This window comes from Coregonus clupeaformis, chromosome 12 (genome assembly GCF_020615455.1).
Source record: "Coregonus clupeaformis isolate EN_2021a chromosome 12, ASM2061545v1, whole genome shotgun sequence".
In the NCBI taxonomy this organism is placed as follows: domain Eukaryota; kingdom Metazoa; phylum Chordata; class Actinopteri; order Salmoniformes; family Salmonidae; genus Coregonus; species Coregonus clupeaformis.
In genome coordinates this window covers 40,981,111-41,094,805 of record NC_059203.1, presented here as the reverse complement: position 1 = coordinate 41,094,805, position 113,695 = coordinate 40,981,111, and the positions used below count along the sequence as shown (strand labels likewise).

Sequence of the window (113,695 nt, the reverse complement as noted above, 5' to 3'; positions counted from 1 at the left end):
GGTGCGCGTATAACGCATACATCTAGCTTTAGCATTTTAGCTAATTAACAACTTTGCAAGTACTTACTATGTTTTAGCTACTTTGCAACTACTTAGCATGTTAGCTAACCCTAACCCTTTGACCTAACTCCAAACCCTAATCTTAATCTTAACCTTAACCCTAACCTTAACCCCTAGCCTAGCTAATGTTAATCATCTAGCTAACGTTGGCGTTAGCCACCTAGCTAACATTAGCCACAACAAATTGGAATTCGTAACATATCATATGTTTTTCAAATTCGTAACATATAATCCGAATTGTAATTCATAACATATCATACGAAATGGGTGAGGGACATCCACAAATGAATACATACCATACGAAACGTAACATATGATACTAATTGGAGTGGTACACATTTACATTTACTATCTTACGTCTATCCCTGAGTCCAGGCTGCACATACAGCACCAGCAATTCTGTCTCTCGCTCTCTCTTGCTCTCTCTCAATCTGTCTATCTTTTCTCTTACTCTCTCTCATCACATCTTCCTCCCCAACTCTCTTTTTCCTTCAACTGTCTTTATCTTTCCCTCATCCATTCTCTTCATTTGTCACAATGCATTTACTCCGATATTATTGTTGAGTAGGGACAAGACACAACATCCTGTGCTTGACAATTAGTGCCATTATCAAGGCAGTGCTTATAAGGGTATCATTAGAGCAACTGAAATAGCCTTCAGTCCACATAGATGGGTCACATTCTGCATTGTCTCTGTTGGGCTACTGGGTCACATTGTTAGGTGTGTGTGTGTGTGTGTGTGTGTGTGTGTGTGTGTGTGTGTGTGTGTGTGTGTGTGTGTGTGTGTGTGTGTGTGTGTGTGTGTGTGTGTGTGTCCACTTAACCCATACACCTCACTTAGGGTCGTTACTAAATCAATAGGCCATGTAAATCACAAAGCAGTTCAGATTAGGTTTACAGCAGTTAAACTTTCAGTTTTATTGCACAGAAAATATTTTCATTCAGATTCCCGCTATGGTAAACAAAATCTCCCAGCCTACATCTCAGTCTATATATAGCCTGCAACATGTACACTATATATACAAAAGTATGTGAACACCCCTTCAAATTAGTGGGTTTGGCTATTTTAGCCACACCCGTTGCTGACAGGTGTTTAAAATTGAGCACACAGCCATGCAATCTCCATAGACAAACATTGGCAGTAGAATGGCCTTACTGAAGAGCTCAGTGACTTTCAACGTAGCACCGTCATAGGATGCCACCTTTCCAACAAGTCAGTTCTTCAAATTTCTGCCCTGCTAGCGCTGCCCCGGTCAACTGTAAGTGCTGTTATTGTGAAGTGGAAACGTCTAGGAGCAACAACAGCTCAGCCGTGAAGTGGTAGGCCACACAAGCTCACAGAACGGGACCGCCAAGTGCTGAAGTGTGTAGCATGTAAAAATTGTCTGTCCTCGGTTGCTACACTCACTACCGAGTTACAAACTGCCTCTGAAAGCAATGTCAGCACAATAACTGTTCATTGGGCACTTCATGAAATGGGTTTCCATGGCCGAGCAGCTGCACACAAGCCTAAGATCACCATGTGCAATGCCAAGCGTCGGCTGGAATGGTGTAAAGCTCGCCGCCTTTGGACTCTGGAGTTGTGGAAACGCGTTCTCTGGAGTTATGAATCACGCTTCACCATCTGGCAGTCCGGAGGATGAATCTGGGTTTGGCGGTTGCCAGGAGAACGCTACCTGCCCCAATGCATAGTGCCTACTGGATCGGGGTAGGCCCCTTAGTTCCAGTGAATGGAAATATTAACGCTACAGCATACTAGACAATTCTGTGCTTCCAACTATGTGGCAACAGTTTGGGGATGGCCCTTTCCTGTTTCAGCATGACAATGCCCCCGTGCACAAAGCTAGGTCCATACAGAAATGTTTTGATGAGATAAGTGTGGAAGAACTTGACTGGCTTGCACGGATCCCTGACCTCAACCCCATCGAACACCTTTGGGATGAATTGGAAAGCCTAATCACCCAACATCAGTGCCCAACCTCACTAATGCTCTTGTGGCTGAATGGAAGCAAGTCCCCACAACACTGTTCCAACATCTAGTGGAAAGCCTTCCCAGAAGAGTGGAGGCTGTTATAGCAGCAAAGGGGGGACAAACTCCATATTAATGCCCATGATTTTGGAATGAGATGTTCGACGAGTAGGTGTCTACATACTTTTGGTCATATAGTGTATGTTGAGTAGGCTACACAGCATCAGTGACCTGTCCTAGACTCATACCTGACTGTCTGTGATGTCATTTGAAATCTTGGCCTAAACTGAAACACAATAGTGAAAAATAAGTTAAATATCACAACATGTTAGTTATCTCAGCCCAGTCAAAACTGTTCGCTGCTCTGGCACCCCAATGGTGGAACAAGCTCCCTCACGACGCCAGGACAGCGGAGTCACTCACCACCTTCCGGAGACATTTGAAACCCCACCTCTTTAAGGAATACCTGGGATAGGATAAAGTAATCCTTCTACCCCCTAAAAAAAATAATAATAATAAATTTAAAAAAGATTTTTAAAAAAATAATGAAAACAAAGAGAAAAATAAGGGGGGGGGGGTTATAAGGTTATAAGGTGAATGCACCTATTTGTAAGTCGCTCTGGATAAGAGCGTCTGCTAAATGACGTAAATGTAATGTAAATGTTATCTTTCTTGAGAAACGGAATAGTCAGCCTGAGCCTCTTACAAAGGAATCGCAATCACTCTGGAGCAATTTAGCCGAAGTGGGTGTGTGCATGCATTGTCAACACGGATCTCAGCAATTTCAACACACAGCTCAAGACCTTAACTGGCTGTAGCACGTTTCATTCAGTGTGATTGCCCCGCTCTCATCAGACGCACACACACCACAACCAACCTCTGAGCTTCAACGTTGGCTACATCAGAACTAAACACGGATGATGAGAGGCTGCAGTCGTTTTAAAAGCACGCATAATCTGGATCGGACGGGTAAGGAATTTGGACTTTAGATATTAAGGTTAAAAATACGAATGCATCCATTCGACTAAAGCCGGGCTGTGAATAGCCAACCGATAACAAGTATCGGCTCTGCGGAAGACGTAAACAAGTGCTAATGTCACAGGCGGTCTGTTGCTTTGACGATACAATGTATCTGTTTTGAAGACTGACATCCATGAGAGATTACCACACTGACAAACATGTTATTTATTGCCCATAAGCAGCTATTTAATTCGAAGCTGACCTACAACAGAGTCGTAGCCTACAAGTCCATTAATTCAACACAAAAAGCAGTAGGTTCATAGGATACAGTGTAAATGTAGCTTGCAATATGTGGTCAAAGCTTGACAATTCATTTCTATAGCCAATCTGGGGCTAACAGGATTAGGCTACTGGTGGTTCCCTGAGGAAGGGTATAATGTAATATCATGCATTAGGTTCTTGTGGCCGATTTGAAATGACAGTGCTGAATTTATGCAAAATAATTTATAAATTTTCACCACAGACTCTATGGACTCTGTTTCATGAAAACTAATGTAAACTGAATTTTGAGGAACGGCTATGATCAATATATTCTATGGCAACGGTAGACATGCTAGGATACTGATAACCATTGGCATTTGTAGGCAAGTGAGTTTCCACATGTTATTACGTCATGTGGCTTCTACACTGAGTGTACAAAACATTAAGGACACCTGCTCTTTCCATGACATTGACTGAGCAGGTGAAAGCTATGATCCCTTATTGATGTCACCTGTTAATTCCACTTCAATCTGTGTAGATGAAGGAGAGGAGACAGGTTAAAGAAAGATTTTTAAGCCTTGAGGCAATTAAGACATGAATTGTGTATGTGTGTTATTCAGAGGCTGAATGGGCAAGACAAAATATGTAAGTGCCTTTAAACGGGGTAGGTGCCAGGCGCACCGGTTTGTGTCAAGAACTGCAACGCTACTGGGTTTTTCATGGGGTGCACCTCAATATTAGGAAGGTGTTCCTAATGTTTGGTATACTCAGTGTGTATCACAGCTGCGACATGGGAAGGGCTGTGCTAGACCAACTTTCTGTTCATGATCTAATGTAGTGTAGAACATCCTGGCAATATATCCTCACAGATATCCTGGGAAACTGTCTCACTGTGGTGTTACAACTGCACCAAATACAAGACTGTCAACTTTGTATGAATTGTGTTTTCACTGCCTCAATTTCTCATAGGGCACTGCTATGCCAATGTTTTGACTATGACTGAATGACAGGTGGGCTTGCCAGGAAGCCTACCTGGCAGGTTGAGAAACCAGGGAATTTACATAGTGGCTAAAGCTTACTGTTGGAAGTCAAAACCTGCTCTAAAGCAGATTGATGCTGACAAATAAGATTTATATCAGGTTGGACTGGTTAGAGAATTGAAATACAACTACAGCATTCACACACAATCATTCAAAAATGGCAAAAGTCTGTCAGGGGCAGGTCTGAAAGTCATATGCTCAGCAGTAGCCGACTGCACAATTGGCCCAGCGTCGTCCAGGGTAGGGGAGGGAATGGCCGGCAGGGATGTAGCTCAGTTGGTAGAGCATGGCGTTTGCAACGCCAGGGTTGTGGGTTCCATTCCCACGGGGGGCCAGTATGAAAAATAAAATAAATAATGTATGCACTCACTAACTGTAAGTCGCTCTGGATAAGAGCGTCTGCTAAATGACTAAAATGTAAATGTAAATGTTAGCAGAGCTCCATTTAGTGTGTGTAAGGCACATGCAGTATCCATAGGAAGGCCATGAAAAACGTATACAGCATTTAATGTGCATTTATTTGTTGTCATAGTGGACAGTCTGAGTAGTTCCCTGTCTCATGCTTTGACATGGCAAGTTTGTTTATTATGACTCAAATACTTTCTTTGGAAATCTGATGCTTCCTCTTCCTTCCCACAAACCTTGGTCTATTGCATAATCAGAAGGCATGTATTATAAACTTACACTGTACCTATCACAGCCAGTCAGGCAGGGCATTTGAGAGAAGAGGCCTGTAATGCTTAAATAGACACTCTCTCCATCTCTTATTCCAGTGAAAACATTTGAGTGAATGTGTTCACCTAAAAGGAGCAACAACTTGCTTTGCTCGCAATACAGATTTCTCTACATAAAGACTTAGAAATGGTTAATACATTGTCAATATATAATTAGCTAATGTAAATTGTTATTTATAGCCAAATTATATTTGGCTTGTATCACAGTAACTAATATGTTTACAGCAGCCATCGCTCCAACACTATTAACTCAGTGGTCAGTTACGCATTTTTTTAACCAACACAGGTGTTCTTCCAAGGGGTTGCAATGGCATTTGTAAACATGGTTACCATAGCTCAAGACAAGGTCATTGCAATACCAGAGAATGAGACAGTCAGAAAATGCAACAAATTAGCAGGTTTAAATGGAGAAGCAACATGAACTTTTAGAGAAGTTGCTTGATCTTGCGGTTTGTTGTTGTGGCACTGCCTACCTCTATCATATTCATTACTGTTATAACCCTCAGGTGCCAATTATAATCACTATGAGGTTTATCCACTATGTGTCCACTTCTGAACATTGTGCATGTATTTGCTATTGTGTATTATTATCACCAAGTCTTCTGATCCACCGTCCAGTTTAATGTACTATTAAAACTTCAAAGCCTTAAGCCTAACTAGCCCAATGCTGCCATCTTATGAACATGGAAAACACTACTGGTATTGGAGAGGTGTGCCACAGATGAAATGGTATACTAATCTTTGGGTGCACCCTTTTGTTTGGGACTGAGATCAAAGTTCTTCACAAACACTGAACCTGTTGGTATCCTGAGGTCATGCAAGCATTACAATTAATTTGGCATTTACCCATCAGCTAATTAATTGTCTCACCATTTGTGATTTTAAGTGTTGTGGAAAAAATCTAAAAGTGTTTTTATATCTATTCTGAGCAACATAGTGCCCCCATATTTGTTTTACACCCTAATATCTATGTATTTTTGAGTGCTAAGATGTCCTTGTATATCTTGGTTGCACCTCCACCTTTCATTACATGTCTGTAGCAGCCTACAGTCTATCTCATAGAAATAGACCACAGAAATAGGATCTGTGGATTTGGTTTCTTAATCCTGGTCTTGGGAACCCAAAGGGGTGCACAATTTTGTTTTTGCCTTAGCACTACACACCTGATTCAACCTCTCTCCTCGTTTCACATTTTTGTTTTAGTGCTAAACTGGCACACCTGATTCAATTAGTCAAGGGGTTGATGACAATTAAGGGGTAATTCTAAACGGGATATGATGTTTATGCGTCAACTAAAAAACGGAATACTTGAGTAGTCTGAATGATAACGGGATATTGATGTGCATGTAAACGTGGTCAATGTGAAACGTCTGGTGGTCCCGGAGGAGAGGGTTGGGGTATTTGAGGTCGCATTATGTAGTTATTACGGTAAACAGAATATCAGTTTCTCAGAATTTATTTTTTAAAATGTGTGTGTGTGTGTATATGTGTGTATATATATATATATATATATATATATATATATATCACATAGGCCTACACGGATACGTTGTTTTTACATGCTCAATGATTTATTCATTGTCCGTGCTTGTAGCTTGATACAATAATACCATCAATGCATAGGAGAATAATGACGTCGAGTAGTGCGTCATTAATCCCAGTATGAATTTGGAAGTAGGAAATTGTAATTGCAGTATTTGTAAATGGCAACTCAGATGCTTACTGCAACAGCGTCACTTCATTATTTCCGAGCAAATATATGCGCGTATTTTCGAGAGATTATGGTAGGCACATACTTCTGATGGTTACTCGGTCAATTATGACAACCACCACGATACAGCACTAATGCGAGACAGATCTCCTGAAACGCTCCATCAGAAGAGGAGGCCACCATGTCCTCAATGGAAGTGGGAATGGAAGCACGACAATCAAACTCTGCAACGCCGCGGGAACTAACTCAAAACCCGCTCAAGAAAATCTGGATGCCGTTGCCTTGTAAAAATGGCCTTCCTGATAAACACATTTGTCAGAGAAAGGGTGCGTATAACGATTGCCGACGTGGTTAGACAGCAAGCCGGTTGACTCGCGCTACGCAAGAGCGTTATAATATTTGATGGACAGTGTATGTTGTGAAATTGCATTTTATTAATTGCTAGTTAAATCTTCTTATGTAATTGTGTCATAATCAACTTCCGTGCTTTCTGAAAGATGTGGAGAATTTATTTATGGCGTGACCGTCAGTCTTGGCAATCAATTATTGATGATCTTTGATGCCTGCATCTGATTAACTAGCCTACTGGCTGGTCATGGCTAGAAGGGATTCAGTTTTTGTCAAATTAACGTCATTTTACTTTTCGTAGCAGGTTAGAATAATTTACACAGCAAGTTAGGAGAATTCACGTAACAGGTTAGGTGAATTAGGTTAAGGTCCTTGACCCTACTGACTCTGTTCTGACAGCCCCATGGACCATAGAGCTATGGGAGGGAGGGGTTCTAGAAAGATAAGTGATCTTCTGGTCGGAAAGTCGAAGTTCTAGAAAGATGGCCAAGTTTCCAGTCGTTTTAAACTCATCGAAGTAGGATATTTCTGTCATTAGTGGCAAACTAGGTCACTTGTAGTCAGATTAATCAGGCTGTAATACACAATTAATTGTTATATACAGCCTGAAACATTAGCCTGCACTGTTTGTTCATGCTTATGTTTCAATGCCAGTCTCTGTCCAAGTAGAATAATTGTAATAACCGTAGAATAATTTAACTAGTCTCTCCCTTCCCCTCTCCTCTCTTCCATGTGCAGTATGTATGACCAACTGCCCCACCCTGATAGTGACTGTGGGCCTCCCAGCCAGAGGGAAGACCTATATCTCCAAGAAGCTCACCCGCTATCTCAACTGGATCGGTGTGCCCACCAGAGGTACCAACTTTCAGCCCTTATACCTGAAATGACATTTCCGTAATCCAATCCACTCACACACTCATTGTAAGAATGCCCCTGAACAGTCAATAATAGTATCTAGATAAGTAAAGCATGCAACTCTCTCTTTCCCCCATTTAGAATTCAATGTTGGGCAGTACCGGCGTGAGTGTGTGAAGATCTACAAGTCCTTTGAGTTTTTCCGTCCAGACAATGAGGAGGGCCTGAAGATCAGACGGTAAGAAACATTTAGTGCTTTGATCCTCTGCTATGAAAACACTGATCAGATCCTCATCCTTGAATCCCCCAAATTGCCTAACAATATCATAATATTATATTGTTATGTGCCTGTTTTTAACCAGTTGTGAGTAAGCAAACTACATTTCTTTGTCTCTGCTAACCCATTAGTGGCTCTTGTCACTGCTGCCTCTGACTCAGTTTCCCCACTGTCCTTTGCAGGCAGTGTGCGTCAGCAGCACTGAATGATGTTAGACAGTACCTCGCTGATGGTGGCCAAGTTGCTGTGCGTACACTTTTTGAAGAAAAATATCAAATTTGAAAAGCTCCAATGTGGCCAGATTTTGTGCACATTAACATTGGAATGAGATTATCCCATCATGAAGTGCTTTGATATCGCACTGCGTATTTGAATATGGGTTACAGTGCAGGTTCTGGCATTCTCAGTCTGTGTGAACTGTGAGTGATGGTGTGTGTGTGTTCTGTTCTTTCTCCAGGTGTTTGATGCCACTAACACCACTAGAGAGAGGAGAGAGACAATCACTGCGTTTGCTGAGCAGAATGGCTTCAAGGTAATGTTGGCATCTTCAGTGGTGGTGATGACCATGCTTGTGTATAGACGGGTGGGTTGACAATGTCACAACAAAAATGTGGGCGTAACTCAGAGGTAAAAGGCTGTGTTTTCATTCTGATCGGTCAGATGGTTAGCAACAATGACTAGAAGCTGCTGTGTGGTGAATCGTAGATGGCTTATTTCAGCTAGTTGTATTTTGTTCTTGATACCATCTCTTGTTTTGACTGGGAGATGAATTCACCTTTCAGCGGGACGATAACCTAAAACAGAAGGCCAAATCTACACTGGAGTTGCTTACCAATAAGACGGTGAATGTTCTTGAGTGGCCAAGTTAAAGTTTTGTCTTAAATCTGCTTGAAAATATATGTCAAGACTTGAAAAGGGTTGTCTAGCAATGATCAACAACCAATTTGACAGAGCTTGAAGAATTTTGAAAAGAATAATGGGCAAATATTGCACAATCCAGGTGTGGAAAGCTCTTAGACTTTACCCCAAAAGACTCACAGCTGTAATCACTGCCAAAGGTTATTCTAACATGTATTGACTCAGTGGGTTGAATACTTATCTAATCAAGATATATTAGTGTCTTATTTTTCATGTAAAAAAAATACTTTTTATTTTTGGTAGAGTATTTTGTCTAGATCGTTGACAAAAATGACAGCTACAATGTGTAACTTTGGGCTAACTGACCAAATAGAAATGTGAGTTATAGATCTGTCATTCTCATTGAAAGCAAGTCTAAGAAGCGGTAGATCTGTGCTATCTGCACAATCCTATGCTTCCTGTTCTTAAGTTTCGTTTTTTACGTCTTTTACTTTCGGTTTTGTACACCAGCTTCAAACAGCTCAAAATACAATATTTTGGGTTATTGAAAATATATTTCACAGCGGCTTAGATGGTACAATGATTCTCTACACTATACTTGCTTGTTTTGTCACAAACTGAAATTAGCGAACTATTATAATTTTTAGCAACCAGGAAATGGCAGTGATTCCTGTGTATTGCATCTTTTTAAATCCACTTTAATCCCGCTTTGTAACACAACAAAATGTGGAAAAAGTCAAGGTGTGTGACTACTTTCTGAAGGCACTGTAGCTCGTTTCAGGAAACTAGGCGTATGTCGCGCATCACTACTTCACAGGATAGGCATTTGAACGTAAACATTTTTTTTATATCAAAATGCTTTTTTTGGAGAACGTGAACTTTCATTTACCTTAATAACAAACTTGTATGCCATCTGTAAATACGAATAACATTTTAATTTGGTCCCGTGTAGCTCAGTTGGTAGAGCATGGCGCTTGCAACGCCAGGGTTGTGGGTTTGATTCCCACGGGGGGCCAGTATGAAAATGTATGCACTCACTATAACTGTAAGTCGCTCTGGATAAGAGCGTCTGCTAAATGACTAAAATGCAATTTACGAACATAGTTGGTTTAGCCATGGAAAAAGACAGGAACCTTCCCGCTAGCCATGATTGGCTGAGATAATGGATGGGCTGGACATGCCGAGAGATGAGTTCGGATTGGTCTGCCATGTAGCACACTTCTGTCTATAACATGAGCTGCTCAGTATGTGTAGGTAATCCTTTCTAATGCCAATTTTATTTTTTTATTTTTATGTATAATGTTAGCTAGCTAACAAGCTAGAAACTAACCAAAACGTTGTTTAGAAAGTAGATTTTTAGTTGCCTGGTTTGCTAGATTGACATATACTAAATTCAGTTTTAAACAGATGGGTTTATTGTTGTTAAAATACACCAGTTATGCTATTTCGGACCACCAGGCTGCTGATGTCATGCAGCCTATCATTTTTTTGTGTTTTTACTTTTTCATAACGACAATGGAATGTTCATGATGTCGCTGCGACAGCTATCTACAGACATGTCGATAGACGTAGTATAAACCAGCCTTTAGTCTTAATCTTTGGTTGTTTAGTACACTACTGTACTCACTCTTTGTAGCACATGGCCTTACATGTGAATCCTTAAAGAGATGGGTGGGGGCTTAAGAGGGTGAGAACGATGCTGAATGGGTGTAGACAAAGAAGAGCTCTCCAGTAGGTGTGCCAAAACATTCAAGGGCCATTTTCTCAAAAGTGGGGTTACAAGTTGATCAACTTTCAAAGAAGAATTATTTTCCCATTTGTTCCTCAACTGTAGTGTATGATATACAATTTTCTAGCTCTTGAGTCTCTACTTTTATCCAACGTAAAAAGAAAACACTTTCAAAGTTTGCTACATAAGATCGAGCCGGTCGGTCACTGTTGGCAATAGTCCTTTGATTGTAAGCAAACCCCGTTTGTTTTTAGCCTCGTGGTTGCGCATGCATAGGTTTTGTTGGTGAACACCCCACCCATCGACATCAAATAACCATTTTATTTGTCACATGCTTTGTAAACAACAGGTGTAGACTAACAGTGAAATGCTGACTTACGGGCGCTTCCCAACAATGCAGAGAGAAAGAATAGAATAATATATACACAATGAGTAAGGAAAGCTTGGCTATATACACAGGGTACCAGTACTGAGTCGATGTGCAGGGGTACGAGGTAGATATGTACAGTGGGGAGAACAAGTATTTGATACACTGCTGATTTTGCAGGTTTTCCTACTTACAAAGCATGTAGAGGTCTGTAATTTATATCATAGGTACACTTCAACTGTGAGAGATGGAATCTAAGACACAACTCCAGAAAATCACATTGTATGATTTTTAAGTAATGAATTTGCATTTTATTGCATGACATAAGTATTTGATACATCAGAAAAGCAGAACTTCATATTTGGTACAGAAACCTTTGTTTGCAATTACAGAGATCATACGTTTCCTGTAGGTCTTGACCAGGTTTGCACACACTGCAGCAGGGATTTTGGCCCACTCCTCCATACAGACCTTCTCCAGATCCTTCAGGTTTCGGGGCTGTCGCTGGGCAATAAGGACTTTCAGCTCCCTCCAAAGATTTTCTATTGGGTTCAGGTCTGGAGACTGGCTAGGCCACTCCAGGACCTTGAGATGCTTCTTACGGAGCCACTCCTTAGTTGCCCTGGCTGTGTGTTTCGGTCGTTGTCATGCTGGAAGACCCAGCCACGACCCATCTTCAATGCTCTTACTGAGGGAAGGAGGTTGTTGGCCAAGATCTCGCGATACATGGTCCCATCCATCCTCCCCTCAATATGGTGCAGTCGTCCTGTCCCCTTTGCAGAAAAGCATCCCCAAAGAATGATGTTTCCACCTCCATGCTTCACGGTTGGGATAGTGTTCTTGGGGTTGTACTCATCCTTCTTCTTCCTCCAAACACGGCGAGTAGAGTTTAGACCAAAAAGCTCAAATTTTGTCTCATCAGACCACATGACCTTCTCCCATTCCTCCTCTGGATCATCCAGATGGTCATTGGCAAACTTCAGATGGGCCTGGACATGTGCTGGCTTGAGCAGGGGGACCATGCGTGCACTGCAGGATTTTAATCCATGACGGCGTAGTGTGTTACTAATGGTTTTCTTTGAGACTGTGGTCCCAGCTCTCTTCAGGTCATTGACCAGGTCCTGCCGTGTAGTTCTGGGCTGATCCCTCACCTTCCTCATGATCACTGATGCCCCACGAGGTGAGATCTTGCATGGGGCCCCAGACCGAGGGTGATTGACCGTCATCTTGAACTTCTTCCATTTCTAATAATTGCACAAACAGTTGTTGCCTTCTCACCAAGCTGCTTGCCTATTGTTCTGTAGCCCATCCCAGCCTTGTGCAGGTCTACAATTTTATCCCTGATGTCCTTACACAGCTCTCTGGTCTTGGCCATTGTGGAGAGGTTGGAGTCTGTTTGATTGAGTGTGTGGACAGGTGTCTTTTATACAGGTAACGAGTTCAAACAGGTGCAGTTAATACAGGTAATGAGTGGAGAACAGGAGGGCTTCTTAAAGAAAAACTAACAGGTCTGTGAGAGCTGGAATTCTTACTTGTTGGTAGGTGATCAAATACTTATGTCATGCAATAAAATGCAAATTAATTACTTAAAAATCATACAATGTGATTTTCTGGATTTTTGTTTTAGATTCTGTCTCTCACAGTTGAAGTGTACCTATGATAAAAATTATAGACCTCTACATGCTTTGTAAGTAGGAAAACCTGCAAAATCGGCAGTGTATCAAATACTTGTTCTCCCCACTGTACATATAGGTAGGGATAAAGTGACTAGGCAAAAGGATAAATAATAAACGGTAGCAGCAGCGTATGTGATGAGTCAAGAGATAGGTATTGGTTAACTATTTAACTCACTATTTAGCAGTGTCATGGCTTCGGGATAAAAGCTGTTCAGGGTCCTGTTGGTTCCAGACGTGCTGCATCAGTACCGCTTGCCGTGCAGTAGCAGAGAGAAGAGTCTATGACTTGGATGGCTGGAGTCTTTGACAATTTTTAGGGCCTTCTTCTGACACCGCCTGGTATAGAAGTCCTGGATGGCAGGGAGTTCGGCCCCAGTGATGTACTGGGCCGTACGCACTACCCTTTGTATCGCCTTGCGGTCGGGTGACAAGCAGTTGCCATACCAAGCAGTGATGCAGACAGTCAAGATGCTCTCAATGGTGCAGCTGTAGAACCTTTTTGAGGATCTGGGTGCCCATGCCAAATATTTTCAACCCCCTGAGAGGGAAGAGGCATTGTTGTGCCTTCTTCGACAGTGTTGGTGTGTGTGAATTCCATAGTGATGTGGACACAGGATCTTGAAGCTCTCAACCCGCTCCACTACAGCCCCGTCAATGGGGGCGTGCCCGGCCCTCCGTTGCCTGTAGTTCCTGATCAGCTCCTTTGTCTTGCTGACGTTGAGGGAGAGGTGGTTGTCTTGGCACCACACTTCCAGGTCACTGACCTCCTCCCTATAGGCTGTCTCATCGTCGTCTGTGGTCGGGCAAACCACCGTGTTGTCAGGAAACTTAATGATGGTGTTGGAGTCGTGCGCGGCCATGCAGTTGTGGGTGAACAGGGAGTACAGGAGCACGCACACCTGAGGGGCCCCCGTGTTGAGGGTCAGCGTGGTGGATGTTGCGTTTCCAATCCTCACCACCTGGGTGCAGCCCATCAGGAAGCCACAGAAAACACTGCTACTCCTACTGCTCTTTCCTCGTCTGATCATGTGTTCTCGCATACCCTGAGAGTATCTGGTCAGCGCGGCGGTGGCACAGGAATCCTCATCTCTCCCAAGTGGACATTCTCTCTTTTCCCCCTGACCCATCTGTCTATCTCCTCATTTGAATTCCATGCTGTCACAGTCACTAGCCCATTCAAGCTTAACATCCTTATCATTTAACGCCCTCCAGGTTCCCTTGGAGAGTTCATCAATGAGCTTGACGCCTTGATAAATTCCTTTCCTGAGGATGGCTCACCCCTCACAGTTCTGGGTGACTTCAACCTCCCTACGTCTACCTTTGACTCATTTCTCTCTTCCTCCTTCTTTCCACTCCTTTCCTCTTTTGACCTCACCCTCTCACCGTCCCGTCCCCCTACTCACAAGGCAAGCAATACGCTTGACCTCATCTTTACTAGATGCTGTTCTTCTACTAATCTCACTAACTCCCCTCCAAGTGTCCGACCACTACTTTGTATCCTTTTCTCTCTCGCTCTCATCCAACACTACTCACTCTGCCCCTACTCAGATGGTAATGTGCCGTCGCAACCTTCGCTCTCTCTCTCTTCCATCCTATCATCTGTTCCCTCTGCTAAATCCTTCTCCCTCCGATCTCCTGATTCTGCCTCCTCTCCTCCCTTTCTGCATCTTTTGACTCTCTGTCCCCTATCCTCCCGGCCGGCTCGGTCCTCCCCTCCTGCTCCGTGGCTTGACGACTCATTGCGAGGTCACAGAACAGGGCTCCGGGCAGCCGAGTGGAAATGGAGGAAAACTAGACTCCCTGCGGACCTGTCATCTTTTCACTCCCTCCTCTCTAAATTCTCTTCCTCTGTTTCTGCTGCTAAAGCCACTTTCCACCACTCTAAATGTCAAGCCTCTGCCTCTAACCCTACGAAGCTCTTTGCCACCTTCTCCTCCCTGCTGAATCCTCCTCCCCCTCCCTCCTCCCTCTCTGTGGATGACTTCGTCAACCATTTTGAAAAGAAGGTTGACGACATCCAATCCTCATTTATTAAGTCAAATGACACCACTGGTCCTGCTCACACTGCCCTACCCTATGCTTTGACTTCTTTCTCCCCTCTCTCTCCAGATGGACTCTTACGACTTGAGACGGCCGGCCGCCCAACAACCTGCCCGCTTGACCCTATCCCCTCCTCTCTTCTCCAGACCATTTCCGGAGACCTTCTCCCTTACCTCACCTTGCTCATCAACTCATCCTTGACCGCTGGCTATGTCCCTTCCGTCTTCAAGAGAGCGAGAGTTGCACCCCTCCTCAAAAAACCTACACTCGATCCCTCCGATGACAACAACTACAGACCAGTATCCCTTCTTTCTTTTCTCTCCAACTCTTGAGCGTGCCGTCTCTAGCCAACTCTCCTGCTATCTCTCTCAGAATTACCTTCTTGATCCAAACCAGTCAGGTTTCAAGACTGGTCATTCAACTGAGACTGCTCTTCTCTGTGTCACGGAGGCTCTCCGCACTGCTAAAGCTAACTCTCTCTCCTCTGCTCTTGTCCTTCTAGACCTGTCTGCTGCCTTTGATACTGTGAACCATCAGATCCTCCTCTTCACCCTCTCCGAGTTGGGCATCTCCGGCGCGGCTCACTCTTGGATTGCGTCCTACCTGACCGGTCGCTCCTACCAAGTGGCGTGGCGAGAATCTGTCTCCGCACCACGTGCTCTCACCACTGGTGTCCCCCAGGGCTCAGTATTAGGCCTTCTCCTATTCTCGCAATACACCAAGTCACTTGGCTCTGTCATATCCTCACATGGCCTCTCCTATCATTGCTACGCAGACGACACACAACTAATCTTCTCCTTTCCCCCTTCTGATAACCAGGTGGCGATTTGCATCTCTTCATGTCTGGCAGACATATCAGTGTGGATGACGGATCACCACCTCAAGCTGAACCTCGGCAATACGGAGCTGCTCTTCCTCCCGGGGAAGGACTGCCCGTTCCATGATCTCGCCATCACGGTTGACAACTCCGTTGTGTCCTCCTCCCAGAGTGCAAAGAGCCTTGGCGTGACCCTGGACAACACCCTGTCATTCACCGCTAACATCAAGGCGGTGACCCGATCCTGCAGGTTCATGGTCTACAACATTCGCAGAGTACGACCCTACCTTACACAGAAAGCCGCACAGGTCCTAATCCAGGCACTTGTCATCTCCCGTCTGGATTACTGCAACTCGCTGTTGGCTGGGCTCCCTGCCTGTGCCATTAAACCCCTACACTTATCCAGAACACCGCAGCCCGTCTGGTGTTCAACCTTCCCAAGTTCTCTCATGTCACCCCGCTCCTCCGCACATTCCACTGGCTTCCAGTTGAGGCTTGCATCTACTACAAGACCATGGTGCTTGCCTACGGAGCTGTGAGGGGAACGGCACCTCCTTACCTTCAGGCTTTGATCAGACCCTACACCCAAACGAGGGCACTACTTTCATCCACCTCTGGCCTGCTAGCCCCCCTACCTCTACGGAAGCACAGTTCCCGCTCAGCCCAGTCAAAGCTATTTGCTGCTCTGCCACCCCAATGGTGGAACAAGCTCCCCCACGACAGCAGTAAAAAAAAAAAGGTGGTTGTCCCACTGGCTATCATAAGTTGAATGCACCAATGATGTAAATGTAAGTCCAGGATCCAGTTGCAGAGGGAGGTGTTCAGTCCCAGGGTCCTGGTCCTAAGCTTAGTGATGAGCTTGGAGGGCACTATGGTTTTGAACGCTGAGCTATAGTAAATGAACAGCATTAACGCGTAGGTGTTCCTTTTGTCCAGGTGGGAGAGGGCAGTGTGGAGTGCAATAGAGATTGCATCATCTGTGGATCTGTTGGGGCGGTATGCAAATTGGAGTTGGTCCGGGGTGTCTGGGATGATGGTGTTGATGTGAGCTATGACCAGCCTTTCAAAGCATTTCATGGCTACAGATGTGAGTGCTACGGGGTGATAGTCATTTAGACAGGTTACCTTGGTGTTCTTGGGTACAGCGAGTATGTTGGTCTACATGAAATGTAGGTATAACAGACTAGGTCATGGAGAGGTTAAATAATGTCAGTGAAGACACTTGCCAGCTGGTCAGTGCATGCTCTGAGTAAGCGTCCTGGTAATCCGTCTGGCCCCGCAGCCTTTTGAATGTTAACCTGCTTAAAGCTCTTACTCTCATTGACTATGGAGCGCGAGATCACACAGTCGTCTGAAACAGCTGGTGCTCTCATGCATGTTTCAATGTTGCTCGCCTCGATGCAAGCATAGAAGGAATTTAGCTCGTCTGGTAGGCTTGTGTCACTGGGCAGCTCGCGGCTGGGTTTCGACGAGCCTCAGAGCCAGCGTAGTAGAATTCGATCTTAGTCCTGTATTGACATTTTGACTGTTAAGTGGCTCGTCATGGCGGGATTTCTTACAAGCGTCCGGATTGTCCCACTCCTTGAAAAGCGGCAGCTCTTTAGCTCCGTGCGGATGTTGCCTGTAATCCATAGCTTCTGGTTGGGATATGTATGTACGGTCACTGGGGGGGATGACGTCGTCGATTAACTTATTAATGAAGCCAGTGACTGATGTGGTAAACTCCTCAATGTTATCTGATTAATCCTGGAACATATTCCAGTCTGTGCTAGTGAAACAGTCCTGTAGCTTAGGATCCGCTTCATCGGACCAATTCTGTATTGAGTGCGTCACTGGTACTTCCTGTTTTGAGTTTTTGCTTGTAAGCAGGAATCAGGAGGATAGAGTTATGGTCAGATTTGCCAAATGGAGGGCGAGGGAGAGCTTTGAATGCGTGGAGTAAAGGTGATCTAAAGGTTTTTTTTTGCCTCTAGTTGCAAAGGTGACGATTTCAGTTTCCCTGCATTAAAATCACCGGCAACTAGGTGCACCACCTCTGGATGTGAGTTTTCTTTCTTTGGCTCTATACAGCTCGTTGAGTGCGGTCTTAGTGCCAGCATTGGTTTGTGGAGGCAGCCACGAAAAATATAGACGAAAACTGGGACTTGGATGTCTTGTCTATCCTGGGGGTTTACAGTCTTCCCTTTCCTCCTAGGTGTTCTTTGTAGAGTCTGTTTGTGAAGACCCTGAAGTCATTGCAGAGAACATTGTGGTGAGTGATCATCCATAGTTCCTGTAGGTAACTCTTTGGAGAGAGCCAATGAGTCTTATATCTCCCCTGTCTCTTTCTCTGCTCAGCAAGTGAAGCTGAGCAGCCCTGACTACACCAACTGCAACACAGAGGAGGCTATGGAGGACTTCAAGAAGAGAATCAAGTGTTATGAGAACTCCTATGAGACCTTGGATGAGGTTCTGGACAGGTGAGCAGCTTATCTCACTCACTGAGGAACAAAGAGTTGTCTCCTACTATTTGATTAGCATTTTGTAGACCTGTTCTATTCCAGTGGTAGCTTTTACAGTTGTAATGGGAATTTCCAGGTGAAGAAAAAGGAGAGCAGTTGTTAAGTCCAATCAAAATTAATCTGGTTTATTACAAGAATTCTATGAGAAGACCCTTGCATATTAATCACACAGCACCGAAGGAAGTCACAACATAAGCTGCGACAGAATCACAGTGTCACAGATGCATTATGACTGTGTCCTCGAATTCAGTCTTTAAGACTGGCAGATATTTTATACTGGCAGTTAACGGGTCAAAAGTAAGAATATCAGTACTTTGTTAACTATAGACTAACAAGTGACAACTATACTGAACAAAAATATAAACGCAACATGCAACAATTTCAAAGATTTTACTTAGTTACAGTTCATAGAAGGAAATAAATACATTAGATCCTAACCTATGGATTTCACATGACTGCGCAGGGGGGCAGCCATTGGTGGGCCTGGAAGGGCAAAGGCCCACCCACTGGGGAGTCAGGCCCAGCTAATCAGAATGAGTTGTTCCCGAAAAAAGGGCTTTATTACAGACAGAAATAGTCCTCCCCCCCCCAAACAATCCTGCAGGTGAAGAAGTCTGATGTGGAAGTCCTGGGCTGGCGTGGTTACAAGTGGTCTGCAGTTGTGAGGCCGGTTGGACGTACTGCCAAATTCTCTAATATGGTAGAGAAATCAACATTCAATTCTCTGGCAACAGCTCTGTTGGGCATTCCTGCAGTCAGCATGCCAATTGCACGCTCTCTCAAAACTTGAGAAATCTTTAGCGTTGTGTGACAAATCTGCACATTTTAGTGGCCTTTTATTGTCCCCAACACAGGTCAACCTGTCTAATGATCATGTTGTTTTGTGCGTATAGCAGTGTTCTGGGATCTTTTATTTCAGCTCATGAAAAATGGGACCAAGACTTTACATGTTGCGTTTTTATATTTTTGTTCAGTATACTTAGATGCACTATGCAGAAATCACTCTGGCATTTCCCGGTTACTAAAATTCTAATAGTTCGTCTAATTTCAGTTTGTGACAAAATAAGCAAGTATAGTGTAGAGAATCATTGTACCATCTAAACTGCTGTGAAATATATTTTGCATAACCAAAAAATTGCATTTTCAGCTGTTTGAAGCTGGTGTACAAAACAGAAAGTAAAAGACGCAAAAAAGAAACGTAAGAACAGGAAGCATAGGATTGGTACACATAGAACCGCTTCTACTGCTTCTTAGACTTGGTCTTAATCTGAATGACAGATCTATAACTATATTTCTATGTGAATTTGGTCAGGTCGCCCAAGAAGTTACATATTGTAACTTTAAGTAAATATGGTACTTAAACATGGTTAACTCCTGTTTCCCTTCCCACAAGGTAAATCATCTGCCTGTGTCTTCCTGCATATACAATCATGTTTATTACATTTACATTTGTCATTTAGCAGACATATCAATCCATATCCACAGTAAATCAAATGCAGGAAAATAATGAATCAAATAATGTCCCATTACAACAGTCAATGACATGTTGCTTTTCCTTTAATCTGTGAATAATTTTAAAGCTGGTTTCAGTGCATGTTGTTTCTATGAGGTGTTCTCTCTCTTATATAGTAAGGAATTCCTAAAGCTCTGACATGTCCCTCCCACACTCTCCCAGGCATCTGTCCTACATTAAGATCATGGATGTGGGCCGGAGGTACCTGGTGAACCACGTCCAGGACCACATCCAGAGCCGCATCGTCTACTACCTCATGAACATCCACATCACGCCACGCTCCATCTACCTGTGTCGCCATGGCGAGAGTGACCTCAACGTCAAGGGCTCCATTGGAGGAGACTCTGGGCTCTCACCCAGGGGCAAGGAGGTACGGCTAACTCTCTATCCTTAGACTATCTCTACCTTACATGTTCAACTTTTCATTTCTTCAATATTGAATAAGTTTCATAAGTTCTTTTTTTTTCTTCTCTCTTTTGTGTTGATTGTTCCTTGTGCAGTTTGCCAAGTATCTGAGCCAGTTCATCCAGTCTCAGGAGATCAGTGATCTGAAGGTGTGGACCAGCCAGATGAAGAGGACCATCCAGACAGCTGAGGCTTTGGCTGTGCCCTACGAGCAGTGGAAGGCTCTCAACGAGATAGACGCGGTGAGGACTCGCCTACTCGACTCAATAATGCGACCTGTGTGACTCTAAAAAGTGTGTATGTCTGTGATACTCAAATACACCATGCAGTTTGTATATCTGAAGTGGTGTGTTCTGTGCTATTCTCAGGGTGTGTGTGAGGAGATGATGTATGAGGAGATCCAGCAGCACTACCCTCTGGAGTTTGCAATGAGGGACCAGGACAAATACCGCTACCGTTACCCGAAGGGAGAGGTGAGTGAGAGGAGAGCATTCTCTAATGCCTCATTTAATCACATGTATGTATTATGAAAGGGCTCTGCCAACCTGGATACTGGTTTTATGTGTGCCAAGAAATGTGTGTGAGAACTTGCTTCTACTCCGCTGTAGTTCTTCACAATGGGAATTTGCATCAAAATAGGTGAGAAACTAAGTGAATGTTTTGCTCATGGGGTCAAAATGTTGTTTATTTTGGCACTGGGACATTAAACCACATCCAGGTGGCTAATAGCCACGTACACCTTGTTAATGAGCCCAGCCTGGAAAAGCTGCCTCTCAGACAGCTTCAGCTAAGCCCCAGGCTGTAGTAAATAAAGCCCCCTTCCTCTCCCTGTCTGTCTGTCTGCTCCAGACTCTGGGTCCAGGCTGTAGTAAATAAAGCCCCCTTCCTCTCCCTGTCTGTCTGTCTGCTCCAGACTCTGGGTCCAGGCTGTAGTAAATAAAGCCCCCTTCCTCTCCCTGTCTGTCTGTCTGCTCCAGACTCTGGGTCCAGGCTGTAGTAAATAAAGCCCCCTTCCTCTCCCTGTCTGTCTGTCTGCTCCAGACTCTGGGTCCAGGCTGTTTTTCAGTGGGCATGAACATGCAGTGGTGTGTCCTCCCCTTTAGTCCATCCCATTAATGCCCATTACTGCCACTTAGCGAGATGGTGGTGATTAGCGAGGCGGTCTATCCCACTCACAGTGGTGGGAGAGGGCATTGTTGTCTAAGACACTTTACTGCAGTACTAATGGCTTAACGTCATGTGGTCCTACATTAGGATTAGGTGTTCTACCTTGTTCTTTCTACTGTAGACCCCATTACTGAAGATAATTTCTCATGTTGTAGGATTTGTCTGTGCCCTGTTATTGCCCTTACTTGAAGTTTTTGTGTGAGACCCTATTGTGACCCTGCCCTTTTGGGTGAGTGTCTTTTGTTTGTCTGTGTGCCTGTGAGTATATCTGACAGTTGCCCTGTCCCCTCAGTCCTATGAGGACCTGGTGCAGAGGTTAGAGCCGGTCATCATGGAGCTGGAGAGGCAGGAGAATGTCCTGGTCATCTGTCATCAGGCTGTCATGCGCTGCCTGCTGGCCTACTTCCTTGATAAGACAGCAGGTCAGTCTGGTTGTCTCTCCTGGATAAGAGTGATGGACGGAATGTGTTGTTTGTAGAGCTTTTGTAATAGATTTATTGGTTGTGTGTTGTTTCTCAGAGGAGCTGCCCTACCTGAAGTGCCCACTGCACACTGTGCTGAAGCTCACACCAGTTGCTTATGGTAAGACTGGCCTTCCACTGCTACCCAGTCCTGTCTGCACCTGCGTCAATGTAAATTGTGAAATAACATAAATATTTTACTATTGGATTTAGTGGTTTATAATGCAAAAAATTCACCTTTCTGGGCTCTGTCTTCAGGCTGTAAGGTGGAGTCAATCTACCTAAATGTGGATGCAGTGAACACTCACAGAGACAAACCAGAGGTTGGTATATCTACATACTCTCTCTCACACACACACACACTAATTTGGTGGATAAGTTGGAGTATGTGCTATGCTTGACAGATGACACTCAACTCTGTAACCTGTTGTTGAGGAGCATTTGAATGCAGCTGTAGTGCTTTTCAACAGCCCCGGTTGCCATGGCTTCACAATCAGAAGTGTTTAATAGTAGGGCTTAGAGTGGATTTTCTATTGTAGATACGTGTTCTGTTCACTGATATCAGTACTAAAGATGGTGATAGTGACTCATGTTGTGACCTTTGTCCATCGCCTTTTCACACCCTCTACCTGAATATACCTGTTAGAGGATTGTGGGATAGAACGCCATGATTTATGATGTCATCAGGTGAGATCTGTCATTAGGAATCATGCTCATGCCATTTCTTTATCGTAGACGTAGAGAATAATTTTGGGAGTGTAACTTTGAGAATCAACTTGGGTAATTAAATAATGTACTGTATATCTTTATCACATCCTGTCTTTCCCACCCATCCTCCCATTCCATCTATTTTGTTCCCCTGATGTTTGACCCCAACCTTTTGTTTCATTGCTGAACAGAACGTAGAGGTGTCACGGATGGCAGAGGAAGCTTTGCTAACAGTACCAGCTCATCAGTGAAATAGTGTCCCTCACTCACTCTCTCCCTCACACTCCCTTCTTTCCACTCCTCCCTCTGGCCCTGCCTCCTTATTTCCTCCTCCAATCAAGCAGTTAGTCCTCAATTACTCATACCCTCTTTACTTCCTGACATCAAAGTCACTCTAATTGTTCTACTCAGATTGAGTTGAAGTATTCAATTAAAGTAATGATAATTAACTGGAATCCAGTTGATTTGTGAATATCCTTACTATAAGGGTCTGGTGTCCTTTTTTTTGGTCTGTTTATTGAAATTATATTTTTCTCTCCAAATTGACATGCGCATAATGGTTTTGCAAATCAATGTTGTACTTCCAAATGTGAAGCGATGAACCAGAGCACATTTAATTTCAAATGTTTCTTTTAATTTTTGGATAATCTTTTTAATTTAGTCTCATGGAAGAGTGGGGATCCTAATAAAATACCACAATACCTATTCAGGAAGCTCAGTATTTGGATTATTTGTCAGTCGTGTGGCTGTTGATATGAATGTGAATCAATGTCTTAATTAGTTTAAAAGTTGAGTGTGTGTCTGTCAGTATTCATTGCGTTGCACAAATGTCTACTTGATTTGAGGTTGTGTTTTGCACCTGGACTTAAACTCTTTAGTACTTCTTTAATTATTTTTATTTTTATTCAGTTTAGTGTATTTTTTTTTTTATTAAATATTTATTCATGATCATGTATGAAGAAGGCCCAGAGGAAAACAACATTGTTTTATTAAAATGTGAAGGTCTCTGCTCAGTATGGAATATGACTGGGAGTAATTTCCACATCACTGTTTGACTGCTAATAAAATCTACTTGACCAGCCCTGCTGTATTTTATGTATCAAAACATCAAATGTCATGTTTTTGTTCTACAAATGTCTTGATAAACCTCTCATACTGTGCTACGCAAATAAGTAGCATTTGTTCCTCGACCTTATTCGTATGCAAAGGCTGTATTGGAAATCATTTCCCCTGTAGAGTACGAACGCCTATTCATCAGACTCGGTGCTTGTCCTTCTGCCTGGGACCGTAACTATTACCATAGCAGTAACTCTCCTCATCCACAAAGCCTACTGCAAAACATGCTTCTCGCCCCCCCTTCCACTAATTTACTTTTCTTAGATTAGGGATGGGACATTTTGTAGACCTGCAGATCAAAATGTAGAATTGCAGGATCATTTGCTGTAAAACTGCATATTTTTCTTTCTGCCCTATGGCAAAATGAGTAAAATTGCATGAAACTAAACCATATCTCTGCGACAAACAAACACCAGTATACGTCACTGTGTATAGCAGCACATGGTGCCTCTCACTAAAATTAAATGCTAGCACTTCTATGCCTTGATGCACATCTCCTTTGTTTTGAAATACCATGGACAGATTTGATTAGTCAGCCTGGTGTTGTCTTCGAAGGGATGTAAAACTTGTATGTTCCTCTTTCAGAACGTCAACATTCATCGCACCACAGAAGATGCCTTGCAGACAGTCCCAGCTCTCCTCTGAAATCAAAGCCAATCGGGTTGAAGTTAGGCCCCTTCTGTCTCCCAGATTTGTCACTACGTGTCGTTACTTGTGGCCCTAGTGGGACAGTCTGGACATGATCTGTTCAACAACCCACTCAACCGATGCTTCTTTGTTGGATGATGTGATGTTTTCCACTCCTCCTTCCTCTCTGAGCACACCCTCATCTTCTTTTGGTGTCTGTGTTCAGAGCAATGTGACCTGAAGGATCCAGAGCCTTTTGGCCTTTCATTAAGCATCTTACATTTGCCTGTACTGCTGTCTTTCATAGGTATAATTCTCACAGTCTACAGCACATTCAGTCCAATTGTTAGAGGTCCGAATAGAAATGTGAATACAATTAACAGTTCTGCTTGTATAGTAGGGTTTTGGGATATGCGTTCAGGGAATTACTCGGACCCATTACCTATTGCTGCTCTAATCTCAAGGTAGGAAGAGCCATATGTCCCTTGGTACTAGTTTGGTTTATGTGTGTTAAGGCTTTATGTACAGCTGACAGTATTGTCTTGTCTAGGAGAGAAAGGGACTGAAACTTATTTTTGTAAAGTATGAACTCCCTCAGTATCTATGTTTCCATTAACTTGTCCAGAGATTTATTTTGTCAGCATTTAGAAAATGTGCATAGAAAATAGATTTGACAATTGCCTTCTACATAGTGTGTTTCCGTTGAACATTCTTGTCGATAAAAACAGCCGGACGTAATGACGTCACACCAACAAAACAAAAAATGTGTGTTGAATAGAAATACAGTGGTTGAAGTGTTTCCATTACCCATTAGGCAAATTGCACAATCATAAAATGGCGACTGCCTGTATGCCCTCCCACCTATCTGTTACATGTCTCAGGTAGCTCGCAAAAGTCAGCATGGATAGAATGCAAGAATTTACCTATATTTGCCATATTCTAATAATTATCACGTGCCAACATATCGCCTTGGTCTGTGCCGTAAAAAAAACAATGCACACTCTTGGCATTCTCTCAAACAGCTTCACCTGGAATGCTTTTCCAACAGTCTTGAAGGAGTTCCCACATATGCTGAGCACTTGTTGGCTGCTTTTCCCTCACTCTGCGGTCCAACTCATCCCAAACCATCTCAATTGGGTTGAGGTCAGGGGATTGTGGAGGCCAGGTCATCTGATGCAGCACCCCTTCACTCTCCTTCTAGGTAAAATATCCCTTATACAGCCTGGAGGTGTGTTGGGTCATTGTCCTGTTGAAAAACAAATGATAGTCCCACTAAGGCCAAACCAGATGGCATGGCGTATAGCTGCAGAATTCTGTTGTAGCCATGCTTGTTAAGTGTGCCTTGAATTCTAAATATATCACAGTGTCACCAGCAAAGCACCATAACACCACCTCCTCCATGCTTTACGATGGGAAATACACATGCAGAGATCCTCCGTTCACCCACACCACGTCTCACAAAGACACGGCGGTTGTAACCAAAAATCTCAAATTTGGACTCCAGACCAAATTACAAATTTCCACCGGTCTAATGTCCATTGCTCGTGTTTCTTGACCCAAGCAAGTCTCTTCTTATTGGTGTCCTTTTATTAGTGGTTTCTTTGCAGCAATTTGGCCATGAAGGCCTGATTCACACAGTATCCTCTGAACAGTTGATGTTGAGATGTGTCAGTTACTTGAACTCTGTGAAGCATTTATTTGGGCTGCAATTTCTGAGGCTGGTAACTCTAATGAACTTATCCTCTGCAGCAGAGGTAACTCTGGGTCTTCCACTCCTGTGGCGGTCCTCATGAGAATCAGTTTCATCATAGCACTTGATGGTTTTTGCTTAAAGTAATGTTGGACGGTCGTTTCTCTTTGCTTATTTGAGCTGTTCTTGCCATAATATAGACTTGGTCTTTTACCAAATAGGGCTATCTTCTGTATACCCCCCCCACCTTGTCACAACATAACTGATTGGCTCAAACACATTAAGAAGGAAAGAAATTCCACAAATTAACTTTTAAGAAGGCACACCTGTTAATTGAAATGCATTCCAGGTGACTACCTCATGAAGCTGGTTGAGAGAATGCAAGAGTGTGCAAAGCTGTCATCAAGGCAAAGGGTGGCTATTTGAAGAATCTGAAATATAAAATATATTTTGATTTGTTTAACACTTTTTTGGTTACTACATAGTTTTGATGTCTTCACTATTATTCTACAATGTAGAAAGTAGTATAAAGAAAGAAAGACCCTTGAATGAGTAGGTGTTCTAAAACTTTTGACCAGTAGTGTAGTTGAAAAATGGATTTAGCAGGCAGTAGGTATTTAGAATTAAATGTGGAGTGGAGCTTCATAGTTGTGTTGACATCGAGTGCCCTGCGTACTTTAAATTATTCGGCAATCATAATTCATTCGAAAAACACTTTCCACCATCATTTGTCGCAATATAGAAAGTTAGTCTTTTTTTAATCTTTCAAAAATGTCTCCTTTATCTGCCGTTTCCATTACACATGTCGCAAAGATTGTTTTTGTGACATTGCTTTCGTCGAATAAACCTGGGTCAATGGAAACCACTTGTCTAATTTGAACCTTAGAAGTGTCACTGTGTTGTCTTTTCATGTCAATGTGTTATATAAAAATGTAATCTACAGGTAACTGTCAAAATAATGTAAACACTTTAATAAATGAGGGATACAAAGTATATTGAAAGCAGGTGCTTCCACACAGGTGTGGTTCCTGAGTTAATTAAGCAATTAACATTCCATCGTGCTTAGGGTAATCAAAGATTGTCTATTATATTGACAAGATAGTCGATTGATCGCTTTAACAATGGGAATACATGTCCTCAAAGATGGAAGGAAGTCATGCGAGAGGAGGCGAGATCAGTTGGGAGACCATTCTAGCCAATGAGAGGGCATATTGCTTGTGCACAACAGCCATAGAGCTAGATAGAGGACTAATCTTTGTATCTTTGCCATCACATCGTCTGTGACAGCATGGGCAGCGCCATGAGGCTATCTTCATTTTAAAGTATTCCATTTTCTTCTTCTTCATTGGCTCATTGCTCCCAACTCATATGAATCCCCACCCAGTTGACTACTTTAAAATGGTGGTAGCCCTCAATGGAAACGTCCATCTTAAAACTGGTAATATCCATGATTAGTCCTATATCTGTCTCTATGACAGCAGGCACCACTCTGATATGAAGTCATTTTTTTCAAAGTTGCCGAAATGCCAGTGCATTTGTAACAACCTAACCATTACAAAAATTGTATTCGATCAAATAAGCCTCACGTAGCAAATTAGCGATTACATTTTTTGTTGACCAAAATCCTAAATTCGTTGGTTAATTTTTCGTGGACAGATTCTGGGCGTAGTAAAACCACTTGCTTCGCCTCTTCCTCTCTGGGGTCATGTTTAAAAATACTGGGCAGGCCATTATTTTGGCTACCATGGCTATGCCCCCATAGGATGACAATACCCCCATCCACAGGGCACGACTGGTCAGTAAATGGTTTGATGAGCATGAAAACGATGTAAACAATATGCCATTGCCGTCTCAGTCACCAGATCTCAACCCAATTTAACACTTATGGGAAATTCTGGAGCGGCGCCTGAGACAGAGTTTTCCACCACCATCAACAAAAAAACTAATGATGGAATTTCTTGTGGGAGAATGGTGTCACATCCCTCCAATAGAGTTCTAGACACTTGTAAAATCTATACTAAGGTGCATTGAAGCTGTTCTGGCTCATGGTGGCCCAAAGCCCTATTAAGACATTTTATGTTGGTGTTTCCTTTATTTTGGCAAGTTACCTGTATTTATCATATTATTATACATATACTGAAGAAAAATATAAATGCAACATGCAACAATTTCAAAGATTTTACTGAGTTACAGTTCATATAAGGAAATCAGTCAATTGTAATAAATTCATTAGGCCCTTATCTATGGAACATGACTGGGCAGGGGCCTGGGAGGGCATAGGCCCACCCACTGGGGAGCCAGGCCCAGGCAATTCCCCACAAAAGGGCTTTATTACAGACAGAAATACTCCTCAGTTTCATCAGCTGTCCAGGTGGCTGGTCTCATACGATCCCACAGGTGAAGATGCCGAATGTGGAGGTCCTGGGCTGGCGTGGTTACACATTTCTGGGATCTTTTATTTCAGCTCATGAAAAATGGGACCAACACCTTGCATTTATATTTTTGTTCAGTATATTTTTATTGTTTGGCTACACCATCAGCATGTGCGGATATGTGGGCAAATCCAATTGTTGGTGCTTATGTAGGCTGCTATAGGATCAAAATGTTTGATCATTGTTTTCAAAATGCCAAGAATTCTCCTCCTACAGCTTCAATAAAGATGTTGTGGTATTTTTATACAGATGCCTCAGATTCATAACAGAGGTCCTCTATTACAGATGACCTCACAATTAACATGTATCTTTTTCTGGAAATGTGGATTTTCTCCAAATCAGCCAAGCACATAATTGCATACAAATTACCAAAGATCACTAGTGTTGAATGAATATGCTGGAACATGAAACATGAAAAGTGTCATGAAAATAAACTTTGAAATACAAGAATTGGCTATAATGCAACACGCGTTTGCAGTTTTAGGCTTACGAAAGAAGGGAAATCACTTTCAACAAAAATACTCCAACCACAGTCTCAGTTTTAGTTCAGAGCTAGAGGCCCACACTCTACCAGGAAGCATGCAAGATCTGACTCATACTAGGGCCAGAAAACACATATTCGCTTCCCCTTTCTCGCAACTGAAATAATACAGAGACCCTTACTAACAGAAACAGCTGATCTTAGCAGAGACTAGAGTCCCAACCAACACAGCTAGTGCCACAGAAATAGAATGAGACAAAGTGCGTATCAAATGGTATGCACACTCAACCTCATGAATGAGGATGTGGACAAAAAGGAGGGGATTTATGGGATACACACAAGCATCATAACTCAAAAGTACAAACAAGCTGTCATGACTTTTATTGGTGATTATATCATTCATTATTATCATTTCATATCTTACGACAGCTCAATAAATCTGTGACGTGTCTTGTAATCAAATGTAAACATACATCTTATTTTTTTCTCTCCATGATGATCTTACTGAACAGGTTAATATTTTTGTTGTTGTAACAAAATGAGAAGAAAAAAACCTGAACAAATAGACAAACAAGAGTACATAAAGACATACAGAATGTATAAAAACAATACAGGCTGTTTCAGTTGCAACAACACATTCTCATTGTCCCTGTCATCATGAATATCAACTCGGTTAATACTTTTAAGGACCCGCCTTGGTTTTGAGATTTGCTCTAAGAGGCAGAAAAATAAACTAGGAAATATTTCATTATATACAGTCATCAATATTTATGAGTACCATACATACTTGTGAGACACAGTTTGGTGCGCCACACCCACACTGGATTGGTCACTTTTCTATAGTCTTCGCCACTGATTGGTTGTTCACTCACAGTACGCTTCTCCACCCTCTTCCTGCTATCGGGCCCTTGAGCCTGCCCAGTCTCTCACAGATCCACGGTCATGGCCAAGTCATGTGATCAGTGAGAGGAATGCGAGGATACCACCTCAGAACTGAAACAACAGGAAGGCATTGACAAACATCATAATATTGTTTCATTATTCCCATTGATTTGACCACATTTCTATAAATGCATTAGAATCTAGATGGTTTTTCTTCTAAAACATAGCAGTCTTACATTCTTGAGGAACTCCTCCGCAACGATACGGGCACGGGCATTGACAGACAGCTTCATCTCGCTGATCTCCTTGTCGATCTCCTCCATGAAGTTGATGACGAAGTCCACTAGCTTATGCTTGTACATCTGCTCCGTGTGGAAGTTGGTGATGAGGAAACTAATGTCATAGCCCTAGATGACAGGATGGAGATATGAAGGAAGAGAGACAGAAGGAAGAAAAAAGATGAGCAAGTCTTAAAACATCTGACGCAATACAAACACCAACTGGATCGTATCCCGTTTCAGTTTTCTTGACTCATCGCTCACCTCAACTGGTTTCCTCCTGAGAATGAAGAAGTTCTCCGCTCTCATCATCATGAAGCGCATGAACTTGTGGCACAGGATCTTCTCAATCTCATCAGCCTGATGGAGCCAATCACAGAGCACCAGTCAGCATTTCCATCAAATACACTTTTTTATTTGCAGCCGAAGGCTTTTAAATCTACACTGAGTGTACAAAACATTAAGAACACCTTCCTAATATTGAGTTGCACCCCCCTTTTTTCCCTCAGAACAGCCTTAATTCGTCGGGGCATGAACTCTACAAGGTGTCGAAAGCGTTCCACAGGGATGCTGGCCCATGTTGACTCAAATGCTTCCCACAGTTGTGTCAAGTTGGCTGGATGTCCTTTGGGTGGTGGACCATTCTTGATACACACAGGAAACTGTTGAGCGTGAAAAACCCAGCAGCGTTGCAGTTCCTGACACAAACCGGTGCGCCTAGCACCTACAACCATACCCGTTCAAAGGCACTTACATTTTTAGTCTTGCCCATTCACCCTCTGAATGGCACACATACATTTAAAAAAAAACATTTTAGTAATTTAGCAGACGCTCTTATCCAGAGCGACTTACAGTTAGTGAGTGCATACATTTTTGTAAAACAAAATTCATACTGGCCCCCCGTGCGCCATGCTCTACCAACTGAGCTACACGGGACTATCCACAATCCATGTCTCAATTGTCTCAAGGCTTAACAATCCTTCTTTAGCCTGTCTCCTCCCCTTCATATACACTGATTGAAGTCGATTTAACAAGTGACATCAACAAGGGATCATAGCTTTTACCTAGATTCACCTGGTCAGGCTGTCATGGAAAGAGCAGGTGTTCTTAATGATTTATACACTCAGTGTACGTGAAAGACTTTACTTACTTAAACAAACACACAACATCAAGATAATGGAAGGGTGACATTGAAAGTGAAAAGGAGGGTCATAACCCCTGACCTGCTTCACAGCAATGCTGACTCGCACAGAGTTGATGGAGCCCTCGATTAGGACCTTCTCCTTGTCATTCCGGCTGATCACCACAGGCTGTAGTAAGAGCTCTTTACTACTCCTGTAATGAGAGAAGACTCTGTAACAAATAACACTAACAATATCATTATGAGGACTAAGAGAGAAAGAGAGCGAGAGAGAGAGAGAGAGAGGAAGAGAGTGAGCGAGAGACTTTCACACACAACACAACTCACCTGACTTCCACCTCTGGCTTGTTGTGGCGTTCCACCACCTGAGAGGAGAAGTTCTCCAGGCAGAGGGCGGCCTGCAGTGTGGCACGCACAGCATTCAAGTATGGGCGTAGGGTCGCTGTCTGAGGGAGGGGGTGTCAACATTAACTTTGAAAACACTACTATTACAGATCAATGATCACGACAATCTTCCAGCAACCTTTTTTTTCATTCCCAAGACACACAATACAACTGAGGCTTTACCTTTCCGTCAAACATATCAGTATGGATGACGGATCACCACCTCAAGCTGAACCTTGGCAAGACGGAGCTGCTCTTCCTCCCGGGGAAGGACTGCCTGTTCCATGATCTCGCCATCACGGTTGACAACTCCGTTGTGTCCTCCTCCCAGAGTGCGAAGAGACTTGGCGTGACCCTGGACAACACCCTGTCGTTCTCCGCTAACATCAAGGCGGTGACCCGATCCTGTAGGTTCATGCTCTACAACATTCGGAGAGTACGACCCTGCCTTACACAGGAAGCGGCACAGGTCCTAATCCAGGCACTTGACATCTCCCGTCTGGATTACTGCAACTCGCTGTTGGCTGGGCTCCCTGCCTGTGCCATTAAACCCCTACAACTCATCCAGAATGCCGCAGCCCGTCTGGTGTTCAACCTTCCCAAGTTCTCTCACGTCACCCCGCTCCTCCGCACACTCCACTGGCTTCCAGTTGAAGCTCGCATCTGCTACAAGACCATGGTGCTTGCCTACGGAGCTGTGAGGGGAACGGCACCTCCGTACCTTCAGGCTCTGATCAGTCCCTACACCCAAACGAGGGCATTGCGTTCATCCACCTCTGGCCTGCTGGCTCCCCTACCTCTGCGGAAGCATAGTTCCCGCTCAGCCCAGTCAAAACTGTTCGCTGCTCTGGCACCCCAATGGTGGAACAAGCTCCCTCACGACGCCAGGACAGCGGAGTCACTCACCACCTTCCGGAGACATTTGAAACCCAACCTCTTTAAGGAATACCTGGGATAGGATAAAGTAATCCTTCTATCCCCCCCTTACCCCAACCCACCCCCCCCCCCAACCAAAAAATAAAAATAAAAATAAAACATTGTAAAGTGGTGATCCCACTGGCTATAAGGTGAATGCACCTATTTGTAAGTCGCTCTGGATAAGAGAGTCTGCTAAATGACGTAAATGTAAAATGTCTCAGACAGACTGCTGTCCGGACCTCTAGAGAGGAAGTACCATGGTCACAGGTTATGCTACAACCATGTTACTACAAGCATATTTAGACTCCTCATTCATTTGCATAGTATTGCACAATCTAAGAATGTTGTGGTGGTGTCAGAGCTTTCCAGCTTTAATACAATCAAAGGGATCGGATCAGACAAGTATACTAGTCCAACTGGTTTGATAATAGCTTTGATCCAGATTTTTTTCTTAGAGCGCACCGTCACGCCCACATTAATCTGTGCAACTATCAAGCCACCAGAATAAGGACAAAGGTTTAACCTAGGAATTTGAAAACAGAGAATTTCATCGGTATTTCTGATTGAAATAGAATTAAAGTTACTCACCATTTCTCTGTTGTTCTGGGTTTTGAAGGCGGAAGTTATTGTGCCACGCCTGCATTCAACACCTCTTCCGTAAATCTTACACTTCTCATCACAGCGAACAGAGCCTGAGAAGAAGAGGCAATGCGAGAGGGTCGACTCCGCCCAAAATCTTTCCGCGCAGATTAAGCAGACCATGTGAGGAGTTTTTGATAGGTGAGGCTTATTTGATCGAATAGAAATTTCATAATACTGAGGTTGTTACGAGTTTATTGATAGGTTTTTGACAAATGATCACTGGCTAGCTGGAATGTTCCCACCTGATCTGGCCTCTTCCCACCTGCCTAGCCAGCAGATCCGATCTGCATGTTTACAGCTGCACTAGGGTCAGTCAGCATTACTGTATATATTAAGACACAATGGAGCAGGCACCAGATATGGCTCGAAAACATACTTCGAACCAAATCAAATCAAAGTTTATTTAGCACATGCACCGAATACTGCAGGTGTAGACTTTACTGTGAAATGTTTACTTACGAGCCCTTTCCCAACAATTCAGAGTTAAAAAGTAAGAAAATAGTAACACAATAGATAACAATAAGGGATTAATCAAAATTTACAGAATGGCTACCTGGAGGAAAATGGAGCAATTTCAGTCAAGGGGAGGGTTTAGTATTTTTTAAATTTAGTCCAGGGGAGGGTAATGTAATTTGTAATTGATGACATTTCAATATTTCTTTGTGTTTTAGAATTAGTTTCTTATTAGGCTATAAATCAATGTGTGCCCGATGCCACCCCTCATCTCTGATTGTCTGCTGGGCGTGCAATATCAAGTGTGCCTATAGGCTATTTAGAGTGGTCTCAATCAAATGATCCATAGCGTATAGGCTAGAAAGCTCTCGACCTGCTCCACAACAGCCCCGTCGATGTGGATGGGTGCGTGCTTGGCCCTCCGTTTCCTGTAGTCCACGATCAGCTCCTTTGTCTTGCTGACGTTGAGGGAGAGGTTGTTGTCCTGGCACCACACTGTCAGGTCTCTGACCTCCTCCCTGTAGGCTGTCTCATCATCATCGGTGATCAGGCCTACCACCGTCGTGTCGTCTGCAAACTTAACGATGGTGTTGGAGTCGTGTGCAGCCACACAGTCGTGGGTGAACAAGGAGTACAGGAGGGGACAAAGCACACATCCCTGAGGGGTCCCTCATGTTGAGGGTCAGCGTGGCGGATGTGGTGTTGCCTACCCTCATCAGCTGGGGGTGGCCCATCAGGAAGTCCAGGATCCAGTTGCAGAGGGAGATGTTAAATCCCAGGGTCCTTAGCTTAGTGATGAGCTTGGAGGGCACAATGGTGTTGAATGCTGAGCTGTAGTCAATGAACAGCATTTTCATGTAGGTGTTCCTTTTGTCCAGGTGTGAAAGGGCAGTGTGGAGTCAAATCAAATCAAATGTTATTGGCCACATGCGCCGAATACAACAGGTGCAGACATTACAGTGAAATGCTTACTTACAGCCCTTAACCAACAGTGCATTTATTTTTAATAAAAAAAAGTCAAATAAAACAACAACAAACAAGTGTTGAGAAAAACAATAGCAGAAGTAAAATAAAATAACAGTAGGGAGGCTATATATACAGGGGGGTACCGGTGCAGAGTCAATGTGCGGGGGCACCGGCTAGTTGAGGTAGTTGAAGTAATATGTACATGTGGGTAGAGTTAAAGTGACTATGCATAAATAATTAACAGAGTAGCAGCAGCGTAAAAAGATGGGGGGTGGGGGGCAGTGCAAATAGTCCGGGTAGCCATGATTAGCTGTTCAGGAGTCAATAGAGATAGCGTCACCTGTGGATCTGTTGGGGCGGTATGCGAATTGGAGTGGGTCCAGGGTGTCTAGGATGATGGTGTTGATGTGAGCCATGACCAGCCTTTCAAAGGATTTCATGGCTACAGATGTGAGTGCTACGGGGCAATAGTCATTTAGACAGGTTACCTTGGTGTTCTTGGGCACAGGGACTATGGCGGTCTGCTTGAAACATTTACATTTTAGTCATTTAGCAGACACTCTTATCCAGAGCGACTTACAGGAGCAATTACGGTTAAGTGCCTTGCTCAAGGGCACATCAACAGATTTTTCCCCTAGTCGACTCGGGGATTAGAACCAGCGACCTTTCGGTTACTGGCACAACGCTCTTAACCACTAAGCTACCTGTAGGTATTACAGACTGGGTCAGGGAGAGGTTAAATAATGTCAGTGAAGACACTTGCCAGCTGGTCAGCGCATGCTCTGAGTATGCGTCCTGGTAATCCGTCTGGCCCCGCGGCCTTGTGAATGTTAACCTGTTTAAAGGTCTTACTCTCATTGGCTACGGAGAGCGAGATCATACAGTCGTCCGGAACACCTGGTGCTCTCTTGCATGGTTCAGTGTTGCTTACCTCGAAGCGAGCATAAAAGTATTTAGGTCGTCTGGTAGGCTCACGTCACTGGGCAGCTCGTGGCTGGGTTCCCCTTCACCAGGTAGCTCTGGCTAGTGATGATCTGGTAGCAGTCAGAAATAGGGTCAGCAACATAGGCTCACTACTGCGTGGCAATGCTGTTGGAGTCGCATAGGCCGCCTGAGCCGAGGATGGTTCCCCCAGACTCTGCAGCAGTGGAGGGGGGGATCGAAAATGACATCCGGTGTGGGCTCAGTCTCGATAGCAGGCAGCTCCAGATGACCAGTTGGGGCTGGGGACATGACGTGTACATGCCCGGTCTCAGTTGCAGCCATGCCCGACAATGGTGCCGGGGCCGAAGAGGCAGAATACTCACACCCTAAAGTCAGTTGTAGTCGGTAACGTTGCAGAGGCTGCTGAACTCCATACTACTGTCTCATGTCCTCCACTGCAACCTGTCGGAGAGGGCTCCCCTGAACAGAGGAATCCTGGGATCTGGTCTGCTGTTGCACGATGCGAAGAAGACTCTGTATATTCTGCTCCATACGAGCCATACGTGCTTCCTCTACTCCACCGAAGAAAAAGGGAAAACCATACGACGGATGCAGCGATGTGACTCAATGTTTGTCCACACATTGGGGTGTTAATGCAGCCCCACCTGGTGCTGAGTAGTATCCCACAGGTGGAGGAGAGGGGCCATAGGGTCCATACTGCACCGTCGGCAGACGTAGGGCTCCCATAGGCTGCAGAGAGGAGGTATAATCCACATGGTAGTAGTTCACTGGATACCCCAGAGCCATACTCCACTGGACCACAGGTGGGCAGTGTGGAAAGTATCCTGTGTGGTCTCTGTGGGCCGCCATACTGTAGTGGTGTCAGCAAAGTCACAAATCCGGTGAGACAATGAAAATATTATTCTACTGGTTTGTGACTCACTGACACCGCCCCTGGTTAGAGGGAATAAGGCAGTCCAAGAGTTGACACACATAGGGAACTTTATTTACACACACTGACGAAGATGTACAGTGGGATGTACATGAGGATCGTTCTGTAAAGGTACAGAGACAGATAGATAATGAATATGCTATACAGGAGAGAAATATACTGCATAGATATGTGCAGAGTACAATAGAATGGGATAAGCTATGCATTAAGGAATGATAATGAATAGAACAACTGGAGCAAATGACCATGTATTACATTACGTGTAGCTCAGTTGGTAGAGCATGGCACTTGCAATGCCAGGGTTGTGGGTTCGATTCCCATGGGGAGCCAGTATGAAAAAACTAAATAAAAATGTATGCACTCACTAACTGTAAGTCGCTCTGGATAAGAGTGTCTGCTAAATGATTAAAAATGTAAAAAATGTATTTAAAAAAAATCATATCACAAGAAGCGCTCATGCTAACAATAAACATGTTACCTAATAACATCCAATAAACATTGGGCTGTTGCGGTGACCGTATTACCGCCACACCGGCAGTCATGACCGCAGTCAAATTTCCTGTGACAGTTGGTCACAGTAATCACATCCAAAACTGTGAAAATGAATGGCTCGGATGTGTAGCCTACAAAACTTGCTAATGGCCCTCGCTAACGACTTGGTACTCAGTACTCTATTGTCCTTCTGATCACTCTCTAAACACTTCATTATCAAATTTGAATAATCTGAATGATGAGGACAAATGGTGATGGGAGTTAGAGTTCCCGTTGCGAAATGGACACAGGAAAGCCCTGTACACTATTCAACACTGGTCTGACCAGTCGGAATCCACACTTCAAGATCGTTTTGATCACGTGGACTGGGATATGTTCCGGGTAGCTTCCAAAAATAATTTAGACGAATACACTGAAACGGTGACTGAGTTTATCAGGAAGTGTATAGGTGATGTTGTGCCCACAGGTGGTGAAGGTAGGAAACAACATCTCCACTTCGCTGATCCTCAACACTGGGGCCCCACAAGGGTGTGTGCTCAGCCCCCTCCTGTACTCCCTGTTCACCCATGACTGCATGGCCAAGCACGCCTCCAACTCAATCATCAAGTTTGCAGACAACACAACAGTAGTAGGCTTGATTACCAACAATGGGAGTGTGATGCCAGGAAAATAACCTCTCACTCAACGTCAACATAACAAAGGAGATGATCGTGGACTTCAGGAAACAGCAGAGGGTGCACCCCCCTATCCACATCGACGGGACCGCAGTGGAGAAGGTGGAAAGCTTCAAGTTCCTTGGCGTACACATCACCGACAAACTGAAATGGTCCACCCACGCAGACAGTGTGGTGAAGGAGGCGCAACAGAGCCTCTTCAACCTCAGGAGGCTGAAGAAATTTGGCTTGGCACCTAAAACCCTCACAAACTTTTACAGATGCACAATTGAGAGCATCATGTCAGGCTGTATCACCACCTGGTACAGCAACTGCACCGCCCGCAACCGCAGGGCTCTCCAGGGGGTGGTGCGGTCTGCCGAACGTATTATCGGGGGCAAACTACCCGCCCACATACAGCACCCGATGTCACAGGAAGGCCAAAAAGATCATCAAGGACATCAACCACCCGAGCCACTGCCTGTTCACCCCGCTATGATCCAGAAAGCGAGGTCAGTACAGGTGCATCAAAGCTGGGACCAAGAGAATGAAAAACAGCTTCTATCTCAAGGCCATCAGACTGTTAAATAGCTATCACTAGCACATTAAAGGCTGCTGCTGCCTATTGAAATCACTGGCCACTTTAAGAAATGGAACACTAGTCACTTTAATTATGTATACAGTCACTTTAATAATGTTTACATATCTTGCACTACTCATCTCATATGTATCTACTGTATCTTAGTCCATGCTGCTCTGTCATTGCTTGTCCATATATGTATATTTTCTTAAATTCCATTCCTTACTAGTTTTGTGTGTGTTAGGTATATGTTGTGAAATATTACTGCACTGTCGGAGCTAGAAGCACAAGCATTTCGCTACACATTTACATTTTAGTCATTTAGCAGACGCTCTTATCCAGAGCGACTTACAGTTAGTGAGTGCATACATTTTCATACTGGCCCCCCGTGGGAATCGAACCCACAACCCTGGCATTGCAAACGCCATGCTCTACCAACTGAGCTACAGAGGGCCTACACCCACTATAACATCTGCTAAACACGTGTATGTGACAAATAACATTTGATTTGATTTACACAATATGCATACATTTATTTTTAAAACCCGTTCCAGAGAAAGAGAGAAAAGCAGCTGTAGGCTATTAGGGAGTGGAGGCCTTGAGGTGTGGTGTGTGTGAAACAGGAGGCTCAGAGCAGGCATGGAGGGAGAGACCGCGACCACTGTTATCTCGTGCTAGACTAACTTCTTGCTAGTTATTTATCATCCCATCCAATTACATAGTACCTGTATTGACTGCATCAAACTGAGAGAAGCTAGCTAACTAGGCTAATTGGGGCTAGCCATAACGTTACTGCACTCACATTTTAGTCATTTAGCACGTTGGAGAGTGCATACATGTGTATATATATTATTTTTTTTTTACACTGGCCCCCGTGAGAATCGAACCCACAACCCTGGCGTTGCAAACGCCATGCTCTACCAACTGAGCTACACGGGATGCTTCTCACATCCTACAGTTAGCTACACATAACAACAACTCCACTCAGATTATAAAGTAAATAGCAGCCTATCTGTTGGCTTTTGGTCGTTGTAGCCTCTCTTTCTCATTTCATTTTAATTTTGCCAGTTTAATTCCATCTTCCATTGATTAGATATCCCCTAACTTGCTTGCCACACAAGCAGAGTAGCAATGCAATTGTCTCTCTCTCTCGCACGGGAAGGATCAGAGCGCATGCCTTTTTTGTAACTTTTCCCATATCATCAATATAGAGTCTCATCATGCACCCCACCCCTTATGTCTTGATTTCGAAGACATTCCCAGGTTTATAGGTCTATCATAACTAATTAAATCATGGATATTATTGTGATGGAATAGGATATATTAAACTGATTTATTTGACTTTTTAAAAAGTAGATGTTCCAAAGGCGTGCATCAGCAGCTAGTATGCGTGGAAGCCTGGGGATGCTAAACATGTTTATGTTGATCAACGGTCAATTACCGTGAGACCAGACAACATTTCATAAACGACTCACAGTCCTAAATTAACACTAAGAGAAGATTGAACAACTGCTAAAAAATGACCAGTCGTTCAATCTTCTCAGTGTAGCAGTTGGAGTAATGGGACAATTCTGAGTACATCATATTTCTCATCCCTGGATTGACGTACGTTTTCTGAGCCATATCTCGCGCCGGCTCAGCGGTGTCTTAATATGCACAAGAATGCTGTCTGACCCTAGTGCAGCTGTAAGCAAGCGGGTCGGATCTGCTGATTACCGCCTGCCGTTCGCCTTTGCGGACATGTATTTACATTGTTAGAGCGGTCAGTCGACCATCTTGTCAATATAATAGATAATCTTTGACAGAGCGTTTTCATTGGATTTCGTCGGGTCATCACTAGTTACCACCACCACAAAGTCATAAACCCCGCCCATTTCTACAATGTATTTTTTAAAAATCTGATTTAAAATCTAACCACACTGCTAACATTATGACTAATCCTAACCTTAAATTAAGACCAAAAAGCAAATGTTTGTTTTCATGAATTTTACTATAGCCAATTTTGACTTTGTGGCTGGGGTAACTAGTTGAAACCTTTCGGTCGCTGCGGCCATCTCTCTGGGCTCTAAACATCTTTGGACGCATCCATTTGTTGGCCTCACTTTGTAGGGGAGTTAAATAAAATACGAATTTAGGCCATGTGCTATTTTTATAATAATAATTGTATTAAGAACTATTGTATTATTACAAATATAACTGACAAATGAAACATTTTGATCCCTTACCGTAAATACACATCCCCAAATATGATATGTTTTTTTACCGGAGATACTATTCTACAATTTTGAGTCTCTGACATTCTTTATCCTTCACTTGGTTATTAGTAAAACAAAATATTATTAATAGTTGAAAATAATTTCACACTCAGAAATACTATTTACAAGTTTTCAAAATAGAACACAAATCCCTGTTCCTGAATTTTCGTACCCCCCTTTTTCCATAGATGGTTCAGTCAATTATGGATGGCAGTCTACGAGTCAGAGGTAAATTTAATATTGTTGTGTTAATATTCAAAATTTAGCCAATTTACTTTAGATTTACATGATGCATTTGCAATCAAACCACTGTCTTGTCTATTTATAAAGTGTATTGGAGGTTCTGATTGACATTGTGAATGGTCAGTGTAGTTTCCGATGCACCGGTCATTGAACGCAGATACTGTGCTAAAGCTAGCTAGCTCGTTAACAAGCTAGCTAACGCTAATTTTCACGTTGTCTTCAATGGAAATCACCCACGTTGTTCCCCGGTCTTGAAGCTAGTAGTAGTAGGCTAGAAGAGTTTAGCGAGTAATGTGAGGAGCCTTTCCAGAGCAGTGGTCCAATGTTGCTTTATGGACAGATTTGAGTTTTCTTTTAATCCTGCCATTCTTGGTTCTGAGGGGACCACAGGATATGCAGATTTTAGTTCCAGCGCAGTACCACCCCCCTGGTTAAACCAGCCCTGGCTTTAATAGTTGAATCAAGTGGATTAGTACTGGGCTAAAACAAAATCATGCATGGCCTGGCCGTGTGTGTGTGTGTGTGTGTGTGTGGTGTGACAGTGACACAAAGAGCTAATTGACATTGTTTCATGATGTCTGTCCATTTTTGTATGATCAATGGTGCACATGATCTCTCCTCCACATAGACATAGCCCACTCTAACCATCAAGATGAGTGAGTTGAAGGACTGCCCGCCTCTAAAGTACTATGACTTTAAGCCAGTAGAGCATGTGAAGGTGTGCCCCCGCTACACTGCAGTGCTCGGGCGCTCAGAGGACGATGGCATCGGTATTGAGGAGCTGGACACACTGCAGCTGGAGCTGGAGACTCTCCTGTCCTCTGCTAGCCGCCGTCTCAGAGCTCTGGAAGAACAGAGGCAGGTAAGGCAGGAGTCAGTGAGCACATCTCAAATGTTTTCATCAAACAATTGAGCAGCTTTTATGTCATTGGACAGCCTGAGGATTCAGTTGCCTCTTTACTCTACCTGCTGCTGCTATACCTCCATCTGTAATGTTGGACAGGCAAGATATTTAGCTGCCATAGTGTTTCTGACACTACAAGTGATACTTGCCTGATGTTACAAATCTTCCTGTCTCATCCTTATTTGATAAGGACGGTTTGTTGGTAACTGGTACCTATCTTTCTCAGATCCTCACAGACTGGCAGGATAAGAAAGGGGACAAGCGGTTTCTGAAGCTGGGAAAGGACGCAGACTTCTCAGCCTCATCACGTCATAAACCGAAGAAGCAGAAACTTGATGGAAAGGGCAGTCAGGGGCCTGGGCCTGGTCCTGGACGACCCAAATCCAAAAATCTGCAGGCCAAAGTCCAGGAGTATGAGTTAAGTGAGGATCCACAGGACATTCCCCGTAATCCTAAGAATGATGCCCCCAACAGGTCGGTGACAATCACATCTCACACAAACAGTGCTCCAAGGCAGTGTTTCACAACCCTGGTCTTCGAATACCCTCAACAGTAGACATTTTTGTTGTAGCCCTGGACAAACACACCTCATTGAGGGCTGCTTCTTCTTCTTCTTTAAAGTTTTATGGCAAACTACACCTATTGGTGTATTGCCGCCACCTACTGTACAGGGTCTTCTTATTTGATGTTATTGCGGACCGCAAACAAATGCTATAGGTGCATGCCGCTACCTACTTTTTTGGGTGTATATAATGAACAAAATAAAACGAAACAAAATGAACTAAACTCAATGTACTCCTTTATTTTGATTCAACTGCCAACGCCCATCCCAACAGGCTCTGGGGCCTGAGAAGGAAGAGCATCTTAGGACAGTATTCTTTGCAATGTTTCGGCAGTGAAGTCCTGGAAACCCAAAAACCTTTCAGCCGCAGATACTATTATGTCCAGTTTCTTGGACTTTTTGTTTGTTTGTGCAGTACAATTAATCACATGCACAATAAACACCATCACATCTACCTTCTTCACAATCAGCATATCAGTTTCCCTCTGAATCTCCACAGTCTGCGGAGCGTCCACCCCCATATCTTCAGCTCCCTTCGCTCCTTCAACTATTTCACGAGCCTCAGTGTAAGAGACCTGCTGTATAGCCCTGACTCTTGCCACTTCATACTCCTTTTTCCTAACCGGGCACTCCGGGGAATTTGGAACGTGGTTGCCATCACAGTAGGAACATCGGACACCCTCAGATTCATCAACAACATTCCTTCGACACACACTTGATACATGTCCATACCTTTCGTAATTCCGTCAAAACAACGGCTTGGACACAAAAGCTCTCACCGCATATCTAACATATCCCATCTTCACATGTGAAGGGAGATACTCTTCGTCAAACATCAATAATACCGACAGGCTTTCTTTAATCCCCATCTACGACACAGTTCAGCCGGCGTGCTCCAACTACTCCTGGTATGCTCCCCGTAAACCACGAGGCCTCCACATCCAACGCGACGCCAGAGATGAGACCTTTTAACGGTGCTCTGCTACAAAAATCTAAACTCTCCACTTCATAAGTCGATAGTTTGTCGATCCTTAATGCCATTTCCTTCTGCTCTTTCGACACAAGAAATCAAAACAAAACCACTTCTGGTCCCTCTGACGATTCCACCTTTCCCAATGCATCCCTTATCATCCTTGATACTTCAAACAGATCTCCCACAAAAGCATAATTGTTAGTGAACCTTACTCCAACCAGAAACTTATACTCATTAACAACTTTAGCCCTTTTTGTTCCATTTTCCTTTATCACCTGTCTTCCACTCTTCAGCCAAACTGCAAGGATCCACTCTCTCCACCAATCTCACTCCCACTGGGCCAGAATTATCCTTGACATCCTTGGAACGAGGCCCAAACTCGGCAGGCTCCACCGCGGGTACTTCAGGTTCCATCTCCGAGCTACTAGATCACGTATCCCTCTTTTTACACTTGTCGCCTACCACCCCTCTTCCCTCTACACTCAACTCATTCTCGGCTGTCATCACTACACCTGCCACAGCAATTGATTCACCCTCAGTCTTGTCATGTTCAATTTCTTTCTTTAGCTCTTCTAGAAGTTCTGTCCAATCCTCCATTCTATATTCACTCAGGACATATTTCACTTCCAGAAGGTTTGTACAATACCCCACTCCATATTTATTCATAATATGTTCCAGTTTCTTCCTTTTTCCCTTGTCCGCCATCTTCTTGAACCCATCGCCTTAAGATGCTTTTGGGAAACCGGCTCATTGAGGGCTTGATGATTAGTTGACAAGTTGAATCAGGTGTGCTTGTCCAGGGTTACAATAAAAATGTGTACTGTTGGCGGTAATTGAGGACCAGGGTTGGGAAACATTGCTCTAAGGTCACTGACAGTGTTTGTTTTTCATTGTCCCACATGCAAGATTTTCTAGTGTATTTGTGTCTAATGTTTTCTAGATTTTGGGCATCAGTAGAGCCATACTGTGCTGACATCACAAATGAAGAAATCCGGGTTCTAGAAGAACTCCTGAAGCCCCTGGATGACGAGGCTGAATACTACAAGGTACAATATTGAATCCTACCCCTTTTAAAGTTTTGTCATGTTATGCTCATATCATTATAGTAGCTGCCTTAGCTGGCCTCTCCGGTCCCAAGCACTACTAGCCTATCTGATAGAAGGTTTTCTGTGACACTTCAGATAAGAGTGTGATTGAATGGTGTGTTACTCATCCTCTGTTACACATTTCCCCAAGGAGAGAACATACAGTTGAAGTCGGAAGTTTACATACACTTAGGTTGGAGTCATTAAAACTTGTTTTTCAACCACTCCACAGATGTCTTGTTAATAAACTATAGTTTTGGCAAGTCGGTTAGGACATCTACTTTGTGCGTGACACAAGTAATTTTTCCAACAATTGTTTACAGACAGATTATTTCACTTATAATTCACTGTATCAGAATTCCAGTGGGTCAGAAGTTTACATACACTAAGTTGACTGTGTCTTTAAACAGCTTGGAAAATTCCAGAAAATGATGTCATGGCTTTAGAAGCTTCTGGTAGGCTAATTGACATCATTTGAGTCAATTGGAGGTGTACCTGTGGATGTATTTCAAGGCCTACCTTCAAACTCAGTGCCTCTTTGCTTGACATCATGGGAAACTCAAAAGAAATCAGCCAAGACCTCAGAAAAAAAATTGTAGACTTCCACAAGTCTAGTTCATCCTTGGGAGCAATTTCCAAACGCCTGAAGGTACCACGTTCATCTCTACAAACAATAGTATGCAAGTACAAACACCATGGGACCATGCAGCCATCATACCGCTCTAGGAAGGAGACACGTTCTGTCTCCTAACCATGAACGTACTTTGGTGCGAAAAGTGCAAATCAATCCCAGAACAACAGCAAAGGACCTTGTGAAGATGCTGGAGGAAACAGGTACAAAAGTATCTATATCCACAGTAAAACGAGTCCTATATCGACATAACCTGAAAGGCCGCTTAGCAAGGAAGAAGCCACTGCTCCAAAACCTCCATAAAAAGCCAGACTACGGTTTGCAACTGCACATGGGGACAAAGATCGTAGTTTTTTGAGAAAAGTCCTCTGGTCTGATTTAAACTAAAATAGAACTGTTTGGCCATAATGACCATCGTTATGTTTGGAGGAAAAAGGGGGTTGCTTGCAACCGAAGAACACCATCCCAACCGTGAAGCACGGGGGTGTCAGCATCATGCTGTGGGGGTGCTTTGCTGCATGAGGGACTGGTGTACTTCACAAAATAGATGGCATCATTAGGAAGGAAAATTATGTGGATATATTGAGGCAACATCTCAAGACATCAGTCAGGAAGTTAAAGCTTGGTTGCAAATGGGTCTTCCAAATGGACAATAACCCCAAGCATACTTCCAAAGTTGTGCCAAAATGGCTTAAGGACAACAAAGTCAAGGTATTGGAGTGGCCATCACAAAGCCCTGACCTCAATCCTATAGAACATGTGTGGGCAAAACTGAAAAAGCATGTGCGAGCAAGGAGGCCTACAAACCTGTTTCAGTTACACCAGCTCTGTCAGGAGGAATGGGCCAAAATTCACCCAACTTATTGTGGGAAGCTTGTGGAAGGCTACCGGAAACGTTTGACCCAAGTTAAACAATTTAAAGGCAATGCTACCAAATACTAATTGAGTGTATGTAAACTTCTAACCCACTGGGAATGTGATGAAAGAAATAAAAGCTTAAATAAATAATTCTCTCTACTATTATTCTGACATTTCACATTCTTAAAATGAATGGGTGATCCTAACTGACCTAAGACAGGGAATTTCTACTAGGATTATTACTAGGAATTGTGAAAAACTGAGTTTAAATGTTTTTGGCTAAGGTGTATGTAAACTTCCGACTTCAACTGTAGATAAATAATATTGTATTGGTTATATTGTGTAGATTCCGGCATTGGGGAAGCACTACTCTCAGCGATGGGCTCAGGAGGATCTGCTGGAGGAACAGAGGGAAGGAGCACGAGCCAACGACAAGAAGAAAAGCTTAATGGGACCACTGTCTGAACTAGACGCCAAAGGTGAGGGCATGCTAGGAGATGGGGATGACGACATACAGCATGTATTGAGTGGATGAGCCTTCACAAATGGGCATTGTTGTCTTCCTTTAGCATCAACACTGAAAGGATCATGTGTAATTATGTCTGATACAAGGGGGTTTTATTCCCTCAGATGTGGATGCCCTGCTGAAAAAGTCAGAGTCCCAGCACGACCCACCAGAGGATGGTTGTCCCTTCGGGCCTCTTACACAGCGGCTCCTTCAGGCTCTTGTCGAGGTCGCATATTTCAGGCTTTGTTGTTTACGCATACAATTCTAAATGACTTAAACACATCCCTGCAAATAACTAGTTGATTTGAATACATTATAATTATAATTGAAATTCTTTATTTCATCTTGTTTCTTTCTTGCAGGAGAATATCATATCACCCATGGAGGATTCTCCAATCCCAGACATATCTGGGAAGGATGGAGGGAACGAGGGGGCTGGGACCTCACCTCGCAGCCAGGGCAAAGCTTTTAGGTAAAGGCTTATCCTCCATAAACTAACATCACCCCGTCATAACCTTGTAGGATACACTCTACAGATACCCTGAAGGAAAATTCCTTCACAATAGCAACAAAGGCTTTGTAGATTACGCCAATATATTCCAATCACTGATTACTTCTTCTGCGACTCAGTCACTCACCAATCAGTCAACTAGATCTTTCTTTCCGCCGACTTTCCCACCCTTCCTCTTTCCTAGTGTTCCTCACACGCGCTCCCTAGAGGCACGGATCAAGGAGGAGCTGATGTCTCAAGGGCTGCTGGATTCTGAGGAGCGGCCTGGAGCAGGCGGAGACTCAGAGGATGAGGTGCTCGCTGAGCTCCACAAGAGACAGGCTGAACTCAAAGCCCTTAGTGCCCACAACAGATCCCGTAAGCAGGAGTTACTCCGGTGAGAGCACAAGAGAAAAGTGCAGGGGAGAAATGTAAAATGTACATGAGCAATACGGTTGATTTAAGGTCCTAAAGAACTGTCTGATGACTTAGTTTAAGACACGTGTCAAACTCATTCCACAGAGGGCCGAGTGTCTGCGGGTTTTCACTCTTCCCTTGGACTTGATTGATGAATTAAGGTCACTGATTAGTAAGGAACTCACCTCACCTGGTTGTCTAGGTCTTAATTGAAAGGAAAAACCCAAAACCAGCAGGCACTAGGCCCTCCATGGAATGATTTTGACACCCCTGTTTTAAGACCTAAATGGAGGGATGTTCTTACGTTGATGATGATGAGTTGCACTTATAGAAGGCCCAGTTGCTTCACATTGTTTCACTTCATCCACCATCATATGTGCAGTAGTGCATTACCTGAACACTCATCACAAACTAGTACTGGATTTGGATATTATTTACAACACTCAGCATTCATAGTTTACTCTAACCTTCCCTTCATTGTCCTCCTTACAGCCTGGCAAAGGAGGAGATGCGGAAGCAGGAGTTGCGGCAGAGGGTCCGGGTGTCTGATAATGAGGTCATGGAGGGCTTCCGTCGCATTATGGCTGCCAGGCAGAAGAAACGCACACCGACAAAGAAGGAGAAGGATCAGGCATGGAAAGCACTGAAGGAGAGAGACAGCATCCTCAAGCTGCTGGATGGGTAGAGGGGCAATCATGTAGGGTGGGTGTGGGAAGGAAATGGGAAGGGGTCGTTTTTCAGTCTGCCAATGAGTATATACTGTTGTATATGTGTGTGTCTGGTCATATGCTTCCATGCTCTAGTGGCCATAAGCATTTTATCACATTTTCTTACTCTATATAACTATCCAATGGAAGTACAGTGAATACCTGCAATGATGTAGCATGATTGTCATAGTTGTTGAGACGCTGTTGAAAATGGAGGCATGCATTTTTTTCTTTTGATAATTCCTGTATTCTTGTATGAGTATGTTAACTAAACTTTCCGTGCACTGTATTCACTATTCGAACATCCTCACCAGAGGAGCTTATGATGATTTCATGTGGTACTCTGGCGTTTGTTTTTTGAGACTATAACTAGGATTGTTTTCCACTGGCATTTTCCAAGTTCTGTTGATTTTGTTTAAATTTTAACGTTTATAGTGTATCTCTAGGATGGAAAAACAAAAACGTAATGTGTGAATAAATAAATATCAGGAAAAGGGTTGTGAGGGTATATCAATGTGATGTGCGATTTACTTTCACACTACATAATGTTGCAAGACATTTAACCAACTGAACTGTAGCTCTGAACTGTAGCTCAGTTGGTAGAGCATGGCGTTTGCAACGCCAGGGTTGTGGGTTCGATTCCCACGGGGGGCCAGTATGAAAAAATGTATGCACTCACTAACTGTAAGTCGCTCTGGATAAGAGCGTCTGCTAAATGACTAAAATGTAAATGAACTGAATGGGTCGGGAGGAAATGGAGAGAAGGTTGGAGAAGCAACAGCTGTGCTGGAATGCGAACAATATGGGTGTCTGTTCTGATGGTATGGAGCGGGAGGATGAGGGTCGAGGACCGGAATGGTCGGTAGTGGAAAGACATAGGAAGAAGAGAGATCATGATACAGAAAGCAGTGGAGTGTCTAGTAAAGAAAGCATAAAGAGGACCAAGGTAGGAAGCAAGAGTAATAGTGTGTCGGAGTGGAAAGTGGTGATGGTGTTTGATGAGACCACAGGGCCTCATTTACACCCTATCTGACTAACCAATGCCGTAGAGAAAGAGATAGGTGAAGTCAAATTAGCTTGGTTCATTGGAAATGGTAGATTAATATTTTGTGGTAGCCAGGCTCAGCAAGAGAAGATTCTGAAAGTGCTTAATGGGAAGAATATTAAAAGCCATGTCCCAGGTGCTTATGCTAGGTTGAGGGGAGTCATCACTGGGGTCCCAATATCTACATCCATAGATGATATTAAAGAAAATGTAAAGGAGGAAGAGTCATTGAGGCCAAAAGGTTGATCAGTAGGAAAGAGGGTCAAATAAGTTCAAGCTTATCAGGGCTGCTGAGGTTTGAGAAGGTTTTACCTGGAAAAGTAAAGATAGGATTCCTTAGTTTCAATGTCAGAGAATTTGTCCCATCTCAATTGCGGAGTTTTAAATGCCAACGAATGGGACACGTTGCTGTACGCTGTACAATGTAAAGGAAGGAAAAAATATGCCAAGATCATGATTGGTCGTACATTCCAGCACAGAAGGTGGCGGCATGCACTTAAACGTTTGTTTGCGGACTGCCATGATATCATAGAAGAAGAAGAACCATCTGAACGCGCGGTCTGGCAAGTCGAGACAAAGTCCAGTCCAAAACAACAGACATTTCACAAACAACGGTAAATTACCACTATGTAAATACTAATATTTGGTTCTCCCATTTTTACCATGCATTGAAAGATTTGTCCGCTATCTGAAGTTGAACCGTAGCTTCCTAGGCAGTTAGCCAAAAATAAAGTTGCGTGGTTGACTTGGTAGCTAGCAAGCTAAGCGAATAGAGCTAGTTGACGTTACTGGTAGAGTGATATAGCTAGCTATTAGCTAATGCTTCTTGATTCACCGCGGAATTTTTTTCGTTTGTCAGTTCGTATACCCAATGCTTGCCAGAAAATACCGACCCTACTGTTATACTTGTTTACACTGACCTGCACTGTCATTGGGGTCGGAACTAGCCAGCAGATCCGACCCACTTGCTTACAGCTGCAATAGGGTCTGACAGCCTTCCTGTGTACATTAATGCCAGATACACATGCATGTTGCACATGTGCTTCGCAAGGCTGCAGAACGGTTTGCAGCATAGAGAAGATCATTTTCGACCTGTTTGACCAAAGATAATAATTACAACAGATGAAAGTTATTTTCCTATCAACCTAATGGTTTCACAGGCTGGCAGAGCTACCAACAGACTGGAGCGCACAATGGTTATTACAACAATTAATCTAGTTTGTTTCTATTCTTGCCACTCATCTCTAGCAAAATCAACAAATTGAATTGGCTGTTCCCATATAGAGTACTGATTTCAAATCACTAGCTTGCTCTGCATGATGGCATGCTAAACTACGCACAGAAAAGTTCTGTGTGTTAATTTTGCACTCCATTCTGTTGGCTTGTTTCGTGAAAACTAGCCAACAGGGTGCAATACCCAAGGATAGTAATGACGAATTGTCCCAGTGTCATTCTTACCAGAGACGCATTTCCAGTCATTCAGCCAGTATTTTCTCCTCTCTAACTACACAATAGTCATCATAATTTGGCCTCAGTATGGTGCCAACCCCGTCATGGGGAACTTTTATGAACTTCCGTTTGTACCACCGCACGGTAAAGCAAAATATTGAATGCGGTACACAGAACGCACCGCTGCCTAGTGCGGCATCCCAAACATAGCTGCCATTAACAATTAATAACTTCTGCCGGAATGTGAAGTTTGACGCACCTGGTGGACATGAAGCTTAAGACACTGTGGAGCCGGCGCAAGATATTACTCGGAAAACGTACCTTAATCCAAGGATAAGAAATTTGTTGTACTCTGAATTGTTCCATTATCCCGACTGTTACACCAAGAAGATTGAACGACTGCTAGTTTTTTAGCAGTCGTTCAATCTTCTCTGTGTAACAGTTGGGATAATAGTACAATTCGATGTATAATGCATTTCTCATCCCTGGATTAAGGTATGTTTTCCGAGCCATATCTCGAGCCAGCTCTGCAGTGTCTTAATCTACACATGAAGCCTGTCCGACCCTAGTGCAGCTATAAGCAGGCGGGTCGGATCTGCTGGCTAGGGTCAGAAAGCGATCATGGTTACATTAAGACAGGTAGAGCCAGCACGAGATATGGGTCGGAAAACGTACCTGGAATGTAACTGTACTGCAAATTTTACCATTATCCACACTGCTCTATCATTCTTCTAGAATGGCGCTGGAGAAGATGGCTGCCGTTTTACAGCCCTCTAACCAATTCTATTATTATGTGTGTTTTTTGGCGTTATTTGTAATTTATTCTGTACATAATGTTTCTGCCACCGTCTGTTATGACCAAAAATAGTTCTGGATATCAGGACAGCGATTACTCACCTTGTATTGGACGAAGATTTTTTCTTCAACGAGTCGGACGCGAAGGATATCCTACAGACACCCGACAAGGCCCAAATCCCCGTAATTCGCATGAGAATTCGTGGACGTAGGTCGGGGTGCCTTGTAAGGATCCAACGGCGAGCGAGTAAACTGCCTCTTCCATCAATCCTATTAGCCAATGTTCAATCATTTAAAAATAAGGTAGACGACCTAAGATTACGATTATCCTACCAACGGGACATTAAAAACTGTAATATCTTATGTTTCACTGAGTCATGGCTGAACGACGACATTGATAACATACAGCTTGGCGGGATATACGCTACATCGTCAGGATAGAACGGCTGACTCCGGTAAGACAAGGGGTGGCGGTTTGTGTATATTTGTAAACAACAGCTGGTGCAAAAAATCTAATACTAAGGAAGTCTCAAGGTTTTGCTCGCCTGAGGTAGAGTAGCTCATGATAAGCTGTAGACCACACTATTTACCAAGAGTTTTCTTCTATATTTTTCGTAGCTGTCTATATACCACCACAAACCAATGCTGACACTAAGACTGCACTCAATGAGCTGTATAAGGCCATAAGTAAACAGGAAAACGCTCATCCAGAGGCAGTGCTCCTAGTGGCCGGGGACTTTAATGCAGGGAAACTTAAATCCGTTCTACCTAATTTCTATGTTAAATGTGCAACCAGATGGAAAAAAAAACTAGACCACCTTTACTCCACACACAGAGACGCATACAAAGCTTTCCCTCACCCTCCATTTGGCAAATCTGACCATAACTCTATCCTCCTGATTCCTGCTTATAAGCAAAAACTAAAGCAGGAAGCACCAGTGACTCGGTCAATAAAAAAGTGGTCAGATGACGCAGATGCTAAGCTACAGTACTGTTTTGCTAGCACAGACTGGAATATGTTCCGGGATTCTTCAGATAGCATTGACAAGTACGCCACATTAGTCACTGGCTTCATCAATAAGTGCATCGACGACGTCGTCCCCACAGTGACCGTACGTACATACCCCAACCAGAAGCCATGGATTACAGGCAACATCCGCACTGAGCTAAAGGGTAGAGCTGCCGCTTTCAAGGAGCGGGACTCTAACCCGGACGCTTATAAGAAATCCCGCTATGCCCTCAGACGAACCATCAAAGAGTCAATACAGGACTAAGATTGAATCGTACTACACCGGCTCTGACGCTCGTCGGATGTGGCAGGGCTTGAAAACTATTACAGACTACAAAGGGAAGCACAGCCGCGAGCTGCCCAGTGACACAAGCCTACCAGACGAGCTAAACCACTTCTATGCTCGCTTCGAGGCAAGCAACACTGAAGCATGCATGAGCACCAGCTGTTCTGGATGACTATGTGATCACGCTCTCCGTAGCCGATGTGAGTAAGACTTTTAAGCAGGTCAACATTCACAAGGCCGCAGGGCCAGACGGATTACCAGGACGTGTACTCCGAGCATGTGCTGACCAACTGGCAAATGTCTTCACTGACATTTTCAACATGTCCCTGACTGAATCTGAAATACCAACATGTTTCAAGCAGACCACCATAGTCCCTGTGCCCAATGACACTAAGATAACCTGCCTAAATGACTACCGACCCGTATCACTCACATCTGTAGCCATGAAGTGCTTTGAAAGGCTGGTCATGGCTCACATCAACACCATTATCCCAGAAACCCTAGACCCACTCCAATTTGCATACCGCCCCAACAGATCCACAGATGATGCAATCTCTATTGCACTCCATACTGCCCTTTCGCACCTGGACAAGAGGAACACCTACGTGAGAATGCTATTAATTGACTACAGCTCAGTGTTCAACACCATAGTGCCCTCAAAGCTCATCACTAAGCTAAGGATCCTGGGACTAAACACCTCCCTCTGCAACTGGATCCTGGACTTCCTGATGGGCCGCCCCCAGGTGGTAAGGGTAGGTAACAACACATCTGCCACGCTGATCCTCAACACGGGGGCCCCTCAGGGGTGCGTGCTCAGTCCCCTCCTGTACTCCCTGTTCACCCATGACTGCATGGCCAGGCACGACTCCAACACCCTCATTAAGTTTGCAGACACAACAGTGGTAGGCCTGATCACCGACAACGATGAGACAGCCTATAGGCAGGAGGTCAGAGACCTGGCCGTGTGGTGCCAGGATAACAACCTCTCCCTCAATGTGATCAAGACAAAGGAGATGATTGTGGACTACAGGAAAAAAAAGAGGACTGCGCACTCCCCATTCTCGTCAACGGGGCTGTAGTGGAACAGGTTGAGAGCTTCAAGTTCCTTGGTGTCCACATCACCAACAAACTATCATGGTTCAAACACACCAAGACAGTCGTGAAGAGGGCACGACAAAGCCTATTCCCCCTCAGGAGACTGAAAACATTTGGCATGGGTCCTCAGATCCTCAAAAGGTTATACAGCTGCACCATGGAGAGCATCCTGACTGGTTGCATCACCGCCTGGTATGGCAACTGCTCGGCCTCTGACCGCAAGGCACTACAGAGGGTAGTGCGTACGGCCCAGTACATCACTGGGGCCAAGCTTCCTGCCATCCAGGACCTCTATACCAGGCGGTGTCAGAGGAAGGCCCTCAAAATTGTCAAAGACTCCAGCCACCCTAGTCATAGACTGTTCTCTCTGCTACCGCACGGCAAGTGGTACCGGAGCGCCAAATCTAGGTCCAAAAGGCTTCTCAACAGCTTGTACCCCCAAGCCATAAGACTCCTGAACAGCTAATCATGGCTACCCGGACAATTTGCACTGCCCCCCCACCCCCACCCCGTCCCCCTTTTTTACGCTGCTGCTACTCTGTTTATTATTTATGCATAGTCACTTTAACTCTACCCACATGTACATATTAGCTCAATTACCTCGACTAGCCGGTGCCCCCGCACATTGACTCTGCACCGGTACCCCCCTGTATATAACCTCCCTACTGTTATTTTATTTTACTGCTGCTCTTTAGTTATTTGCTTAATTTTTTTTTGCTTAACGCTTTTTAAAAATGTGTTTTACTTTGCATTGTTGGTTAAGGGCTTGTAAGTAAGCATTTCACTGTAATGTCTACACCTGTTGTATTCGGCACATGTGGCAAATTTGATTTGATTTGAAGATTGAAATACTGCTGGTTTTCCTGGAAAACTGCCCTTTTCATCCTCATGCTAGCTAGCAATAGCCACAGCAGCCATTATGGTATGGCATGTCGCGTTGAACAACAAAAAAATTGATTGGCTGACACTGCCGTTCCATAATGGCTGCGGTGGCTACTGCTAGCAAGCATGAGGATGAAAAGGGCCGTTTTCCGGGAAAACTAGCAGTATTTAAATCTTCTCGATGTATCGTTGTGCATAAAGGTAGAATTTGGAATACAGTATCATATCTCATCCCTGCATTGAGGGATGTTTTCCGACCCATATCTTGCGCTGGCTTCACGGTGTCTTAATGTAACCATGATTGTGTTCCGACCCCAGTGCAGCTCAGTGTAAACAAGCGCAATGATTGGGTCGGAATCTACTGGCAAATCCAATGCATGCATTTCATGACTGCATGTTGTTGTTTCATCAGACTGCACTGTTTACTGGGCTGAGGATGTGCGGGAGGACTGCATGCACCCTCGCGGCAGATGAAGTCAGCCGCGCCTCCCAGTACAGAGACCGAGGAGGGCGGCGTCGACATCCAAGGTGGAAAGATGGAAATTCGGATAAGTACCGACCTTCCTACAACAAGAGCCCCCAGTCCTTGAGCCCAGTCTTGTTGTCCCAAAGACATTTTGATAAGGTAAGTATAGATGTGCAACTGAAGCAGATCAACTGATCCTGGCCAGGGGGGCTGGATGTTTATTTTGGGGTGCGTCATTTGCGCACTGCCTGGAGGAAAATATTTGTGTATTAACCAGATGGTCCCCATCCAACCCTTTTCTCTCAGAATGCCCCAGTGGATGAATGTGTGCTGGCAGTGATGCGTTGGGGCCTGGTGCCTGCCTGGTTCCGGGAGAATGACCCAAGCAAGATGCAGTACAGCACCAACAACTGTCGCAGTGAGAGCCTGCTAGAGAAGAAGTCCTACAAGGTGTGGAGTGAGTTTGATTCATCGCCACATGAAATGCACATAACTCATTATCAACAGGGACAGCATGCATCCTCAAACGGTTTCCCTGTGTAGTAGTGAATATTTGTATACTATTTCGTTTCAGGATCCGCTGTTGAAAGGACAGCGCTGTGTCATCCTGGCTGATGGCTTTTATGAATGGAGGAGGCAGGAGAAAGACAAGCAGCCCTTCTTCATCTATTTCCCCCAGACTCAAGGACCCGCTCATGTGAAAACAGAGGACCAGGATGAGGGGATACCCTTTAAGGAGGATCCACAGACATGCACTTCTGAGGAAGGCTCTGTAGACCAGAAAGAGGTGAGCTGCTGACACACACTCATGGACCATGCATTACTGAGCAAACACAGAAAACTGACAACATTCAGAGTAAGATGCTTGAGTCTGATGACACTGATGATATCCCCCATCCTTTTCCCTTTTTTGCCTCAAAAACACCTTATCACACTTTTTGACTCCATTCAGACCCATTTGTAAACTTTCTTTGTTTTTAGACTGCAGTAATGAAATAATGTGAGCATTGCCTTTTGACCATATATACCTTGCCTATTTGTGTGTCTGTCTTGTGTAGGAGGACAAAGGAGACTGTGAGTGGAGAGGATGGCGGTTGCTGACCATTGCAGGACTGTTTGACTGCTGGACTCCCCCTAGTGGTGGAGATCCCCTCTACACCTACACTGTGATCACTGTGGATGCATCCCCTAATCTTCAAGGCATCCATGACCGGTAAGGGCCTCAGTCTCAAGCATTACTCTCTCTTTGTGTAAATTGAGTATGTTCTGTGTATATGAGCGTTTGTGTATGATGTAGAATTACCAATGATTGTGATTAACATACAGGATGCCAGCGGTTCTCGATGGAGAGGAGGAGGTCAGAAGATGGCTGGATTTTGGTGAGGTGAAGTCATTAGATGCCCTTAAACTGCTTCAGTCCAAAAATACACTGACCTTTCACCCTGTCTCCTCATTTGTCAACAACTCTCGAAACAACTCCCCTGAGTGCCTGCAGCCAGTGGATCCTCAGGCTAAGAAGGTACAACTGCATGACATTTTACATTTACATTTTAGTCATTTAGCAGACGCTCTTATCCAGAGCGACTTACAGTTAGTGAGTGCCTCATGACCTCACTACATACCCATATTTGAGATGTCTGATGATGTGTTCCAATCATTGAATAGCTCATGATCATTAGAAAGGTTATCCCAGACCGAACACTTCACATATTTACCCCAAATCTAGATTGAAATCCTTGGAAGAGGAAAAATTGATAATGGGCTCCATACCATACTACATGTTCCTCCCTGCTGCCACTTACCCCTCATCATATGCCCTTCCTTCCCCAGGAGCCCAAGCCCTCAGCCAGCAGTAAGATGATGATGGGCTGGCTGAAGAGCAGCACGCCTCCCAAGAGGAAAGAGCCAGACATTGGGGAAGTCAAAAAGGAGGGGCACACAGGAGAGACCGGGCCTGAGAAGCAGCTGAAGGCTGCAGGGCCTCTCCAACAGTGGCTGCAGGGAGCCAATAAGAAACCCAGGACCAACTGAGTGGGACAGAAACATTGACTGACTGAAAAGAGAAGGGAACAGGTTAAAAAATGTAGGCTTTGTCTTGATATTGCTGTGTGTTGATAGACATGTAAGACAGGAAATGGTTTCTGATTATTTTTGTATCTGTCTGGTATTGGTTAAAGATGATAAAGTTATTAAACATTTTACAGATTTTGATGGTTCTGGCAAGTGTTCGCCTTCACAAGTGCCCAATTTTGATATTTCTGTACGAGCAGTAGACTGAAGAATAGAAATACAGAGTGAGTGCCCCCATGCAAAACAAAAAATGTCAATGTATACTATAGATTATGTGCTGAACAAAAATATAAACCCAACATGCAACAATTTAAAAGATTTTAGAGTTACAGTTTGAGGCAGTTTATGGTAGAGAAATTAATCTCTGGCAACAGCTCTGGACATTCCTGCAGTCAGCATGCCAATTGCACTCCCTCAACTTGAGACATCTGTGGTATTGTTGTGACAAAACTGCACATGTTAGTGGCCTTTTATTGTTCCCAGCACAAGGTGTACCTGTGTAATGATCATGCTGTTTAATCAGCTTCTGGATATGCAATGCCTGTCAGGTGGATGGATTATCTTAGCAAAGGAGAAATGCTCACGAACAGGGATGTAAACAAATTTGTGCACACCAATTGAGAGAAATAAGCTTTTTGTGCTTACGGACAATTTCTGGGATATTTTATTTCAGCTCATGAAACATCGGACCAACACTTTACATGTTGCGTTGATATTTTTGTTCAGTGTAGTAGAACAGCTGTGTGTATGAGCCTTGATAGTCACCTATACGTTACATGTTCTACTTGTATAAACACACACACACTCTTTATTCAATAACTTTTATAATTTCCTTGAAACCCAAAGACATTTTCAAACAATGTAGATTAAGTTATCATTTAATTAATAATATTAAATAAAAAAAAGTTGTGTTCTCGTCATCTATGATGCAATTCAAATTCTAAACATAGTAATAATAACAATATATGAACAGACAGTAAAAGATCTGATCAGTTAAAAGAAATATCGAGCACTTGTCAACAAAAAATTTGCCAACCTGAGCTATCGGCAGAGGCATGGAAACTGACATGGTTTTTGCCTACGCTAAACGATTGACAGACTTAAAGGTTTGCACATATAGTCTTGCAACAGTTGACAGTGTAAAAATAAGACAATATAGAGGCAATAGCTAATAATAGTAATGTGTCATATTTATACGCTTGAAAAATCTCTGTCCCCTCCCCAGCTGTATCAGATAGGACGTCCTCCCTTTGATTCTCTACCCCTTGTGTCAGGTCGCAGAATGTTGACAAAATAATTTGCTGCTTGACATTGAGAAACATTGAATGTATAGGGCAGTTAGGGGACATCATTGAAGTTGGGGAGCAGAGTTAAAATCCACACTGCCTCTTCAGCCTCGACTTAAAATGTTGGTTTTTATTGTGGCTTCAAAATGAGGTGTCAAACAGGATTTGAATACGTCTACATGACAACAAAGTGCAAAAAAATGCATTGAACAACATACTCGTATGTTGGACTTGCTAGTTCACTTCCAAGCCAATTAACACATGTATCTTTGGGCAGTACATTGGCATGACCCAAACACACACTTTCACACACAATTATATAAATTACTCGTTCTGAACCTTCACAACCTCCTTTACCACTGGAACTAACCCCCCCTTTTAAATGTCATGGGATTTTATTTCCGTATGCGTGTGTGTGAGGTTGGGTGGTGCCATGGAAACAATGGTGTCTAAAAAAGTGTTTGCGTCACGAGACAGTTAAGGGGGAAATACTAAGCAGATCTCATGTTAATAAATGCTATAATATTCATCTGGGTGTTCTTTGGGCTTGGAGACTTATCTTGAGAGTAAGTGTGTGATATGTACACAGGTGTGAGTGCAGCGTGTGTGTAAAGTATATTTTTCGAGCGGAACTTGCATCTACGAAGGCCAGTGATAATATTGGGCAAAGGGGAGCACACAGTGGGGTGTGGGGGATAGGGGTTAGACAAGGCAAGACAGGGTAGCAGGGCCGACAGTTACGGCCCTGTAAGTCTGCTAGGTCCTCAGCAGCTGCAGGCCTCCGCTGATGGGTTGGCCCGTTCGTTCCTGTCCAGCTTTATCGGTTCAGGGAACTCATTGTACAACTCCACCTCTGTCTCCTAAAGGGAGAAAAAGACGAGATGGTGTTAAGCTTTTTTTGTGTGACTTCAACATGCATGGAAATCAAGATATTAATACTGTAAATACACACATGGCATTCAGCTAAGCTCTCACAAGTTCCCTTCTGACCCCCTACCTGTTTAAGAGCATTGCGTGCGATAGTCTGGAAAGCCTGTTCAACGTTGATGGCCTCCTTAGCGCTGGTCTCGAAGTAGGGGATGTTGTTCTTGCTCTGACACCAGGCCTGTGCTCGTTTAGTCGTCACCTGTCAGATACAGACAAAAAGCAGCTGTCATTCTCTGAAGGGAACACAAGCTACTTACTGCCTGAGATGCTCTGGTCTCAAACACTACATCTGGATCCACCTGTCTGTTCTCCAGGTCAATCTTGTTGCCTAGCACCACAAAGGGGAAGTTCTCAGGATCTCGCGGGCTGGCCTGGATGAGGAACTCGTCCCTCCAGCTGTCTAGAGTCTTGAAGGTGTTGGGGGCGGTCACGTCAAACACCAGCACACAACAGTCTGCCCCGCGGTAGAACGCCACGCCCAGAGACTGGAACCTCTCCTGCCCCGCTGTGTCCCAGATCTGTGACAGAGCACAGGGGAGGGGCATACACGTTTATGAAGAACAATAAAATATAGGCCTACCCATTGACCTGTACTTCAGCACAGCACTTGTGATGAGTACCTTGATAGTATCCCTTCCCCAGTACCTGCATGGTAACAAGCCTGTCATCCACCATCACTTCTTTCGTCAGGAAATCAGCTCCTATTGTGGCTTTGTACTGGTTACTGAACTTCTTATTCACATACTGGTTCATCAGCGAGGTCTTCCCAACTCTGACAAGATAGAGATTCAGGTCAGCAACAGTTATGACAGAGTGATTGGTAAACAAATATATTTTGTAACCTTTTATGATAACAGAGAAGAAGTGTAAGTGGCTGTGCAAGGTAGACAGGACACTCACCCAGAGTCTCCCAGAATGATGACTTTAAGTAGTACTTTCTTCCTAGATGTCATTGTGCCACAGCTGGGGAAATAGAAGGGGCACTAAATTAGAATGGTGGACTGACCATGTAGCATGGCTAACATCATCCATCATGATAAACACAGTATAAAAGCAGCCTATAAAGCATGCTGCCTGTGTCTTGACTGTAGAACCCCTCCCAGTGTTAAAAAGCAATGCTGTTTATGCTCTACGACGCAGGCAATATTATAATAGGCTACTACTGCAAATACTTGGAACACTTCCTTTGTGCCATGGACTACTTTGACCAGCTGCCAGCTCACCCTCACTGTAGTCATGTGGTCCAAAGCTAGTGGTCCAGTCATGGGGATTACAACACACACAGACACTGGCATGCCCGCACATGGAGACATTCAGGAACACATGTAGGCTATACACATAAACACACATAACAGTAGGCCCAAAGGTCACACGTTATACTGCCCGTCTGTCAATCAAATGTGGAACCACGCCCATTAGAAGTTGCGATTGGCCATCTGGCACAGTGTGTGTTGAAATGCTCTGAGTAGGAATAGTTCTGGGAATGTAACCAAGTACAGTTTGTCCCTCATTGGAGACTGCTTACCTAAATAAGCAACAACAAACAACAAGCCTAGTCTTTAAAACTCTGCCTTCCCCTCCAACATGTTCCTCTATTTTCAATTGCACAGGACACAGGTTTGGGAGAGGAATGTAGGCTTAACGTAAACCAGAAACGTTTCAACATGTGAAGGCCAGTTATGTGACTTGATCCACAGACTGTGAGAGAGAGTGGAATACACTATTCTTGTTGATAAAGTATCTCTTGCTCTCACTGACCTACATTTTCTTAACAGCATCACCATATCTCCCCAAAATAAAAAATTCACAACATTTAGGCTAAGCAAGGCTGCCATGCAGTGCCATCATTAGCACTGCTTCTCTCTCTCTCTCAAGGGGCCTCACCCTTAATGGTTACCCTAGCATTGAAACAAAGCAACCTTCATTTCAACTTAATTTTATTTCAAGCAACACAAAGTGACAATGAGGGTTCTCTGTTAAGAATGCTGCATTGACGGTAATATAATGTGCCGTTCAGAGGGGGGAACATGAACTATAAGGAAAGTTAAGACTAGACAGAAGCAGCATACAGGAGCTCATAAAACGTGACTTTATTCTCAGGAAGCAAACACCATCTTAATCAGTTCACGTAACAGACACCAATTTATATGAACTCGTCAGGCATTACTAATCAATCACTAATGTTGCCTAACTTTATAAATACTGCACCCTCAACTTCAAAACTCCTTTGCTAGTTATACAATTATGTAACTAAGAAAATTGCTGGAAAGAACCTTAAATTATTTATTGTTTTATTGTCTTGTTGAATAGTCATGACTGGTTTGAGATATCTGTCGTAAGGCGACAGTGGCAAAGGATATCATTGCTACTTAACGCGGATCCAAGTTCGATTTTGAGATCCACTGGCGTCATTGGCGTAGGAACTGTGACAACGGGCAGCCTCTCCCTGCTTTGCTCGATGGGATATGTAGTGATTTTGCCAACACAGCCAGCTATGTATACAGTCTTGTACCCTTAACCTTTTTAGATCTGACTTTATTCAAGAAAACTTGAGAAAATAGCAATGATTACAATGAATTGCGAAAATACTTCTCACCACTTTATTCTTATCGTTAAAGTAATGACATACAGTATCAGTTCCATTATTGGCTTCACAGTAAAATGGTGTTTGTTCCAAAAAATATGCAGACAAGCATGGAAAACACCAGGATAGTATTGATTCCATATGACTGACTGGTTGATAAAGATCATGGCATAAGGAAATAAGCTATCAGGGGGGGCCAGAAACATGATGACATAGGCTACATTTCAAAACAAGCCAGGCTCTTAAATGCATTCTCATTGCTGCAGTTCTTGCACAAGCAGTTAGTTACTCAGTGTCCTATACTAGCCTAAATAGTAGCCAAAGGTTGCATCTTTAAAAGACGGTCAACGTCCACTACCTCTGCTCTCTCATTTCAATCATTGAAGGCAAAGGGAGCCAACACTGGACCATGCAGTTTGCATTAGGCTAAGCTTTGAGTACGGAGTCCAACATTTGCTTAGAGCACACAAACACATATACTACAGCATGGAAAACAATTACATTCTAATGTGAATATTTTACTGAGCACAGTATTAAGACAGAGTAAATCAGTATAATAAGGTTATTTGGTGTAATATAGTACAGCAAAGTTAAACTGAACTAGTTTCTCAATTTGTCAGTAAATCACACCACAAGACCTTGCATCCAAGAACCCTGACCTGGGATGTAGACCTACATAAGTGATCCATTAGACCACTCGATTATGAGGGTGGAAGATGGATGCATGGTGGCAAAAGAGGCCTAACCTCAGTCTGAACAATTAAATGAAGCATTATATAGCTTTTTTCATTTCTAACATTAATAGGGCAGTTCTCTGACTGTGGTCTGGCTGGCTGCAACCCATGACATTCGTGAGAGTTGGGTCACATGGTTCTCATCTAGAAAACAACACCAATAATGATTTATTGGTTAGTCCTATCCAGATCCTTGGGACGTCCCTTTCCTAAACCCTGACCTTAACCCCTACCCATAACCCTTACCTAAACCATTTTAAATGTCAACTTTAATGGGGTGACGTCCCAAGGAGCCAGTTTTGACTATTTGGGGTGTATTCATTAGTCGGATTCCGTAGCAAAACATTTGGTCTGTTGCAAAATGGAAACAGTTTACTTCAAATGGAAAACGTTTTGCAACAAAAACAATAATTTATATTGGACAAATTCAGGTAGGTCCCTCCCCGTTTTTGTTCCATTTGCTTCCTAGAATAAACGCTAAACGGTTTCTGTTGCAAAAGTTTTGCAATTGCAACAGATGAAACATTTTGCAACGGAATTCGACTAATGACTACACCCCTAGTTGGCTAGCTAGGTTAGCTAATGTTACCAGTTGCTAACATAGTACTAGGCTAGCTAGCTAATGCTAATGATTACAGATGAGCACATCATACAACACTAACGTTAGCTATTTTATCAACCAGGTTAGCTAAATTGCCTAGCATGACAGCTCTAGCTAAACTCTGGATAAACTGTCTGCTTGTTTGCTAATGCTTGCTAGTATACTACATACAGTTGAAGTCGGAAGTTTACATACACTTAGGTTGGAGTCGTTAAAACTCGTTTTTCAACCACTCCACACATTTCTTGTTAACAAACTATAGTTTTGGCAAGTCGGTTAGGACATCTACTTTGTACAATTTTTCCAACAATTGTTTACAGACAGATTATTTCACTTATAATTCACTGTATCACAATTCCAGTGGGTCAGAAGTTTACATACACTAAGTTGACTGTGCCTTTAAACACCTTGGAAAATTCCAGAAAATTATGTCATGGCTTTAGAAGCTTCTGATAGGCTAATTGACATCATTTGAGTCAATTGGAGGTGTACCTGTGGATGTATTTCAAGGCCTAGCTTCAAACTCAGTGCCTCTTTGCTTGACATCATGGGAAAATCAAAAGAAATCAGCCAAGATCTCAGAAAAATAATTGTAGACCTCTACAAATCTGGTTCATCCTTGGGAGCAATTTCCAGACGCCTGAAGGTACCACGTTCATCTGTACAAACAATAGTACGCAAGTATAAACACCATGGGACCACGCAGCCGTCATACCGCTCAGGAAGGAGACGCATTCTGTCTCCTAGAGATTAACATACTTTGGTGCGAAAAGTGCAAATCAATCCCAGAACAACAGCAAACGACCTTGTGAAGATGCTGGAGGAAACAGGTACAAAAGTATCTATATCCACAGTAAAACTAGTCCTATATCGACATAACCTGAAAGGCTGCTCAGCAAGGAAGAAGCCACTGCTCCAAAACCGCCATAAAAAAGCCAGACTACGGTTTGCAACTGCACATGGGGACAAAGATCGTACTTTTTGGAGAAATGTCCTCTGGTCTGATGAAACAAAAACAAAACTGTTTGGCCATAATGACCATTGTTATGTTTGGAGGAAAATGGGGGTGGCTTGCAAGCCGAAGAACACCAACCGTGAAGCACGGGGGTGGCAGCATCATGCTGTGGGGGTGCTTTGCTGCAGGAGGGACTGGTGCACTTCACAAAATAGATGGCATCACGAGGAAGGAAAATTATGTGGATATATTGAAGCAAAATCTCAAGATATCAGTCAGGAAGTTAAAGCTTGGTTGCAAATGGGTCTTCAAAATGAACAATGACCCCAAGCATACTTCCAAAGTTGTGGCAAAATGGCTTAAGGACAACAAAGTCAAGGTACTGGAGTGGCCATCACAAAGCCCTGATCCTATAGAAAATTTGTGGGCAGAACTGAAAAAGCGTGTGCGAGCAAGGAGGCCTACAAACCTGACTCAGTTACACCAGCTCTGTCAGGAGGAATGGGTCAAAATTCACCCAACTTATTGTGGGAAGCTTGTGGAAGGCTACCCGAAACCTTTGACCCCAGTTAAGCAATTTAAAGGCAATGCTACCAAATACTAATTGAGTGTATATAAACTTCTGACCCACTGGGAATGTGATAAAATAAATAAAAGCTGAAATAAATCATTCTCTCTACTATTATTCTGACATTTCACATTCTTAAAATAAAGTGGTGATCCTAACTGACCTAAGAAAGGGCATTTTTACTATGATTAAAGGTCAGAAATTGTGAAAAACTGAGTTTAAATGTATTTGGCTAAGGTGTATGTAAACTTCCGACTTCAACTGTAGCTGGCATCATAGAATTAGAATACTCTAATTTAATAGGATCTCTATAGAGGGGTTGGTAGTTTACGAAACAAAACCGACATGTGCACAAATATCAGAAAAAACAGACAGGGTTGGCTTAGCTTGATGACAACATGTAAACTATATTTTCTCTCTGAATGTTTATTGAAAACATAAATACATTTGCACAATGGGCACTTTTTTTCTTTTCTTTTTTTTAATGTTTTTGTCATTTAGCAGACGCTCGATTTACAGGAGCAATTAGGGTTAAGTGCCTTTCGGTTACTGGCACAACGCTCTTAGCCACTAAGCTACCTGCTGCCCCGTTTGTTGTCTCAAATGTACAGTTGTTTGTTAACTAGCTAGCCACAGTCAAACACCTCAAAACAAGACATGGTATCAATAACAAGATCCAATGAGCCAGCTTCTTGTCATTGTTGCTAGCTATCTGACAGTTATCAGAATCATAACACACTTTCCGGCCACATCGATGCGCGCGCATCATTTTCGTGACGTTCTCAGCCAAACCGAGTTGACTAAGTCTAGTCACTTAACTTCACCCCTGATGGGTCTAGCTAGTAAGTTAGCTAGCTATCTATATATTTACAGAGCCATGAATTTAGAAAATAAATACTAACTAGTATGGCTCTGGACGCAGACTGTTAACGCAGACATTAGCCAACAAGCTAGCAACGCCATTTGACATGTAACGTTAGCTTACTGGCTAACTAACTGTAATTGCACAATTAATTGGGACAGGACTATGGATTTTGAGTGACACAGAGAGTAGAGAAACAAGCTAACATTCGTTATATAGCTGACTTTAGACAGTGCACAGTCAGTGGCTAGTGCCCAACACCCACTGCGGGGACAATCGACCCGTTAGCTAGCTCAGTACTTAGCGTCTCTTAGCAGGCTAATTGGTAAACATTTTAAAAATACATTTTATCAAATATTTGTGCACAAAAAGAATACCGGTTACAAATCTTACCTTGATCAACCCAAACTCAGGGATGGTATATTAAAGAATGTCAAAATGGGCCTTTCGTCCTGCTGGATAAAAAACAGATGAATTCAATTTTGTCTGTCTGCCCCCCAACCTAGGCTAGCTGGATAGGCCGAGATCGGACGGAAAACTGTCTGGTGCCACCAGTGGTGGTTAGCTGCAGTCAGAACGCACGTCTCTTTAATTCTATGCAATATACTTTTAATACTAATAGGTGGCCACCTGTGTTTCCAAAGTAAGATAAATTATTAAGCGAAATGAATCCCTGCTTGTTTACTTGAAGAGGGCCTAATTCTTTATTTTTCAATCTCTTGTCACTTCCTCCAAAACAACCTCTGTGTCAGCGATCTTTGACGTCATCACAGATGTTGGATAAGACACGCCCTAAACCCTGCCCTCTTTGTACTGTATGGTTTCTTTTCAGGTCCGTGCAATCAGGGATCCTTGGGACGTCCCTACCCCATTGAAGTTGAAATGTAAAATGGTTAGGGTAATGTTAGGGTTTAGGGGTAGGTCTAATTTATTTATTAATACTTAATCAGTCGTCTTCCTCAAATGAAGGTGATGATGCCGCAATCTTTGTGAGAGGGAGGGTATCTGATTGCATTGGTACTCGTGGCAGACACTTCATTCAGGATAAATGGAGTTAGCCCCGAGTTAGCCTGCTCCGGAGCGGGTTAGTTCTGAAGGATTCGTTGCCATAGAAATGTACCTGGCTAAAAGGTGACCCATTTTCGTATGACCAGTTATCCTTACCCTGTAAGCAGTATATGGACAAGGTATGAAAGCAGTCCATTTTTTGGTTTTGTTTACCTGGCCGCTGTCATTTGTGGCACCAATTCAATGCATTGGAGTACCTATACTATATATTTTTTGTGCTTCATGTAAGAAGCTGTATGTTTTTCTATGCTTCTTGTTTCCTGTTGCGACTTGTAATAAACCAGATTAATTTTTTGATGAATTCTTATTTTTTTAAAGTTAATTTTACCCCCCTTTTTCTCCCCAATTTCGTGATATCCAATTGCGATCCAATTACAATCTTGTCTCATCGCTGCAACTCCCCAACGGGCTCGGGAGAGGCGAAGGTCGAGTCATGCGTCCTACGAAACATGACCCGCCAAACCGCGCTTCTTGACACCCGCCTGCTTAACCCGGAAGCCAGCTACACCAATGTGTTGGAGGAAACACAGTTCAACTGACGACTGAAGTCAGCCTGCATGCGCCCGGCCTGCCACAAGGAATCACTAGAGTGCGATGAGCCAATGGGACATCGGCCACTGCCTTTTGTGACACAGCCTGGGATCGAACCCAGGTCTGTAACAAGCAACACTGAACAGCAACACTGAAGCATGCATGAGAGCACCAGCTGTTCCGGACGACAGTGTGATCACGCTCTCCATAGCCGATGTGAGCAAGACCTTCAAACAGGCCAACATTCACAAGGCGCGGGGCCAGACGAATTACCAGGATGTGTATTCAGAGCATGTGCGGACCAACTGGCAAGTGTCAACACTGACATTTTCAACCTCTCCCTGACCGAGTCTGTAATACCTACATGTTTCAAGCAGACCACCATAGTCCCTCCACCCAAGAAAGCGAAGGTAACCTCCTGAAATGACTACCGCCCCGTAGCACTCACGTCGGTAGCCATAAAGTGCTTTGAATGGCTGGTCATGGCTCACATCAACACCATCATCCCAGAAACCCTAGACCCACTCCAATTCACATACCACCCCAACAGATCCACAGATGACACAATCTCAATCGCACTCCACACTGCCCTTTCCCACCTGGACAAAAGGAACACCTATGTGAGAATGCTGTTCATTGACTACAGTTCAGCGTTCAACACCATAGTGCCCACAAAGCTCATCACTAAGCTAAGGACCCTGGGACTAAACACTCCCCTCTGCAACTGGATCCTGGACTTCCTGACGGGCCGCCCCCAGTTGGTAAGGGTAGGCAACAACACATCTGCCACGCTGATCCTCAACACGGGGGCCCCTCAGGGGTGCGTGCTTAGTCTCCTCCTGTACTCCCTGTTCACCCACGACTGCGAGGCCAAGCACGACTCCAATACCATCATTAAGTTTGCTGACGACACAACGGTGGTAGGCCTGATCACAGACAACGATGAGACAGTCTATAGGGAGGAGGTCAGAGACCTGGCAGTTTGGTACAAGGACAACAACCTCTCCCTCAATGTGAGCAAGACAAAGGAGATTATCATGGACTACCGGAAAAGGAGGGCCGAAAATTGTCAAAGACTCCAGCCACCCATGTCATAGACTATTCTCTCTGCTACCGCACGGCAAGCGGTAATGGAGCACCAAGTCTAGGTCCAAAAGGTTCCTTAACAGCTTCTACCCCCAAGCCATAAGACTGCTGAACAATTAATCAATTGTCCACCCGGACTATTTACATTGACCCCCCCCACACTGCTGCTACTCACTGTTTATTATCTAAGCATAGTCACTTTACCCCTACCTACATGTACAAATTACCTCGACTAACCTGTACCCCCGCACATTGACTTGGTCCCAGTACCCCCTGTATATAGCCTCATTATAGTTATTTTATTGTGTTACTTTTTATTTAATTTTTTACTTTAGTTTATTTAGTAAATATTTTCTTAACTCTATTTCTTGAACTGCATTGTTGGTTAAGGGCTTGTAAGTAAGCATTTCACGGTAAGGTCTACACCTGTTGTATTCGGCGCATGTGACAAATAAAATTGGATTTGATTTAGTGACACCTCAAGCACTGCGATGCAGTGCCTTAGACCGCTGCGGCACTCGGGAGGCCATTTTTGTTTGACTTTATCTGCAACTGCTCTTCTCTTTCATTTAAGTCAGCATTTAATAGAAGAGTATTTAAATTTAATTTGGGGAGTAGCTGGTTGAATGTAGCCCCATATAAGGTCTGTGTGGCAGCCTGCATCTGGCCCACCTTTAGACCGGCAGCCTAGCCGGGAACTGAGCTGTACCTTTGTGCAGTATGTGGGCCAGACCTGGGGCGCACCTTTTTATTTTACAATTGATTTGCACTATATGGTCCAGATCAGTAAAAATACTTTAAAGTACTACTTAAGTCGTTTTTTTGCGTATCTGTACTTTACTTTACTATTTCTATTTTTCACAACTTTTACTTTTACTCCACTACATTCCTAAAGAAAATAATGTACTTTTTACTCCATACATTTTCCCTGACACCCAAAAGTACTCGTTACATTTTGAATGCTTAGCAGGACAGGAAAATTGTCAAATTCACGCACTTATCAAGAGAACATCCATGGTCATCCTTACTGCCTCTGATCTGGTTGACTCACTAAACACAAATGTTTCAGTTGTAAATTATGTCTGGTTTGCTTAATATAAGGAATTTGAAATTATTTATAATTTTACTTTTGATATTTAAGTATATTTTAGTAATTACATTTACTTTTGATACTTAAGTATATTTAAAATAAATAATTTTACTCAAGTGGTATTTTACTGGGTGACTTTCACTTTTACTTGAGTCATTTTCTATGAAGGTATCTTTACTTTTACGCAAGTATGACAATTGAGTACTCAAGTATGACAATTGAGTACTTTTTCCACCACACAACACCTTCTGTCAGTGGCGAAATTACACGTATGCGCTTAGAGGAGAGCTACTTCCTGTTTCTGATCTGAACAGCTCCTTTTGTGTGCAAGATTTGGAATTGCCAAGGACCTTTATTACTTGGCCAGAAAAACACAATGTACCTACAGCTGTTCCGAACAGCATCTTTGGACCAGTTTACGCCATGACGTCAGTACGTGAGGAATGAATGAAACGTCATCCTTACGGCTGCAGCTTTGGTCCTACAGTGGTGCGCGGCCTTTCTTTCTCTCTAGCTTCAACTCAATAATTAAGCAAATTATCTCATGTTTAATTTTATAACCATGGCGCGAAACATCCCCTTCTACGCCGCCCCCACTTGTCTTCTTCTTATCACTGGACTGTGTTATCGAGTGGCTGCCGATGGGCTGGTGAACGAGGAGGTGAAACGAACGGTGGATCTGAGCACGCACCTTGCTAAGATAACAGCAGAGATTCTTCTGTCAAACCAGGGAGACTCGGCGGTACATCACTTTATCTTGGCAGTAGAGCCCGACCTGGCCCCCCACCTCGCGTATGTCGGAGCATCGGTAAGTGATTTCGGAATGAATTTGCTGTAAACCATATTTTGCCAGGTAGCTAGTTGGCTAACTAACATTAGCTAGCCGGCTAACTTTAGCTAGTTAGCTAACATGCACATCTTTGTCCCGAAGCGCCCAGTCAAGGCAAGGAAGCTACAGTACTTGCTCGCTAGTAAATGTCTACTTTTGCTAAATGGCCGATCTACCTAACTGTGGAAGTGATGTTGCAAAAACATTTTTAGAAGGGCATTATATGAAGGTGGTGTGGAACTGTTTGAATGGGCTAGCGGGTGCACTTCCGCAACACAACTCGTTCTGTCAGTGGCGAAATGACACGTATGCGCTTAGAGGGTAGCTACTTCCGTGTCTAATCTGAACAGCCCCCTTTTGTGTGCAATATTTTTGAATTGCCTAGGACCTTAATTTATGTCAGATAGTTGTTAGTTAGACTAAATGCTTCCCCCTTGGCTTTCTCCTACTATCAGTGATTGTTTATACTCCACCCATACCAGTGGGGAATGAATACTCACTCTACATTCACACCGCTACCGCTGCATACTCAAACTCATTCCTGCCTGTAAATGAATAAGCCTCATGTCCAGTTGTAGTTGAATTGCAGCAGAATGGACAGACATGTAAATGTGTGTCTTTGCCAGGTGAAGGGTGATGAAGAGGAGGATGTCATGCTTGAGCTCAAGCAGACAATGATCCAAGGTCAAAGGTGAGAAGTCTAATATATTGTGCATCCCTGTTCACTAAGGTTACATTGCATTGTCCATTGTATGTCATTAGACTGTAAAGTTTGTAGATATGCACAATTTCACCATGTTAAACTTCACCCCTTTTTTTCCAGTGGAGTTTCTCTCACTGTTTTAGTTTGTCCCCTTCTTGTTTTTAGAACCATATATGTTGGTGCTGGTGACCTGACCCCTCTCCTATCTGCTATCCTCTCTACAGTGGGGAGTTTTACAAGGTGCAGTTACCCTCCGGTCTGGGTGTGGGCGCTAAGCTGCGGGTGAAGGTGGAGATTGTCCTGAGCCACATCCTGAGGCCCTACCCCACCCACATCACCCAGGCTGAGCGTCAGCTGGTGGTGTTCCAGGGTAACCACTACCTGTACTCCCCCTACCCCACCCGCAGCCAGACCACCCGCGTCCGCCTCGCCTCTAAGACTGTGGAGAGCTACACCAAGCTGGGCAACCCCAGCAAGAGCGATGAAGCTATTGAGTATGGCCCCTTCCGTGATGTCGCCCCATTCAGCGAGGTAAAGTGTCTCGGAGGGCCCTGACTGGATTTAGGATTCATTTAATATATATTTTTATGTATATTTTCAGACTTTATTGAATAGATTGATAGAGAGGATGACAGTGGGGAAAGATGGACATTGTATCAAAGGGCAGAAGGCTGGATTTGAACCGTACACATGTGTAGACGTGTGCCAGAGGCTGCGGCTTAGACAGCTAGACCACCCTAGGCCACGTCCTTCAATGGTTTAAACACTTTTGGGCCAGCTGAATAGCAAACATTGGCTTAGTGGATTCATATTTGGAAGAGAAGCAAAAGGAGAAATGTATTTTTTTTGTTCTTTTTAGGATGCCATGAAGGTCCATTATGAGAACAACACACCCTTCCTCACCATTAGCAGCATCACCCGCATCATCGAAGTCTCTCATTGGGGAAACATTGCTGTGGAAGAGACCATTGACATGAGGCACACAGGGGCATTCCTGAAAGGGCCTTTCTCCCGTTATGACTACCAGCGCCAGTCTGACAGTGGTATCTCATCAGTCAAATCCTTTAAGGTGTGTTGATTTTAAAGACTCCTTTATTGCCATGGATATTGGTGCAGTTTCAAATCATGCTCGCAGAAGGACTTCTTAAGACTGTATAATAACTGCATCTCTTAATTCTCCCGAAGACCATCCTTCCTGCCTCAGCTCAGGATGTGTACTACCGGGATGAGATCGGCAACATATCCACCTCCCACCTCCAGATTCTGGAAGAATCTGTGGAGGTGGAGGTTAGGCCCCGTTTCCCCCTGTTTGGTGGCTGGAAGACCCACTACATTATCGGCTACAATTTGCCCAGCTACGAGTACCTCTACACTCTGGGTGAGTTGCGTTGACTAGATTACCATAACTATTAATAACCATAACTCTTTAAAGAGAAATGGCCTGAAAGCTAAAAAAGAATATGCTATTGCTTGAATGCATCCCATTGGTTCTCAGGTGATCAGTACGCTCTGAAGATGAGGCTGGTTGACCATGTATATGATGACCAAGTCATCGACTCCCTCACTGTTAAACTCATACTGCCAGAAGGCGCCAGGTGAGCATGCATGATGTGTATGTGCACACACTCCTTTAGTGTCTGTGGAAATCTCCTGTTTCATTCTAATGATCCTCATCGCTTCCTCTCAGGAACATCCATGTGGAAACCCCCTACCCCATTGACCGTATTCCAGACCAGCTGCACTACACCTACCTGGACACCTTTGGCCGTCCCGTGCTGGTGGCCTCTAAGAACAACCTGGTGGAGCAGCACATCCAGGACATAGTGGTGAGCTGCTGGGCCCTAATGGAAGAGGGAATTTGAGACTTTAGGGGGAAAGTTCAGGGTAGAAAGGAAGGCAGTTTATGTTTTTGGGTTCAGTGTATCTCTAAAACCAGTGTGCCATTACTATGACAGGATTGTTATAAGCAATCGCTCCAGAGATACACCACCACTAGGGCCCAACAGCTGCATGCTTTACATCTGAAACCCTTGCATAGAAATGCTTTAGATGCAATGGAAGACTAGGTCCCTCATTGATGGTGCAAGTTCCTCAGTGGCTCTCTCTCTCGTCCGCCAGGTGCATTATACCTTCAATAAGATCCTGATGCTGCAGGAGCCTCTATTGGTGGTGGGGGCCTTCTACATCCTCTTCTTCACAGTCATCATCTATGTGCGCCTGGACTTCTCCATCACTAAGGTACACCATCCTCAACATACTCTGCTCCTCTTATTATTATTATTATTATTATTATTATTATTATTATTATTGGGAGCACTTTAACTCTCCTGTCATTACTCCCTTCTAAGTTCATCTCCTTTTTCCTGTGTGCACTTGCTGACTCTCTCCCCTTCTCTCTCTCTCTCCATCTTTTTTTCAGGACCCTGCTGCAGAGGTTCGTATGAAGGTGGCCTCCATCACAGAGCAGGTCCTGACCCTGGTCAACAAGCGTTTAGGGCTGTACCGCCACATGGACGAGGTGGTGAATCGCTATAAGCAATCCCGAGACACGGGGGCCCTGAACAGCGGTCGCAAGACCCTGGAGGCTGACCACCGTACCCTCACCAACGACATCAGCTCCCTGCAGGCCCGCCTTAAAGCAGAGGGCTCCGACCTTGCAGATAAGGTGTGTGTGTATTCAATTGTATGTACAGTATTTGGTGTGTGTACAGTATTTGTACCTACCTGTGTGTATACACTGTGCTGAGCCTTAGATTCCGCTGTGTGTGTCGTCAGGTGGGTGAGGTGCAGAAGCTGGATGGCCAGGTGAAGGACCTGGTGGGTCGCTCCTGTCAGGAGGCTGAGCGCCTGGTGGCAGGCAAGGTGAAGAAGGAGGCCTACATCGACAACGAGAAGACCCTAACTAGCAAGAGACTGGAGCTGGTGACCCGCATCGACAGTCTGCTGGACACCCTGTAAACACCACAATACACACATTAGTGTACAGTACACACACACGTGTTACACATCTGTTGAACCGCTCCTGCACTCATTTATAATAAGGAACATCGACATTTGCACACTTACACCCGCAAGCTCATTGTCCATCCTCTGAGACCCAGACACGAAGTACACACTCATGTAAATGTAATGTAACCTGTAGGTGCATACAAACACTTGTGCCTTTGTGCCTCGCTACAAAAATGACGGCATTATGCTTAACACCACAGTGAATGCTTGCATCACACCTTACGTGGGAGAGTCTATTGTGATTTAAATTGCGTGGAAGAGTGTTGTTGCTCAGAGTAAATGCAGCATTTTCATGTTTAAATTTGGAATCCTCTTTTGTATTGTTTAGTTTTCACCCTTTTGAATGATTGTTGGAGATTAACAATAATTGTTTTCCTATGGATAGTCAAGTTACTCTGTAAGGGTTGTCTCATACATGTCTCATCTGTCCCATGTCTATACTCCCTTGAGCCCTTCCAACCTGTGCGCTCCTCTAAAGGGGGAAGTAGTCATCAATGCCGGTGCCCCTGAAATAAGGTGGTCCTTGTGAGTCAAACAATCTCTAAATGTCTTTGTCATATTTTTTGCACTTACGAACCACAATTGCTACTTCCCACTGGCCATTACATTTGTGTATTTGAACAATGTTGAAGCTCTGACACAGTGTGGACCCCAATTCAAAGGGTTAGCATCTTCATGTAAAGTTTCTAATTGTCCCTCTGTAATATTTCTAATATTTGTATGATTTCTTGTTTTGTAATGGTATGTTTTCTTTGATAGATTAGAGAATGCATGAGATTAGGCCATGTGTGTGGGGAAGAGTATGGGGCAATCAAAGACATTGGGTGATAATGTATGTGAACCTGTACCAGTTGTAAATGAAATGGGGAAAAATGAACCAAATTTGAAATAAATCTGAAAAACATGAAAGAATATATAATTTTTTGAAATCAAATGTGTTGAAACATTGCCTGACATCAGTGTGAAATCCAAATGGCAGCAACCTACTTCCACCAGCCGAGGGCAATCTTGCTCTCAATATATTTTCCCATCTCTGGTGGTGACCTGAGTCATTCATTCAGCTTTTGACTTCGGAAAGTGAGAGTACAAAGTTTGATCCTGACTTTTTTTTATTGCAATATGAAAACAAATATGATGTGCACAATCCATATGTCATCTATAGTATCTATGTAGATGTGGTTTGCTGATGTATTTGTTAAATTCCTCATCACCAAGAATATAATTTGTTATGTGATGAAGATATTAAATAGTGGATCACCTGTCAATCAATGAATAAGCAAGAGGGCAATGTTGGATTGAATTCTCCATTACATTCAAAGATATCACATACTGCATGACATCATTGATTACATTTCCCTTCTCTCTCCACACTCCTCTGGGAAATTGCATGAATTTCCAACAATTATGTATTATAGTGTGCAGACCAGGCCTAAGCAGAATGATCCAAGCTTCTGGAGGAGGGTGGAGACCTGCTTAATTCTTCCCAATCAGAGAGTCGGACAAACAGGAGATGAGACACAGGTCAGTCTGAGGTCACTGCTTTCCCTTTAGGGTCATGAGAGGTTGCCCTAGTTCATTTCCTGTGCCATAATAACAAAACCCATTCTGGTCGCCATGATAACATTAACATATTGTATGTGCCATACAATAATCATTCTGAAAATACAGATTGGAGGAAGGCAAAGACAATGTCTGTTAGCACTGATGTTCGGTGGTGCTACAAGGCCCCACAATGGCATTTTTGTTTGTGCTTCAGTGGAGATTTGGAGCTGCAGGGCTGGGAGACCCCCTCAGCCTCTCATTCTCACACCATCAAACTACTGCAGACAGACTATAGTAGACATAGTTTCCCTCACTTGTTTGCTATGTCAAACAAAACGGCTGAGGTAATGTAATGCTTCTTACAATCTAATGACACCATCACATCGCAACTTGGTTACGAGTATGTCAGATGTTATTGCATTCTACAGCAGGTTGAGTATCATATGTATACTTATTTCTGAACTGCTGTATGTTTGGCAAATACACTGTTATTTTTATATCACAACAGAGAGAAAGTATTGTACAGTATGTTGCATTAGCACTTCATATTATCACCAATTCCTTACATCTGGCGTCAACTCCAATAGTGGCAATCATTTGATTGTCTTACACAAATGCATGCCATACTGTTTTCTTGTAATAGCTCAGTGTGATTTACTGTATGTGGTTGGTTGATATGTGGGTGGTAGAAGGAAAAGATTCGTTAGAGATGTTCTTTTGAGTTCTGTCCCTGTCTTGCTTTAGCTTCACCCTATAGTGGATGTGATAACCGGTCGCACCAGGGCTGCGGTTGAGTTGTTGGCCAAAGCCGAGCAAAATTCTGTTTAAAACCGGAATCCACGAACAGAACTGTATCCTGATGTGGCGAACAGTGAAAGCTGAGAAACACTGGTGTGTGCATGTGTGTGTGTGTGTGTGCATATGTGTGTGTGTGTGGGTAAGGGGCACCATGTGGTTGTTATGTAACTTAGTCTATTGCAAGTAAGTTATTTTTCAGAATTGATTAATAGTTTTGGAAGAATCCGAAAGAAAAAGCCAGGTACCTGTGAAATGGGGAATCCAGAGGGAAAGAGTAACGTGGCGTGCTGCTGATTGATTACGTTGAGCTCACCTGCAGCCCCTTTCTCCTAATCTCATTCTCTCTCTCCCTCTCTCTCTTTCACGCACGCACGCACGCACGCACACACACACACACACACACACACACACACACACACACACACACACACCCTACCGAGGGACCAGTCACTGTCAGAGAACAATATTATGCACTGAAGACACTTCACAGCTCATGCTCATAAATCACTCCAACAGACACCATCCTCCCTGTCCCCATTTTATTACACACACACACACACACACACACACACACACACACACACACACACACACACACACACACACACACACACACACACACACACACACACACACACAGCATAAGAGAAAAGACAGAAGAGACAACATGCAGATTAGGAGGAAACTAATCCACACATCAAGTGCTTTAGGCCTCTGTACTCTGTGTCCAAATGTTGGGTGTGACGTTGATGGAATATTCTCCTAAACCTCAGAAAACTGGACACATTAATGTTCGTGCAACGTCCCATGAAAGTGTCTAGAACAATAGGATATTCTTAGAACATGGTAACCACATTCTGGGTAAATTCTGTTTAACCACATTCTGGGTAAATTCTGTTCTCCTAACTCTAATGCCAAAACATGCTAAATAGTTTCTCAGGAGATTTTTGCAAACATACATAGAATGTTCCCATAACTGATGGAAAACTGGACACTCAAACATCAACATTACGGGTAAGATTACAAAAACATTCTCTCTCCCTAGAATTGTTAGCTGGGTCTGTAAATAATTAACTTTGGGCTACAAGGCTAAATAAATCAGGAAAATCCCCATCATGCATCCTGGCAATACCCACACACTCCCAGGTCTCTGCCTCCTGTTGTATTCAAAATAATTTACAAATATAGCGACCTATGATAGAATCTGTAGCTTCGCTGTGGACAAATCCTGCATATTTTAGCTCCTCTTGACCTGGAAACAAACCGAGATGGAGAGGTGACAACAGCAGCCCCTTTTCTGTGGCCCTCTCGCCTCTGGCTTATGTGTCAGCCATTCCACAGTGACAGGCCTGGGGCGGAGGGGCCTGCGCTGATGAGGGGGATGAAAGCGGCCTGGTCGGGGCCCATGTCCTGTGCAGGTGGCAGGGTGAGGAAGAGGAGCACAATGACAGCGCCTGTGCCCCTATCACAGCTGCAGGGGGTGGGGATGAGCACGGCTGACAGACAGACGGACGGAGGAGGGGATAGAAGGGAACAGAGAGAGATGGGGAGATTGCTGGACGGGTTGTGTTCGTCTGACTTCAAACAGAGGATTGTGTCACGGGTGTGGAGAGACACATTCTTGTCAGGGGCGGGGACGATGGGGTGGAGGGAGGGTGGGGTGATTGAGGAAAAGGTGGAAGAGAGACAGAAAGAGGGGGAAGATCATTGAGAATGTTGTCATTGCGTCCATGTACTGCATATATACAGTGCCTAGTGAAAGTCTACCCACCCCCTTGCACTTGTCTTCAAATTTTTCTGCCTTAAAATTAAATCTAAAAAGGGATTAAATTATATTTTTTTCCTACAGATCTACACAACCTACACAACATTTTCAAAGTGAAAGAGATTTATAGAACATTTTCCAAATTAATAAAAAATATATAAAAGAAAGATGTCTTGATTGCTTAGAAATCAGAGACATGGTTTGAATATTGCTGCATTTTTTACAAAAAAATTATGGATATATGTTGCTCTAAGAGTCAAATAACTATAATAATAATGATAACTATAGTTTTAACTATGCTTTGTGGAAAGTAACTATTTTTCTGGGGGATCAAATAGTTACTTTCGAGGTGACTACAACTATTTGAATACAGATCTCAGAAGGTAACTACTTTTGTAAACAGTTTGAATACAGATTTGAGAAAGCAACTACTTAAAAAAAATATTTGATTACATTTCTCGGGAAGTGACTACTTTTTGGAAACTATTGGATTGGCTGCCTTCAACAAATGGCAGGGCTGTATCTGGAACTGCATGTTGAAGATAGAAATATAATAAATAGAGGACACACACAATCTCTTATACTATTCCAATCTATCTGACAGTCTTATTTGAAGAGATTCATTCCAAAACGCTACAGTGCCTTCAGAAAGTATTCAAACCCCTTGCATTTTTCAACATTGTGTTGTGTTAAAGCCTGAATTTAAAATGAATTTTTGTCACTGGCCTACACACAATACCTCATAATGTCAAAGTGGAATTATGTTTTTCAAATTTTTTACAAATGAATTATGAAAAGCTGAAATGTCTTGAGTCAATAAGTATTCAACCCCTTTGTTATGGCAAGCCTAAATAAGTTCAGGAGTAAGAATGTGCTTAACAAGACACATAATAAGTTCCATGGACTCACTCTGTGTGCAATAATAATGTTTAACATGATTTTTGAATGACTACCTCATCTCTGAACCCCACACATACAATTATCTGTAAGGTCCTTCAGTCGAGCAGTGAATTTCAAACACAGATTCAACCACAAAGACCAGGGAGGTTTTCCAATGCCTCGCAAAGAAGGGCACCTATTGGTAGATGGGTAAAAAAAAAAGCAGACATTGAATATCCCTTTGAGCATGGTGAAGTTATTAATTAGACTTTGTATGATGTATCAATATATCCAGTCACTAAAAGGATACAGGCCTCCTTCCTAACTCAGTTGCCAGAGAGGAAGAAAACCGCTCAGGCATTTCACCATAAGGCCAATGGTGACTTTAAAACAGTTACAGAGTTTAATACTGTGATAGGAGAAAACTGAGGATGGATCAACATCATTGTAGTTACTCTACAATACTAACCTAATTGACAGAGTGAAAAGAATGAAGCCTGTAAAGAACAAAAATATTCCAAAACATGCATTCTGTTTGCAACAAGGCACTAAAGTAATACTGTAAAACACTTTTTGTCCTGAGCACAAAGTGTTATGTTCAGGGTAAATCCAATACAACACATTACAGAGTACCACTCTCCATATTTTCAAGCATAGTGGTGACTGCATCATGTTATGGGTATGCTTGTAATCATTAAGGACTGGGGAGTTTTTCAGGATAAAAAATAAATGGAATGGAGCTACGCACAGGCAAAATCCTTGAGGAGAACCCAGTTCAGTTTGCTTTCCACTAGACACTGGGAGATGAATTCACCTTTCAGCAGGACAATAACCTAAAACACAAGGCCAAATCTACACTGGAGTTGCTTACCAAGAAGACAGTGAATGTTCCTGAGTGGTCAAGCTACAGTTTTAACTTAAATCTACTGAAAATCTATGGCAAGACCTGAAAATGGTTGTCTAGAAATTATCAACAACCAATTTGACAGGGCTTGAAGAATTTAGAAAAGAATAATGGGCAAATGTTGCACAATCCTGGTGTGGAAAGCTCCTAGAGGCTTACCCAGAAAGACTTACAGCTGTAATTGTTGTCAAAGGTGCTTCTACAAAGTATTGACTCAGGGGTGTGAATACCTATGTAAATGAGATAAGATAAGCTCATTTATCATCATTTCTGAAAATGGATATATAGCGTTTTGGAATTAAACTCTTCATTTTGAAAATATCCATTCTCCTGAATGTCTATTGCCCCAGATGTACATAATCAACTCAAACCAATTAACCAATTATATTTTGTACAGATAAGTATAAGTTGTGATGCTCAACTACTGTATGACTTTATCAACAGGCCACTGAAAAGGTTGAAAGCTGCAATTAATTTTATGATACCTGAAAATACTGCAGAGTAATTCAAAGCCATTTGCAAACATTGCACACAGACATTTTAGCAGACGGTCTTATCCAGAGTGACTTATAGTTAGTGAGTGCATACATTATTTTAATTTTTTTCATACTGGCCCCCCCATGGGAATCGAACCCACAACCCTGGCATTGCAAACGCCATGTTCTACCAACTGAGCTACATCCCTGCCGGCCATTCCCTCGACGACGCTGGGCCAATTATGCGCCGCCCCATGGGTCTCCCGGCTATGACAGAGCCTGGATTCGAACCAGAATCTCTAGTGGCACAGCTAGCACTGCGATGCAGTGCCTTAGACCACTGCGCCACTCGGGAGACTTTGGATGTTTAGCAAGAACAACTTCGAACCTCTTTGTCCATCTGAGGGTAAGGGTTCTTGTTTCAAACACACACTATACCATCTTTAAAGGGATAGTTTACTCAGAATACAAACTAAAATGATTTTCAACCTACTGTAGTTGATTCAAGAAGGCAGTTTTGGGATATTTTGTTTCCTTTTGACACGTAATAGCCATATTTTGTTACTGTTAGCATGCTCAGTAACACGTAACATTAAACTGTTCTTGTGCCTGTGTAATCAAACTGTATTGACTTTTTGAGCAACGTTTTATTCGCATGTTGTTACATAATACTTTGGTAATTGCATATTTATTGCATAGCAATGAGCTGAGAGTTTTTGTAACTTCTGCACACAAGAGGAATAGTGACTGTTCCTTATTCCACTTAGCTATGTAATAACTCCATTATATGCAACTATATAGCAATTTCCAAAGTCCTGTGTAACAACAATGTTGCTATTGTAACGATCACAAAGTTACTATACATGTATTAGAATTTGATGTCAAGTGTTACTGTATTACCTTGTCTCACTCATTATGAAAATATATTTGTTAGTCATATTGAAGCTGCAAAAGTGGTCTACTCTAATGTTGAGGAGAGTCCATGTCCCTCATGTATTTCATTCTAGGCTATCGGCTATATTAAGATTCATATCTAAAAGCCCTCCAAACCATGTGCTTATGATCATATATTTAGAATAATTCGACTAACTTGTTGTTTTTGGTTCTTCATCAAATATTTGGCAGCCATCAAATAAATATGTATTTGTTTCAAATACCCTTGCGGTAACACTTTACTTGACACCCAGTATCAGCACACACACACACTCACACACACACTTCCTCCTCTCTCTCTATCACTCCTGATTAAAGTGACAGGGGCACTTCCCATTGGCTGTGAGAGTGGCCCTCTCCTTTCCAGGGCAGCCAATTTCCCCTACTCCAGAGCTGATAGGAAACTTTGATTGTCCACTGAGCTTAGGAGAGACAAATACATTTTTCCTCTCACACATCACATACCACTCTATTTCATCTCTACAGTGAGACTCACATTATTTCCTTGTTTCCTCACCCTCTTTTTGTCAATCTGACATTAACTCTTTGTTGTCCCCTTGGTACATGGCCTTACATTGTGAGCCAGATCTGACAGATCTGACAGGCAGGAAGTGTCATCGTGGTAATACCTGGTTCCTGCACAGCAGTTTACTTACACCTCAAGCAACCTGGTGGCCTGGCAGCTTGACCCATTGTCCTCTTCCCCACAACCCCCTTAAACAAAGTATCATACACTGTGGCTGTGTGAACTCACATGAGGAGTTTGAAGGGCAACATTTCAGGGAAATGGGATGGATTCAAAAGCAATAGGCCTACAAGCCCTAAAGTGGATGGGGAGTGAAGCATGGTGAAAGACAGGGATAGGTAGACAGAAAACTTAGAGAGAAATGTGTTGAGAGAGGGAGAACAGCTAACAGGAAACAGCTCTCTCTCCCCACCCAGCGCTAGCCCTCCCAGCACACCCTTCCTGTCAGGACTCCACTCTCTTCCTGACCAGCCAACGGGAATCCCAGCTGGAACATTCCAGCTGTGCAATGGCCTTTTGCAGTCGTTCTCTCTCTCTCTCTCTCTCTCTCTCTCTCTCTCTCTCTCTCTCTCTCTCTCTCTCTCTCTTTCTCTGTGTCACTCTGAGTCCATCCCCTGCATCTCTTCTCTAAGACTCTATGAATTTATATCTGGCATTAATTTCTCTATATGTTCTCTGTCTCTCTCTCTATCTCTCTCACACACACACACGCACTCTCTCTCTCTCTTTCGCTCTCTCTCACCCTTTCTCTTTCTCTCTCTCTCTCTCTCTCTCTCTCTCTCTCTCTCTCTCTCTCTCTCTCTCTCTCTCTCTCTCTCTCTCTCTCTCTCTCTATCACACACATGCACAAAAAAAAGCCATTTAACAGAGGACTTACACTCATGCATTCGTTTTACGTACAGGTGGTCCCGGGAATCAAACCCACTATTCTGGTGTCTCGCAGGTACTCACGCACGCACACTTCTTCGCTTTACTCATTTGATTAGGTCTACGTTTTAATCATAATTTCATCACTAGGGGTCGCTACATAACAGTACATTGGGCCCGATTGCTAAAACCGAGCGCTAGCGGGTTGGTAATAACACAAATAGCCTGAGTAACCTCTCCAAGCCTTGTTCTGTCTTTATGTTCATTCACCATGAGTCAAAGAAGATCCTTCTTTATGATGTTGATATTTTGTGAGCAGGGAAATGTTGAAGGCCATTAAGTTAATGACTGTAGGCACACGAATGAAATGGCACACGAATGCATATACGAATGTGCATGCACTCACGTCCAGGGTGAAAATACCAGGTTTCATGACTTTGTGTTTGACCTTTTCGGAAAGAGAGCTAATCCCGGGATATAATAGACTCTGGTGCTGATATGGAAAACTGCTGCTACGTTATCTTGGTTGCCCAGGAGACCATCAGAGCACCGGGCAGGTGGATATGCCCCATCAATACAACGTCTATTCCAAGTTGTTTCATTGAAATTACGTGAAAACAACGTTGATTCAACCAGTGTGTGCAGTGGGTCGTTATTAAAAGGGGAGGTTGTGTATACTGGATTTTTTTTTGTCATAAGTGTCACTCATAAATAGTAGATAATGTTCCATGCTCGATTATGAATGGAAACCTGTTTTCTCCCTCTTACAAAACATTTTACTATCTGTGTGGTCAAATGATTAATGTAGACTCTGAGGGTTATGGCTACAGCAAAGGGCAGTCATGAGGGAACTGGATGTCTATGGTGAAGTTTTTGCCCTTAATAGTGTTTGCGAAACATGCGCTCATTAGCCATCAATAATTAAATATCAGAGTAAATAAATATTAGGCCCATACCACACCAGGTCTATCGTAAGCCTATACCTGTTAAGATTATAGGTCTACACATAAGACAGTGAAAAAGAATAGTGTTTGAATTTGAATATTTTATTCTAGTGGTAAGAAAGGCATTTGTTAGAGAATAAACATATACAAAAACAGCAGGAACTGCTTGTCTACTTGCAATAATAAACTTTTGGCATTTCGGAATCTTTAGTATGGCCTTTTGTATTTGTTATAGTATATATTGTATTTTTAAGCCGATATTGAAGTGAATATTATTGCCATTGATAATACTATGATTAATAGACATAATAATGATATGTTATTATTATTATTATTATTATTAGTAGTAGTAGCAGTAGAATAGTAGACCAATATTATTGTGGTTGTTCTTCCTCTTACTTAGCCTAAGCTACTATTATTACAGTATTATGTTATTATTTATTTGATTGTCATTTATGTCCATTAATATTGTCATTATGAATTGTTATTATCTATTAGTAATTATGTTCCATTGTGTTTCAAATATCAACGGTGATAGTTAATATAAGTTATAGTAAGAAAGCTACTATTCAATATAGATAGCATATCTGAAAACGCATGCATGGTTACATCCGAGGCAAACGAGTAAAAAAACACATTTAGACCTACCACTTTACCAATGTAGACAACAACCGAGGAGTCAGGATTAATCAGTCAGATAACCATCATATCACTTCACTATGATATATGTTTAATATAGCGTGTATTGATATGTAAAGTGTGTGTACCAAAGGCCTATACCCAATAAACTAATCTAAAAACCCAATGGAGCTAATATTGGCTCCAACACCGTGCGCGTAAAACGTGTAAATATTTCTCATTCTCTGCATCTATCTGTCTCTATCAACCTGCGGGATCTTCCCCCAACAAATGATGCATTAGATGCATTGAATGTATTTCTTGTGCAAGTTTGAAAAGGCGGCGATAATCTGGGAATGAGAGATAAGGAACACCAATTTATTCAGCGGCACTTTGGTCCCTGCTTCCAGCCTCGTTCGGTGCTGACACCCCCAGCAGTTTGCTGATAACGATTAGGCCATTTATTATCTTCACAGAGAACAAAGATTGCCTAGTGCCGATGAAATATTACCCCTGGTAGGCTAATAATCGGAAGAAGAAGGGCCCTGGCATCTAATGCAGCATGCATATATAAATAATAACGTTTCTGCCAAGCGCCGTGCAGACACTTAGGACAAAACCCCTACATGTTGAAAATGATAAGAAAGAAACATAGGCTAAATAAATGAATAAATACACAGAATACATGTCCATGTGCTTATGTGATTATGATAACCCCATGATACATATTATTATTCAATTATTTTTAGGCCTATTATTATTATTAAGTCCTCCACCTTGATTTATTATAATTATTGTGGCTAATCGTAAACTATAACTTTGTGGCGCAGCGGTCTAAGGCACTGCATCTCAGTGCTAGAGGCGTCACTACAGATCCTCGTTCGATTCCAGGCTGTATCACAATCCAGTGGTGATTGGGAGTCCCATAGGGTGGCGCACAATTGGCCCAGCGTCGTCCGGGTTTGGCCGGGGTAGGCCGTCATTGTAAATAAGAATCTGTTCTTAACTGACTTGCCTAGTTAAATAAAATAAAAAAGAATACAAAAATTGTCATTAGGCTCACCTAAAGACAATTTGCTTCAAAATGTCCATAATATAACGCTTGCAACGCCATGGTTGTGGGTTCGATTCCCACGGGGGGCCAGTATGAAAAATGTATGCACTCACTTAACTGTAAGTCGCTCTGGATAAGAGCGTCTGCTAAATGACTAAAATGTAATATAAGATAGGTGTCAAACTATAGGCTAGATTTGGGTGGACAGTGTGACATGTCATTTACATTTTAGTCATTTAGCAGACGCTCTTAGCCAGAGCGACTTACAGTTAGTGAGTGCATACATTTTTCATACTGGCCCCCCGTGGGAATCGAACCCACAACCCTGGCGTTGCAAGCGCCATGCTCAACCAACTGAGCAATGAACGTGATAGGCAGGCAGCTTTATCAATCTATAGTTTAGGCCTATGTTTTATTCTTTGTTTTATTCCAAATAGGAATGGAAGCTCTGCGCTGATATACTTTAATCGCGCGCTCAAATCAGGAGGCTGTTCTTTTCGCTGGACAGATCGCAAGGCTCACGCTGCTCATACATTTATTCATCTGTAACTAATTGGCATTCTAATTGGCTTAATGGTATGGGTATGTTAAGAAATTCTTAATTTAGCCCAACCATTTTTTTTGTCAAGTGATGATAGCCTACCTTCTTGTAAATAAACGAAAAGATAATCTAAACGAAAAGAGCTATTCGTGATGAGTGGTTGATTCTAATTATTAACATTAACAAGTATTATCATAACCATTGTTGTTGATGTTGGTGTAACTTTTAGTAGCCTAAAAGAAAGAACTGTTGCTTTTGGGGTGGATACAGTGAAAATAACGGACATTCGAATTTATCTCTTACATCTGCTCCAAATTGCCAAATGTTGAGTGCATTTTCAGTTTTGTGGCTTAACTTTAATTTGAATAATAGGATGACAACATCAGGACAGGGGTCGAGTTTACATTTCAAGGATGTAATGCTCTATCCAGTTTCAACAAGATATAGTGTCTTCAATTGTGCGCGGTCATTGAATTTGATATTGTACAAAAACATTTCGAAGAAAAATGTAGGCCATACAGGCTATTTAAAATATGCGCCATACAGACTATTTACAGGCTATTTAAAATATCGGCCTATAGGCACAAACTTTTGTATGGCGTCAAAATACAACAACCGTGTAGCCTACATTGGGGAGCTTTTTCTGCCTTCATGGAGGGTTGCCATAAAGCCATCTCAAGATAACCTATTGGCTACCTTGTGTCTTTCTTTCCCGAGCCTTTCTTCTTCTTTATTTTGTGGAAATTATGATATATGTAGACCAGACCGATTCTTATCAGTTTATTTTTCTTTCGATTATTTCATCAACTAGGCCTTTGGGGATGACAAATAAGCTAGTGACAGTGTATATTATTTTTGTTGTTTTTATTCAAGGTCTTATTCAGGATGCAAAACAGAGGTATTTGCTGAATTTTGCATCAGTGATTTTAAGCATTGAAATGAATGCAAGTAATTCTGTCAAAGTTCAATTTTTCTTATTTTTTTTAATGCAAGCTTGGTTTTCTCCTTTTTGTGTGTGTGCACTCTAGGGGACACGGGCCCGTGATGCAGCAGTCCTTGTGCCCTTGCACCTGCCTGGCTTTAGCCGCAGCGCACGAGCCCAGGTCGCGTGCAGGAGATTTTGAGGCTTTGCATGTTTTAAAAGTTGGTGTTAATGTGTGGGACAGAGTAAAAAGAAGATGGGAGGAGGGAGGGTCGGTCATGGGGTATACCGTATTTCAATCAAAATGAGCCGGGAAGGAATTAATTACACCGGATTGCTGTAGGCCAATTATATTGTGCATGTAGTTTTAGCTTGCTTGAGAGCCCAACAACCGAATATAGCTCAATATAATCACAAAAATCTGAGTCAGCTAGACACAATAACCTGATTGGGAAGATGTTTGATCCAATCAAGTGGATTGGATGACAATAATAAAACAGTGTCTCTTTATGAAGCGTTTTTTTTGTATTCACTTAGTTACTGGGTTACTCACCTTGCACGGGTTGGTTGAGTGATACTGACGTGCCACTCTCTCTAACATTCCACAAGGAACTGTTCTGCTTCGATTATGTAGTGGAAATGTTGGCCGGATAAACTTTATGATTAAAAGGGTTTGAATAATGAACACTATACCTTGCGTCCCCTCCTTCACAGTCCATATCAAAATGGCCAAAGAAGTCACGACCCGGAAGACAAGATTGAGACTGGTTGATGCACCATACCGACATACATTGCTCATATGTCTATTACGTTTTTTTCTCCTTCTTTTCAGTGGAGAGAGACAGAGAGAGAGAGAGAGAGAGAGCGAGATAGAGAGAGAGAGAGAGAGAGAGAGAGAGAGAGAGAGAGAGAGAGAGAGAGAGAGAGAGAGAGAGAGAGGACGCTAAACTACTTGCCAGCTGACAGAACTCTTTTGGGACAGAAGGACATAGCTTCCACAGCAGCATCACCAACAAACGCGGATTGATTTTTAAGCAGTCAGGACCACTCCACCACCACCACTCCACCACCCATAACTGTGCGCATAACAGGGAAACGTCAGCGAGAACTACGTAGTGCCAGGCAGGCGAAACGGAGACCCGGTTATAGGCTACCGGACTGAATCTCTCATTACTCCTCTCCAAGACAGAGCAGGACCAAGTCAGTCTGGTGGTAAGAGCTATTCAATATTTACTATTTACTATTGTTGTAATTGGAATTATTTAGGATGCTGTAAATTCCTTGCAATCTTGTTACTGGTTGGGGTGCATATTGAAAGAATAGTTCTCCATCAACTGAAATTAAATATGTGAGAGTAGGCTATCCAAGATTTTTTTTTTTATCCATGCCTATATATCATTTAAAATATACTTACCTTATAATCATGCGTCGTTGACTGCACACATTATAGGCTACAGAGAGCCCTAGCTGGCACGGCACTTGGAGTGGCACCGTCACGGAGTAGCAGTGTTAGAACGTGGGAAGAACAAGAGAACATATAAGCTATCACAATAATAACAAAAGACTCCCATTTCAATGTATTTTATGCAAACAGTTTCTAATTTCTTTATAATATAGTCTACCATTCATAAGAATTCGATTTGCAGCATGTAACCTAATTCTGCAAATATCTTCTGCGATTACGTGCTGTATGCACCCTGTATAATCTATAATTATACTATCAAACGCGGTTTTCTGGTTTTCAAAACAATCACATACTTTTTTTATCAGACTAAATAGACCTAAAATAAGGGAGTTGGTGAAAAATGCATAGAACCAGTATGCTATAGCTCCTTTGAGTATTCGTTATTACCTGCCTTTGTAACTATTAGGCTATATAAACTAGGAATATAACACAATGTGATGCATTGAACATGAAGTCATCTGGTAGAGCTAACGTCCTCCCAAATAAATACCTGCTGCACCAGACAAGATCATCGATTAGGCTATCATTTGTTCAGATTCAATTATTCATGGTTTAACAGTGTTATTACGAGTAGCCTAAACAGTTGAATGAACTGACTTAATGTGATCCGTTTTTTTTTTTTACTAGATGTTCGTGAAGTATTAAAAAGTGAATCACAATTTAACTTGAATTAAACTTGACAATTGCTGTGGCCTTGGGTTGGGTTATGGAATTATGGAATTATGCAGATCTAGGCTAACCAATCATGGGTGTGAGATCAACATCAGCGTTATATTGATATGACGATGTATGTATCCACTAATCACCCGTGCTTTCAAACGCATTAAGACTCCAGTAACCAACCCCCTTTCATCACAAGAAAGGGCAATAACGTCATGCTTTCAGTGGTCGAATAGAAACAGGGGCGGGACTGTTGTCTCGCGCAGGCAGATTTATTGCCCTCGTGAGACTGTCATCAGCTAATAAAAATGACACTTACACTCGAAACTCGGCATGTGGCCCCTTACCTATCACCTATCAGTCCCCTCACACGCCATACTAGTTAAGCGTCCCTATTCTGCGTTTGTGTGCCAGATAAGTGTGGTCAAGATGATCACTTAGACCTAATATAAATAAACTCGAATATTATGTCAAGGCTACCAGTGAGATCCATGGAGCCAAAATGTACAGAAGTCCATCCAATAATGGAACATTATACTATGGGGTTTCCTTTGAACATTCAGTCGCCAGATTCACCAACTCAGAAAACAGTTAATGCATCTAGTTTAATATGAGGGTGAAAATGCATTGCTTTCACAACCCTGTTCTGGGTTCACCCTTCCAATAGGATGAGCTGTGTGCTGGGTGCTGTCTGCTTGTGTCTACACTATAGCCCCCAGTGCCCTGGCTCAATGTAATTACCCATGAGTAAAGGACAATAATGCTTCAGCTGGTTTGTGTCATTCTCCTCTCCCCAGCTCTGCTTATCTTCACAAACCCCTCTGTGGCTTTCTCTACCCCCCCCTCATTTCATAACAGCACCTGTTAATTATTGGAATGGTCTCTGTGGCTCATACATCTACTCTGGTTCAGTAATAACAACCATCTGTTATTTACCTTACCTTAGCAATGGTCGTAGGGATATCTTCAGCATGGGATGTTCCTTTTGTTAAGTAAATCAGGTGTTAAATGGGGTGAAAAGGAGACTGGAGTAGGACTTTAAAGCTGACTGCTGCACAGATAGGCCTACAAACCTACGGCAGAAGAGAAAAAGCAACCTGAATTGACATGGTTTTTCTACCATTGTATTGCCTCTTATTCATAACAATGCCTGTTATTGCCATGTATAGCCAATGAACATTTCCTATAGGAATAAATGTTTTCCCTCAGCTATAGGCAGCAAGAAAGGGTTCATGTGCTTACCTCCAAGGGCTCTACCGCTCTAGTAGGATAGTATCCCCTGTGAGACAATGCTGCTATGTCCTTGAGAGAGGACCCCCCCTCCCCAAACCCATCCTCCCATCCTTTGTTCCAGCACAGATACAAATGGGATTAATGAAGGTATAAATTACAGAGGGGTAAATCCCGCTGAGTAATCCATTTGGCAAACATGCAAAACAACAATGGAGAGGCTGCTTGCTGGGCCTGACCCACCCAGTCCCAGCCACACAGCACAGATCAGGCTGCAGTACAGAGGAGTACAGCACCGAGGACAGACAACCAGACAGACAGCAGCAGTGATGTAAAGAAAAAATGGATGACCTGCTATGATCACTATTAGGGTTTGGTCAAGACAAGATCTTAATTCCTCTTGCTTTACATTTTTATGTAGTCGGTACATGGCTGTTAAATTGATGCATTATAGTTTAGAGATCTCTTGTGTTGATGCTTATTATTATTTTCTAAATGCAGTTGACATTAAGTCCTGTACTTTTTCACTGAAATATCTTTAGGGAATATTTATGTTGTACTTTAGACCAAAGTGCCATAGAAAACATTGTTTGAAATCTATGTAACTTGAGCAGCTCAATGAATGACAATTGACAGAGAGTTGCAAATTATTTCAAAGAAACCTATTTATTAAGACAGATATCCTCACTACCACACCTGCCATTTTCAACTGCTATAGCAGTGTCATTTCAGGAGAAGGTCTGTTATTTGGGTGATTACACATAGGGAGACCCTTGGGTGTGTTATGACCCCACATACACTAATTTGTTGATTTTAAAAGTTGACAAGCACATAGAGCTGAGCTCATCATGTCATGGCCCCTGACCAGATGCCAATGACTGAATGCCAAGACACACACACACACACACACACACACACACACACTACACCCTGCAGACATCCTCATATCAAAGCCCAAACTGTCCAAATGCCCTCTTTCTAACAATGTATTAAGCTATTCATGCATCCCCTTTTTCACAGGTTGAGGATAGTAGCCTAAGCATGTCATTATTTGATTTATGCTTGGCCAAAACATCACTGTATTTCTATCAGAATGAATAAAGCTTGGTCGTCACTGATCTCGAGGCTTTTTTGGAACGATTGTAAAGTTCATGCGCTGAGGTTTTTTCTCCTTTTCTGTGACGTCTAGTCGCGGCGTCAGAGAGGCGGCCAGTCTGGGCCCCGAGCTCCCTCCAATTATTGCCTGTCAATCACACACACACACACACACACACACACACACACACACACACACACACACACACACACCACCACACACACACACACACTTTCTTTATTAAAAAATACATAATTAAACATTTTATTTTTAATATTCAATATCGTGATGTATGGCACGAAATGCCACATTTTTACAAGTATGTCTCGACTGGCGATTTTATCCTGGATGCTCTTTCCCCCTATTCTTTTGATCAGGTACAGACAGGCCCATAGAATACCTGTGCAAAAGTGTGTAGGCTACAGTATTTCATCACATTATAATAAAATACAGCTTGTAGGCTAAGCCTAATAACCTCATAACAAGCGCTGGATTATAGACCACTTTTTATGAGGTTCAGTTGGTAGCCTATTATTCAATAGGCTTTTTCTTATGAGGACTTCCAATCTATTCCTGGTTTGAAATAAATCACATATAGGCCTAGACATAGGTATTTAGGTATGTAGAGCGGTTATAGGACAAAGCCTAGCTGGTTATACCGGCGCACTTGTTATAAGGTTATTGGCGACACTCTGTCTTTCTGCCTGTGGTGGACAAGCCTTCTTGTTTCAGCCATGTGGTGAATGTAAACAATAATTAACAAAGTGTCGCTAATGGTCACCAATTGGTTTTACGCAGGTGAGGCGGGCCTGACGCCTAGTCTGCACCACCAAGTGAGAAAAAGGCTCCATTAACATGCAAAAAGTGTTTGACTGTTCTATCTCTGAGGCAAAACCAATGTTTTCACAAGAGGAATGTCGTGAATACTAATTAAAGACAATTAGGCGCTCACAACAATGGCCCCACATTCGAGGTCATAAAACGGCTCCTCCTATATTAATCCTAGAGGTGCTGAAAATTGTGTTTATATGCATTGCAGGCTCATGTGAAAATTCACACTTGCAATTGGTGTTGTTCTACAAGACATTTACATAATTGGCATATATAATCCTTGTAAAGTTTGTCCAAACTGCCGATGCAGTTCTCCACAAGGGCCTATGGGTAAAACAAGGCATATGTGAAAACCAACCACTTTACTGTTGAATACAGAATAATAACCAAAAGACTGCTTAATTATTTTATGATGTTTGATAGCATTTCTATTAGCCCACTAAGCCTGTAGAAAATATAATCTGGTTGGTTTCATTTAACTAGCCTATACAAAATAGCATTGGCATACACTTTGAATTAAAACTCTTAGTAATATAATAATATAATGTGCTATCTAAAAGTGGTAAACTAGGCTAAGCGACAACAGCCTATAGTTTACTGCGTTTTCCAGATAATGTAGGCCTAGTTGACTTACAGAAATTGTCAGGCTTACATTTGATAGTTTCAATTTGCCTCCATCTGGGCTGTCTGTCTCTGCGTGTTGGTAAAAGAAGACATTATCAGGGGCAAATTGCTCATTCTGCGAGCTTCACGAGAGAGAAAAGTCCCCCGAGAAATTACACCGCTGATTGATATGTCTTTTAGTTTTTTGGTCCGGGGCATTACTGTTTCGAATGGAAACTGAAAGAGCTGGAATACATGAGCCAATTGCTGCTATACTGATCTGTGATTGGCTTACAGGAGGTCACTGCTCGCCCGTGACTCCGCCCCGGCTCGCTTGATATGGAATTTACTGGCGCCTGTCGCGTCAGTGTACAGCCACAATTCAGTAGGAACGTGCGCCCGTGTACCTCACGGATCAGGCGTTTCAGAGATTAAAGTGTTTTTGAACAGCTGATCGTAGTCATAGATCAAACATTCAACAGGTAAATTCAGAAGAAATATTTTTTCCCAACGGAATAAGATTGGATGCATTTGTTATGAGTATAACATTGCAGCAATGGTTTAAAACAAATCCACATTTGTGGTGAAAGCTGTTTGTAAAAGGCCTTCAGTAGGCTATACATTGCTCCTGGGATGATTGAATTTATATGGAAAAACAACAATCTCTTATATTTTGCATACATCGCCGAAAGAGTTGTGCAAAAAGGTCTGGCACCAGGTTGTGTATTAAATTTGAAAATGTTGTTGTGTTTCATTGCAGGTGTCAGTAAGAGCCAATAACACGGATCAAGGATTCTATTTCTGAAGCAAATAACCTTAAGGAGTGTGTGCCGAAAACCCGTATGACATCACTACTTCCATCCTTTTCTCCACATTTCGGGACTGTAAAAAGTGCTTAATCCAGGAGAAGGACCACATAAAGATAATTTATATTTTCAGAAAAAGTACGACGTTTTGGTTATATCTTGGATAAAGAGATCGACGACTTAGGTATGGAAGTCGCAGCCGATCAATCTCGGTGGATGGCGCATCATCACGCCGTGCTGAATGGGCAGCACCCAGACTCCCATCACCACAGCCTGACCCACAACTACATGGAGCCCATGGCGCCGCTTTTACCCCCAGACGAGGTGGACGTGTTTTTAAACCACTTGGACTCTCAGGGGAACCCCTACTATGCCAACTCCCGGGCCAGGGTTACATACAGCCAGGCACATGGTAAGACGCGCTCAGCCTTGTGACTAAACTGTATTAATTAAAATCTGCTTTATAGCCTTTAGGTAATTGTGAGAGGGTGCAATAAGACAACATGTATAGTTACAATAAGACATCATGTATCCAACCACCCAGGCGGTTGCTTTAAAACTCATCGATGGTAGGCCTATATTATTGCCATAACTAGTTGTGTGATGTTTGATGCACAAAACTTTCCAATGCCAGTAAATAAAATTCCATTACTAGTAAAAAGTCGTCCATACAGAACCTTGTATTTAAAAATAAATCTATATAGGGTATTTTATTCAAAATGTGAGCACATAAATGATGTAAATTGAAATACTGTAACGAATAGATGTCCATACGCGTGGCTGTCTCTGGCGTACGGCATGTAATCATAAAACTAGAATTTCTAGCAAAAGACAGCAAGAGGAAAGGGAAGTATGTCATTTACCCTCTGTTGGGGCAGGGGTTTCTAGAAAGAGAGAGAGAGAGAGGCACTTCCCGGATATAAAATCAAAACCGCAAAATTACTAATAACATTCTTTAGTCTGAGATCTGGAACTGAGCGACGAACAGGCAGGCCATAGACCATAGGCAAATAGCAGATCAGTCAAGGCCTCTACACTGATCCCATTTTCTCCTCGTGGATTTTGTTTCTCCCTTACATGCTTTCTGCAATAAGAGATTGTGTTGCAATAAGCGTAAACATTTACATTTGTAAATATTTTGTCAAGTAGTCTATGGTACGGAGCTGTAGTAGCCTAACTATTGTTTAAGATTTAGCTGGGGACTGTAAAATGGCGTGGTTTTAAAGTTGGTGCCCTGTAGGCTATTTGAATAACTTTTACACTGAGAAAATTATACCTCAATGTCGAGTTTAAATAGTTTGGAGTTGGTATCAACAGGTAAGGAGATAGCACTTTACGCAGTGTGATAGAACTGGACACATCGTTTTCGATAAGAAAAAAATCATAATATTTGTTATTTACAGCTCGCCTTGGGAGTCAGGTTTGCCGGCCACACCTCATCCACAGCCCCGGCATTCCGTGGCTGGACAGCGGGAAGGCGGCCCTCTCTGCTGCCCACCACCATAACGCATGGGCGGTCAGTCACTTCAGCAAGCCCGGACTGCATCCTGCTAGCTCCGGCTATCCTTGCAGTAGTAGCTCCAGCACTGCTCCAGTGTCTTCCCTCACCCCTGCGTCCCACTGCAGCCCGCACCATCTCTACAGTTTCCCTCCTACGCCTCCCAAAGACGTGTCTCCGGACCTCGGCCCTACTTCTCCAACCTCCACCTCGACGAGAATGGACGAAAAGGAGTCCATCAAATACCAAGTGTCACTGGCTGACGGAATGAAAATGGAGGGCTGCAGTCCTCTCCGCAACAGCCTGGCTTCGATGAGTGCCCAAACTCCCGCAACACACCACCCCATCCCGACCTACCCATACTCTCTCCCAACACCACACGAATACGGCAGCAGTCTTTTCCACCCCGGTAGCCTGCTGGGTGGATCTTCATCCAGCTTTACGCCGAAGTGTAAAAGCAAAGCCCGGTCATGCTCAGGTGAGTTTCATAAGTCTATTCCAAAGTTACCCTGCGCATAAAGAGTCTGGTATAGCCTAATTGTGTAATTTTAAGGTATACAAATATTGGGAGTCCATGTTTGACAATATAAACTAGGCCTATGTTTTGTCAAAACGCTTAGGAAGTGCATGGATTTATGTCTAGGCCCAAACAATAATTAACATTGGCCTACTCTAAATTACTTTTTTTTTGTAGGGCTATGAACGCTTTTATCTTCAATAAATAGATTGGGTGGTCCTGTAAGTGTTTCGCTGTCGAACGGTTGCTGTAATAACCTCAGGTTATTTTACCCGCAGCGCTTCTCTCTCCTCCCCAAACCTGTCGCAGTGGCTCTTATCTCTGTTCCATCGCATTCGTCACCACTTGTAAACACCATCCACTTAAATGAAACGACTAAGCATTTAACATGAAACGACTAATATTTGAAACGCAAATATTCAGGCTTGAGCATGATTAAACGCTTTTGAGTCGAGGCAAGGAGATAATAGCCTAAAGTCAAACAGTCACCAAAATGAAAATACGGAATTCAACGTGAAAAAAATATTTATCGTCGATTATTTGGCGTATAGGCTAGTAGGCACAATTATTTTAAAGCGGGTGCTGAATAGATTTATATTTCAATAGAATATTTAATAATACTTATTGTGTATGTTTTTATTAGTAGGCCTGTTGAAAGTGCTACGTGGCCTAGGCCCACAATAAACATGTCTGACAGGCCTATCCAGATTGAAAAATAACGTTTTTTTTATTACAAAACTGCACGAATGGTAACCTAATGATTGTTTTGAATCCATATTTAATGTGGTCGTGTTTATGTTTATCTGGGCTGGCTGGCTGGATGCTGAAAATAAATTCCACCAATGCCCTTGTTTGGCAGAAGTGTTCGCTTCCACTTGTTTTCTTTTAAATTTGGTCTTTATCAAGCTTAAAAATGCAGGAGTCACGACGCTCTGGCAACTCCTGCCATATCCTGTATACCTTGAGTGAACAAATCACGACGTCCACGGTCCACCGCTCGCCCCAATACTAACAAAGCACTGTCGGGACGCGCGGTCACAGGCGACAGAGCCCTGCTGTTTGTGTTTTTAAGCATGGCCTTGGCCCAGTGCTCTGAGATGGTGAGAAAGAATCAAGCCCAGGGAGATGAAAGGATGATTAACACTAGTAGTAATGACCATATCAATGACAACAAAGTCATAATACAATATTAATAATTGATAATAAGGATATGATATTGTAATAATAACTGTTACTCTTATAGAAGTTTAGGTTCTACCAAAGAGGACATCACCTTCAGATAAATTAATACAAATATTAGATAGTTCATTATATAGTTAATCAAGCCATCACATGAGCTCATAGGGAGACATTTATCATTACATTTGCTCAGACTAATTAGCTCAAAGCTAATTATGTTGTGGGCCTGGTGTCCAAAAATACTTTGAATGTTGAGTCTCTCTAACAGTTCATTAGTGTATAGAGATATTAGCAACAACCATCTTCATTTCGATTATCACTACAGATCAAAGTGCTATTATCTGATGTATGCTCAGTAGTTCAATAATTTGTGGATGGTAGATTGGTTATGCAAATATTTTAATTAAAACGATATCCACAAATCTTTTAAAGGGATTATTGTATGTAAGAGCACTGTAACTATCACAACAGAGAAATGCACATGAACTTGAAGCTCCCCTTACAGATCCAGAATCAGTATCTCACATAAGGCCTGTCATTCCCTTATCAGTCCCAAAGTCTGATGGAGCTGTGATTGATTGTTGTATGAAATGCCATAATGACATTTCTGCAGTCAGCACATACCTTACACAACAGTGTGGCTTCCTGTTTAAATAACCTCAAACCAGCCCTATCCGCTCACCTACATACCTCCTCTCTGGAAAGGCAAATGGCCTCACTCTCTCTACTATACTCTCGGCCAGTGGGATTTCAGTGTTCTCTCCTTAAGGAACTTCCCCAAATTACACAACAATTCAACAGCTTTTGTATTTTTGGAGCTGGAAGGCGATGTTGTATTGATACTGGTGCCTCTGCTGGACTGACAAAACAGGGAGAGAGAGTCAAACACTCAGAATACACTTCAAAAGGAGCATTGCCATTGTCCAGAGCAGATCCCTTTCTCGGGTTTGGGTGGGACTGTGGGTGTTGCTGACATTATAATAGGAATAAAGGCATGATGCTCTAGGGAGAGGGAGACATGAATTAAACAAGGCCATTTTGGTCGAGGTTTAGCAACGGCCCATTTGACTGAGCATGTGCATTGTAACACAGTGAAACCTGTAAGAGAGAGAGAGAGAGAGATGGAACACCCACTGGTTTTCAGCAGCTGCAGATGTAGAAGTGGGTGAAAAGACTTGAACCCTGAACACACCAGAAGAGGAAAGCACAATCAGGGTCACCACTAAATGGGTCACAGTTGCTGTCAGGTACACAAACAGAAACCTAACAATTAAAATATTTAGTAAACCATTTCAAAAGGCACCAGTAAAAGGAAAAAGGGAAACTGGGCTGATATAAAGTGATACTGAGCTACAATATGGGCACCTATTTGGTGGCGACCACAATGTCGTCCACATTTAATACCACCACCAGCACCACACTCTTCTGTTTCCTCTCATGTGTGCTCACTAAGCTGATGAATTATGTAGCTCTAATTTGATGGTGTCTCACATTCATCTGTTTGGACACCTTTGGACACATCCTGGCTGTCTCTGGGTTTCCTACCCTGGATCACTTTACATACAGGTGTCTGTGTCCATGGCAATTCGCCCTGAACCAAGCTGTACAAATGACAGTCATATGGGATTGTTCTCGGCTGGTACACCTGCACACTGATATGCACACTGAGACACTGTCCACACAGGGGGGACTTGGACTTCATATTACACTACTAATGAAGAGTGGCTCCAATAGGCTCATGATTTCCTGTGTGTCCTCCTGACGGCTATTGTCTTCAATGTGAATCCGTTACTGTTTAGCTTTTGATGGTGTGTGAACTTTTTAATTATATAAATTTCCCTTTGTCTTCCCTCCACTTGAATTCTGCTCAGAGGGGCGCGAGTGTGTCAACTGCGGTGCCACCTCCACCCCACTGTGGCGGCGGGACGGGACAGGCCACTACCTGTGCAATGCCTGCGGCCTGTACCACAAGATGAACGGCCAGAACAGACCTCTCATCAAACCCAAACGCAGACTGGTGAGTCCCCATCTCACTCCTGTCTACCCTTCCACATCTGAGAAAGGAGGCCCAAATAGAGCACAAAGCAGATACCGCCAGGATATTTCCAGGAGAATTATATTTTCCCTATGATCTTCCTGGAATTGTTTGTCCCTCTCACCCCCTGGTGATCCTCTACACCGCCTTTTACAATACTGCTACTGTTGCCATTGTAACTGCTATCATTAGTGCTGGTACTGCTGATACTGTCACTGATCCCAATGCCCATGATGCTAAAGTTATCACTAGGCTGGAGTGAGTGAAAAACAGTGTACACACACAAACACTTTGTCCAGTGTTTCTGCACAGGCATTTAGGAGCAAGGAGTATTCTGAGCCCTGTTACTTCTAATGCACATCTGCCTATATATTTTCCTTGTCTCAGGTGGGCCGAAGTATTATTGTATGTTTAATTTACAAGTTATTATTACAAGTTATTTTTTCCCAAATTGTACTGGTTCCTGATTACTTTGAAAAGGTTTATTTGTTCATTTTATATTCAGACCTCTGATTAGGAATCATCATTTTGATTGTATAGGATAGGCCTACTTACCATCTTGAACTTTTAAAGATATTCAAGTTTCCCAAGAGTAAATTGTGAGAAGTGACTTAATTTCAGTGGCAGTTCAAGGCACATTCCAAATGCTAACTTTTGGGTAGCTCCAAACATTTAAACATTAATACGCAATGGATTTAGATTGATATAAACTTTAAATTCGTTAGTTACATTTAGCTAAAACATGTTTTACTTTATTTATATAAGGACCTTCTCTACCTTGTTTCCCTCTTAACATGTTTATGATCAGTAGGCGTTTTAACCCGCCACACCTCATTTCTGGATAGGCTAATCTGAATAGTTTTTGTTCTGACAGAATTAAATCATACTACTATACATAGGTCTAATATGAATATTTCAATCAATAGCTTATACCTTACTATCTAATTAAATTGACACTCGTTATGCAATCATCCAGTCATGCAGTTCCAAAGACACAATAGTTGGATAACCTAATTGTAGCCCAATTCACTCATGTTGTTAAATGTAAATTCATGTTTTAATTTACAAGTGTAGTCTAACCCACATGGTGGCCTATTGGAAAGCAATAGCCTAATTGTTTAACAAATTGCAACGGTTGCCTGAGTTTGTCTTTACCTATGCTATCTTCCATTGAGATAAATGTAATGGGATGGAGAACATTGTGAATGTTGTTTCTTTTATTTTATTTTTATAACTCTTTCTGAAATATATTGTAACAGACTGTATTAGCGGTATTGTCAGCATTAGTGGAACAAGTAGGCTATAAGTCATTTTAGCGCAGCTTGGTGAAAATAAGCCTCTGACTCCTTCTCCTGATGAGAAGTCCATTACATTTTCCATGGGTCGGTCTGTGGCCGCAGCTTTGCATTTTCAGCTCAAGTGTTTTCAGAGTTCTGTTCAAAGGGCATCCAGTTGTTTCCTATTCGGATATCTGCCCGGGCCCGATAAGGAAGCCAGGCTCCCGGGTGTTTCCGCCTTCAACAAATACCGCTGCATTTTGTATGGCCCCGGCAGGCCAGACTTTGACATATACTGTAAAGCGATTATCATAACACTGTAGAACCCAGTTATGTGTGAAGAGAGAGAGAGAGAACGTGAGGGGCGGGAGGGTGGTTGGGATTGGAAAATAAATAGATTTATGTTCTTGGTCTCTTGTTTGTTAGTCATACTCGGTTGCCACTGGCACAAGCTTTATGCGTCGGAATGCGATGTGTTTTTTGTAGTAGTCGTTTTTTATTTTTCTCTTTTTTAAATTCCGTCCGTCGCCATCATTGTTTTTATTCGGGATGTTTTGCATGAACCACTATAATAAAACCCTAAATTAATTAAAATAAATACATAGGCTTACATGCAGTATACATTGCTGTAGTGTTACTGTATTGTGAGCCTACATTTTTCTTATCTATGAAAAATAGATCTGTAATGGACACAAAGCGCATTGGCAGACAGGGGCCTGGTCTTATAGACGCCTTTAGTCCGGGTCGTTTGATTCTCTGGATCAAGGGAGAATCATGCAAAGAGACAGCATAAATTATTAATGTGCCCTATCTAATTTTTGTATTAAATGAAATATGACAGCAGTAATTGGTACAAGACAGAAACAACGCATTTCAGAGAAACAGCTTTTGCAGCATTGCACAAATTGGAAAATTGAATTAAGCTTGTATAAATCACAGAATAAATTCAATTAAATCGATACAGATATGACTCCCTGTAAGCAATTTCATGAGTCTAACTGGCGCTGGCCTGGCGTTTAAGTTATTTGTGAATGTAGCCCTGAGAGTGGGACATTACAATAGGCTATAAAACGAGAGGTTTTAAGTTTTAAATGCAGAAATATCCTATAGGCAAAATTTCGAATGAACATTTTAAATGTATAGGCCTAGCCTACATTAGGCTATGCCTTAGGCTACGCCTAAATGGCCATAGTAGTTAATTTCAATAATCGTATTCATGTCATGTTCACTTTCCTCGTTGATCTCTGTTGCCTAGGCTAATACAAACGTCAAATCAGCTAACATTTGAATGGCTTTATTCATAATGTAGCCTATTAACGTTCTGCGTTTTTCTCCTCAGTCGGCTTCGAGACGAGCTGGCACCTGCTGCGCTAACTGTCAGACCACCACCACCACCCTTTGGAGGCGTAACGGCAATGGCGACCCGGTGTGCAACGCCTGCGGGCTCTACTACAAACTGCACAACGTAAGTAGCCTAACCGCTTACATAGAAACTGTTGGGTAAGCTGGTCAAGAGGGCGGACAGCTTGTATCGATTTAGGAGCTGGGGCAAGAGATGCAAAGCCTGCTTTCCCTGCGAAGCAGAACCCGCCGGTCGTTTTTTCCCTTTTTATCAATCAATCTTTGTTTCAATGGGGGGTGTTACTCTCTGGGGAGGCTGGAGGGTGGAACTGTCAATCAGGGTAACGCGTCAGTTACATTGATGTCAGGGTAACGCGTGAGTTACATTGATGCGAACTTGTCTGAGAGTAGCCCTTTCAGATCCAGCATGGCTTCCAGTCCTCGTGTATTCATGTTTAGTGAGATAATTCTATTTGATTTTAAATAAGACAATAGCCCAAAAGGCTCGTGCCTTTTAACGTGGCTTGATTATCCAATGCCTGTTAATTCTGTTCCACAACATTTATGGCACATCAGATTTTTTCCTCATGTTTATTAAGAAGGCAACATGTTTTCCATCATAGTTGTTTAGATTTTTCTAAATGATCAAAAATTACGAATTACACTTTACATAGTTGAACATAAAAGCACTGAGAGTGCAAGAAAATGTCCAATGATTAATAATTGAGTTATGAACAGTTAAAAAAAAACAAGAAACACAGGTAGCCTATTTGATATTGAAACCCACATAATATTAATATGAAGCCTATGTGCAGTAGCCTATATTATTCAAGGCTTGTCTGAGTAACATCCCTCCTCCCTGGCCTCTCCACAGGTCAACAGGCCAATGACCATGAAGAAGGAGGGCATCCAGACACGCAACCGCAAGATGTCCAGCAAGTCCAAGAGGGGCAAACGGTCCGGAGATGGCTACGATGAGCTGTCCAAATGCATGCATGACAAGTCCTCTCCCTTCGGTGGTGGCCCCGGCCTGGCTGGACACATGACCCACATGGGCCACCTTCCCACCTTCAGCCACTCCGGACACATGCTGCCCACTCCCACTCCCATCCACCCCTCCTTCGGCCATCCTCACCACCACTCCGGACGGTCGCCGGCCTGGGCTGAGCATTGAAGCCTCCTGAAGCCCCTTCATCACACCTCCACCCCATCATCACCACTACTGCTTCTGTTTCTAGAGGGGTAATTGGGATCACTGTCAGTAGGACTTTGTTTTGCCTGGCCTCATTGAGAGAATTATGGAGAGGAGACGTGACTGAAGGGAGAGAGAACGTGAGAGGGTGAAAGTGAAGCCGAACATGGGCGTGTTGAGTTGCTCCCTTAAAGTTGCCTTTTTTTACTAAGTCACTTTGGTACCCCCTCCCACCCTATGAGAGAAGAGATGTGAGGTATTGGGAGAACCACTGCTTTCCCCTCCTGAACCTCTGTAGTGTACTGAGACCAGCCCCCCTGTGGGTACGAGAGACTTTCTGAAACAGCCTCCCCACACATGTACATGCATACACACACACACACCACTGACCCCATCACCCCTCACATGCTGGAATACACACCACCCACCTGGTCCCCCTGGACGTTATGGAAAAAATAAGCAAGCAAACAGAAAGTTTATATAAAGTTAATAATTGTTATTATTGTTGTTATAATTGATGTTATACTTGTTATGATAATTTATTTTCACTCTTTTTGCTTTCTTCAGAACACAAGGATATTGTTACGATTATAATTTCATTGTTATTATGTAAAGAAAAGAACACTGACTAATGTTAGACGAGACATTGTTCCTGAGCTGTACGTTTTTATCATTTTCCATCTCACAAAATAAAGGAAATAAAGTTTGAATACTAAATAATGTCACTGAGTCCTTGAAACATGAAATGTATCGTGTCTCTGTCTCTCTCTCACTGTCTCTCTCTCTCTGTCTCTCTCTCTCTGTCTCTCTCTCTCTGTCTCTCTCTCTCTGTCTCTCTCTCTCTGTCTCTCTCTCACTGTCTCTCTCTCTCTGTCTATTGGAGTGTCAGAGTGAATTCCAGTGTCGGTGAAGAGGTCTTGATTTCTGCTATATTTCTAAGTGATATCAGATATAATGAAGCCAGCTCTATGATCCCCAAAGCGTGGTAATGGTTTTGTTGTGCTCCTCCCCTGAGTGATGTGCTGCTGTTTATAGAAGGCTTCTTTGTGGATCTCAGGCCCCAGGGTGCCTCAGTGTGACCCAGACAGCAGTCTCCAAACCCAGGGTGAGCTAAGGGCTCCCACGTCACACACTAACGTGCACACATGTCCTTCTACATAAATACACATTTTCGGTTCATATTACAGTTTTTTTCTATCGCTTTGGTGCAATTTTCACAAGTACAGTATGTGGTACATTTTCACAACACTTAGTACAAAACTCAAAAAAGATCATCAAAAAGGCAGTTGTTTAAAAACTCTAAGCACATTTTCAATTGACAAGTACAACACACAAAATCACAGTCACTTTTTCACCAAATTTTCATATGGCAATACATGTTCATATGAAGTAATTTGCTTTTCACAATACAACGCTCACATTACTTTTGATATGATTGTCTTCTCATTTGTTAAAATACATTTTACTATTACTTAGTCCGACTGCTCTTAATTGATAATCACTTAACCATTTGTTCAAATAGATTTTAAACTGGTTTGCTTATGTTTCACACTGCTTTACAAAAATTGTATTGGCAAATAGAGTACTGTAATACCGTAAAAATATGCCATTTACGTAGCAGACACTTTTATCCAACGTGAAAACAGTCCACACATTGTGGTATGTGACCCCAGTGGGAATCGAACCCACAACTCTGGTGTTGCTAGAGCCATGCTCTTATGAACTGGGCCACGTACAGGACCACTACAATACACAAGTACAATACAATACTGTAAAATACAATACGCGATTACAATATAGGTGGAAGATGTATGATTGCCATCCCCATGAGCGTACCACCCTCCTTCAGGCCATGGATGAGGAATAAAACGATTTCAATCCAGACCTATGTCAGGCTTTTTCCCCAGGTGCATGAACAATGAAGACATTTACTGCGATTTCGATGAGAACTTACGGCCAAATGCTCAAGACAGGCTTGATGCAAACTAGTGCCTGCTAAACATTATGTTTCTTTCATTTATTTTGTTTGATTACATTGTGAAATATGTCTTCAATGGTCACATCTTTGATCACACATGGGATAGAAATGATGGAAATGTGATGTTCAGTGAATTCTAATGGGTAGTATTGCCTAATGTGAACAGTGCAATGTACTGTAATTTAGAGTACTGTAGCATATTGCATTCAAAGGACCATTTTTAAACGTATCTTGCATTTAAAAAAATTGAATTAACTGGCTGTTGTGTGTTTTTGGGGATTAAATCGATGTTCTTATGGTATTTTACGGTAAACCTATATTTTGGATGAATGGCTGTGCAGTAAAAGATGTCTCCAAACAAAATAAATGCACAATAAATTGTTTTGAATACAAGACTTGCTGCGTTACAAGTATTAACAGTTTGGAGTTTTGTACTAAGAGTTTAGAAAATCCACCACATATTTGTGAAAATAGCACCAAAGCGATTGAAAAAAACTGTATTCCTCCCTTATTTCCATCTCCATTCCTCGTGTCCCTCTCCCAGAATGCCCCTTTCTGGGCTGCAGCGCGGTGATTGGAGTGAGAGGAAGGACAGCAGGTCTTTAGTGGGAGAGAAAAGAGGAAGGAAAGGCAATCAGGCGACCTCTAAGCAAACACATGGGAGGCTGTTTGGACCCCTCACACACAGATGTGCTCGCAGCTGAGGACTGCAGGAAATAGCTCTCAACTCTCTCTCCCTCTGTCTGCTGTTTTGTCTCTCTCTAGCCCTGTTTATACCTGCCGTTAACATGCTTCCTTTGTCCCGGTTTTGTCCTGATCTTGTCTGTTTACCCTTATAAGATCTGATCACAATACGTCTTTTAATTGTCTACACACAATCAGAATGTGGACAAGATCAGGACTAAGGCCGCATGTTAGAATCAGGTATAAACAGGGCTCCTGCCCTCTTTCACTGCCACCCTGTCTCTCTTCTGCCTTCTCTCTCTCTCTCTCTCTCTCTCTCTCTCTCTCTCTCTCTCTCTCTCTCTCTCTCTCTCTCTCTCTCTCTCTCTCTCTCTCTCTCTCTCTCTCTCTCTCTCTCTCTCACTCTAACCATTAAGCTAAACGGAGGAACAGAGGAAACCATCAGCAGAGCCAGCAGCTAATGAGTCGGGCCGATTAGGGCCAATTCAAGGTCATCCTCACTGACCACCTAGCTGCCCTCACACACCCTTGGCCATGACAAACAGGTCCTGGACAGACGCCATCAAACAGAACTAGTGCCACCCTATCCGAACTTAGACCATAACACTACCCACCCTGTTACACTGTGTAGTACTATCAGCTTTGTTTCTATGGGAATTGGTATGTTATGTAAAATGGAAGAAAAATAACTCTGCATCATCAGTCTATAATACAGTTTTTCTCAATTGCTAAAACACTAAACCCTATTGTCTGAACCAAATGCTCAGTTGCCTGAACCCACTGATTGAATCAATCACTCTTTTGGCAAAACCATAAGCACTTTTCACCTGTTTAGACATAACTTGCCAACACATTTTCATTGTGATGCACCCGTGCTGCATAATGGTGAGCACAGGTGACAAAAGTCAAACACAATTAGAGCACATGTGTCACCACTTGAACACAACAACTCAAAATTGATCACACTTGTGGCTAATGATGTGAGGGAACATATACAGTAAGCCAGTTCAGAGAGCACTGGTTTGTGAGGCCCTACAATGGATAGAAATCTGAGAGGAAGAGTTCGTGTGAGAGGAGGTCGAGGTGGTCGAGGTGGTCAGCGAAGACAAAGAACAGTAATATCTGATGAAATCAGAGCTACTGTGATTGACCATGTTCTTGTCCATGGTATGAGCATGAGGGAGGCTGGACAAAGGGTACAACCAAACATCAGTAGATTCACTGTGCCCACCATAATCCGAAGATTTAGAGAAGAGAACAGGTAATTACCTTTTTTTGACATTATAGTACAGTATGTAAATGTTGACAGCAATTACTGTATGACATACTATATACTGTACCACAGTATACTGTAAGTAAATATATGTTTCAGTACATCACTGTACCAATGTACTAGTATTGTAATGGAGGGTTGGTCTAACTGTTTGTAGGCCTAGTATTCCATGTATATTTTTTGTAACTCCATGTTCTCTTTTTGTAGAATTGAAAGACTGCCACATGGGGGTGGGAGGACAGGTATGTTCTCCCCACACCAAGAGACCCTAATTGTTGATATGGTCCGTGAGAACAATGCCATTAAACTGAGCGAAATTCAGCAGAAGATCATTGAGGACCATTTACATTTTGAGGGTATCAACAGTGTCAGCCTCTCTACTGTTGATCGTGTCCTCAAGCGCAACAGACTGCGCATGAAACAGCTATACAGAGTGCCCTTTAATCGCAACTCAGACAGAGTCAAAGAGCAAAGATTCCAGTATGTACAGGTTGGCATATATCCAGACACATTCAATGTTGATTACTCTAAGTAGTGATTTATTGTAGTGGCCTAAATCACTTTTTCCATATCACTTACAAAACGATATCTATTTCTACAGAGGGTTTTTCAACTGGATGCAATGGAAAGACCCCATCAATACATCTACATGGATGAAGCTGGGTTTAATCTCACCAAAAGGAGAAGGAGAGGCCGTAATGTGATTGGCCATCGGGCCATTGTTGGTGTTCCTGGGCAGCATGGTGGCAATGTCACATTATGTGCTGCCATCAGCAATCATGGGGTTGTCCACCATCATGCCAACCTGGGGCCCTACAACACTCACCAGCTCCTCATTTTCCTCAATCACATGCGAGATGCTTTGTTAGGGCAGCAGGATGAGCATCCCATCTATGTTGTTGTTTGGGACAATGTGAGTTTTCACAGAGCCCTCCAGGTTAGAGAGTGGTACAATATGAACCAAGGTTTTATCAATCTTTGCCTTCCACCGTACTCCCCTTTCCTAAACCCTATTGAGGAATTATTCTCCTCATGGCGGTGGAAGGTATATGAACGGCAACCTTACACCAGGGTAAATCTCCTGCAAGCCATGGGACTTGCCTGTGGTGACATAGGTGTGGAGGCATGCCAAGCCTGGATACGGCATGCCATGGGTTTTTTCCCCCGTTGCCTGGCCAGACAAAATGTGGCCTGTGATGTGGATGAAGTCCTGTGGCCTGACCCAGTACGGAGACATGATGCTGTGGCTGAGTAATGCACTTATTTGTATATTTTTGTACTTTATTTTTACATGGGCTTACTGTACACAAGTGGCAAACGCATAAGATTTCTGTTTGTTTTTACAAGTGCTACATGTAAATGCACAAGATTTCTGTTTTGTCTTTTTGTACAAGTGCTAAATGCACCGTTTTTTTTTGTTTTGCAACATGCATTTAGCCTACAGTGAACAATAAACATTTATTTCTCCAGCTTCATGTCCTGAGCATTGTGTTTTCTATTTTTCTACGTAGTGTTTAGTGACTGTTCAGTAGTGTTTTTTATTTTGATTGACTCGGGGCACGATTTGACAACATAGTTCAGTTTTGAGCACAGATTGAACTGTTTTGAGGTGAAAGTTTGGTTTTGCAAGAAGAGTCTGAGGTTTTGTGAATGTAGCTTGAAAATTGGGTTTTGTGTTCACAGTTAAGAGAAAAGGAGAGCAGCTTTCAAGAAATGTGTCTTAGCAATCGAGAAAAACTGTAAATAAAGCCATGTAGCTACACAAACATGTTCAAATATGAATTAATATAATGTATTGCATTCACAAAGGGCATTCTAAAGTGCTCAAAGTGCTTTACATTATAAGGGGGGCAGGGAATCTGACCACAGCCACTACCAATACATGGTGATTTCCAGTGACGAGTGTGTAAAGATGTCTGAGCCCCAGAACCAGAGCCTGAGTTCCAGCCCTCCTCAATGAGGCCCTCCAGAGGGAAAGAGAAGTCCTCCCAAAAATAATACAGCAGTCTGCCAGAGTCTAAGAGACAGGAGAGACAGGAGAGAGGGAGACAGCTGCTCTGTCCTGCTGCATGGAGAGAGAGGGTTGCACTGGTATGGGTAGCAGACGCTATACTCATCGAGAGTGAGGGTTTGATCTAGTGATAGTCATTGGTTCCCCTTCAGAATTATTGGCTCCTTGACACCTTTTAAACCTGAGTGGATGCACATAATAAACATGTGACATGACCCCATTGGACAAAACCTTTAAGGAACTTATCTCTCTAAGAAAGATAATAACAGGATCAAAAGCTGTTATACGATACACTACACTACCGGTCAAAAACACTACCGGTCAAAAAAAAGAACTACACTACCGGTCAAAAGTTTTAGAACACCTACTCATTCAAGGGTTTTTCTTTATTTTTACTATTTTCTACATTGTAGAATAATAGTGAAGACATCAAAACTATGAAATAACAAATATGGAATCATGTAGTAAACAAAAAAGTGTTAAACAAATCAAAATATATTTTATATTTGAGATTCTTCAAATAGCCACCTTTTGCCTTGAGAACAGCTTTGAACACTCTTGGCATTCTCTCAACCAGTCACCTGGAATGCATTTCAATTAACAGGTGTGCGTTCTTAAAAGTTAATTTGTGGAATTTCTTCCCTTCTTAATGCGTTTGAGCCAATCAGTTGTGTTGTGACAAGGTAGAGGGGGTATACAGAAGATAGCCCTATTTGATAAAAGACCAAGTCCATATTATGGCAAGAACAGCTCAAATAAGCAAAGAGAAACGACAGTCCATCATTACTTTAACACATGAAGGTCAGTCAATATGGACAATTTCAAGAACTTAAAAAGTTTATTCAAGTGCAGTCGCAAAAACCATCAAGTGCTATGATGAAACTGGCTCTCATGAGGACCGCCACAGGAATGGAAGTCCCAGAGTTACCTCTGCTGCAGAAGATAAGTTCATTAGAGTTACCAGCCTCAGAAATTGCAGCCCAAATAAATGCTTCACAGAGTTCAAGTAACAGACACATCTCAACATCAACTGTTCAGAGGAGACTGTGTGAATCAGGCCTTCATGGTCGAATTGCTGCAAAGAAACCACTACTAAATGACACCAATAAGAAGAAGAGACTTGCTTGGGATAAGAAATACGAGCAATGGACATTAGACCGGTGGAAATTTGTCCTTTGGTCTGGAGTCCAAACTTGAGATTTTTGGTTCCAACCGCTGTGTCTTTGTGAGACGCGGTGTGGATGAACGGATGATCTCCACATGTGTTTTTCCCACCGTAAAGCATGGAGGAGGAGGTGTTATGGTGTGGGGGTGCTTTTGCTGGTGACACTGTCTGTGACTTATTTAAAATTCAAGGCACACTTAACCAGCATGGCTACCACAGCATTCTGCAGCGATACGCCATCCCATCTGGTTTGGGCTTAGTGGGACTATCATTTGTTTTTCAACAGGACAATGACCCAACACACCTCCAGGCTGTGTAAGGGCTATTTTACCAAGAAGGAGAGTGATGGAGTGCTGCATCAGATGACCTGGCCTCCACAATCCCCCGACCTCAACCAAACTGAGATGGTTTGGGATGAGTCGGACCGCAGAGTGAAGGAAAAGCAACCAACAAGTGCTCAGCATATGTGGGAACTCCTTCAAGACTGTTGGAAAAGCATTCCAGGGGAAGCTGGTTGAGAGAATGCCAAGAGCGTGCAAAGCTGTCATCAAGGCAAAGGGTGGCTATTTGAAGAATCTCAAATATAAAATATATTTTGATTTGTTTAACACATTTTTGGTTACTACATGATTCCATATGTGTTATTTCATAGTTTGGATGTCTTCACTATTATTCCACAATGTGGAAAATAGTAAAAATAAAGAAAAACCCTTGAATGAGTAGGTGTTCTAAAACTTTTGACCGGTAGTTTATAATAACGATAAAGTATTTACAGCTAATTTTACCTTCACCCCCAAGGTAGCATTAAACTACAGCAGCAAAGCTACATGAAGATAGATGAAGATGGAAGATGACCTCAGATGAAGAGCAGGGTGAAGATGGTAGTCATAGTCATCAGAGTTCTGAGAGCTTTATGAGTCTTCAACCTGGGACTTTCATGTCCCCTCTGTCCCGCACTCCCTCCCTCATCCTCCAGATCTCTTTCCTTCCCTATACCCCTCTCTGCCTTCACCCACCTCCCCCCACCTCCCCCCACCTCCCCTCTCTCCCACAAACCCCATACTCTGGCTCTCTACAACATCTCCATCCCTCCCACTCCCAATTATTTATCTTCTCCCTCTCCTACTCCCTCCATGTATTTGTTTTTCTATCAAATTGAATTAGCAGAATCAAAAGGTAGTTGGCATTTCCCCACACAGAGTGGAGTTAGGGAGACAGGGAAGAAAGATGAAAGGAAGTGCAGCTGTGATGAATGATTTGAAGGAGTCAGGCACAGGAGGGCAAATCACAGAATAAAAGGTTTATTCCGAACACAGTAGTACGCAGCAATGCGTCAAACACTTCCGTGCTGAAAACAGGCGCACTGGAAAACAACGAAGCACACGGGTGAAAATAACCCGGCGATACAAAATAACAAAGAGCTCCACCGAGCTAATCGAACCTCCACAATAGACAATCACACACAAAGACAAGGGGGCAGAGGGAACACTTATACAGGTACTGATGAGGGGATATGAGCCAGGTGTGTGTAGTAAACAAGACAAAACAAATGGAATGGTGAGATGAGGAGCGGCAGTGGCTAGAAGGCTGGTGACGACGAATGCCGAAGCCTGCCCGAACAAGGAGAAGCCCCCCCCCCCCTTGACGTGCAACTCCAGCAGCGCGCCGACACTGGCCTTGGGGATGACCAGGAGGACGCAGAGCAGGGTGAGCCAGATGGCGACGGTGGAAATCCCGGAACAGGGAGGAATTGAGGATATCCCTCACCGGGACTGTGGTTGCACCAACGGAAACACCTAGACACCTACCCTGACACTATCGCCACCACCCGGTGAGAACCTTCTGCGGCCAACGGGCAGGCACCTTCCAGGACGTTCTCTAGCAGCCAGCAGGTTGTCCAACCGGATGGCCATGTCCACCAGTTAATTGAAGGACAACATGGTGTCCCGGCTGGCTAGCTCCCTTCGGACGTCCTCTCGTAGATGGCATCGGAAGTGGTCGATGATGGCCCGCTCGTTCCACCCTGACCCAGCCACTAGAGTCCAAAATTCCAGGGTGAAGTCCTGCGCGGTTTTCGTCCCCTGCCTCAGGTGGACCAGCCGCTCGTCCGCCTCTCTACCTTCGGGCGGGTGGTCGAAGACAGCCCGGAAGAGGCGAGCGAACTCACCGTAGTTGTCCAACACGGCTCCTCCTTCACTCCAAACCACGTTGGCCCACTCCAGGGCTTTCCCCGAGAGGCTCCGATGGAGCCGGGCTGACGGTTGTGAAGTAGAGGTCCAGCTGCAGGAGGAATCCCTGGCAGCAGGCAGCTGTTTCGTCATACTCCCTTGGTCGGTATAGTTGAATCCCTCTGGGTGCTGGGGTGTGGGTGGCTGTATCCGGTCACTCAACTGGTCTCGAAGGATCGGGTCCTCTCCTCTCCAGGCGACCTGGAGAACCTGATCCATCGCTTCTCCCAAGCTGGCTAGCACATCAGAATGCTCCCGGACCCGTGCCACGACTCCTGGCATGTTCGCTTCTCCTGCTGACTCCATGACGGGTGTGTGATTCTGTGATGGGTGATTTGAAGGCGTCAGGCGCAGGAGGGCAAATCACAGAATAAAAGGTTTAATCCGAACACAGTAGTACGCAGCAATGCGTCAAACACTTCAGTGCGGAAAACAGGTGCACTGGAAAACAACGAAGCACACGGGTGAAAATAACCCGGCGATACAAAATAACAAAGAACTCCACCGAGCTAATCGAACCTCCACAATAAACAATCACACACAAAGACAAGGGGGCAGAAGGAACACTTATACAGGTACTGATGAGGGGATATGAACCAGGTGTGTGTAATAAACAAGACAAAACAAATGGAATGATGAGATGAGGAGCGGCAGTGGCTAGAAGGCCGGTGACGACGAACGCCGAAGCCTGCCCGAACAAGGAGAGGAGGCAGCCTCGGTGGAAGTCGTGACAGCAGCTCGGTTCAGACAAAGGTCTCTTGGAGTGTATAGGTGTGTGTGTTTCTTTGAGGGTGGGGGCTGACCTTTACACTGGCCTAACTGAAAAAGCACCCCCCCTTCTCCCCCAAACCCCTAGAAGGATATGAGGATGTAAAACTGGGTATTTTCTGGACTATATTTAGAGCTTTAAAGCATGGGACATGTAGTCCTGCCTGTGTACATGCCACATCATTGAATGTTATACTTCCTATATATATGATGTTATTTATGATTAATGCAGGTCTTACTTTTCATGTAAAAAGATTGCACTGCAGTGGATACCAGCCGTCTTACAGACTCCTGAGCAATTCTCTAATGTTTTTTTACATAATGTTTCTGCCATCATTTCCTATGACTGAAAACAGCTGGACATCAGAACCTTGATCACTAACCTTGATTTGGATGAAGATTTCTACTTCAACGAGTCGGCAGCTATTGATGTTATGCTTACCCCAGATCAGGCCCTGATCCCTGTGATTCGAAAGAGGAAGCAGCAGCAAAAGAGAGGCAAGCGAGGCGCCGTCATGATTAGACTACATCGGCGAGCATCTAGATCGCCATGGCCCTCTGTTTTGTTGGCGAATGTACAATGACTAGAGAACAAACTGGATGAGCTTCGTTTGAGACTGTCCTATCAACAAGACCTGAAGAACTGTAATATCCTATGTTTCTCTGAGTCGTGGTTGAACAACGACATGGATAATATACACCTCATTGGCTTTTCCATGCATCATCAAGATCGGACGGCAGCTTCTGGGTAAGCTGAGAGGGGGAGGGGTGTGTCTCTTTGTTAACAACAGATGGTGCGCGATCTCTAATGTTAAGGAAGTCTAGAGTTTTTGCTCGCCTGAGTTAGAAAACCTAATGAAAAGCTGCAGAACATACTATTTACCAAAAGAGTTGTCATCTACTGTACTGTATGTTTTTTGTAGCTGTTTATTTACCACCACAAACCGTTGCTGCCACTAAGACCGCACTCAACGAGCTGTATAGAGCCATAAGCAAACAAGAAAATGCACATCGAGGCAGCACTTCTTGTGGTGATTTTAATGCAGAGAAACTGAATACATCTTACCTCATTTTTACCATCATGTCACCTGTGCAACTAGAGGCAACCAAACTATAGATCACCTTTACTCCATACACAGAAACACATACAAGGCTCTCCCTCGCCCTACCTTTGGCAAATCTGACCATAAATATATCCTCCTGATTCCTGCAGGATGTACTCAATACGGAAGTGGTCTGATGAAGCGGAGGCTAAGCTACAGGAGAGCTTCGTTAACACCGACTGGAATATGTTCTGGAATATGTTCTCTGTCCCCACAGAGACTGTACGTACATATCCCACTCAGAAGCCATGGGTAACAGGCAACATCCGCACTGAGCTAAAGGCTAGAGCTGCCGCTTTCAAGGAGTGGGACACTAATCCGGACGCTTATAAGAAATCCCGCTATGACCTCCGAC

At 43.1% G+C, this 113,695-nt stretch overlaps 6 protein-coding genes and 1 pseudogene across 12 annotated transcripts; 5 read left to right on the top strand and 2 right to left on the bottom strand.

The window, feature by feature from the left end:
- Window positions 1-2,822: 2,822 nt before the first annotated feature.
- LOC121578214 (6-phosphofructo-2-kinase/fructose-2,6-bisphosphatase 4) lies at window positions 2,823-25,261 on the top strand. 5 transcript variants are annotated; one of them, XM_041892418.2, is made up of 14 exons: window positions 2,823-2,998; window positions 7,822-7,938; window positions 8,080-8,176; window positions 8,398-8,461; window positions 8,673-8,747; window positions 17,897-17,953; window positions 18,040-18,161; window positions 19,879-20,086; window positions 20,217-20,363; window positions 20,490-20,594; window positions 21,581-21,710; window positions 21,808-21,870; window positions 22,008-22,072; window positions 24,159-25,261. In XM_041892418.2, exons 1-14 carry the CDS (start codon window positions 2,947-2,949, stop codon window positions 24,216-24,218), a joined length of 1,362 nt encoding a protein of 453 aa, XP_041748352.1. In that variant the 5' UTR covers window positions 2,823-2,946; the 3' UTR covers window positions 24,219-25,261. The 5 variants fall into 5 exon arrangements, with proteins under 5 accessions (XP_041748352.1, XP_041748350.1, XP_041748351.1 ...); XM_041892416.2 differs by lacking the exon at window positions 2,823-2,998 and adding an exon at window positions 6,795-7,061; XM_041892415.2 differs by lacking the exons at window positions 2,823-2,998; window positions 24,159-25,261 and adding exons at window positions 6,799-7,061; window positions 22,649-23,538.
- A 3,900-nt stretch (window positions 25,262-29,161) lies between these two features.
- LOC121578213 lies at window positions 29,162-33,064 on the bottom strand (annotated as a pseudogene).
- Window positions 33,065-40,477: 7,413 nt separating this feature from the next.
- Window positions 40,478-48,209, top strand: tada3l (transcriptional adaptor 3 (NGG1 homolog, yeast)-like). The gene is made up of 9 exons (XM_041892413.2): window positions 40,478-40,551; window positions 41,195-41,428; window positions 41,697-41,944; window positions 43,946-44,051; window positions 45,926-46,058; window positions 46,210-46,313; window positions 46,450-46,559; window positions 46,783-46,974; window positions 47,487-48,209. The coding sequence occupies exons 2-9, from the start codon at window positions 41,219-41,221 to the stop codon at window positions 47,677-47,679; spliced, it is 1,296 nt and encodes a 431-aa protein (XP_041748347.1). The 5' UTR covers window positions 40,478-40,551; window positions 41,195-41,218; the 3' UTR covers window positions 47,680-48,209.
- Window positions 48,210-49,257: 1,048 nt separating this feature from the next.
- Window positions 49,258-56,939, top strand: hmces (5-hydroxymethylcytosine binding, ES cell specific). The gene is made up of 7 exons (XM_041893032.2): window positions 49,258-49,360; window positions 54,675-54,887; window positions 55,035-55,178; window positions 55,303-55,515; window positions 55,787-55,941; window positions 56,055-56,247; window positions 56,559-56,939. Exons 2-7 carry the CDS (start codon window positions 54,699-54,701, stop codon window positions 56,757-56,759), a joined length of 1,095 nt encoding a protein of 364 aa, XP_041748966.2. The 5' UTR covers window positions 49,258-49,360; window positions 54,675-54,698; the 3' UTR covers window positions 56,760-56,939.
- A 721-nt stretch (window positions 56,940-57,660) lies between these two features.
- Window positions 57,661-66,086, bottom strand: LOC121578211 (ras-related protein rab7). Its single transcript, XM_041892412.2, has 6 exons — window positions 65,709-66,086; window positions 59,912-59,974; window positions 59,657-59,783; window positions 59,311-59,529; window positions 59,082-59,210; window positions 57,661-58,944 (listed from the first exon to the last, which is right to left on the bottom strand). Exons 2-6 carry the CDS (start codon window positions 59,962-59,964, stop codon window positions 58,849-58,851), a joined length of 624 nt encoding a protein of 207 aa, XP_041748346.1. The 5' UTR covers window positions 59,965-59,974; window positions 65,709-66,086; the 3' UTR covers window positions 57,661-58,848.
- A 3,442-nt stretch (window positions 66,087-69,528) lies between these two features.
- On the top strand, window positions 69,529-74,540 carry LOC121578209 (dolichyl-diphosphooligosaccharide--protein glycosyltransferase subunit 1-like). Its single transcript, XM_041892411.2, has 10 exons — window positions 69,529-69,898; window positions 70,546-70,610; window positions 70,847-71,153; window positions 71,482-71,691; window positions 71,808-72,000; window positions 72,118-72,217; window positions 72,310-72,448; window positions 72,741-72,860; window positions 73,042-73,287; window positions 73,398-74,540. The coding sequence occupies exons 1-10, from the start codon at window positions 69,635-69,637 to the stop codon at window positions 73,578-73,580; spliced, it is 1,827 nt and encodes a 608-aa protein (XP_041748345.1). The 5' UTR covers window positions 69,529-69,634; the 3' UTR covers window positions 73,581-74,540.
- Window positions 74,541-87,367: 12,827 nt separating this feature from the next.
- Window positions 87,368-102,850, top strand: LOC121578208 (GATA-binding factor 2). 3 transcript variants are annotated; one of them, XM_045223858.1, is made up of 6 exons: window positions 87,368-87,612; window positions 93,046-93,503; window positions 94,495-95,067; window positions 98,157-98,302; window positions 100,937-101,062; window positions 101,813-102,850. In XM_045223858.1, exons 2-6 carry the CDS (start codon window positions 93,278-93,280, stop codon window positions 102,110-102,112), a joined length of 1,371 nt encoding a protein of 456 aa, XP_045079793.1. In that variant the 5' UTR covers window positions 87,368-87,612; window positions 93,046-93,277; the 3' UTR covers window positions 102,113-102,850. The 3 variants fall into 3 exon arrangements, with proteins under 3 accessions (XP_045079793.1, XP_041748343.1, XP_045079794.1); XM_041892409.1 differs by lacking the exon at window positions 87,368-87,612 and adding an exon at window positions 92,667-92,767; XM_045223859.1 differs by lacking the exons at window positions 87,368-87,612; window positions 93,046-93,503 and adding an exon at window positions 94,047-94,408.
- The last annotated feature ends 10,845 nt before the right edge of the window (window positions 102,851-113,695 follow it).

Bases quoted from the DNA above. Each gene is read 5' to 3' on its own strand.
- LOC121578211 (XM_041892412.2), bottom strand. From the start codon at position 59,964: ATGACATCTAGGAAGAAAGTACTACTTAAAGTCATCATTCTGGGAGAC. The intron at 59,784-59,911 runs GTGAGTGTCCTG...CTATCTTGTCAG, and splicing joins ATCATTCTGGGAGACTCTGG to AGTTGGGAAGACCTCGCTGA. The intron at 59,530-59,656 runs GTACTGGGGAAG...GCTCTGTCACAG, and splicing joins ACAGGCTTGTTACCATGCAG to ATCTGGGACACAGCGGGGCA.
- LOC121578208 (XM_045223858.1), top strand. From the start codon at position 93,278: ATGGAAGTCGCAGCCGATCAATCTCGGTGGATGGCGCATCATCACGCC. The intron at 93,504-94,494 runs GTAAGACGCGCT...TGTTATTTACAG, and splicing joins TACATACAGCCAGGCACATG to CTCGCCTTGGGAGTCAGGTT. The intron at 98,303-100,936 runs GTGAGTCCCCAT...TTTTCTCCTCAG, and splicing joins TCAAACCCAAACGCAGACTG to TCGGCTTCGAGACGAGCTGG.
- LOC121578214 (XM_041892416.2), top strand. From the start codon at position 6,917: ATGTCCTCAATGGAAGTGGGAATGGAAGCACGACAATCAAACTCTGCA. The intron at 20,087-20,216 runs GTACGGCTAACT...TTCCTTGTGCAG, and splicing joins TCTCACCCAGGGGCAAGGAG to TTTGCCAAGTATCTGAGCCA. The intron at 21,871-22,007 runs GTAAGACTGGCC...CTCTGTCTTCAG, and splicing joins GCTCACACCAGTTGCTTATG to GCTGTAAGGTGGAGTCAATC.
- LOC121578209 (XM_041892411.2), top strand. From the start codon at position 69,635: ATGTTTAATTTTATAACCATGGCGCGAAACATCCCCTTCTACGCCGCC. The intron at 72,449-72,740 runs GTGAGCTGCTGG...CTCGTCCGCCAG, and splicing joins AGCACATCCAGGACATAGTG to GTGCATTATACCTTCAATAA. The intron at 72,861-73,041 runs GTACACCATCCT...TCTTTTTTTCAG, and splicing joins TGGACTTCTCCATCACTAAG to GACCCTGCTGCAGAGGTTCG.
- tada3l (XM_041892413.2), top strand. From the start codon at position 41,219: ATGAGTGAGTTGAAGGACTGCCCGCCTCTAAAGTACTATGACTTTAAG. The intron at 44,052-45,925 runs GTACAATATTGA...TATATTGTGTAG, and splicing joins ACGAGGCTGAATACTACAAG to ATTCCGGCATTGGGGAAGCA. The intron at 46,560-46,782 runs GTAAAGGCTTAT...CCTCTTTCCTAG, and splicing joins AGCCAGGGCAAAGCTTTTAG to TGTTCCTCACACGCGCTCCC.
- hmces (XM_041893032.2), top strand. From the start codon at position 54,699: ATGTGCGGGAGGACTGCATGCACCCTCGCGGCAGATGAAGTCAGCCGC. The intron at 54,888-55,034 runs GTAAGTATAGAT...CTTTTCTCTCAG, and splicing joins CCCAAAGACATTTTGATAAG to AATGCCCCAGTGGATGAATG. The intron at 55,516-55,786 runs GTGAGCTGCTGA...TGTCTTGTGTAG, and splicing joins GCTCTGTAGACCAGAAAGAG to GAGGACAAAGGAGACTGTGA.